The 123,030-nt window shown below is 47.0% G+C and overlaps 1 protein-coding gene across 2 annotated transcripts; it reads left to right on the top strand.

The window, feature by feature from the left end:
- Window positions 1-62,897: 62,897 nt before the first annotated feature.
- Window positions 62,898-119,171, top strand: LOC144099468 (SEC14-like protein 2). Of its 2 annotated transcripts, none has more exons than XM_077632798.1 (12): window positions 62,898-63,024; window positions 90,349-90,418; window positions 94,427-94,470; window positions 97,365-97,427; window positions 106,110-106,203; window positions 108,687-108,781; window positions 109,746-109,824; window positions 110,884-110,964; window positions 111,601-111,687; window positions 112,715-112,821; window positions 115,128-115,446; window positions 118,721-119,171. In XM_077632798.1, exons 1-12 carry the CDS (start codon window positions 62,971-62,973, stop codon window positions 118,831-118,833), a joined length of 1,206 nt encoding a protein of 401 aa, XP_077488924.1. In that variant the 5' UTR covers window positions 62,898-62,970; the 3' UTR covers window positions 118,834-119,171. The 2 variants fall into 2 exon arrangements, with proteins under 2 accessions (XP_077488924.1, XP_077488923.1); XM_077632797.1 differs by lacking the exon at window positions 62,898-63,024 and adding an exon at window positions 71,340-71,549.
- The last annotated feature ends 3,859 nt before the right edge of the window (window positions 119,172-123,030 follow it).

Here is a 123,030-nt window from a genome sequence, read left to right as displayed (position 1 = left end):
GGTCAATTTAGGCATTTTAATCTCAGTACGCTGGCACGCGTAGAGTGTCAGCTCGTCCACGGCCCATCGGTTGCGGATTGCTGTTGCTGAAGCGGAAATATGTCGTTGCTCATCGTCTTTAGCGGGCACGTCGCGCGTCCACCACGATATGTGCCCGTTTGCGCGCCCACTACGCTAGCGCAGCCAGGGATTTAAAAATTTCGGTTGAGGTGTCGCCACACTGCCGTGTGCTAATTACGTATCCACCCTACAGACCGCTCCATGGTCCTTCTTCGGGCATGTGACAGCGACACCGTGAGAACTGCCAGAGATGCTAACAATGTATAGTGGCCGACTACAGACACAATGTTGAGACAAAAAAAAATTGATTTGCACTTAAGTGTGCTTATGAGCGGAAATGCAAGTATTTTCCCTGTCCTCCTTCTCCCTCTATTTTTCATCTTTGTTGTTTATTTTTATTTTCATTTTTGTTTCTTTTCTTCTCATTTTTGTTAGTTTTTACTTTCATTCTCTGTTTATTTATTATTGTTATTTTTTATTTCCCATTTCGTTTGGTTGACAGGTGGAGCGGAAACTTCTGGTACATGTTTCCCGCGGACAGGTCTTGCCCAAAGTCATGAACCAAGAAAGGCTTTCGCCTTAAAAAAAAAAAAACGCATGTTGAAACAGCACACATAATAGGCGAGGACAGGACGAGCGCTACTTAGAGGAGTAGTGCCACTCCTCTTCTCGCCTTTTCCGTGTGCTGTCTCCACGCTACTCCATTTGTCCAAGCACCGATAAGCACCCAGATAAGCACCCAGGTCAAGCTCTCTGTGCTCTTCAAGTGCTCGAAGCTATGAGAAGTACCGGGCCGTCCAGCATTTTACTTTCTTCTCTCGAAGCTTGCCGAACATGCTGTCGCTACCGTCTACGTCAACACACAGTCGACAAACCAGTGTCTCGCCACTGCAGTTTCACATTCATGAAAATTTTTCAGTGCAGCTGTGTTTTATTGTCTCATAAGAAAAGGCAGGTCCCGTTGCATGCTTGTGGAATAGCCCAGCCATTGCATGTGGCCTAAGCTGCAAAGGAACAAAAGATTACACATCAATGTCCCAGGGCTATGCCCTGAACTTTAAGTGCTTGTGCAGCATGTTTTATTTTCGGCGATCTTGATGACCTGTAATGAAGCCAGATGTCCTAGGGTTACAGTTTAAATAGCAGCGCTCCTGTCCGGGCTGATCTGCTTTTAGCGCTGAGAGTGCACCGGGCTTAACATCTATCTTAGTTTTTTTTTCTCTGTTCGAGTAATTTGGCTCGTCTGTCTGGACTAGCGTGGACAATTAACCAAAAAAAAAAGCAAGTACTGTAAGCACTGTGAGTGACCTTCATCTTCATCTCAGCGTAATCATCATCGGTCATCGGGTCGTGCGAAGAAGACGAAGTGTTGCTAAGCTGTGACTAGTCGGTAGCTGCTGCTTCGGCCTACCTGAAGTAAAAAGGTGAATTTGCTGGTGCGTTCTTCTGCCTCACAAGTGGTGGAGGTGACTCCTGATCCCAGCGTCCTCAACGCGGCACCCCCTGGAGCTCCGTTCCGGTCGTGTTCTTGGCGGCACATCAACCGCCATGGCGCAGTCACATCCCCCTGCTCTCACCGTTCCGGCGACTGTAGCTACCGATGGCCATCCCACGGCTGCCCATGCCACCTCTGCACCACTGACGTCCCAAGGTGCACTTGCTCAGCACCATTTGACCCACCCAACTTGGTCAGTTACCTCACGTCAGCGCGACCCTCCGGTTTTCGCCGGTCTCCGCGGTGACGACGTCGAAGACTGGCTACAGCAGTACGATCGGGTGAGCGCTTTTAACGGTTGGGACGCTTCTATGAAGCTACTCAACGTCTCATTCTACCTGAGTGACGTGGCTAAGACGTGGTTCCTCAACCATGAGGACGCCATTCCTGACTGGCCTCAATTCACGACACAGATCCGCCAGATATTTGGAACTGTTGGTGCTGGTCCGACCTCTTTTCAAAAGAAGCTAGAGACCCGTGTGCAGCTTCCAGGAGAGACATACACATCATACATTGAGGACGTACTCGCCCTTTGCCGGCGAGTTAACAATGGCATGGTCGAGGCTGAACGTGTCGGACATATTTTAAAAGGAATTGGCTCTTTTGCCTACGCAGCTCTAGCTGCCCAAAATCCCGTCACGGTGGCAGACATTCGTGCCACTTGCCAGCGACTTGACTATCTACAGTCGCGCCGCCTCAACAACACCTGGGATCCGAGCCAAATTCCCGAAACTGATCTGCGCACCATCATACGATCTATAATACGGGAAGAGCTCCACAATGATATTTCGTCGGTTCCTGCCTTCTCACGCCCACCTGCTCAATCTACTGGGTTGCGTGGCATTATCAAGGAGGAGCTTACTTCACTCAATTGTCCCATGGCTACAGAACCACCAGCCCCTCCCTACGTTCCGACGTATGCTGAAGTCACTGCCGCTCCTCCTCCTTGTCCTCCTGTCCATCACGCGCCCGTCCCACCCAGCCTCGCCGCCCTGTCCCCGCGACCACCGGTGTATGGTAATTGGCGGCCTCTCCCACCTCGTCCAGTATGTTTCTACTGCGGAATCCGCGGCCATGTAACACGCGTTTGTCGCCGACGACTGCGAGATGAGCGTGCGAGCTATGGGTACGTTCGACGTGACGACGCCTACCAGCTTCCTCCTCGCCAGTACTACACCGATAATGACCTCCGTCCCTCTTCCTCCCCGTCGACTTCTCCTGACCGGTCTAGGACAGCACGGCCATCGCGTCGTCGCTCCCCGTCACCCTTTCGCCGGACTTCGTCGCCCCTTCGCCCTCCATCTTCAGCTTCTGCCCGCCAAACGGAAAACTAACCTGTGCAGTTTCCGGAGGTAAAACTGCACCGCCTGTCGTCGCTCCAATTCCTCCTCTGCTCCCATCAAACATGTTGACTGTATTCCTTGAGGGACATGAACTGGAAGCTTTAATTGATACCGGCGCCGCTATTTCTATTATGAAACTTGACTTGTGTTTAAAACTGCGAAAAGTGCGCACACCTTATACCGGTCCTCCTTTACGTGCTGCAAATGGACAGAATATTAACCCTTGTGGAGCGTGTACAGCCCGAGTCACCATTGATGGCATCTTGCACTTCATTGAGTTTGCTGTCCTATCCTCCTGTGTCCATCAACTCATCTTCGGCTGGGATTTCCTCCAAAACGCCTCAGCAGTCATTACGTGTTCCCCTCCCACTATTGAAGTCACTGAATGCAACATTCTTGCCGATAGAGAACCACTTTCTTCCCGTGTAGTTATGCTTGCCGATCACGTCCTCTATCCGGGCAACGAAGATATTCTATCTGTGACTTCTGACGCCGTCACCGATGGCGACGTCCTGATTACACCCAGCCCTCGTCTCCTGTCAAGAGGTATTATCATCATCGTGTCCCTTCTTCGCTTCTCCAGCGGTTCTTCTCTTCTCGCCGCATTCAACACCACATCAGAGCCCATTCTTCTGCGACGCGACTCTACTGTTGCATCAATTGCTTCCGCCCAGCCTGTCACACTTCTTCCCATTTCCACCTCCGATCGCTCTGATTCATCCCCTGCCTCGCTCAGTGCAGCACTTCGCCACACGATCAGCACCGACCTGACAACAGACCAGACAGACGCATTGCTCGCTGTATTGAACAAGCACGCAGACTCGTTCGACGTCAATTCCGGCACACTGGGTCAAACCGCTGCAGCAACGCATCGCATACTCACCGACGGATCAAGCATAGTTAGACGCCGGCCTTATCGTGTTTCTCCAACCGAGCGCAAAGTTATTCAGGAAAATGTTGCTGACATGCTTGCACGCAACATCATACGCCCATCGTCTAGTTCCTGGTCATCGCCTGTTGTGCTAGTGCAAAAAAAAGACGGTTCGGTTCGTTTTTGTGTAGATTACCGTGCTCTAAACAGAATAACTCGTAAGGATGTGTATCCCCTCCCTCGAATTGACGACGCCCTCGATTGTTTGCAAGGTGCCCAATTTTTCTCCAGCCTTGACTTAAGATCAGGCTACTGGCAGATCCCCATGAATGAAGATGATAAAGAGAAGACCGCCTTTGCAACACCGGACGGTTTATACGAATTCAATGTAATGCCTTTTGGACTCTGCAACGCTCCTGCTACATTCGAGCGTATGATTGACACAGTTCTCCGCGGCCTCAAATGGAAAACATGTCTCTGTTACTTAGATGACATCGTCATTTTTTCTTCGTCATTTCCTGATCACCTTACTCGTCTCGATGAAGTTTTGACAGCACTTTCCAGCGCTGGCCTACAGCTAAACACGAAGAAATGCCGTTTTGCATCAAAATCCATTAAAGTTCTTGGCCATCTCGTAAGCAGCGAAGGAATTAAGCCTGACCCTGAAAAAATCGCTGCTGCGCTGCACTTTCCCCGTCCAACTCGGGTCAAAGATCTCCGCAGTTTCCTCGGCTTGGCATCATACTTCCGCAGATTCATCCGCAATTTCGCCTCTATTGCCTCACCTTTACATGCGCTTCTTCACAACGACACGCCTTTCATCTGGTCTCCTGCTTGCGAAGAAGCATTTGAAACTCTGAAGCGTGCTCTGACTTCGGGTCCCGTCCTCTGCCATTTTGATGATAAAGCACCGACAATTTTGCACACCGACGCCAGTAGCCATGGCATTGGCGCTGTCCTTCTGCAACGCCAAAACACCTCTACAGAAAATGTTGTTGCCTATGCGAGCCGAACTCTGACTTCTGCGGAACAAAACTACACTATTACCGAACAAGAATGTCTCGCCGTCGTCTGGGCTGTTCAGAAGTTTCGTCCTTACCTGTACGGCCGTCACTTCACAGTCGTCACTGACCACCACGCCCTATGCTGGTTATCCACTTTGAAAAATCTGTCCGGTCGTCTCGGGCGGTGGATCCTCCGCCTTCAAGAGTACGACTTTACTGTCACTTACAAATCGGGCAAGAAGCACAAGGACGCCGACGCTCTCTCTCGTTGCCCTATTGCTTTGCCGTCGCAACCCATGTCCTCGCATTCCTCTCCTGTCCCAACGGAGTCAAGCCATTTAAACCCTACAGTTATGCAGTCTTTGAGCGCCGCCTCTATTGCTCCCATGCCAGATATACACTGCAATCTTGCTCACCACCAGAGTGCTGACCCTTACTGTCAAAAGCTGATTGATAGTCTCAGCGGTGTTCTTAGACCTCCAAATGCCCGTCTCCGTCGTCGGCTCAAAAATTTCAAGTTACAGGATGGCACATTATTTTGGCACAACTACAGCCCACTGGGCCACACATGGGTTCCCGTAATTCCTTCTTCCCTGCGTCCTCAAGTTCTACAAGCCTTCCACGACGACCCCACCGCAGGTCACCTTGGGTACCACAAAACCTATGACCGCATCAAACGTCGTTTCTTCTGGCCTGGCCTTTCAACCTCAGTATTAAAATACGTAGCGTCTTGCATCCCTTGTCAACGACGCAAGCGGTCTACGTCGCCTCCTGCCGGTCTCTTGCAACCTCTCCCATGTCCTTCCACACCTTTCGAAGTCGTCGGAATCGACTTGTATGGACCCCTGCCCTTGACTCCAGCTGGCAACCGCTGGGTCGTTACTGCCGTTGACCACCTCACCCGATACGCTGAAACCGCAGCACTTCCTTCCGGCTCCGCTTCCGAAATCGCCAACTTCTTCCTCCACACCATACTTCTTCGCCACGGCGCCCCTCGCCTCCTCCTTAGCGATCGTGGCAAGTCGTTCCTCTCCACCGTCCTCGCCGCAGTGCTTCATGCTTCAGGCACGGTGCATAAAACTACATCTCCTTACCACCCTCAGACCAATGGCCTCACAGAACGCTTTCATCGCACCCTTTCTGATATGCTATCCACCTACATTCACCCTCAGCACAACAACTGGGACTCTTTACTCCCCTTTGTAACCTTCGCCTACAACACCGCCGTTCAACGAACCACCACCTACTCTCCGTTTTTTCTTGTTTATGCCCGCCATCCTACCTTCTCCCTCGAAGCATCTTTCTTCACAGCTTCTACTCCTTCTGCCGCGCCTTCCCACGAACAGTTCGTGTCTCGTATCGCCCACTGCCGTGATCGTGCCCGCCTTCAAACTGAAGCCACTCAAGCTTCCAGGAAAAGCACGTATGATGCGACTCATCGCTCAGTGTCTTTCCGCCCTGGAGACGAAGTGTTACTCTGGACACCTACTCGCATCCCCGGCCTGTGTGAAAAGTTTCTGAGCCGTTTTATTGGCCCGTACACGGTTCTGGAACAAACTTCCCCTGTAAACTATCTCATCACACCTGCATCGCCTGTTCGCGATCGTCGGTGTCGCGGCACCGAGATTGTGCACGTGTCGCGCTTGAAACCCTTTAACCGCCGACCTTAAGATTTAATTTGCGACCAGGATGGTCGCTTTCGTTCGGGAGGGGGAATGTTGTAAGCACTGTGAGTGACCTTCATCTTCATCTCAGCGTAATCATCATCGGTCATCGGGTCGTGCGAAGAAGACGAAGTGTTGCTAAGCTGTGACTAGTCGGTAGCTGCTGCTTCGGCCTACCTGAAGTAAAAAGGTGAATTTGCTGGTGCGTTCTTCTGCCTCACAGTACATATAGAAATGCAAAAACTTGAACATTTCTATATACAAATTAAACGTTAAAAAAAGGCAAGGCAGTTCTCATTTCCAACCACCCATCATCCACTGCGTGATAGACGAGTACGATAGTCATATTCCGCATCATTCGAAGCTTATTTGCATTCCCTATTTCTGAGTGGCCGTAAGATTTCAGTTGTATTCTATAATAAGATATGCGAAAGTTACGTAGATACGGGGGCTGTACAAAATCAAAAGAGTGGTTTGGATGTGAGTACGTTCTTTGTGGGACCGTTCTTAAGGTTTGTTTTGAAACCCTTCCCGGTAATCTGCGTTTTCTTCTATGATTTTGATATTCGCAGTTATAATATGTTTCCAGCGCTGAACTACAGAATTCTGCTATTGGGTATCTTCGGGCCCACGAGACGAAACTCACTACCGTCAAGGTTCTCGTTCGCACAGCAGCACGGTAGGCGTACGGCTTATCTCTTTATTTGAAACTTATTTCCTCTTATAACGGACCGTTATAAGAAGCCTTCCTTATTTAATTTTTCACTAAAACTTATTGAAGTTTCATTGAATTTCATTCATTCTTTCATCATCACATTTTTATTGGATCGGCGCTCTTCTACAGGGCTGCTCATAGTCCTCATGACAATCATTCTTCGCTAGGCCAGTAGATCTGTGAGCCGGGCCCATAATTACTCCACTTTTGTCGTTAGAAGCAGATAAATTAGGACGCGTGGCCATAAACGAAAATCGAAGCAGTACTTTCGTGCTATACAGATACTATATACATGACTCCTCCCCTCACTTTCCTGCACCTTTTCAACATCTCCTGTACGGGTTTCAGCCACTGAGAAGGTCGCAAGCCTAAGCTGCAGGTGCGAACTCCGGTGGCGGTTGTACGCTGTTGCAAGGGACGAATATACACGGAAAAGGATGGAATTAGCATGAACAACTAGTAATTAATTAAAAAAGGTGCCCGAGTGTATCATCAAAGCCATCGTTTCCTTTTCTCAGGCAAACATTCTTTATTTTTTCTCTTTTCTAAGTATCTTTTTTTCTTTTTTTGACAAATAGTGCTGTTCGTGTGACACCTTCCGCATCTGACTACGCCTAACGCAGTTCCGCGCGGGCGAGGGAAAGCAGGTCAAGGTGGAAGCGGGCAAGGTAGGTTGTGTAATCTTGATTATAGCAAAGAGAGACAACTCCGGGTAGTAAGACGAACCATAGTGGCCGGCGAGCGCTGAGGGCTCATTGCCCCCTGACGGGGTCTGGCCCCGCGCTGTCGATTAGTCAAAACACGGTTTGGGTCAAAAAAATAAAATTTCGCCACCATGAAGTAGTTTGAGCATCCGCCTCATAAGAGGAGGGAAGGTGGCTTGATCCCCAGTGCAAGGTGATGATGATGATGATGATGATGATGATGATGTCGTCAGGCTGAGTGGCCAGTGCAAGGTTTCGCCTAGCTTGGTCCTCGTCTTGTTTCGGGTGAAATGCTTCGAAAGTAGGTTTTATTGACCTCACCTTGCGTGGCAGAAAAACACCCTGTGCTATGGCACTTTTCGGAGAAGTCGCCATTGAGCCATTCAGAATTCAAAATCATCATCATCATATTAAATCTGGCCGCCTGCATTTCTCGTCGCGGTCGCTTTTCCCGTGGTTCGATAAATATGTTCCAAAGGACCGGCTCTTCTATTACGTTAGCAATTCATGCAGGTCTGCGAGAAGAAATAAAATTATTCACATTTTTCCCCTCCACGTAACCAGTCATTTAAAAGGAATTACGGGGTTAATTCGAACTACGCAAAATAAGGACAACTATTCGAGGCCGAATTATTGGGATTCGACTTGAATGAATCATTCGAGACGCCTGCGAAGATGTCTCTCATCAGGACACTGCAGAAGGAAAGCATACTGACAGCGTTTGTGCTGTATCGTATAAATCCCTAAATTCATCGACCACGGCGAAGCATCTTCGTGCTGCATAGCTTTTTGATACTTCGCGTCAAATTTGGTAACGAGGACGGAGCTGAGCAACGCTGCCTCCCACTGTTCAAGTTTCGAGAGCTGCAAGTCCTCCGGCAGATTGTCCCGCAGAGATTCATATAGTATATGAGCTATGCTGGCTTTTTCGTGGCCACACAGTGGTTTGTCCTGCAGCAAAGATAAATTCAGGAAAAAGTTAACCCTAACGACAGAAGAGTATGTAATTTCTTCAATCGTAATGCCGCTTTGAGCGGAAGAGAGCAGGTTGGCATTTCGCCTTAGATTTGGTGTGTGCGCCTGCACATTTTGCAGCAGTATTAGTGTCCTTAGATAACAAAAAATCATTTAAATTTGCTAAAATTATGAAAGCACTGACGACATCGCTATTACCAAATCTATGTTCTTTACATTACTGCCATGAATGGACCATTCGTGATCACAACCTGGAAGATCATAAATTTTGTCGAACGTTTTCAGTGCCTCAGAACCGCAGGGCTATATAGAAAACCTCTTTATTACTCTTAAGTCGGAAGCAGGAATTTAGCGAATGTATTAGCGCGAAAACATTATTCCTTTAGGCGAAGCCCGATGAAGATAATGCGATGTTTGTCGGATTGTGCTAAGTGAAAGAAAGAAGTGAAAATATATCAAATAAATATCCGCGACTGGAATTCTAACCCGCGGTGGCGCGAAAAGATCAGCTTCGCTGGCCACTGCGCCAAAGCACAAGGCCTTCGCTGAAGCCGAACACGCTTCGTGTCCAACACACTTCAGCTCACTCTTCCGCTGTGAATTTCGCATCGTGTTTATGAACTAATACTCCTATCAAACTAATATTCGCGTTATGAGCTATGTGGCGGTAGTGACCCAAAGATGTAGGATGCATGCGTTGGCGTGCATAAATCTGTGGCAGAAGCACTCACTAAAGCAATACGCGTTGGCGTTAACAGCATTGGTGCAGAAACGCGGCACCGGAGCATAGGCCGCCGGCGTACTCTAGGCAAATTCGCATTGAAAATGAAAAGGTTGACGACGCGCTAACTGGCTCCCTGAGTCAGTGGACACCTCAGTCGCGCTTTCATGTACGTGACTGCGGTGTCCACTGGAAAAAACTGTGGTTTTGTACTTTCGCACAATATTTAGTGTTCATCATTACTAAACCGCCGGTTACTTTTAATCCGAAAGCATTACCGGCCGCCAAGTTGCGATTTCGTCGCGGCGGTGCTCCAAGGAGGCACATGACGTCACAATGCGCGCCTCGCCGCGGAGCCGAACCGGTCTGGTCGGGCCGGCGGCGGCTGGCGCACTCGGCGCAAAATAGAGACGTGCTCCGTCGTCAGTGCGGTCAGAGTGCGCCGAAGCCGTCGAACGCGTCGGCGGTCAAGCGCAGTTGGAGTATAGAGGGTCTCGCTTTGGCCGACGTCACGTCACCGTGCAGCGCGCGCGTTACGCCGGAGTATCAATGCGCCTTAACAGAGCCTGCGCTTAACCGCTAACCAACGTATTCGGTGGCGGAATCTGTGGGAGCCACTGAAACGCCCCCGCACACTCGCTGAATAATAAAATAAAAACCTGTGCCGAGGCCCAGAATCAAACCAGGGCCTTTGGCGCTTAGAGGCTGAGACGCTACCGCTCCGCCAAGACAGCTCAAGCTTTAACCACGAATAAATGCGCATCAAGTGAATGCACTCTACCAATGCAGATGTCTCCGCGCTTCCACTACGTATATCCTGGCCTAACAAAGCTAGGCCATCAGCAATTTTTTTATATACTAGCATCCAGATAAATTTCTAGTCGTGGGTACCAGCGGTCGCTAGTTTTCCACTAAAGTTGAGGTTAAGAGCTTAGGTTGTTTTTTTTTTAAGCATGTACAAACAGGGCATACAAAGAAACTTCATGACGTCGGTTTTGAAACTTCACACATTCATTTGACCTCGAAAAATATCACTTTGTAAGAATTGAGCACTCGCATGTCTGTATCCCTGTAGTTTCTTTCGAGCTCGTCTTTTACACCTGACTCTGACCTGAAAGGACCAACAGTCGCACTATAAGCAACTTCCTCCGTCATATTCCTGTCATGCCCTCGATTCTGCCATAGGATTCCGCCATACCCTCCACTCCAACAGCTCAACTATGTAACGCAATTTAGGTCAAACATGATAAAAAATGCAAAATTGTAAAATATTTTACGGTAATATTGAGGACAATGGCCCATTGTTCTCACATGTAGCAAAATCTTTCTGTTTCCATCGGTGCGTTGAACAGCGAAGACTGCGATAGAATACCAATATGGAACGCTCTTGACGATAGGAAAAACGTTCATGGAAAAAAATTCGACTGCCGTCGGGTGATCTGTTGATCTATTGATTGCTATACTGAAATCTTACATTATGTGAAAAACATTGCGCTCTTAAACGGTTTCCCGGTCAGAAGTGTGTTTGTCCAGAATAAATGGGCATGGGATTTTCTGGGCTCGGATCCAACATCATCGAGAGCATCTACGTGCTTGCTATAGAGCAAAGAGCACGGGAAAAAAAATCAAGAGAAAACATTTCCATCAAGTGGAGCTTTATTGTCGGCCTACGTTTGCCACCCTCCAGGATTTCTATCCTCTATTACAGCCACTAGTGCTTTTCATGGCCGCACCAATGAGCGTACGTAACAATTGCCGCAGTGGTCTTTTATGGCGTTCTCAGGAACAATGCTGCCGATTCATATGGTTGGCTCTAAGTTTCCTTCCTGTTTTGTACTGATTTGCACTGTCGTACTCTTTGCTTTTACTTTTCGCCTAATAAGTGTTTATTAAGGAAGCGAGGGCTGCTTTCCCAATTAAAGATACTCCGCGCGCATTCACGCTGGTCATCGTGCCCTCTATCTCCTCTGGGCGATAAGGATCGACAGGCCCATCAGTGGTTCACTGTGCCTAGAAATAACCAGAATTTCCGACAGAGTTCTTCATCGTCACCACGATCATCACCACCCTCAACTCGGTTACGCCTACTCAATGACAAGTCCCTCCCCATCAAGCACGTATCCAAGGACGGCCATGCCTCCCTCCCCCTGGAAATCAATCTCACTTCAGCTACCACGCCATCTATCCTTTTAGTGGTGCTCTTGAACCTCCGCCCCACCTCCGATAAAAGAAAAACTTGCCCGAAAAAAAAACCTGACTCGGAGCCTCTTTTCTACTTATCTTAATGAGCACTCTACTGCGCTTGTAATATGCTCTATCCTTGCAATTTTGTAACTTCATCCCTCCATCAGACTATGGTCCCATGCGACACTTTCGTTACCATAGAATACACTGAGCTACCCTAAGGGCCATCGACCATCTATGTGTAGTGCCGAGGAAATCGCCTGCTCTCAGTGTTCTCTGCTGGTGAGCTTTCCCGAAAAGGACCAAACTGTAGACGATCTCTTGCGTGGACATCTATATAAGCTGCAAAAAGAAATGAGCGCTCATCCCAAAATTTATTGCTACGACTGTCACTCGCAAACAGTATTTTGAAAGCGGCAGCGAGCTGTAAAGAGAAATATACACTGTAACAACACTGGCAGTGTCTCTTCCTTTATCCTCACGTATTTTTATACGCAAAACCTTTCCTGACATGCGAGTAATCTTTGTTCTGTGTATATTTAAAGTTTTTTCACATTATATGTTTCTTTCTCGCCTGTTACGTATTTTCTATCCCCCTCTCTTGCGTTTACGTTTCTTTTCTTCACTTCATTTTCTCGCCTCCACAGAAACAAACCACAAAAATGTTCGTCAGCAAGCAAAACGGCCGGCAAGGGTGTCGCGATAAGCACCGCGCTATGGCGCATTAGAAACTTCGTACAAATGTCCGCTGTATACCGCGGCCCATCCATTGAATAATGCTCTACTGATTCGGTAACTGCAGCTCATCATGGCGAAGGCGCGCCATCGTATTAATTAAAACACGTCAACTTTCAAGCGCATGAGACTACTTCAGTCACTCTCACGGAGAGAAATAGAAGTCAACTGCACAGAACTCACCCCATCAAATACGAGGAACCTGAGGAGGATCCGAAAAGTTCGCACTGCTGCAACAAGACAAGAGCGCATTGCCGCCTGTCACCTGTGATCTGCACTTCAAGCGTTCGCAACCTGCGTTGACCGCCGATAGAGCTACCGTTTCTTATACGTTCTACTTTGCATCTTGCTGCGTAGTACTTATTTCAACTTTAGCCAGGGGCCGTCTCTGTAACTAAGGTCTCATAATAGGGTTCACCAGGCGAAAACTGCTGCCAACTTTACCCGCCCTTTTTCCATGACATCCTTAATTACTCCATACCCACTCTCTAAACATTTTATCTGTGCCGCCACACTAAAATTTGATACCTCTCTGTCATAATATCCCAGGAAGCCCCTTTTGTTCGGTATCTGGCCCATCATCTTTCTGACAGCTCTAAACATCCAACCTCTGCAGCTTCCCGTGCTTATTTTATCGATTACCGTCAGATGATCGCCGCATGCTTGGCTTCGCCGCACGACCTTTTGGAGAACGGAGCTAGGTAAGGGCTCTTGGTGTTCGGCCGCACATGAAAACTGAAGATCTTACATGAATGATGGATGTAAAGCTGTTTTCCTTTCCGCCTTCAGCTGTTACATCCCCCACCAGGCAGCACCATGAATGCCATGCCAGATGACAGTCTGTGGGAGGCCACTCGCAATTGTTATTCCGCAAATGGTCAGGTTAACGGGTTTGACGTCTCCAACCCACTCAGCCTATGAGCAACGCTGTAGTGGAGAGTTCTGCATAATTGCCGCCACCTGGGGTTCTTTAACGTGCACTGACATCGTACAGTACACGGGCCTCCAACATTTCGCATCTATCGATGTGCAACCGCCGCGATGGGGACCAAACCCCCGTCTTTCTGCTCAGCAGCCGAGCACCTTGACCACTGAGCCACCGTGCCCATCTCTTAAAAAATAGTTACTATCACCACTACCATCCCCACAGCCGCAGTTGTTTACATTAAAAACATAACACTAGCTTATGGCCCAGAAGGTGTGGTGTTACTCCGCTAACCTATCACATCTATAAACGAAAACTACATTTTTTATGTTTTGCTGTTCAACGTATCTCTAGGGTATAAATTCTTGAGCATATACAGTTAAAACACGATTTAACGAAGTGAACAGCAGCCACGAATTATTTCGTTAAATCAGGAAATTCGTAAATTTGAGGAAGGCTTTTTCCGCCCTTCGAAATGTGAAATGGTAAGTAGCGGTGCCCAAAAGCTATATACCGCGTCATCTTATTTGCCTAAAACCCGCTGCTTCGCGTTAAGCAGCCCGAATCGCTTGTGCCTAGAGCGCCATCTGGTTAAACAGATTCAAAGTCAAGGTGGGAAGCAACGCCGATTTCCGAGCCCTGTCTTCCGCGCAAGGGCGCAACAGCCCCATCAAAATAAAACAAGGGCCGAGTGGTGGCCGCCTAGATGTTACTGTTGGCACGGTGCCAACAAGCTGCTAAACATCGTGGCAAAATAACTGAGAACTCACTTTTTTTACTCAGTTATTCCCGCGAAACTGCGTTAATTGGGATTAAGTGGTCGTTTGTTTTGTCATTTCGGACCATTGAGAACATGGAACCCTGTGGGCACTTGCCGGGGAATCGGAATTTGTTCTTTAGTTTGGGAACTTCGTAAAATAAGGTTTCGTTAGATTGAGTTTTAACTGTATTACTGTCTTTTGATTATACTTATGCTTGGGTGACATAAATGGCTTTGTAAACTGCCTGTTTCCTGGTCACAGAGGCGCAGTGTGGGATGACGATGAGATTGGGCGAAGATTCACTACTGACATCGCTTGCGTCTGACTGTAACCCCCCCCCCCCAACCCCCCCCCCACCCCCTACGATTAATACAACTATTGTCACTACTACTCAGAGTGATATATTGTCGATCCTCCGTCATCTCAGCTGTGCGATGAGACATTCTGGCTGATGTCTCTTCACACACATACAGAAAAGCTCGCCAGGAAAACCGATTTAGCGCCGCGTGCTTCAGGGGGTAGCCTTTCACATCGAAAATTCCAAGCTTTCTTGGGTTTCAAGAAACGTGTGTATCCCTGCTTCTGAGAGGAACACCGCATTCCTCTTTATTTTTTGTTTTAAATGAATTCCTTGGAACCTTCGTCATTGGGTCCACTACCGGTGGTTCTCACGCTGGTAGCTATGTTACTAATCACGAAATTTCTCATTTAGAGCAAATAATTTGGTATTGCCGCCTTTCAAAAAACACTAGACCGACAAAACCTCGAACACCCATAAACAATCAGGACACATATTTTAGATGCTCACAACATTAAAAATTCCTATGCACGCTTCACGTCATCTATTATTGTCTAATACTACGTACTAACGTTACATAGTACATTTGCAGCCTGAAAAATTAAAAGCTTCTCATTCCAGTAATGCGACGCAGCAACAAGTCAACAACGGAACCTTTTGGAGCGCATTTGCAACACCGCACTCAGCAGCTTACCAGGCAGGCAGATGGTTCAGATTGTCATGCGAAGTTGGGTCATGAATGTCGAGGCATCCGCGAAGAAGGCGAAGTGATTCAGTCAAAAGTGCACAAATCTATCGAGCGGATGGCTGTAGAAGTCTACACTTGCGCCTACAACCGAGCCCAACGCCACCACAACACTTCCCCTCGGGTGGCCCAATATTCTGAAGTTTTCATTCTAAAATCGTCGTTCCCTACCTTTATGAACTCATGGCTTACTTCAACAGCACCCTTTCCCATCGCCACATTCGTGCCAACCACACCTGGCTGAGACCGTAAGCATAAGCCAACACCTCGGTGCAAAGAGGGCATTGCTCATTACGGTAAATGCTGGGGCTTCGATATTTACTCGACCAGTGTACACATTTGCAGAGAGATGTCACTGCATATCTGCTCTTTGTCTATCAGTCATCATCTCTGAGGTGTTCTATGACAAACTATCTACTAGTTGTTCTGCTGCAGAGCATAGCCTTCACACTTCGCAAGTGTCGCTGGGCTTCTGCGGATGTTGCTCCAGAGCAGTGCAGCTCAAACTTCTTCTAATCCTGTGCTATTCGTCAGGTCCAACCTTGAGCTGGACTGCAGCATGCTACCAATGCCCCTCTGCGTCCAAAAATCAATAAACTCTAGAAGTTTCCCAGACCACGTTTGCCAAGATGCTAAGTACATACCGTGGCATATCACTGTAGCTTCCGCATCGTAAAGCTTGCCTTCAGTAGCAGCTGAAAAACTTCGTAAACAATGGAAGCCATCATATACGATGTCGCGCTAAAATGTCTAAGCTACCTTTTCTGATAAGTGTTTTCTTCCAACGCGTCTCCAGCACAGCCAGAACATCGAATAAGTACGGTAGTATGACCTGTTTAACAATATGGGGCTTCTGAACTAGAGATACCGCCGACATTCAGCCCCGCACGGGCCGAACTCTCGCTCGCATAACAACACTGGAGTTTATCGGTGCCCAGTGTACCGTATGCAGTATACACGGTTTACTTGGCTCACGCGTGGCGTCGACGGAAAGTGTCTACAGAAAGTGTGGACAGTTATTCGAGTTACTCGGTAACTCGGTAACTTAGTTACTCGGTATAAACTCGGGTAAGCTCGGAGGAGCGCTGCGCAAGCTGCAGCCAATGGTAGGAAGCCCGGGTAAGCTTGCGTATACTGACTCGGATAAGCTCGGATAAGTTCGGAGGAGTGCCGCGCCAGGTGCGCGAGAAGTTCCTCGGGAAGAGCAAAATGGGTTGCACAATCCCTACAGGTGGTTGTGACTGGAACAGCCACCTTCCAGTGTAGTGGCGCATCGCTTAACCGCTGCACAACTGCGCCAGGAGGGGTATGAGGACTCCCGGGGATGCATGAATCTGAAGCAGAGAATGACCAATTCTGCATGTACGGTCATTAATCCACGAACCTGCGAATGCTGCGCGGTTTTGTGACCAACGTTACACAAATGCACAAACTCAAACAGCAGCAGTGCACAATTCTTTGACATTCATAGCACGTAAGCAGACCTATGTGCCCCCAGTAGTTGTTTCACGACTGGATGGGCCACTGAAGACATCCACCCTCAAGGTGCCCTTACATGAGAAATTATTAGAAACACGGGGCCCTGATTTTATGGCTTACGCTATAACTCCACCTTCGATGCCAGCCATTGAGCCATCGGCGCCAGTGATCCAGGCCAGCGCGCTTTAATCATAGCGTATTCAAGCTGTTGGCTGCTTTCATCGTTTATACCGTAAGTTATTTTGCATGGCTAAACCGGAAATTCCCTCATTTAGACGAAAACATACCTGTGCCAGGCCCTTTTTCTTTTCAGCAGCTTTAAAACCAAAAGGAGTCACTTTGACTTCGTTTTCTTAGAGCAAAAACACTACTCTTACGGGTCAACCCCGAGCAACATCTTCCTATGTTTCTATGCTTGCGGTGTTTGTGGGTTTATGTCAACTGGGATTCGAACCCACGGCGACGCGAATAGATGAGCTTCGCAGCCCGCTGCGCGAGAGCCCTATGCTATCGCCCTATCACCGCTGCCGAACTCGCCTCGTGTTAAACTGCAACGCTATCTCGCACTGTGTATTGCACACCGTCTTATTCATCCACTAACACTAATACCGCTATCAAACTAACGCTCGCGCTTCGTGCTATGTGGCGGTAGTGACAGAGGGAGGTGCGCTGCATGCGTAGCCGTAGACAGTATTGCGGCAGAAACATGGCACTAGAGCAATACGCGCTGTCGTCGACAACAACAGCGGAGCATAGGCTGCCGGCGCACGTTAGGCAAATTAGCATTGACGATTAAAAATTATGAGACGTGTATAACTGGCTCCCTCGGTCAGTGGACACATCAATCGCGCCTTCAGGTACCTGACTTATGTTATGAAACATTCGGGGCAGATGTGTCCATTTTAGTGGACAGACGCGATTTTATTCCTCCACGCAAGGTACAAGGGAAGCAGAATTTATCGCCATAAGTTTTGGGATAAGCGGCAACCGTTTACAAAGTGCCCTCGACATCAGCTTTTGTGCATCCTTTGTCATCATGTTGTGTTCAAAGCCTTTGGTTTTACGCCGTGTAGTGAGGCTCTCGTTCCATCTGCGCAAGTCCCAACCTCGGAAGAGCTTACGACTAGAACTCTACTCACCGTCGGAAGATATAAATCGCTGACAGTGTACTAAAGGCCAGAGGATATCGCAGCCCGTTGAACGAGCGAAAGCGACCACCTCAGGCTGTACATAACATTGCGGAACCTCTGCACGTTAAGAGTAATGATGTTACGGGTAGTCATTTTGGAAATGAAAAATAAAACTAGGAGCCGTGATGTCAAGGCAATACAATGCGCGCCGCGAACGGCGCCAAACCACCTCACTTTTTTCGTTCGTAGGGTCGGACCAGAGGAGGCACGAGGCGTCCTTGGCCGACCAGCAGAAATGTCCGAGCCTGTAGTTGACGCATCCGGATGCTTTAATCTGGAACTCAAAGTGACCATCTCAGCATCTGAAGACAGTGTACTAGAAGTGCTGCCGCTAATCCTCGATGTAGAAGAGGACGGCGACTGCACAGGTTCCGCATCAGGAGATGGCCTTGGCTCCTGCCCAGGCGAAATATTTGTGCCGACACTAAACCTCGATGACGAAGGAGATGTCGACGGCAGCCTCGGCTCCTGCTCAGGCACGATGACAGTCTCGTCAATGTCGAGGTTGACTGAAGAAGACGAGGACTGCTCTCGTCACCATCGGTCTCAGATATGTTGGCGTTGTTGCTCAAAGCCTAAACGCTGGCGGCGGGCTGCCGCGCGGGCTCCGACAGCGGCTTGTCCCCATCATCAGATACTTGCAGGGGCGCAATGGGCTCCGTAGCGGCAGGTACAGGAGAGACTGAGGCTCACAGAGCAGGCACATTACTGTCGGCTTGCTAGGTGCATCACTGGACGCCTCAGAGGCAGGCACCGGTTCTTCCACAGACACTCTAAGACGCAGAGGAGCCACCAGTAACAGCGTTGGTGTCGGAAACGCCGGGCTCCTTAATTGCTTTATCGGCTGCCTGTGCGGCCGGCGGAGGTGCAGGCCGGGCCGTAGCCTCAGAGTACGAGGGCTTGATCGCGCATGCCACGGTAGTGTATGTATCACCACAACGTCGACACGGCAGCAGGTGGCGCTGTGAGCGCGCGAAGCGAGTGGACATACAGCGCATCGTCTCCACCAACTTTTGGCTGGAGCCACGGTTCCTCGGCCGGAACCCCGTCAACACAGCCGCGTCTGTGTTCGCGAAGTAGACAGCTACCTGTGGACACCACTCACACACAGGTGGGGCAACATTTACGCATTTTAGGGCCGATCCTCACTTGCGTTTCGTGGCGACGGCGCTAGGCCTAACGCCTACGCCGACGCTCGGCCGTGAGTGAGTCGCCCACCCGTGTCAAGATGGCTGCCCAAAAAGTACAACGCGGCTACGACCCGGACGCCATGGCCTGGTCCGAGGTTCCTTCAGCTCCAACGCCTGAGAGTCCGGATTCTGCGCCCATCGAGAACCCCAGGCTCTTCAAACTAGTGGAACGCCGCTCCCGTAAGCGGGAGGCCGCCTCCAAGAAAGCGGACGCCACGTCGGCAGGCCGCTCAACACGGCACAGCGCTGCGCGCGCTGCAGCGCTTCACGGAGGGGCCCAGTCTAAGACCGGACCCTTTTGGAAACCAAAGCCACTGCCGCGTCTTCATCCAGAAGACATCGTCATCATCCTGAAGCCCCGGGTGACCGTCGCTCTCAGGGATGTCTACCAACATGGCGAGCTGGGAGCAGCGTTCGCGGACTACCTGGGCGCCAAGGCCGCAGCATCCCTCAGCCTGCTCCCCACATGGGAGCAAAACCTGATCGTCGCAGGCACCAGAGAGCCGCACGTCGCGGACAAGCTTCTGCGGGATTTTCAACTAACATCACCGAAGGGCCAGCTCTCCATGTACGGCCAGTTGAAACTCACTGGAGACATGTGCCGCGGCGTCATCACCGTGGCCAAGCACGAGACCAGTGAGTCCCTCCAAAACAAGATCCAGTGGCGTGCTGGAGAGCTTGCCGATATCCGCAAGCTTGGCAAATCCGACGTCGCGTCGCTCACCTTCGTGGGAAAAGTGGTGCCGCGATATGTGCATTACAACTCTGAGGTGACCCTTGTGCGTCCGTACAAGAGAACCATTCCGGCCTGCGTGCGGTACGGCACTGTGGGCCACCGAGCAGACACCTGCCCCTGCCCGGATGAAAAGTGCGGCCTGTGTGGCCAAACGGCGCCGACCATCGACGGAGTCAAGGCGCAGCATGAATGCAGTCTGTCCTGTGCAGTCTGTGGGCAAGCCCACGCTACCAACTCCCGCGACTGCACGGGAAAATTCCGGCAGCTCAAGGTGCATGGCCCCAAGGCTAAGCGCCCAGAGGTGCCAAAAAACCAGCGACCTGGCAAGCAGCCAAGTCATTCAAAACCAGGTGCCGGTGGCGGAACGCCGCGTGGTGCTCACGGCACCGACCACAAGACATCGTCACCTTCTTCACCGTCGGTGAAACCAGCGCCCAGGAAGAAGACGGCGCCTCCACCGCCCAGCGGCAGAGACACTGGCCACTTCCCGGCCCTCAAGACAATTGGCGCTGCCGACGCCCGGGCATCAGCGCCTCAACACCACAAACAGGTGAGCAGCTGGGCTGAGATCGCCTCCTCTTCCTCCCATCCCTCACCCACCCCCGTAACCGTCTCCGCACTCGACGCGGAATACAAAATACAGATAGACGTGCTCCGGGCACAGAATGAGCTTTTGCTCAATGAAATTCAAAATTTAGAATCAAAATTGGCGTCCGCCGCACCGAGCCCGCAGAACTCGGACGCAATGGAGAGCGACGCGGAGATCTCGCCTGCCCTCGTGACAGCCATCTCTGCGATGGAGGAGCGCTTGACCTCTAAATTGCGATATATGATCGAGACCGCCATGGACCAAACCTTGACAAAGGTCAAATCTGCCGTCCCCGCGGTGGTCTCAAAACACATCTCGGACAACCCCCGCCTCCTCCGTCGGACGGGACCCATTAGGGACGTATCCCGCCCTTCAAAATTCACCCGTCTGATTATTGATTCGGACAATGAGGACAACTGCCCCGCTCCTTCCGTCATCACCCCCTTGATGGCGCAAGTAGCTGGCTCTGAGGCAGCCAATCCCTCCTCCTCCCCCCCAAGAATTTTAAATCATGGCGAGACACCTTAATCAAAGGAATTCCGCCATCTCCAATTCGGCCATGTCAACTTCAATAACACAGTGGAACTGTAGAGGCTTTAAGGACCGCACTAAGCGGGCCAATTTCCGCCTCTACCTTGAAAATTTCGAGTCCTTACCAGCCGTGGTTGCCCTCCAAGAGCCAGGCCTGGGCGCCACAATTTCAAATTACACGACGTTCCAACAGGATCCCGCGTCTTGTCTTCTTGTCCACAAAGACTACACAGCAAATCTAGTGGATCTCGACCTCCCACTAGAGTACTCTTATGCAATGGTGACCCTCCTACCAGTCCGCCGCAGGGACCCACCGTTGCATATACTCAACGTGTACTGCTCTCCCAAACTAAAGCGAGTGACTTTTGCGGACCTCTTTAGCCGCGCGCTAAGAGTAGCGGGCCGCGATCCCCTGCTTATTGTGGGCGACTTTAACGCTCCCAGTCAGCAATGGGGGTATCGCAAGGAGGAGTCACGCGCGCGTAAGCTGGCGGAGCTTGCGTCCACGTTGGGCCTCACCCTCCACACGGACCCTGTCCACCCAACCCGGCTAGGAAATTCCGTGACACGGGATACGTGTCCGGACTTAACCTTCACTCGCAACATACAACACGCAGACTGGCTCAACACCGAGGAGACCCTCGGTAGCGACCACTGCATCATTAACACTACACTACGCACACGCCCCCTCAAGCGTCCCAGAACACAAGCCCATATCCCAGATTGGACGAAATTCAGGCAAAATTTTAACTCACTTGATAATACACCCATTTCCGCGCAAGGCTACACAGCATGGTTCCAACAGCTGCTGGCACACCTTTCCTCGCATGAAACACACATCCAGCTCTCAGAGGCGGTCACGGACGTGGATAACCACCTTCTACACCTCTGGGAAGCCCGTCGCAGCCTCGTCCGCCGTTGGCGACGCCAGAAACACAACAGAAAGCTTAAAGCTCGAATTGCCGAGCTTACCCAGAAAGCGGCAGAGTACGCGGCCCAACTCGCCGACTCCAACTGGGTAGATAGATGCAACACGGCCGCGCGACAAATGTCCAGCCGAAACACTTGGCGTCTCTTTCGACCCCTGCTCGACCCAACCCAAACACGAACCGAAACACAACAATATTTGCAGCGAGCCATGCAACATTTTCCTGGCAACACGACTCAACTGGCACAGAAACTTCGGGACCAGTATCTGTGTACAGCCCAAGACCCCCGTGGATCTGCGTACTCTTATGCAGGCAGAGAGAACACGGAGCTGGATCAACCTTTCCAGCTCCATGATCTGCGGGCGGCTCTCGCCAAAATGAAACGGGGCACTGCGCCAGGACGGGATAAGGTCACCGTCAAGCTTTTGACGAACCTGCCCGACTTGGCATACCAGTCCCTCCTGGAATACGTCAATGCGATTTGGCGCGGGGACACCCCCCTGCGAATCGAATGGAAAACGGCTTTGGTGACTTTTATTCCTAAAGCTGGCAAATCAATTGACACAGATAACCTCAGCCCCATCTCTCTCACCTCATGTGTGGGCAAACTAATGGAGACGATGGTGCGGGATCGGTTATCTACATATCTGGAACACAAACAAGTCTTTGCGAGCACCATGTTCGGATTCCGCCCACACAGATCCGCACAGGATGTCCTCCTGCAACTCAATCGGGAAGTCCTTGACCCCCTCGAATGCCCCCATAATGACCGGGTAGTACTCGCCCTGGATCTTAAAGGGGCATTTGGCAATGTAACACATGAGATCATACTCACTAACCTAAGTCACACCGACTGTGGCCTCAACACATTCCAATACATAAGCCAATTTTTAATGGATCGTCAATCCTACATTCGAATTCAAGATAGAGACCATGGTGCTTACCTACTCGGCACGCGGGGAACCCCTCAAGGCGCGGTACTTTCCCCGCTGCTCTTTAATCTGGCCATGATGCACCTGCCGGCCCAGCTGAGTGGTGTCGCCGGCGTGCAGCACGCCCTGTACGCCGATGACATCACTCTGTGGGCCACACAGGGCAGCACAGGAGACATTGAAACCAGCCTACAAACAGCGGCGACGATAGTAGACCGCTACGCCCGCCGCTGCGGTCTTCAATGTTCCCCTCAAAAATCTGAATTTGTGCACCTCCGCCCCTCACAGAAGTGCACACCTAAAATATCTCTCTCTCTTGAGAGCGGTCCCATACGCGAAAGTGATGAGATACGGGTACTCGGACTCTACATCCACAAACACAGGCGGCCAGACCCTACATTGGCCAAACTCCGTAAGGTGGGGGACCAGGTGGGCCGCATGGTCCGCCGGGTTTCCAACAAACGCGGAGGGTTACGAAGTAAGGATGCCTTGCGGCTGGCAAACGCCTTCGTAACTAGTCGAATTCTCTATTCGACTCCTTATCTCCACCTACGGAAACAAGAGGAGGACGCCCTTGAGGTCATCCTTCGCAAAATTGTTAAACGTGCCCTTGACCTCCCCATCACTACTTCAAACAGCCGGCTTATGGTTCTTAGGGTGGTGAACACTTTCCGGGATAGATAAGCGGGCGAGTTGGTGATACATAATGCAAAAAAACAGCGCGAACAAACGGGGACTAGACGAAGAATACACAGGAACAGCGCTTGTTCCTGTGTATTCTTCGTCTAGTCCCCGTTTGTTCGCGCTGTTTTTTTGCACTTTCCGGGAGCTCCGGGAGGCGCACCTTACAAACCAGTACACACGCCTGTCGCTAACGGAGTCGGGTCGCCGCCTTCTTGCTCGACTCCATATCCAACACACCCCTCCAATGGAAGACAGGTTTCGCATCCCGGAACTGTGGAGACGTGCCCTCCACGTGCGGCCTCTTCCAGCAAACATGTCACACGAAGACCATAATGGTCGGCGCCTGGCACGAGCGGAAGCGCTAGCCCGATATTATGGCAACCAAACAGGTGTCTACTACGTGGACGCCTCCGGCCCTCACCACGGGGGATGGTACACGGCCGCGGTAGTTCACAACAGCAACACAGTTAACGGCCTAACTTTCAGAGCCCGCAGTGTAACACAAGCAGAAGAGGTCGCGATTGCTCTCGCGGCCTCACATTCCAATTCAAAATACATAATCACCGACTCGCAAGGGGCCTGTCGGAACGTCGAACAAGGCTGCACTCCCTTCCTAGCCTATCGAATATACCAAAATTGCATACGGGATACGGACCCCGCACACCGTTACCTCATATGGGCCCCTGCTCATCAGGGGTTGGCAGGAAACGAGGCAGCAGACGCAGCCGCCCGCGCGCTCTCTCACCGGGCTGTTTTCTCCTCCCCATCCGATCAGGAACCCAATTTTAATCCGGTCTATACATTCAAAGATATTACAACATATTATCAACATTGTCATCGCCTTTACCCTAGTCCATGTAAAGGCCTGAAGAAGGCGGATGAGCGGCTCCTTCTCCGCCTTCTCACCAATACATTGCTGTGCCCGGCAGCGCTAAAACATTTTGACCCCTCCTTTAGTGGCAGCTGCCCACACTGTAGTGCAGTGTCCTCTGACACCTATCACATGGTTTGGGCCTGCCCCTCCAACCCCGCTATTCCCCCCATCCCCAACCCAACCCGGGAGGACTGGGAGGCAACCCTGCTCGGCTGCCACGACTTACAGGCCCAACAAGCCTTAGTCGGGCGCGCCCGGGCGGCGGCAACCGCCGCTGGGGTCCCATACTAGGGACCTCCACCTAGTGTTTGTACGGATCGGTCCCTTACGGGCTGATCCAAACATACCTCCTATTCATCCGTAATAAATGTTTTCACCACCACCACCACCACCACCACGGCAGCACACAACCTTGGCCTTGGTGCCCAAAGACCCCGCAGCGGGCGCAGAATGGAGCCGTGCACTGTGCTCCGAAGTGTGCAGTCGACCTACAACGCCGACAAACACGCTGCATGCCTTTGTAATCGCATGTCACGCGGTGACCAGCGACCTTGATGTAGTAAGGCACGGGCGACTCGGGCTTTATTTCAATTCGGACGTACCGCGTCCCGGTGGTGACAGTGGGACGCGACTCCATGGTGCCGCCACTTATGAGAAGCACCTTGCCATAAGGAGAAAGAGCCTTGGCAAGGGCATCACTTAGTACTCGGGCGTGCAGAAAAAGAACAGTCACCTGGTTCACCTGCGGGCTCAGGGGAACGATGGCGACGCGTTCTTTGACGATTAGGAGGCAGGACGCATCAACGATTGCAGCCTTGGCGGCTTCACTCTTCACAGTTACTTGGTAATTGCGTCCACCGAAGTGCTGGACACAGTAAACTTCTTCCAATCCAACTACAGAGGCTGTCGCATCGACGACATCCTCCGGACTAGCCCCCTCAGGGACAACGACATCAAAGGCAAGAGCCTTTGTAGGTGGCTCACCATACTGAGGCGCCCGCCAGCCGAAGGGCACCCGAACAAGAGATCACGACCAGAGGTCGGCCACTGGTAAAAGAAAGCTGCCCTGAATGCAACTGCCACTAAGGTAACTGCCGTGTACACATGCCATGGTTACCGGATACATTGACATTCATAAGTAGACATGACGCTAAGCATGTAAGACGAGCCAATTAAAGAGGTACGATAAGCTACGATAAGCAGCTTTGAGCAACTAATAGGAATTGCTTGTGAGTGATTTAAGCTGGGATAGCATACCTATTCACAGAAGAGTGAATCAGCAGTAATCCTACACGGAAAAAAAAGGGCAACTGCCACTAAGCTAATACCTCGAAAAGCGCGGGCTAAGGCGGGTGGTTTAAAGAAAGCGCTCATTGCATGAAAACCGCACTTCGAAATCCGACCAGGTAAACTTAAAATTCAGAAGAGCTGACGCTTCGAAACGAAGAGCGCATTCTGTAAAAGAGAAAGATTGCTGCCCGGCCGCGGAGGAAGCGGCAGACCATTAATCAGCAATAGCCATTAGCCCACGCAAATCCCTAGTTGTGCTCTTACTGCACCGCCTGGAGCAGTGCAACGAGGCCCCGCAGAAACGTACTGCGCCTTAGGTGTCACGTGACGAGAAATGCGCGAGACGCAGAGGGCGCAGCCATCGGTGACTGAGGGGTATAAAAGCTGCGCCGGTAGCAGAGGCGCGCAGAATGCTTACACGGTCTTCTTCTTCACGTGTTACATACCAGGTCGTGAGTTTATAAACCACGTGTATACGGTGATTAATGTGATTCACATAACAATGAAATTTATCTGTCTGATGTGATTCAAATATTAATGCAACTTATCGGTGATCTCCCCTCCCATCAATTACGCGATCGTGTTGCGTGCGCGATGATATGCCAGGTTGCGATGATAGGGTTCTGTTAAACCCTATAAACGAGCCTAAACCAACCACGCACACACAGATAGATGTATTACTGTACACGGAACGCTGCACGACGAAAGGTTGCATCGTCGCAGGGGAAAAGAGGAGACAATCGCGGAGGGACGGAATGGAGCCACCAGAACGAGGAGCTGGCGCCCCGAGCCCGCAACGCGACACCCGCCCGAGAGCCGGGCCTGACCAAGGCCACAAGTGGCTCTCTCTCTCTCTCTTTCTTTCTTTCTCCCTATCACCGCTCGGTACACTCTCCTTGCTTCCCTCCCCCTACCCTCCGCGGTGGCTTATTTCATTTCATTTCTCGTCTTCCCACTGTTCCTTGAAAAATGAAAATTGGTTTAGGGGGAAAGGATATGGCGCAGTATCTGTCACATATCGGTTGACACCTGAAACGCGCCGAAAGTGAAGGGATAAAGGAGGGAGTGAAAAAAGAAAAGAAGAAAGAGGTGCCGTAGTGGTGGTCTCCGGAAAAATTCCGACCACCTCGGGACCTTTAACGTGCACTGACATCGCACAGCACACAGGCGCCTTTGCGTTTCGCCTCGATCGAGACGCTGCCTCCGCGGTCGGGTTCGAACCCGGGTACTGCGGATCAGTAGCCGAGCGCCCTAACCACTGAGCCACCGTGGCGGGGCGCACTGTTCCTTCTTCTATGTGTTTTGACTACTGTAAGTAAACGTCAGTGTGAGTGTGGAAGCCACAGATATAGCGTCTTTTTGTAAAGCGAAAACTTTACTGGCCGCGAACTTGCGATCTTGCGAACTTGCGCCGTGGCGGTGCATCGAAGAGGCACATGACGTCACAATGCGCGCCTCGCCGCGGATATTTCTCTCTCTCTCTCGCTTCCTAGTCACTCCTGCGCATGCGCCACTAGCAGCAACGAACCACGGGTGTTCCGCCGCTGCGCAGCGCCGCGCCTTACCTGAAGATATATATAATTGGTTTTTGGGGAAAGGAAATGGCGCAGTATCTGTCTCATATATCGTTGGACACCTGAACCGCGCCGCAGGGAAGGGATAAAGGAGGTACTATAGAGAAGAAAGGAAGAAAGAGATGCCGTAGTGGAGGGCTCCGGTATAATTTCGACCACCTGGGGATCTTTAACGTGCACTGATATCGCACAATACACGGGCGCCTTAGCGTTTTTCCTCCATAAAAACGCAGCCGACGCGGTCGGGTTCGAACCCGGGACCTCAAAATCCAACTTTCAATTTTCAGTTTTCTCCTTCTTCTATTCCTCCCTCCTTTATTCCTTCCTTTGGGGCGTGGTTCGGGTGACCACCAAAATATGTGAGACGGTGACTGTGGCATTTCCTTTCCTCAAAAATCAAAGATAACAAGTGAGCCGACGGCGTTTTTAGTTTATTGGCGTTTACAACTTTGCAAAGCCCGTTCATTTTCACAAAAGGAAAGGCGCACAACCGGCTCCCGGAGTCAGTGGAGACCTCAATCTCGCTCTCATTTACGTGGCGTTGGTGCCCAACTAATAATAATAATAATTGGTTTTGGGGGAAAGTAAATAGCGCAGTATCCGTCCCATATATAGTTGGACACCTGAGCCGCGCCGTAAGGGAAAGGATAAAGAGGGGAGTGAAAGAAGAAAGGAAGAAAAAGGTGCCGTACTGGAGGGCTCAGGAATAATTTCGACCACCTGGGGATCCTTAACGTGCAGTGACATCGCACAGCACACGGGCGCCTTGGCGTTTTTTCTCCATAAAAACGCAGCCGCCGCGGTGCCCAACTGCAAAAGCCTGCTTTGATTGCGTTCCGCACACTGCATAGGCAGTGCACTGTCCCTTCCACCCTGGGAAGTGGCATACATTTAATGGTTGATCGCGAGAGACTGATCCGGAGTTCCCGGGTTCGAACCCGACCGCGGCGGCTGCGTTTTTATGGAGGAAAAACGCTAAAGCGCCCGTGTGCTGTGCGATGGCAGTGCACGTTAAAGATCCCCAGGTGGTCGAAATTATCCCGGAGCCCTCCACTACGGCGCCTCTTTCTTCCTTTCTTCTTTCACTCTCTCCTTTATCCCTTCCCTTACGGTGTGGTTCAGGTGTCCAACTATATATGAGACAGATACTGCGCCATTTCCTTTCCCCCCAAACCAATTATTATTATTATTATTATTATTATTATTATTATTATTATTATTATTATTATTATTATTATTATTATTATTATTATTATTATTATTATTATTATTATTATTATTATTATTCAAGTGAACGCTGCGGCCTGGCTATTGCTGCAGCGACTCATGTCAGCCACAACGTTTCGATTCGCAATGTCTCGATTTGCATATATCCAATGTTACAAGATTCTCCACAACGAGCGGCAAAGAAATCATTAACCTTTCGCAAGCATAATAAAGTCACAGTGCTAAAGGTCTATAGTCTTCTAAGGGCGTATTAGATTGACACAATGGCCGTGTTCGTGTGACATAAAAACTGAAAATTTAATCATCATTCGGTGTGATACAAGCAGACCAATGACGTCAGACGTGACGCGCATTTGTGGGGAGAATGAAAACAAACACACACTTCCGGTGCCGCGTCGCCACATAGGGCAATAATAAATGGCCCAGCAGTGAACTGAGTGACCAGTGTATTTTTCGTAAAGGCTCAAGTCTTCGTGGGATTCTCGTCCTGCAGGATTTCCTACATGCGCCCTTCGAATTGGAGGTAGATCGTCCATGTTGTTGAATTAGACGCTGACGCCACAATGTTTAGAAAATGTGCTGCATATTTCAAGTGGTTTTCCTGAAAATATTATAGGAATAAGTGAGGAGAATATCAAATTTAGAACGCGAAAACTAGTCAATCTCGAATAATGGGTATTATCATTCTTGTCTAAAGAATGTACAAATTAAAAATGAGCAATCAACCTATTTATGAAAACATGCGAATTAACTGCTGCATCTTTGAAATTTTCAACTGCAAACTTGAAGTGTGTACCAATAAAAACTACGAGAAAATGCAAGTTTTCAAACAACTAACAAATTTTCTTCAGTAGCACGCCCTTGACTTGTATAGAACATTACTTATTGGTATGAAGCTCTATTTTATCTGCTTGATTAACCTAGGAATAATAGCGTACTTGTGGTAAGGTTAGACAAATTCTACTCACTATGATTTTTTGACTTAGACCAATTTACAAAGCCTTTGGCGGGTGTGGCGGATCATGGAAAGAATAGGCACAGTATGCCTAACTTTGTTCTACTAGAGATAATATTGTCTATATACGCACAAGCTGCGGCGAATGTTAGTGATATACTAATCACTTCAGAGCGACTCCCGTGATTTACTCCACAGCGCTGATTTTAGTTTCGTTCTCCAAATTACACCGGAAATCAGCTGGTCCTCGATTTCCTAAAATCAAGGAAGAGAAATTCATGCCTCAGTAATCCACTTTTTCTTAACATAAGTATGGTTTTGCCCATTTTTCGGAAAAACATTTTTTTCTGCGTACAGTTGCTGTGCAGGTCTCCATACTTATACTACGTGCTTCCACGTCAACATATGAAGGATTCAAAAAACCCCTCCCCCACCTCCACCCCCATGAAGCCCCTCATTTCTGCCGCAAGGCTAGGCCTATTTTATGCAGAAATAAAGACGTATAAAAAAAATTCCAGACTTATCACGTACGATGGAAATTTCACGAATATGAAAGTTTTATTTCCACCAAAAAATGTTATCAAACCCTGAAAAGACTACACAAACAGCTATCCAAAACAGCCAAGCATGCAGAATTACTCTTGTATTATCACTGACTGCAAAAGCTGACCATTCCGACAAAAAGAGCACCTAAAACCTGAACGGGCGCCCTGCCACATGATCAGATGCAGAGTGTGATGATTTTGAATTTCCCCATATATTTATTGCGTGGTCTTAAGAATGCAATAGTATATTAATGCTTACTACATGTGCCGAAGATATTCTGATTTGGCCATTTTTAAATAACCATTATTAACCTTTTTCTCTAAATCTCTCTCTCTATTCTCTAAATTCTTTTCTAACTTTTTTTCCACTCATACAAATGTGTCCGGCAGCAACGAAATCTTTGAAGTGCAGAACCATTATCCTACATTTTTTGCCCTTAACCATTACAGAGTCAAGTGTCTGTCATTGCTTTATTTGAATTAATAAATCCAGATGTGTGTAAAAAGCTGCAGGAATGTTTGCAGTGCACATCAGTCCGAAACATATTGCAGTACACATATTGATAGAAAAAAAGAATATAAACGTGGGTTACCTGAATCAAGCTCCTGAAACCAATTCAAGGGGGCACCTTATACGATTGGCCATGAGCCAGGCCACATTATATACGCCTCTAGAGCAAATATAACCCACCTGCAATGGGACGGTAGAAGGGAGGAGGGGCAGGGGTATGCACGGCGCAGGTATGGCCCTGAAAAAAATATTACGCATGGATGTCATGGACTTCAAACCGCTCAAGGTTAAGCCGCTAATATCTTGCATTACTGAACTATACTATTCCCTTTGATGTAAGTCAACTCTATCCGCACCTTTGCTTATCAAACAGCAAAAGAGCCTTCCTAGAACATGAGACTGGGTAATCACCGCACGTGGTTGCGAATAAGTGATGGCACGAATCGGGATTGTAGATGACGCGTGGGAGAGGGTAAAATCTAAACTATACTTCTACTCGGATTATAGCCGGAAAAACACCTGCTGCTCCAGCCATGGCGGCCAAAAAATTAAAACGCAGCAGGCCTTTTGAAGTCGCTTTATTTTGGAGAGTTTATTACATCACACGCGGAAGCGATGCAAATAAACATGGCAACTCTAACGTTGCAAGACAGAAATACATACGTACCACTGGTTATAGAACAAACGCGAGTGTACAATGTTCCAGCCCATGCCTAGCTTTCCTATAGACGTACAATAACTAGTGCCATCTGTTGGCTGCCTGCAGCGCACACTGCGTAACTCAATGGGGAGATTTTAAGCCTTTAATTTTGAGAAAGCCATAGAGCCCCGAGAAACTTTGCGCGAACATGACGATTATCATGACCAACATGTTCCGCTCGCTGCAACATCAGACCTATAAAGAACTTTGTGCGCTCACAGCAGCGATTTTCGATGGCCGAAAAAAATCAATGGGATAGACCGAAAATTCGAAATTCCCGCAGTTGATTCTATTGCTCCTTGCGGCTCGTGGTGGAGCCCTGAAAACGAGAAGCGTTTCTCCAGATTTCCTGGGTTTGTAAAATTGGTATGATAAAATACACTTTGGCAGGGAATGTACTTAAGTCGGATTGGCTGTGGAGATCCGAAGACTCGCCAGGACAGGTCAGCCGATCAAGCACAAGACCAGCGCAATTGGAAATCACTTGGGGAGCCATTTCTCCTGCTGTGAAGTGAATGCGGCTGGCAGTGAGGATAGCGAAACACTCGTTTCGAGAATGCAGCTGCCTCTTTCTTAGGTCCGCAATTTACAAGCGTTTCTACAGCAATCAGTTTCCGCACGTTTTAAATACAACTCCTACTCAAGTCAGGGTTGATCATGTCACCTGCGCTGTTGGCTTCCTTCTTTTATATCATAACGAGCACCTCTTTAACTTGTACGCTTAATAGTTTAACGATTGCCTCGAATCAGGCAGCCTTGATGCCATAGGTGGCATAAGAGGGTTCTTGCCCAACTTCCACCCTCACTGTTGAACCACGCTCCTACTTGGCACTCGCGTAAATACAGGATGTACTACGTTCGCCGCTATGGACGAGGGTGGCGCTGATGAATACGCTCCAGGTTAGCTTAGACTATACATATATACCCCCGAAAGCAGCAGATTGAACAGCCGTCACCGTAGCTCGGTTGTTAGAGCACCGGACGAGAAATTCGGAGGTCGTGGGTTGAGATCCAACCAGCGGCATGTAGTTTTTTTGTTCTGCTTTCATTAATCTCCCATTGATGCTGAACTAAAACTAAAAAAAAAAGACATCCCCTATGCTCCTTGGTTTCGGTGGCTGTTAGCTTCCGCCATTAATTCATAACGAGCACCTTTTTTCCCTTCATTTGTATGCTCCGCTCTACAAGAAAGTCTTGAATTACCAGCAATGCGTAGAGAAATTATTGATTATTGATCAAGGACAACGCAGTGAGCTATGACAAGAAAAATGATACGTGTAACGTGAAGAGACCTGCAGTGGGCAGAGTGGATGAGGGCGCAAACGCCAGCTAATGACGTACTAGTCGAAATCAAGAGGAATAAACGGGCTTGGACAGGGCGTCTAATGCTAAGGCAAGAAAACCACTTGTCCTTAAGTGTAACGGAGTGGATTCCAAAAGAAGGCAAGCGTAGCAGAGGGTGACTGTAAGTTAGGTGGACGGATGAGATTAAGAAGTTTGCGGGGATACGGTGTCCGCAGCTAGCAAATGACAGGGTTACTTGGATAGACACGGTATAGAGGCCTTTGCCCTGCAGTGGGCGCAGTTATGCAGATCCTCATTATTATTCATTTGACATATTTCAGCATCAGCTCAAGTTCTTTAAGGCCACCGCGGTGGCTTGGTGGTTACGGTGCCCGGTTGCTGACCGGAAAGACGCGGGTTCGATCCCGGCTGCGGCGACTGCGTTTCAATACAGGCGAAGTGCTAGAGGCTCGTGTACTGTGCGATGTCAGTGCACGCTAAAGAACCGCAAATGATCGAAATTTCTCGTGCCCTCCACTACGGCGCCCCTCATAGACTGAGTCGCTCTGGCACGTGAAGTCCCATAAAACCAAACCAATCAAGTTTTTTCAAGGCAAGGCTGGCACGATGAACTCTACCGTGTAATGAACAGTTTACAATAAGTGCCCACCTCTTTTTCTCATGTCCGAACTACACTCAGTCCAGCTACAAGCGGTGTAACTGCTAGGTTGCTTATAGAAAGGACATATATAGAAAATAACAGCATCCAAGCTACAGCCTAACACGGACAATGGTGCGAAAAGCTATATGAATGGTGAAGTTCCCGCTGTTGTTCGAATCTGAAAGCACGCGGTTCATAGGTAGTGATCGAATAGCAGGCAGCGGCTCCATCGACGGCCCGGCTTCGGCCACGGAATCATTTAGTCCGCGTGCTTCCTTCTCAACCTAGCGATACTCCGCAACATATGGTGCGTTTCTACTGGGAAGAAAGTTTGATGGTTTCGGTTTGACCGCGACGTCAAGCGGCTCCGCGTTCCGCCTTACGTACGGCTGGATTTTGCGGTTCCCAGCGCTTCTCATGTTCAGGAGCACGCCGCGTCGCGGTTGCGCACTGCGGCTGATCCAACGTGACCGCCTCTACACATGCAAGGTTTGAGCCGCTCACTGGAGCCATGTACACACACTAGCATTTCCTTCCGCTGCATTCACTCACCTCTTCCACCCTACCGTTTACGTGTCTTACAGTACCGAATGTGAGAAAACCCGACACACATATTGCTATCTCTGGGCCTGCCTCTCCCAGATAACCGTGCTTGCAATACCCTTCCCAAAACCCGCCTCCTGGCACACCGCTGCTGTGGCCGTGGTGCCTCCGAACAGCTTAAGTTGATGGAGAGGACTTGTCTGGAAGGTGCGGCCAGAGGGGTCCGAGAGGCTACAAAGATGGTGCGGTGCGACCACGTTGGGAATGCGAGCACGGTGAAATTGCGAGTTTGTGTGCATTGTAGCTTTCGCTATAAAAAAAATGCTGCAGGCTAAACAAGCGGGCGGATGGATGGAGAGGATTGGCTGCCAAATATTAACCAAACAATGTAGAATGGAATAAAAAGATCCCTCTCTTGGGACAACTATGACCAGGCTGACTGTGAGCTTGCCCTCAGTTCTCAATACCTTTTCTGTACAGTACGTCCTTTCGTTTCAGTTCTTTCAAGCCACGCGCACGTTCTGAATTGGGTTAACTCGTTACAACACCGCTTTTAAAGAGAACAACCGAGCTCATGCAACCACTGTCACATTCAGTCATCATTTCAGCGTGGAACAAAACAGAAATGCTTTATTGCATATATTGGCAAATGACCACGAAGGAACGCTTAGTCGAAGCTGTCCAGCCCTAATTGAAGGAAATCTTACTGTGCTGACACAAAACCCACGTGCGTAGGTGACAGCTGTCGCGTTATTTACAACGTTTCCGGGTACATCGGCCATTATTTAAGCAATGACCGAGAAAGGTCGCAGTAAACTCAGGATAATATTCCGTTTTCTCAGTTAAACGAAAGGACAAAGATTAAGATTCTCTCAGAGTGGGAAGCACCGCGCATTATCGGAGAATCTTCTGGCATGCTTCGCCATGATGGTCTTACAGAGAACACTGAGCTGCCTATCACAACGAAACAAATGTACAGCGTAGTTCAAACTTATTGAACCACTTCTCGATTTGAGAGCTCGATGTTAGCATCGCCACTGCAAGCTAGCAAAAACACGCCCATTCTCTCCGCTTCTCATTAGAAAGGAAAAAAAATTGAGCAGGAGCAGGAGCCATGTTGAGGATATTCATGTCTCACGGTTTTTGCTGTATAACACCGCCAGCGTACACGATTTGTCAAGATATTGAGCCCAAGCACATTGCTTCCCTGGAAGCAAAACAGCATAGCATCCCTAGAAGATCTAACTTTTGGGGGTGCAATGAGTATTCCTCTCACTTGCAAGACATTTGGAACCCTGGCAATACATGACGAGCCACATACCTTGTCTTAGAAGCAAACTCTTCGAGCTCTTCAGTAATGGCGAGGGGTTACATGTGCGGACATTGCAAGACACGGTATTCTGTTCTTGATGATGATGAATTTTTATGACACAAGGGCATCTGCGGCCGAAGAGCTTTATGGCACAAGGTTCTCAATGCAATCCAGAAATCCACAGGAATATCAACAATATACGTAACCTATCCCAATTACAAGACAGAACTCCAAGTTACCTTACAAGACACTTCGAGGATTGGCCAGTACCAATGTCACGTTCGAGTTACGGGAAACAGTGCCTTAAGTACACAATACCAACGCTTTTGAATTATTATAATTCTGTCCATTTGACCTCTTCACGGCAACCTACAAGGACCTCCGGCAGATGTATTTGGTTTCTATGTAATGTTATCTAGCCTTGCTGTTGCTTTCGTTTGGATTTGTAGAAGTGAGTTCCGCTGTTGTTTTTGTTCTTTTTGTTTTCTGTTGTTTTCGTTTACGAGTACTAAGTCTGTATCATATTAAATATGTATGTATATGTTTGCATAGCAAGAATATGTTACGTGTTGCCGCCACTCTGCCAAAATAAGGGATTGTGGACCCGTCAAGCTGTCCAAGGACAGCTTTTTTTCTACAATCCCCCCATCTGTATTTGATGGCAAATAAAGATTTCATTTCATTTCAATCATGCCCTTTTTGCAGAAAAAGAAAAGCATTGAGCGCCAGTGGCGACCATCAGAATGCACATGCTGCAATTCGGAACTTGCATTAGGTAATGCGTGAGTGGAGGACAGCAGCGTGCTGCGTCTACTTGTGCCCGCATCTGTACACTGCAAACTTTTCAATCTCGGTGCGACAAAAGTGCTCCTTTCTGTTTATCTTTTAGACATTTTCATCCTAGTCGCGGGTCCAAGCTCTCACTTTATGAGAATGGAGTCGAAAGGCAGAAACGCTCGCGTATTCACGTTTCAATGGGAAATATCTCCATATTGCTAGAAAATAGTCTGGAACCCTTATGCACCTTATTCGGCTTTGCCAAGTATGAACTCACCTGTCAACTATTTTCTCTTTATCTTATCTTTTTTCTTTGTACATGGCCAGAGAGCGGTGCGGAGAGATGCACACTTGTCGCTTACATAATCGGCATTTCTGGGCGGCATGCAGTTCTTCTGCAGCAGGTGGGGGTCACTGCGATGTGTATAACATGACGACATCCAAGAAACTCTTTCGGCTAATCCTCTGAGCAGATGAAAGATACGAGACAGACTGATGTTTTGCTTCAGCGGTTAGTCGGTTCAGGCTGCCCGCAGAGCAACGGCGCTTTCGACACTTACCGGATCTCAGTGCAGCCTCGCCCTACTCCTGCGTCAAGGTAGAAGTTTCGCGCACAATGGCTGGGATAGTAATGAGGAACGTAATAACGCTGCTAACCTCTCAAACAATGAAACCTTGGAATTGCGCTAGAACTGCAGCTTTCTTCAGCGAATCAAAGGCAAATGAGAATGTTCTTATCAGAAAACAACAGTTCAGACGTTCTCTCATCTGCACTCACGATTACTGCGATTACTGCTGTACTGTTTGCAAACGCTTATGCGATAACAAACACAGAGGAGACAACTGAGGCTCTATGAAATATAACAACGTAAAAATAAAATGCTCAAGTGGCTTGGTCTATCTGTCTTATCAAGATAGCAGCCGTAAGGCGGCTGGAGCAGACAAGCGGAGCGGTTGGAGGCGGGGCGAAGCGGACGGCGACGGGGATTGGTAGGTGGGTATAGACAAGGCGAAACCGCGCTTGCAGACGGTACGGAGGTGTCCTCTGAGCCGCTAATAGAATGTTTTGGCACCTTTGCACGGTAAACACGCTACCTACGGTAACTATGGATGTACGGCAAGCGAGGTTAAGCAAGCAAGGCGAGCGACGGTAGCAACGCCAACGCGTTAACGTATTGGCGGTACTTCTTGCCAGGTTAAATAATTGTTAGTCCCCGTTGACGGAGCTGGGGGCCAAAATTTATCGCTTGCCACCTAGACGGGGGCAGAAACCGTCTATTACTGGACCACACACCACTTGTTGGAACGACAACGCGCACGCGCTGGGGGCAAGAGCGGACGACGTATTCATGTCATATTTTCTGAGCTACGTCATCATATAGAATTAGTCGGTCGACCATAGATACATGAAGCACTCCAGAGCTGGCACGGATCACTGATTATTAAAGGGCCTGTAAGCCTCGTTCAAACACAAAAAACACAAAACAAAAGGAAACACGAAAACATTGCGTCTGTACTCCTTTAACAGCTGGTCGAGCCAAAACGTCGAATCCTTGAGTCGGAGGTTCCAAACAAATCAATTTACTTTCTTTTTTTCAGGGGGCCTTGGGGGGTGGGAGTGGAGGGGAGGGGTGGGAGCAAATGTTTTGAAAATTGTGAAAGGAGCAACTGGTCAAAAAGCCTTTAAAGCACAGCATTATGCGATATAGAGCCGGAGTTTCCACGCCCAGTTTGCAAGAAAGAAACAGACACCCTGAAAATAGTACCCCCAGTAGACTGAGAAACCTAGTTATTACTGGCTGCAGCCACATAAATTGAAAACAACGATATCTACCAACAGAGAAAGTAGGAACTGTGTAAAACAATGTATAAATGATTTTCACTAAATGGGCGCTATGCTGCGGGGGCGCAGCGCGTAAACACGTTGTTTGCTCCGTTGCGCGTAAGTGGCTCGCTGACCCATCAAGACGTTATTGTGCGAATTTTGCGGTAAAAGTGTATCTTAGTTGGGCTGTTGCATGAAAGCACGCGAGCTGCTATGTGTCATGGCGCGAGTTTTCTTTCGCCGGTAATACGCATTGAAAATGGCAGCAGCAAGTTTAATCGCAAGCCTGGGAGAGTGCACTTGACATGAGGAACCGAGATTATAAAATACAATTTTATCGAACTAGAAGTCTAGATTTACTAGACCTAGAAGAATAAGAGTAGCGATTTGTTAACAAAAAAAGCTGAGCCCGGCGTCTGGGGACGCCGGCCCTCCTGATCCTGGTATTATTTGGCCACCATCACCAAAGCCTTGCACGCCTACTCGGTCAGCGATGATGCCGACCCCTCAGTGTTCAACGCCTACGACGGCTCCAGACAAAAGCCGCGATCTGGACGGTGGCCAAGATGTTCAAGTAACTGAAATGCTCACGTCCTTAATGAATATCATGCGTGCTTTTCCAGTTTGCGCACGCCAGCAGCACACAACGCATTGCAAGCACTGGATGCGCTACATCCAGTTCTTGTGGCTCAGCGGAACTGCAGCCCTTCGGGCCGCAATTGAGTTCAGCAGCCAATAAACTCCATGTCAACGACTGGGATTGCTGACAGCCTTTTGCGATAGAAAGACCGCTGTGTTGTGCTCTGGACTGCCTGCATCATCGCCCACTAACAGAGGATAAGATCCTCGTACCGTGGCTGCAGCAGTCGACTGCTCCCAAGGCCTACTACACGATTCGTGAGAGCGACTGGCCTGAATGACAAAATTTGACTGTGCTCCTCACCTCTTCTCCATTTTTTTTTTAATACCCTCATCCCTTCTTCCTTCTTCATTGAAAAAGCGTGCCTAAAATGTCCACCAGCTCATTGGTCTCGCCTTCCACTTGAAATTTAAATTTTATACCAAATCAAAAATTTATACTGATATCTAAAGTACCACGTGTGTAATAAACAAAGTTGAGCAAAACATGGCAAAGGTCGCAGCTACATCAGCGAAAACTGAACAGTTAGGGCTGTCAAACATTTCTAGCTTATTTTCCGCGCGAACCGCGTCACCTTCGCTGGAACAAGACTCTTCGTTGCTGATGCCAGAAGAGATTCGATATTCTACCGAAAGCGCGTCGTTGGTCCATCTCTGTCCTTCCAAACCGGATGGTTTGAAAAGCCAGACAACGATCTTTTCCTTATCTCTCGTTTATTCATTTGCACAGTCTTGACACATGGTTGTTTGTCTCACAGGAGGCTTCCATTATTAAGTTGCAAACGCGAGTTTATCGTGAATTTCTAAAAAAGCGCGCTTGTATCGAGGCTGACCCCACAAGCAGTTCACTTTAGCGCCGCCATGTTGAATCAATTAAGGCACCTCCTTTAGGTCGCGAAGAACGCCGATACGTTGACCGAAACCACTGAGAACAAGTGGGCAACAGGAAAAGAAAAAAACTGTCCGCAATTAGACCACTTAATACATCTTGCGTCAGCTTAATACCTGTTGCGTGTAAGAGATGCCACATGTTACCCCCAATCAGCGTGGCTCTGTAGAAGCAAAAACTGCACAACGAGAAGGCGGAGCAAGCCAGTCAAGTTGTCGAAGTCAGGCTACGTGTGCACTCTTGTAAAGTGCCCCTCCACCGATACCCTTCGTGTAGCTCCCTGAAAATTGGCGACAAAATTGGCGTTGTGAGACACTCGTCATAAGCATCAGTAGATAGAAGGGGAGTGGCACTGTACTGGCAATATGACCGGTCTGGGTTCCTCGCCACATGTCGCCGCCAGATTAGCGTAATTTCGAGCGCATGCGTCGGCAGACTGGTTCCTCTGACAGCCACGTATCCCGAAGTCCAACTGACGAAGCATCTCGCTCTGTTGCAGTTGTTGCGCCTCTTCGGTGTGTGTGCGGCGGTCTTAGCTATGCGTCCACTCACAAGTCACTTGCAATCTTCCTGTAAGTGTGTGATGATTTGTGCCGGTTCGCCACCCTGGTCGGCCTCAGTCAAAGCGAGGCAGACCTCAGCCTCCAAGACACTGTCGTCGCATATCGAAGCACTGCAGATTTCCCGCAGTTGAACATCTGCAACGCATGCGACCACTCCGTGTTGTTTACTGTATGCCGCAGCATCCGTATTTCTTGGGTTGCTGTGTTTCGCAAAACTTGATTCTTACTCCCCCCCATTTCTTATGAATCCGGAGGTGCATGTGTTTTGGTACTGGCCATGTCAAACATTCTTGGAGAAGAGTTTTGAAAATTAGAATATTGGAAGTTATTCTTATGAAAAAGTTGAAGATAATGGTCAACTCTTCCGATGTATAGCAAAAGCTTTCTTTTAGAGTGTTCCAGTCATTCGCATCAAGCAAATAAGATCATACAAAACTGATAAGGAGCACTGTTGACGGCAGCAAGAACGGTAATGGCAAAAAAAGCAAGACTGCAGCCGAGAGATCTGCGTATATATTGATTGTTATGGTGAAATCTTACAATATATGAAAAAATTGCCTTCATAAATTGGCGTTCATAAAGTCGGCTTCGAAACGTTGGGTTAAAATTAAGGTTTTTGGTTGGAGATGTGCAGTTTATTATAAGTCTTCAAACCCAACCAGACAGGCAAATCTGTCAAAATGTTTAGTTTTCAATAAACTGGTTCCAGCTCAAAATGCTTTCTTTTTTCTCCAGAATTGCTGGGTATGCTAACCTTGCACGTGCTCTTGATGTCTGGTGGCAATCCCCATGTTATGCAGCTCTCCGAACAACAACCAGCCACCTCGCCGCCCGCGTGCAACCTGGAAGAAAAGGAAAACATGCGAAAGACACGGAGAGAAACAGAGCCACCCACCTGGCCTTTGCCAATCATGGAAGCCAACTGGCTAGACTTCAAGCCAATTCAAGATAAATGAAAAGGGCCTACTAGGTCAAGATAAAAAAACGCAAGTTAAAAAGGGGAAGCACCGAGTAAAAAAAAAAAACCAAGACAACCAAAGACACAGCACAGTCAAAGAAAGTCTTCAGACATTCAAACCCCACTGTGCATGGCCACGATACAAAGCAGTGAAGTAAAAAAACAAACAAAAAGAAAATAAAAAACACAAGAGAAACCCGAAGTCACTGCACAGTCACAATCAGACATTCAAAGCACAGTGTGCCGGCCACGATGAGATGCACCCATGCCCAACAAAAAATACTAGCTGCGGTTTAACTACTGCTAAATCTGTTTAGAGAGCGAAAGCTGCGGTGTCTCGGGCAGGTGGACGCGGCTTGGCGTCTGTAACGTTGACTGCGTTCCGCACACTGGACAGGCAGAGCGCCCACCCTGCCACCGTGGCAGGTGGCAGGTAATGGGTCATCGGGAAAGGTTGGTGAACAAATGAACACTGCGGCCTATTCTACCGCCCTCTACCGGCGAATCAAAAAGTCGAAAAACAAAGGTCAAGTGGTGCGACTCCATGGTGGACCACATATGGTAAGGCCTATAGCCACATTTGACCTCTGTCTCACTTGAAGGTCAACTGGCAACGCAAGGCGATATCGGCTTTACTTAGCATAGTAAAGCTTTCGCTTCAAAAGAGCACGGAGCTGCCCTATGGTGTCGAGCCCGTGCGTGTTGGCGCTAGCTCGAGACTAGATGACGCTTCGCCTTTTTAACGTGACAGCGTTAAAGGCTCTGTTCAGAAAAAAAGGCGGCGGCGTGTCTCGACATCCGGCGTAGTTTTGCCGCGAAATTCCCGACTGATCAAAAATGTTTGACGTTTCATTGAAGCGGAGGAACAGAAAAGTGGGGAAAACATTGCTTAAATGGTCGTTACAAGGACGCAGCATGACTCAAACGTCATTACGATATGTAAGCATATAATGTAAATAAAATTCGCTGAAAATAAAATTGCGGTAATCGTTGGGGACCGCTAACCCGTCACCTCGGATTGCGAGTTAGGGACGAGTCTGCAACGCAAGCACATTCGTACGGCTTGGTTAAAGCGAGGTATGTATGCAGGTCGTGTGATTTTTCTCATATTATGGCAGCATAAGACTGTATGCTAATGAGTATGTGGTGATTAGAGAGGTGAGCGTATGCAAACGACTTTATGCTTATTTCACGTGACATTAATATGCCATGCGATCTGGAAATATTAGTACAGCACGTGATCGGATAATATGCTAAGGAGAACAAGTCAGTTCGCTGACGGGACCCAATAACACTATCGCGTCGCACTCTTAAGGGCGGAGCTTAAGTGTGCCTCAGATTGTTTCTCAAAAAATCATTTGCCCGCAGCAGGACATTTTGGGAGAGCTGAAAGGCAAGAATAACAGGGCTGAAATGTAAGGCGCTGTTATACAAGCGCACCTCGTAAGCACGTATATACCAGGCGTCCCAGCTGAAAGTAACGAAGCTTTTAAAAAAACACAGAATGCCCAAGCCGCGTGAGACCAACTAAGGGTTGTTTAGAGACGCGTGACCTAGTCTGCAGTATTTTTCTTTCTTCAAAGTTAGTTAATTAGATAAGTCTAATTAGGTAACATTTAAGCTATTGAATTGAGGATCAAAGTGTCAATGTAACAGTTGTAGATCGTCTCTAAAAATCGCTAGCAGCACTGTTTGCACCAAGGTAAGATTTAAGCAGCTCAACTTAATGGCCTTAAAAGAAAGCTATCACGTAACCAGCTGCTGGGTGACATCTCTGCCCTAATGTGCATGCAATTGCTCATCGGGGAGAGCACTTCAGCAAAAATGGATCTTGTTCTCTATGACTCGTCTTGGGATGTTTAAATGGCACGGTTGTCACGTAGCCGCTTTTTTTTATTGCGCGAGCTACGGTTTAAGGCCGAAAAAAAACTACATTACGTTAACGGTATCTTATTGCAACTGTTGCAGTCAACAGTTTTTCAAAGTGATCCACAATTTTTCCTTTGACACTTTGTTTCCGAGGGTAATAATTGAAAAGTTAGCTAATTAGGCTTAATTAATTAGTTCACTTTGAAGAAGAAAAAAATACTGCAGACTAGGCTATGCGACTCTAAACAACCCTCAGTTGGTCTCACGCGGCTAGGACATTCCGTGTTTTTTAAAAACTTGGTTACATTTAGCTGGGACACCTGGTATAAAGGAAACGCGCCATTACGAGCGCTTCAGAATCGACACTCTTTCAGACACAAGTAAGCATCAACTGGTGATTTATAAGTGAGCTTTTCAACCATTTCACGAGAGGCATGATCTCCAGATGTTATCTTGGGAAGATGCTAGCATTACGTGCGAGCAATTTTCGTTACCTATCCCCGGATTTCTGTTGGCTTCCAGAAGTCTACTGTGCTTTCTCGACAAAATTGCGAGTTGTTGTGTCCCGCCTGTGCTGATCACGCGCTGAGTAGCTACAATGTTACTTATGTCATTTCATCAAGGCATTATTATCTTTGTGCTTTCGCAAATATATTGCAGATCAAGAGTAGGCAGCCTGCTTCCGAGTGAGCCATCTCATATAGAAGATGACGCCTGTAGTCGGACACCATGGCTCAAGCTCAAAACCTGGCCCTCTACCCAATGGCCTCTGCAGAATTTAATCCGTATTAATCTGACACCCCTTGCGATTTCACGTTAGCATTTCCGAGGGGATCGGTCAAGGGGCAGACTCGGTTGACGCCATTGGCTGGAGAATCGAACTGGAAGAGGAATTGGTATCCAACTATATAGTAACACAGCTGACGAGGCCGCACTCATTTCATCCTGTGTGTGTGTGTGTGTGTGTGTGTGTGTGTGTGTGTGTGTGTGTGTGTGTGTGTGTGTGTGTGTGTGTGTGTGTGTGTGTGTGTGTGTGTGTGTGTGTGTGTGTGTGTGTGTGTGTGTGTGTGTGTGTGTGTGTGTGTGTGTGTGTGTGTGTGTGTGTGTGTGTGTGTGTGTGTGTGTGTGTGTGTGTGTGTGTGTGTGTGTGTGTGTGTGTGTGTGTGTGTGTGTGTGTGTGTGTGTGTGTGTGTGTGTGTGTGTGTGTGTGTGTGCGCGTGTGCGTGTGCGTGTGCGTGTGTGTGCGTGTGCGTGTGCGTGTGCGTGTGCGCGTGTGTGTGTGTGTGTGTGTGTGTGTGTGTGTGTGTGTGTGTGTGTGTGTGTGTGTGTGTGTGTGTGTGTGTGTGTGTGTGTGTGTGTGTGTGTGTGTGTGTGTGTGTGTGTGTGTGTGTGTGTCTCGTTAGATTTGGAAGATTGTAATAAGTTATTTCTTCGTGAGCGTAAGAAATAGAAGCAATGCATAATTGGCGCCCATCACTATATAATGCTGACTTTCGATTTTAACCCCCCCCCCCCCTCATTGCTGGTCCAACTACGCGTGTGATTCTGGTTTCTGTCAATTTGGTTGCTGCAGTTTCCGAGATAAAACATGGTATAGCCGCATCATATTGTGCCCATTGGTAAAGTTGGATGTCTAGCTTTTTGTACTTCAGCAATTTCGCATTAATGTAAACTAGCAAATTTGCGTTAAACTGTTTTTTTGCACGATTTGAGCTCTAATAAACAAACCTTTTCTCGATATGGTTAAATGCAATCGACATGCAGCCAGGGAAGTCATCTTGAAACAAGAGCCTTAGAGCTTGCCAGAGCAGCACGGACACTGGAAATGCGGAGCTAAGTTGTGCTCTAAATTGCGCAACCACTCGCTCAGACAGTTATACCCAGCACAGCAGACTGCGCTAACAGACAAAAGGATCACCCTACAGCTAAAAGGATTTCCTAGGACAATACGTTTCCGGACGTGGATTAACAGCAGCGACACACACTTATTGCAGTCCTTACACGAGGAAGCAGAACCGCAACCGGAAGAAGATCCAAAAATTCACGTTCAGGGACAGGAATTAATTCGCACAATCACTGATTAACAACTTAAGTTTAATTTATGGCAGCGGAAGCTTTTTGCTCGTGCAGGAACCTAAAAGCAACAAACAAAAGAAAGTCGCTGTAAAAGAGAAACAAAAAGTCAGAAAATGAAAGGCAAGAGAGTACCATAAAGTAAAGCAGCACCGTAGAAGCATCGTTCGCTCAAGGCGGAGAAAAAGCAGTTTCTGGACCGAATCGTGTAGACATAAATGAGGGAAAGCCGACGAGCAGGTCCAACCGGAGCCAACATACCTAAATGCATTCCCTACGCTACGCTTTTTTTTTATTTCTGCTGATCATTTGCGATTAGTACGCAACGTATTTGTTCATATTGGAATCCCGCCGCATACAGTCTGGACATGTGCCAACCGCTAAGTTGTCGGACATATTAGTATACTTTCTTGTCATACGACCGTAACTCAAGCGTTTATAAGCGCGCTCTCTTTGCTGCGAACTGGGTAGAGGCCGAAAGTGCTTATACTCGAGGCTTCATTGCATTACACAGCCGTTTAGTTAAATCCCCTTGAAAATAAAAAAAACGGGTAGTGAATGCTGTGTGGCGTTCTTGCTTGATGCTTTGTAGATTTTCCTTCCTTCCTTCCTTCCTTCCTTCCTTCCTTCCTTCCTTCCTTCCTTCCTTCCTTCCTTCCTTCCTTCCTTCCTTCCTTCCTTCCTTCCTTCCTTCCTTCCTTCCTTCCTTCCTTCCCTTCTTTCTTTCTCTCTTTCTTCCTTTCTTTCTTTCTTCCTCCCTTATACGGGTTATCGAAAATAAACCCCAGTTGAAAGTTTACGCTATGTTGTTCCATGTGGCAATGTTCATTGTTCGTCGTGTCCGATCCGTTGCTCTGAAATTAACGAACTCCTGCGTATCAGTAAGCAAAATAATTAAAGAAAGTCTCTCTCTTGCATACTCCCAGAATAAATGATACTACGGCGCATAATCTACACAGTCAGAGCCGTTTGCACCTCGATTGTGCAAAGGAAAACAAATCGTGGTGCTAAATTTACAGTTGCGCCGATATAGCATGCACCGTATCGGAGGCGTTGCGAGATCTCCTGGAAGGGTAATAGCCAAGAACCAGTAAATCTGGTATTTTATGCGCGTTGTGGAGCAATACTTTCCCCTGTTAGAGGAAAACTAGGCCTCGACACCCCAATGACCTTCCTCTCACTTGAAATCTTTGTCATATGTATCATGCACAATAAACGACGAGATGCGATTTGGAAGCTTTGCCGCAGCCAGTAGCAATGGAGCAAATAAAAGGTGCTTGCTGGATTGCTGTACTGGGCAACACGCCGAAGTCTTTGTGGGTTTTGTGAACAAAAGCGCGGTTGATTAACCAAACATATCGTCAGCGGCACCGTGGCAGCAAGCAAGCACAATACTTTATGGCTATTTGGTTAGACCGCGCCTCGATGTATTTCCTAGTTCACCAATGACAAGGTTCAAATTACATCCTCTCAAGGGTTGCAGGCCCACGTACTTGCGCTAGGAAGAGTTGGCAAGCGAAACAACACATAAGACATTTACAGAGGGCAACATGTTTTACTAGGATAGCAGGTAGTCTTAAGTTCGCGTCCTCGTGTGTTTACAAAAATCAAACATGCAAAGACGATAAAAAAGGAGGACCGAAGTTCTTCACCAACCAAGCAGGTTCACAGGAAAGAAATGATTAAAACAACACCAGCTAAGCGGCACGTGCCAAGGCCGTTGTTGAAGACTTGTGGCGTTGCCCGAGACCGGGAGAAACCAGACCTTACGCGCAGGCTTTTTCTAGCAAGTGGAGCCGTCCAGCATATTTGAATATGGCGAGAAAAGGCAACAAAAATTGGAGGACGCATAAGCTACGCCTTTAAGAGTGCAACGCGACAGCGTGTAGCAGCACTGCCAGGGAATCTACTGAACGCCATCGGCCGTTCGGCGCGACGCCTTGCCCGTTAGACAAATCGCTCTGCTTATACGTACGGTGAATAGGACGCGCGGAGCGGCAAACCGCGTAGAAGCGCTGCCAGGCGCCTTGCCAAAACCCGCGGGAGTCAAGTTACAGTCGTAGTTCGTCGGCGCATCGTTCTCGACAAACCCGATGCCACGAACGCCAGCATAGCTTCCGCGCCGAACGCACGGGCAGCAAGCCGCAAGCTTCGTGGTGAACGCGCTTTGAATGTGCACTGCTTTGTGCGCTGCTCACCGCGTGATTCCTGCGTGCCCGCACGGCCCCAATGCGCCCGAACGAGACGAGCGGGAGGCGCTGCCGTCGCGCGCTATCTGTAGGGGCAGTGGCGTAAATTGCGAGGAGGAGGAGGAGGGGGGGGGGGGGGAGGAGGGATTTTTCGCTCACGGCCAACGCCGCCAACGCCGACGACACCGGCTTTTCTGCGACACGGGGCCCTTAACTCTGTCGCGTTAAAACATCGCTCTATTGAGGAATGCCTCGTCGAGATGGATGCACTCACGATTAGTGAGCGCGCATAGAGCTCGAAAACTTGTAAACTTGCGCAAATTTGCGTTATAACCCTGGGGTCGAATGACCGTGAGGCTTATTCATTGGTGGAGGGGGAGGGTTTCCTAAACCCCTCCCCAAGCCTGAAATTTTAACAAATCTACTTAATTTTGGCTGAGTATCATTTTTTTACAGAAGAAATGCATGGTTTGAACGAGACCGGCTCGTTCAGCCGCCCCGTTCAAAAATGACCCCTAAATCTGCTCCTGGGATGACCAAAGAGCGATCGCACATAATTATTCTCATCTGAATTCTGGTGTTGGTATTGGCGACTGAGGTACATCGCTTGACAGAATGAAAATTATTGATGAAAATGAATACATACATGGGCGCCATATAGGACTGTATTTAAAGGAACGCTACCATATTAGAATACCGCGGGGCTTTTTTCCCACTCTAGGCTACTTGGCCCCGATTTTAGGTCACGAAAAATCAAGTAACACCTTGCTTCCGGGTGGAATGCAGTAGGCAGCTACAGGAGGAAAAAGAGCACGCCAGCTTAATTCAAGGAGATAAATATGGGTGTGAAGAATGTGGTAGAGTGCATACCAGGGAAAAACATTTGTACCCGATAAAGGCAGAAACTCATCCGAAGTTATGAGATTTGTAAGTTTGCTTGGATAGGTGGGCCATGGCTGAGGCAACACCGAAGTAACGGGAGGACACTGGAAAAGAGCTTTTCTCTGCAGTAATGCCCCGACAAAGAAGATGGGCATGAAGTACCTTTGCAGACGCTTGGTGCAGCGAGAACACTTTTTATCTCATCGTCTGATGTGTCTGACCTCCCAGGTACACCGTATAACCCCCTCCCGCAGAGCTATAAATATTTAGCATTGAGCGCTCTGCGGTGCTTACCACTTTTACGATTTTATAGCAAACAGAATGTGCATAAAATTTTGCATTTATATGAAGGTTAACATGCGCCTTGGCTTTACCACTAACTTTAAACCTTCCGTTTCTATTGGATGTTTATTCACACAAAATCAATGACGGCATATTTTTACCCTTGTTCTTTTATTTACTTCCTTTCTGCGCCACTTTCTTACCGCCTTTCTCTGCGAAACGCCTCCCCAACGCAGAGTAAAATGTCAAAGCTTTTTAAACGCGAACTAAAACCTCTGTTCTGCATTAAAGAGCCCATCTCTCACGCACCTGCATAAATCTATGAACCAGATCCCATGTTTTCCTAGTAATTCTGACGTGGGACCCAAGAGGTTTCTTGAAAATCACCATTAAGATTCACAAGATCGAAAACGAGCGCTTGGGGGAGAAAAATGTAATGCTTGAAAGGAAGCTATATAAGCAAATATTTACGATATTCATTCTAACACTGAAACAGGGCTGTATGAGAAACTAACAGGTTACGCGATAAAACTTGTTTACAACGATGTCCAGTTGAGTAAAGTAAGAGAACAACAGCTCTTTGGGGTATGGCTGAGAAAAAATCTCAATTGGAATATACATGTAAACCAGTTCACATGCTTTCGAGAATTGTGGCAGCTTTGATTTAGGGTGGAAATACATTACACGTTCTTCTACACGAAGCTCTCTTATCGTGCTCTAGTGTGGAGCGCAACTAAGAAGGCTATTTACAAGACACTGGTCGTATTACAAAGGAAAAAATTCTTCCCATCTTCTCAAATTTTTATGGCGAACATGCGAACCTGAGAACACCCAACTTTTCAGCCATCAGTTTATGATAAAGGCCGAGCCAGTATGTTATTGAAAAATTCTGACTTGCTTCCAAGAGAGTAACGCGGTACATAAACAAAATCACTGCACTCTACGCCGCTCCCTCGGGCCAAAATCTCAATGTGCAACGAAAATAAGAAGGAATTGCGGAAATCCACTGTTTATATTCGAGGCAGTTTAAACACTGAGTAAAGTAAAAGAGTTGGCAGACTTTGTCTGCTTTAAACAGAGAATGAAGAAGAAAAAGGAGATAGATATGTGCGAAAAACTTGGCTTTGGAAATGAATGGCTACCAAGATGGTAGCTACATGCTGGTACATCAGCCTATCCAAGTGTTTTTTGATGTGCGTAACAAGGAAAGACAGAACAAAGAAAGACAAGACAGGACTACTATGTCTTTTTTGTTAATTTCTATATAGCAACAAGTGCAAAAGTTCAAACTTGTTAAAATCCTCAGTGGTTCCTCTCGGAACGGAGGTCCGTTGGTATACACAGTAATTTCTTCAGTAATTATTGAGTGTGTATGGCTGGTTATGTTATTTTTATTATTTTTATGTATCCAGCGAATTTTAGTATGTTGTTTTATTAGTTTAACAAATGTGCATTGAATTCATATAAACTGAATTTTTCTTAGTGCATGGAAATGTTCGTGCGCAAATTTACATGCACACATTTTCTCGGCATAATTATCTGCCGCGTTCAACGCACCTGCCGCGTTCAACGCAGGTACAAGACCGCTGCATCGATGCCTTGATTCCGGAAGACAATATCTTTAGTTAGACCCTGCAGGCATGCACGCATCGCCTCCTTAAGAGGCTCTGAAATGTAATAATTTCTAGGCGCCAGGTCCACTGATTGCTAATTAAGAGACTAGCGCATATAACTAGGACACGGACATATAAGAAGACAGGACGAGCGCTCGTCCAGTCTTCTTCTATGTATGTGTCCTAGTTGTATGCGCTAGTCTTTTAATTAATGACGACACAACAATGAGCCTATCTTTCCGCCTTGATCCCAGTGATTACGCTGGCTTCCGAAGGTACTCCAGTAAGATAATGTTGATCGCCTCCCCATTGAAAAAGCTCTATGTGGCCGTGCATTATAGGACAGTAATATCACACCACAGCTCAGCAAGCCACGACGTTTTCATTTAATTTCAGGTTTCAGGTGGCCCTAAAGCCGGTCACCGTGAAAACCGCTGGTCATTGTGAGTCCAGCGATCATGTAATACTCCACGATTTGCCTTCTACAGAACCAGCGCAGGGTTAGTATCAATTTTCTAACCAAAGCACTTGTTTGGAAGTTCAGTGTTGATGCCGATGGATTTAACCACTCCCTGCTTGCCTTGTTTAGCCTCTCGCTGGAAGTGATGTACCCGGCATTCGTCTCCTGTAATGAAACGCAGCGGGAAGCCATTTTCATGAGCTTTAAAACGACGTAACCACACCTGACACCCGTCCAATATGGCGTGCCGTTAGTTGAAAGTGAGCTGACTTGGCACTCAGCAAGTGGAAACTACGTTGTTGCAAGTCGCCCCAAATTATTTTATGTGCCGTGCCGTGACTATTCCTAAGTCCTTCTGCCGCCTCGTCGGTAGGTACGTAACAGACGTTTGTGTTCGATTATGGCTTCTACGGCAGTAAGAAAGTGTGTCGTGGTCGTAGTGGCCAAGCGCCCGGAGCGTGTTGTGTCAGCCAGTGTTGAAGCTGCTTTTTTTCAAATATAACACTACTAAACCTGCTCAAGAGTCAGACGGGTAGTCCATTGCTGCTCCTTCATTCTTGTATGAGTATCAGCTGGTTTTCCATCCCCATTTGTAAAAAAAAAAAACAAATTATCGCAGGCTGCTGCTCTCTGGTGCACAGTCCGAAAGAATACATCCTTCCGGTGATTTCAACTAACCGCGCACCTGTAGGTTACAAATAACATATCGAGAGTAGAACGCTGTGCGACATGACCGCAATTTTTTATCGTCATTTTAAGATTACTTTTTCCTCATCCTCGTATTTTGATCTCACGCGAGCCCGAAATTGTATAGGGGACAAAGACCCCTGTCAGGCCTCCCCTCAAGCGTAGAATGAAGTGATAAATGAATTTCAATTTAGACCTTAATAATTTATATAGCAGCGACAAAAATATATTGCAGCGGCTCACCGTAAAAGGCGGAATACATATAACCGGTATTAACAAGTGCTTAATATACCCTATATTTTTGCTCTTTCTTTAACGTGGAATTTTCTTCAGGTCTTTGCTGAGCATGTTGTCACTTGAAATGAGTTGGTTTTCAGTAGTTTTCCCTCAGAGCTTCGCGTTAAGTTGAAAACCACGCCACCGTGTTAATCGATCTATTGTTGGAGGGACGTCCCAGGGTGGAGTATCATTTTAATGATGGAGTAATTACTCATTGGTATCAACCCTAGCGCATCCATACTACAGAGGAAAGCTATATAGCTTCCATGTGAGTGTCGTCTTTCAAGGAAAATTCTTCCTGGTCCTGGTAAAAAATTTTCTTCAACGACGAAGCTCATGTTGATATTGTACACAGGGTGGTTTTTTTAATCTTTACAGGTTTTTATACTAAAAGCTATGACAGCTACGTCCGTGTGGTCTGTTGCGCTGGAATGTACGGAAAGGCGGAGTACCCAGTGCCCATCAATACTTATAATATATAATTATAATTGGTTTTTGAGGGAAAGGAAATGGCGCAGTATCTGTCTCATATATCGTTGGACACATGAACCGCGCCGTAAGGGAAGGGATAAAGGAGGGAGTGCAAGAAGAAAGGAAGGAAGGGGTGCCGTAGCGAAGGGATCCGGAATAATTTCGACCACCTGGGGATCTTTAACGTGCACTGACATCGCACAGCACACGGCCGCCTTAGCGTTTTTCCTCCATAAAAACGCAGCCGCCGCGGTCGGGTTCGAACCCGGGAACTCCGGATCAATAATTATACCAATAATTAATTTAAACCAACATACAATACATTTACATTTTCATTTTAGGGGCAACTTTACATTAGGAAACTGATGGCCGGCAACACCGAAGTTGAGCCACATTTTTAAATTTTTTATTCGGCAATGTGATTCGAAATATCCAACGTCAAAAATACGCATTTCAAAGCTTGTGCGCTTTCCCGCATTATCTAATTATCAAATGGCGTCGCTGCGCATGGTATCGTTGCCGAAATCAAGTAACTTTTTCTACATCATCAAATACACCAACTGCACCTGTATTTGACTGGATAAGAAGCGCGCAAGACACCATTTATTATACATGCAATGCGGCAAGCCACCTCAATGAGCTTTCAAACGCGTATTTTTAACAGCTGATATTTAAAATCACAGTTTCGACTATGAAAATTTAAAAATACATCTCACCTTCGATGGTGGCGGCCATCAATTCCGCAATTAAACTGCCAAAAAAATCTTCAAAAAAGCCTATTAGTTACTTTTATTTATTTATTATGTTGTTGATCGATATGAGGTACATAATGTCCGCCGCCTTGCTGTACAATCCAGCTCAATAGGCCGCAGCGACGTATCTCACTCAGTTTTTAAATTAAAAATATGTGAATATTTAAAAAAAATCACTGCATAGCCTTCCTTTCTAGCCGCACGTCTGCACTTGGGTTTATGTCAAATAACAGTTTCACCATTATCACGCCGCACCACGTCTGTCGTCTCCAGATAAGACAAGAACAGCAATTTTGAGATTATCAATTAGCTGCGGGGAGCAGCTTTCACAATTTTTTTCCTCTGTGTTTGTTCCCTTTCTCTGAACTTAAATGAGACCAAGAGCGAGAGGGCGTTGCTTGTGAAGTTGACCGTGGCGCAGAGGAGGGAAACTTGGGAGGAAGGGCAGAAGACTAGCGTCGCTAACAACTGTACCTCCTTCTTAATCCCTGAGATGCTCGTTCCTTGTCGCGCTCGACTGCTCTCGGGAAGAATGCACCAAGTCACCTGAAAAGAACTTTTGATGATGCTAATCTTTTCCTTCGTTGTTTCCCTGCATCTGGAAAGTAGAGGCCAAACGATTGACGCGCAAGGATATGTAGGAGTCGCGATTTCAAGAACTCATGTAATCGCAGCAAAAAAAAAAGCGAGTAAGATTAATGACGCTGCCGCCTTTGCCGCCTCGTACCAGCAGTACCTCGTGGTTCCTAGGCATCAGCGCACTCCGCAGCTGAGCATTCTGTCCCTCCTCTCCGCGCTCGCCTCCCTTTGAGCGACAACGACAGGCCGTCAACGCGACAGCAGCGGTGCCAGTTTCACTTTCTGTCCACCGGCAGAACGGACGGCGGCTGAAGCCATGAGCGGCTACGTCGGAGGCCTCTCGCCCACGCAGCAAGCGGCGCGCGATCGGGTGAGTGGCCGCACGTGTGGCGCCGGCAAGCTGCACTCGATACGGTCTTGCCGCACAGGGCCCCCTGCATGCTGCCGGGATCACACGGCTGATACGCGTGCAAGCGTTGGTGGCGGCAAATGCGCGGGCGCTTCACGAGTTCGGCCGTATCGATGCGTGTGGATCAATTAACAACAATTTCACGAAATCAGGGCGTGCAGAGTGCACTTTATTGGGTATCAAAATATATTTTAGTGCGCGCGACATCTTAATTCAGTTGGAGAGTATTTTAAATTCGGACTTTCTCGAAAACCCGCCGCGGTGGCTCAGTGGTGAGGGCGCTCGACTACTGATCTGGAGTTCCCGGGTTCGAACCCGACCGCGGCGGCTGCGTTTTTATGGAGGAAAAACGCTAAGGCGCCCGTGTGCTGTGTTATGTCAGTGCACGTTAAAGATCCCCAGGTGGTCGAAATTATTCCGGAGCCCTCCACTACGGCACCTCTTTCTTCCTTTCTTCTTTCACTCCCTCCTTTATCCCTTACCTTGCGGCGCGGTTCAGGTGTCCAAGGATATATGAGACAGATACTGCGCCATTTCCTTTCCCCAACCAATTATTATTATTATTATTCTCGAAACTCTGTCGGGTGTTCTTCAGTAGTACCCTGCAGCACTGAAGGGCCTTCCGTTTTAGTTTCAGGTGCCTTTTTCTATGTCAGGTTACCACAAATGAGAATACAACAAAGACAACGGACATATGCCTTCTGCGAACCAGAAATGATCAAACAACACTCTTGCATCATCCAGTTACCGGAACGTTTAGTCAAGACGTAACTTAGTTAAAGCAGCCCTTCGACGATAGAGACAACTGACGTCAGAGAAACAATCCTGTAATATACAACTGCTGTTAAAGTCACCCGCAGAACATTCAACTGAGGCAGAAGAAAAACTAAGCATTATTGTCACAGAAAGGAATTCGCTTCTCTTCAAGCGACACTCGACGCTGTATTCGGTGCCGGCACCGCCAGCAGGTTGAGGATGAAAAATTGGTACCGCGTAGATACACCGGAGAACGCGGATCTTCAGAGTATGTTCGGAGTTGGAGTATCTGCGGAGTTTTTGTAACGCTAGCATGCGTTTCAATTCTACGGTGCATCAGCCACCTGTACTGATGATAAAGATGGCCTATAAGGAAGTCACTGCATCGCTTGATGCAAACTTTCCTCACTGCCGCGCTAAGAGGCACACGCCTCACTTAACGTTTACAAATACAACCCCGTGCCGCGCCGTCCCCTCTTGTTCCTGTTATTCACGCACTGTTATATATTATGTATTATATTGAGTTGCATCATTGAGCACAAGCTGATGCTTGGATAGTTTTCCTCTGAGGAGTCCTTGTGTTTTATAGCTGTCTCTTTATGCATCTAACTGTTTCACAGATACAAAACTCTTGACATAATGGAGAAATTTTGCTTACTTTCAGAGAGAATTTTCTATGTGGTCCGACGTTTATTTCGGCACATTTCGAACACGACGGATAAGTTCTTCCTTCCATGTCGTTTAGACGTAATGCGCAATCAGAAAAGAAAACACAAGCCAACAGAAAGCAGTGGCAGCCACAATCGAAACCACTGAATTCATCGTTATTCAGCAAAGCAGGCATCTTTGCGGGCGTCTTTTTGAACAGATACCACAACAATGGTTAAGGAAACAGAAGCGGTAAAGAAAAAGGTCACAGGTCTGAACCTGACCACAGCTGGAGGCGAAATGCGGAAACGCTTGTACATTTTTCCAATGCATGTAGTAAAAACCGTGGAGCCTGAAATAAACCCTGCACTTTCCTCCACACGCCTCAAAGCTTCCTTTAGAACGCGTAACAATCTATTAACAATTCTTACTAATATGGGTGCCTTTTCAAATGAGCGCAAGTGCTGCGTGCCCCACATGCGCCAACTGTCCACGCTTTCAACAGTCAGACTTCGTTGTTTCTCTTTTTAAATTTACGGACCATTCTGATAAGAGTCTGCTCCAACTACAGCTAAATGTTTCCACGAGGTTCTCGCTGACCGGCTGCCGCAGTGTTCTGCGCAAAAACAAGCAGTAGCTCGTTAATAGGACGGGACCTCTTTCTTCCTTTCTTCTTTCACTCCCTCCTTTATCTCTTTCCTTACGGCGCGGTTCAGGTGTCCGCCGATATGTGAGATATATTGCGCCATTTCCTTTCCCCCAAAACAAAACCAAAACCAATTTTTCGTCAATAGGCCTCTCTTCTTTCACTCCCTCCTTTAGCCCTTCTCTTACGGCGTGGTCCAGGTGTCCAACGATATATGAGACAGATACTGTTCCATTTCCTTTCCACCAAAAACCAATTATTGTCAATAGGCGCCGACGCAAAGAGTAAACAGCTGTTCGAGCCGAAACGTGGAACCCTCGACCCGACAGTTCCACTAATTAAATTTTGTTTTTTATTTTTTTGCGGAAAATTAGTTCTAATTCTCGAAGGGCCGAATGGGCAATAAGGTTTTGAAGCACAGCTTTATCCGAGCTACAGCAGGAGTCAGCGTATCCGGTTTGCAAGAGATAGACAACCTGAAAATGTTGTGATGACCCCCATAATGCGCAGGTCCACACGGGACGGAGAGGCAAAGAGACACCGTATGGCTCAGTTTAAACAAACAGGTATATTCAATAATTACACATGATTAAGGTTATACATCAGAGGCTGGGGCGTCCGAGCTTACGTGCCGACGACTTCATGGGGGCGATGGAGTGGCTCCGGAGTTGGGCTCGAGCGGTTGCTGGCAGAAGCTGCACGCCGTCGGGCTTCGGCGCTGAAGGCCCCCTTGGCGAACGATGTCGTCCTGAGCGTCTATGCAGTAGAATTTCAATAGTCGTCCGTTTCTTCGAGGATGGTTCACAAACCCTTCCTCTAGTGTCGTTCGGCTTGGAAGATGAACAGGAGGCGAGCTTGTAGATGATGACAGCAGAGCATATTTTACAACATACATATGCAGAGAGTTAAACTGGAAAAAGCAGAACTGAATTTACAAAAGAACAAACTTTGCACTACTTTACTCATCGACCGGGCAGGTTAGTGCCTAAGTAGCATCACATTACATGCTAAGCATGGAGCCCCAGCTCAGACTGGACTGCATCCGTTTACATGCGCTTTTAAGCACTTGATTAACAAAGGACTAAGGGCGGTCATTTTCAGTGGCCCGCCCAAAGCATCAATTCTCCAATGAAAAATAACATGCGAGATGGGGACAACCCCCTTGGGTTGGGCTTAGCCTCGAACCCAGAGTCTGTTAACAATACAAACTAAATAAACAACAAAAACGCCACCACTCTCTCTCAAGTGAGAGTATACACAGGCTCTCTCTTCGGAGCTAATTCACTAGCGCCTGTCTTTCCACATTCTTGGCGAGTACTGCCTGTCCGCCATGACAGGTGTCCGTCGCGGCCCTTCTGGGAAGCTGTGGGTGCCTTCCCGGCGATAGCCCACGACAAAAGGGGGGGGGAGGGAAAGAATGTCGTCTTCGCGGTAGCGCATAGCGTCGGCTGTGGTACGGCGCGCTCTGGCCCGCTGACAGCTCCCTTGTCCTGGAATGTGCCCGGAAATTGGGGAGGATAAAGCCTGTTTCCCCGGGGCGGCGGCGGGTCCGGTTGTTCTGGTCGTCACTCAAAGAGCATGGCTGGGTAATTGATGATGCCGCTGTCACGGGTCTCCGTCTACGCCGCGCCGTCGAACGTGGATCCTCGTAGCACACACGGAATGTCACAATGTTACCACCTTTACTAACCCAGATACAAATGGCCGCTACAACGCAAGGTGAATTGAGAGCAATAATACCTGCGAGCATGCAAAGCAAGAGCTGTGTGAAATAGTGTATTCATGTTTTTCTCAAAATAATGTGCATTTGGACGACTGTTATGATTGTGTTTCCCCTACAATTACACAGACTCGCTGCTAAGTGTCGTTGCGTGTGCTCTCTCGCACCGGTAATGGGAGTAGCAACTTTCCCCACTATAAAGAATGGTCTCATAAAGAATGGTCTCGGTGCATTGGGTCTCGGTGACTAACGGGCACTCATGACTAACGGGCACAATTCAGTGGCAAGTCTGTGCGTGATTCTGCCTCTAATGACAGGTGTCATTAGTGCATGCGAAAAACAAAAACATCATGCCAAAAACGGCTGCTCTAACGAAAATAAAAGTGAATGAAGGAGAACCATTTGATTACCAGGCAGTCAACAACGGTAAAGTAACGCACGGAACACCCAGCACTTAAATGGGCCGAGGAAAATATGTTTTCACCGAAGCACGTATAGGCACAGCGGAGTGGAAGCTAAAGAAAGGGTCCGAACGGAGCATTACATATCTAACAGCATTCCCTACTCCAGATTATATTTTTTCAGTTGTTTTGATGATTTTGGACTATCACATAGCGAGTTTGCTGAGCTTTGAATCGCCGCCACTGCATGCAGTCTGGACATATGGCCACCACTCAGTGGTGACGTATATCCATGTTCACCGTATACGAACGGAATGTAAATAAGCGCACTCCCGTTGTGGCAGCCCGATTAGAGTCCGGAAGTGGCTCAAGTCAGGATTTCATTTCATTCATTGGTCGTGTAGTTAAATGTCATTTAAGATAAAGACAAACGGATTGTGAATTTGTCACGGTATTTGTGTTGATGCTTTGTAGGTGCTTCTGCCTTCTTTCTTTCGTTCTTTCGTTCGTTTTTTTCTTGCTTTCATTAATCTTGAGGTGTCCAATTGAATTCGCTTTTCAGAAAATAAACGCCAGCTGCAAGTTTCCGCTCCGTTGTTCAGTGTGGTCTTGTTTACAGCGTCCATTTCGTGGTTCTAAAGTTAGCGTACTGCTGTAAACTTATAAGAAAAATATATAAGTAAACAGAGCTTCTCTGTCACGTACGACCATAGCAAATGATGCTACGGTATAAAACCTGCCAATCGGAGCCATTTGCAACTTCACTGCGCCAAGTGAAAATATCTCCACCCCTGTTTTTACGGCCCGCCTGTTACAGCATTGAGCTTATTGGGTGTGTGGCGACAGCGCTTGAAAGGGCAATGGCGAAAGGGACAGTAAGTGTGTATTATAATGCGCACTGCGGAGAGATGCTTTCCCCTTCTACAGGAAAACCATCCCGCGAAAGCCAAAACACCTTTTTCTCACTCTAAAGCATTGTCATATATGATCACACGTCATGAACCATCAGATGCGAGTTGGGCGCTTGGGCGGTGTCGGTCGCAGTCGCCGGAATAAGTGTTCTTTCTTGAACTGCTGTATTGTATTGGGCAACGCACCGGAGCATCGGCAGGATTTGTGAATGCGTGCGTGGTTTGTTAACCAAATCCATTGGCAGCACGCAGCATGCCAGCATGCATATTATCTGATAGCTGTTTGGTTTTGCTGTGTCTCGATGCATTTCTTAGTTGGAAATGTACAATGTTTAAACTTCATGCTTTCAAGCATTGCAGATATTGACTTTAGCTTGCTTATTTCGCTGTTAAAGACAGTCAAACAAAAATAGCAACAGTATGCACAGAAGTGCATAACTCGACAGACAGATTGAAATTAAAAAGATTAAAAAAACATTGACCAAAAGGCACGCGTCGCAGCCGATGTGAAAGACTTGTCGCGTGGCCCGCGAGTGACGAGAACTGAAACCTTACGCGCCGGGTTATCAAGCAGGTGGAGTTGTCCTGTATATTTGAATATGCCAGGAGAAGGGCAGCAGAAAAACACCTCTCCAGTGATGACTGCCTCGGAGAGAGGCATGCACACACGACAAATGAGCACACATAAGGCTCGCATGCCAAGAGCGCAGAGGTTGTATTACCGCAGAGCGAGCATATACATCATTATTTACATCAGATGTGCTGCTTTCGGTACTGGTGACAATGGCGCGACCCGCCGCGGTGGCTCAGTGGTTAGAGCGCCCGGCTACTGATCTCGAGTTTCCGGGTTCGAGCCCGACCGCGGCGGCTGCGTTTTTATGGAGGAAAAACGCTAAGGCGCCCGTGTGCTGTGCGATGTCAGTGCACGTTAAAAATCCACAGGTGGTCGAAATTATTCCGGAGCCCTCCACTACGGCACGTCTTTCTTCCTTTCTTCTTTCACTCCGTCCTTTATCCCTTCTCTTACGGCGCGGTTCAGGTGTCCAACGATTTATGAGACAGATACTGCACCATTTCCTTTCCCCAAAAACCAATTATTATTATTATTATTATTAATATTATTATCATTATTATTATTATTATTATTATTATTATTATTGTTATTATTATTATTATTATTATTATTATTATTATTATTATTATTATTATTATTATTATTATTATTATTATTATTATTATTATTATTATTATTATTATTATTATTATTATTATTATTATTATTATTATGCTGACGGCGCGGTAGTGGCCTCGGTGGTCTATCGCTTGTAACCATAGAAAAAACGGACAAAATTAAAATTCATGGACGTCATACAATGCTGTCGCTCCGGTAACGCGATGGTATTAAGGTGCCGGTATCGGTATCACACTGTGTATATGCCGCAGGCGCAACAGACACGTTGGTTGGCATAGGATTTCGGAGCCGAGAACTCCAAGGACGCCTTGCATCCCTTTGGAATTCTGTACGCAGCTACGGGAGGAAAAATACAGCACGAATTATTGCAAAGAAATCATTATGAGAGGAACGTTGTGGCAGAGTGCATACCAGGGAAAAGAAAACGTAGCCGGTAGCAGAACAAAATCCAAGTGGTTTTCGTTTGCTAAAACAAGGAGGTAACGGTGGAAACAAAACCGCAGTAAGTGGAGCTCACTGCAGGGGACCTTTGCTCTGCAGTGAATCTTTGATGGAGATGATGAGCCTGAAGTTCCTTTCAGACGCTTGGAACAATGAAAACGATATTTTATCATATTTTCTGATGACACTGATGTAGAGAAACACCGCAAACCCTCTTCCCGCCAATCAGGTCAAACATGAGGCTGCCTATAATCTTTCGTTTTGAGGATTCCGTGCATATCACTTTTCGTGAATAGAATTCAGCATGTGCACGAAGGTTTGCATGTGCATGGGACTTCTTCACAAACTACATGCCGCTTTGACCTGTATTCACCCTAAACAAATGGCTGAATATGCTAGTTCCGATTCTTCTTAATAATAATAATAATTGGTTTTGGGGGAAAGGAAATGGCGCAGTATCTGTCTTATACATCGTTGGACAAATGAAACGCGCCGTAAGGGAAGGGATAAAGGAGGGAGTGAAAGAAGAAAGGAAGAAAGAGGTGCCGTAGTGGAGGGCTCCGGAATAATTTCAACCACCTGGGGATCTTTAACGTGCACTGACATCGCACAGCACACGTGCGCCTTAGCGTTTTTCCTCCATAAAAACGCAGCCGCCGCGGTTGGGTTCGAACCCGGGAACTCCGGGTCAGCAGCCGAGCACCGTAACCACTGAGCCACCGCAGCGGGTACCGATTCTTCTTATTTAAGTCTTTTGAGCACGCTTCTCTTACCGTCTTTCTCGCTCAAAACCACTCCCTTACGTACAGCAACATGTGAGTGCTTTTTGAACGCCGAATAAAATCTCTTTTCTTCATTAAAGAGACTCTCTCTCTATCATGATCATGAACGTTTGAATGAGAAGCGATGTTTGCAAAGTGCACCTCACGTACGTGCGGTCGACGGGGCTTGTTGATGATGACAATTAAAATCCCCAAAACTGCATAAATACGGTTGTCGCGTGAAAGCGTGATGCTTAAGAGGAAGCCACCGAAAAAATATTTAGTATATTTGCCTGAGGCCTATAAAAACCTGTTTTAAGAATCTAACAGGCTACGAGATAAATCTTGTTTACAACAATGCCCAGATAACTCAAGTAAGCGAACAACTGTTCCTACACTGCACGCAGCAAGTTTGCAGAGCTCTGAAGGCTGCGGCAAACTCTGCCAATCAGAACACCGTGCACTGCGAAATGTGTTCCTCCGATCCCCCTCAAGCCACGACTGGTGGCTCCATCCCTAGGAAGGAAAGAGCAGCAGCGTCCAGCTGCTGCTCTCACCACTTCGCAATAAACCTCCGCAGTGCTGTATTCATCCGGACTACTCGCTAATCTCTCGCTATACATATAAAACACCCTCCCAAATTACCCTTTCATTTACTCGAATAACTGAAAAATAGTCCCAACACTGCTAAAATATTCGAAGGACTATTTGTTGCCCGTGGCAGTGATAGGACGAGCGAGCTCTACATTTCACAGCGCTGCAAACAATTTGTGAGATGAAGTCTAGGAGTATGATTTATTAATCATCATAACTGGAGTCTACGTGCAAATCGCCTTACTTCTAAGCTATCGAAAACACTGGGAGGCTTCTACATAACAACGCATCTGCTACAGCTACCATTGTAGATGGAGGTATATTGCACAATTTATCTCTTACTGCGCTTTAGTATGGGGAACAACTACGAAGACTAAAGAACCTGGTCCTGTTAGCGAAACATATCTTTCGCATCTTCTCCAATTTTTATGGACAGTATGCGAACATGAGAACGGCCCCGCTTTTCAGCCGTTACTTCATGGTAAGGGCGCACCAAGTATATTATCTGAAAATGTGGCATTGAGAATAACACGGTGGAAAAAAATATCGCCACACTCAACAGCGCTCGCTCAGTCAAAAATCTCCTATGTGCCTGGAAAAGAGCAATGAACTAAGGAAAACAAACATTTTACTTCCAAGCAATCCAAATACCAAGTGAAGTGAAATTATTAATATGCTTTAATTCATTTCAACACAGTTCAAGGACGCAAATAGAGCCAATTATTACGCCTTAAAACGTTCAAAATGAAAAGCTACATATATTGCTGCTACACACTAGTGCATCTCTCAATCCTGTGAGCTTTCTCTTGGAATGGAGAACCTGTGGCATTCCGTAGTTTTTTCCTGTAAATAATCAGTAATTCAGCACGCATTGCTCATTTATTTCACATTTTATCGCGTATGCAGGTAATTTCATTAGGCTGATTTGTTGTTTTAGTAATTGTTCAATGAGTTCAGGCAAGCTTATTTCTTTGAGCACATGAAAAAAGTTCATGGGGAAATTCATAATTGAATTTGTCGAAAATTTCATTCTATACATTTGTTTCCGGGCAAAAGTTGATATATCCATGCGTGACTCTCTGTTCTATTTAAATTCCTTCTAGTGTCCGTCATTGAGAGTTATTACTGGTATAGAATATAGTTTTATATCACATGAAACCGAACACACAGTGGCAGGAAAGGAGGCGGGAGGGGGGGGGGGGGGCAGGGACTTGTCTCAGGCATTATGACCGCCTTTAATCCCTGCCTTCCCTGGAATGTACGAAAAATCAATAAACCAAATTCGATTTCAACCTTATATCTAGGAGGTTTCATTAAAAGAACATATGTAATCGCAAAAAAAATGGTTAAGGGGGTTTAACGTCCCAAAGCGACTCATGCTAAGAGGGACGCTGTAGTGAAGGGATGCGGAAATTCCAACCACCTCGGGTACTTTAGCGTGCACTGACATCGCACAGCACACGGGCCTGTAGAATTCCGCCTCCATCGAAATTCGACCGCCGCGGCCGGGATCGAACCCGCGTCCTTCGGGTTAGCAGCCGAGCGCCATAACCACTCAGCCACCGCGGCGGCGAGGGTCAAATAAAAAAAATAGACTGAAGGCACCCTTGCCGTCTCGTACCAGCAGTGTGCCTCGGGGCTGCTCCCGCTTCGACGCAGTCCGCAGCGGTCGCCAGCTCCCCTCCGCTTCCGAAGGCCGTCAACACGACGGCAGCACTCGCGGTCTCACTTTCTGTCCAGCGGCGCATCTGGGACGGAGGCAGGAGCCATGAGCGGCTACGTCGGAGACCTCTCGCCCGCGCAGCAAACGGCGCTTGACCGGGTGAGTGGTTTCACTAGTTGGCCCGCATCGACAGGTGTGTTTCACTTAGAAGACAGCGGCAAAGCGATGTCCTTGCAGAGTGATTAGGTATTGCATTATATGTTGGTCCAATGGTCACATCATTCAGCTTGAGAGTATTTTAAATCTGTACTTTGTCGAAATTCAGTTGAGTGTTGTTTAGTAGTTCCCAAAGAATAGCATTGCGTAATCAAGCTGCAAAAGTTCTGAAGGACTTCCCGTTTCAGTTTCACATTACTTTCTCTGTGTCACATATACCCCGTACAATAGTACACAGAGGCAGCGGACAAGTGCCATCGGCGAAGCATAAATCGTTCCGCAGTACTCTTCATCCATCCAATTATCGGCACGAGAAGTCATGAAGTAAGGGGGTTAAAAGAGACCAGGGACAATAAAAACACAACCGATGTCAGATAAACGATCGCGCAGCATTTGAGTGCAGTCGGGCTCGTCCGCAAAAAACTTAATGAAAGCAGAAGTAAAAGTCCGTGTTGCTTTCACAGAAAGCGATCCCTTTTTTGTTGTTTTTTTTTTATTCGAGAAGTGTGCCCTTAGGCGTAAGTTGAGAAAGAGGGTATGGGATGCTGGAGATAGAAGGATAAAGAAAGAGTGAAGACCAGTTTCGCAGAGGTAGTCGCAGAGGTTGCCGGTGAAGTGATTGATAATATTCGACTTCACATAATCACATTCCACTTCCTTTCGAGTGGCTCGCGATCTTTTGCTATTCGGTGAGGGCACCGTCAGCAGGCTGAGGGTCAAAAATTGGCACGGCGCAGATACACAGGAAAGCCCGCATTTTCAGAGTATGTTCTCTATAATCTGCGAAGATTTTATATACGCCGGCAGGTATTTGACATCTACGGGGCGTCAGCCACAGATGCTGGTGATAGAGCTTTCATAAAGATTGCCTGATAAATAAGTCTCTACCTTGCTTGATGCACACTTACCTCACTGCAGCAATAATTGGCACTGGCCTCGCTCGCGCCTATATTCTCGCTCATTAAACAAGCTTTTACTAAAGCGACCGCGTGCGACGACGATCCTACTTCTTAGCGTTATTAATTCACACAATAATATATAAAGTGTTATATTGCGTTGCATCATTGTATATAAGATGATGCTTCCATAGATTTTCTCTAAAGGTACCTTCTGTTTTGTAGTTGTCTCTTTATGCATTATCCTGTCTTCAGAGAACAGAGAAATTTTGCTTACTTTCGCAGCGCATTTAGCATGCGGTCCGACCAGTTTGTTCAACGTATTCTCAGGTTTAAGACTGTATGAAAAAAAACGCACATAAATGAAATGAAAGCAGTGGCGAAAAAACTGAACTCCTCAGTGTTCAAGAAAGCAGGCATCTGTAGTGCAGGCACAGAAGCAATGCTTAAGGAAGCGCACAAGCAGCAAGTAGAAAGGTCTCAGGTTTTCACCCTGCCCGCAGCTGGAGGCAAAATGCGGAAACGCTTGTGCATTTTTCTAATGGACGTAAAAAAATTGTGGGGCCAGAAATGAACCCGAAACCGCCCTCTACGACATGCCTCATAGCCTCCTTCAGCACACGTAAGGATTTATTACTAACACGACTGCCTTTTCTGGCTACCATAAGTTCGGCTCAAAGCGCCATGCCCGCACGCCAACTCCTGTCTTCCAAGCCTTCCACTGTCAGACTTCGTTTTCTTTTTTTCAATTTACGGTATGTTCTGCTAGGATCCTGCTCCGCTAAAGGTTTCTACAAGGTTTTTGCTATGTATTGCGCAGTAACAACCAGTCCTTCGTTAATAGCCGCTAACGCAAAAAATAAAATTCACAGGAGTTCCAGCCGAAAAGTGAACCCCCCCCCCCCACTCCTCTCAAAGGATCCACTAAACCAAATTTATTTATTTTTGCCAAACGTATTCAAATGCTGTAAGGGGAACTGGGCGAAATGCGCCTCGCAATACAGCTCTGTGCAATGTACAGCAGCAGATTCGAAGCCCAGTTTGCTGGAGAGAAAACGAAAAAAAACAACCTCAATAAAGAGTACCACCCGTACGAAAGAATAACCTATATAGCATTGGCCGCTACAACGCAGGGTTCGAGCCCGACCGCAAGCGGCACCCGTGTGCTGTGCGATGTCAGTGCATGTTAAGAATCCCCAGGTGGTCTAAATTATTGCGGAGCCCTTTCCTTACAGCGCGGTTCGGGTGTCCACCGAGATACGTGAGGAAGTTACTGCGCCATTTCCTTTCCTCAAAAACCTATTTTCACTTTCAGCTTTACACTATGTTGCGGAACGTTTGCAGGTTATGACACCGCAGTTCACGTTACCTATCGAGGCCATCAAAGATAAGTTCCTCAGAAAAGGTGTGCTGGTGCAAATACTGTTCACTATTTGTTGACAGTCTTTAGTGCTGCAGGTCTTGTTACGGCATGCAGGGAAAGAAAAGCGCACGCGAAAAAAACAGTATGCTCCAACAAAAATAAAAATAAATTAAGTAGAACCATGCGACTAACACGTAGTGAGCAGCGGTAAAGTAGCGCCGTAGACATATCGAGCACTTAAGCTGGTCGATAAAGGGAGATGTTTTCACCGAAGCACTCAGCCGCAGCGGAGTGGAAGCAGACGAAGGTGTCCAACGGGATCAAAATTAGCTAACAGCACTCCTTATTCCAGGTTTTATTTTTTTTCTTGTTCGATGATTTGAGACTAGCACATGGTCACTTTGCTTAGATTTGAATTATCGCCGCCGCATGCAGTCTGGGCATATGGCAACCGCTTACAGTGATGAGATATATCTATGTTCATTTCATGCGGACGCAATGCAGGCGTCTATCAGCGCTTTGTCCCAGTAGCAACCCGGGTACAGGCCAGAAGTGCTTCTAATCAAGACTTCATCCCTGCGTCTAGTTAAATGGCAGTTAAGGCAAGGGAAAATGAGCTGTGAATGCGTGATGCTGTTCTTGCTTGGTGCTTTTTATATTTTCCCGCCTTCCTTCCTTCGCTCTTTCCCCCCACCCCTTTTCACTCGTTTTTTTTCTTTCTTTCTTCCTTTATTAATTGCTTGTCAGAAAGGGACATTAAATGAATGCGCTTTCTCGAAAATGAACGCCAGCTGTAAGTTTTAGCTCCGTTGTTCCGTACGATCTTGTTCACCGTGTCCGACTGCAGTGGTGGCCGAGTGGTTTGAGCGTCCGCCTCGCATGCGGCAGGTTCGGGGTACGATCCCCAGTGCCGCAAAGTACCCACCGGTGATACAATAGATACAAGCTTTCCCCTGGTCTGGTGTTCGGCTTATTTTGGGTGAAATGTGCTTGGTAAAAGGCCTCTGATCCAACCTTGTGCAATGAAAACTACCTCATGCCATGGCGCTCTTTGGCCAAACCTGCCCTTCATCACCATCATCATTGCTCGCCGTGTCCAGTTCGTCGTTCTCAATTTGGCACACTCCTGCGAATCGATAAGAAAAAAATAGATGTAATCAAAACTTCTTTGTCACGTACGATCATAACGGTACAAAACCGGCCCCTGAGAGCTGTTTGCGCCTAGACTGCGCAAAGGGGGAAAAAATCTTCATACTTGTTTTATGGCTCGCCTGTTATACCATGGAGCGTATCGGAGGTGTTGCGACAGCGCTTGAAAGGGCAATAGCCCTGAGGACGGTAGGTCTGGATTGTTATATAAACTGTGTAGCGATTCTTTCCTCTTCTACAGGAAAACCATTCCCCGAATGCCTAATGATCTCGCTCTCACTGGAAAGCATTGTCGTGTGGTCACAGGCCACAAACCACCAGATGTGAGTCGGGCGCTTCGCGGCGGCCCCAGCAGTCGAGCAAATAAAAGCCGCTTCTTCAACTGCATCAATGGGCAACGCGCCAGACCCTATGTGGTATTTGTGAACGAGTGCGTCGTTTGTTATTCTAATCTGGCGGCAGCGTGCCAGCACGCACTCTATCTGATAGCTATTTTGTTTCAACTCGTCTCTATTATTTCCTGGTTCGAAACTAACAATGCTTAAATTGGATCCTTTTATAAATTACCAGGTACTCTCTTTAGATCGTTTGCTTTGCCTTTGACAAGCAAATGGAAACTACAAAATTTGGACACAAGCGCTTACCCAGCCATACAGATTAAAGTAAGAAAAATAAAAACAACACGCGCCAAATGGCACGTGCCTTGGCCGATATTCAAGAGTTGTCACGAGGACAGAGCGCATGAGAAATCAAACCTTACGCGCCGGCTTATCAAGTAGGTGTAACCGCCCTGTTTGTCTATATGTGGCCGGAAAAGGCAGCAGAAAAACATCCCTCTAATGATGAATGCCTCTTTGAGATGCATGCAATCACGATATAATGAGCACGCACCACACTCGAAACTTTGCGCAAGACCACGTAAGTTGGAAGGCTGCAGAACGCTCATAAAGGAGGATTGGTATTGGTGACGGCGGCGGCAGCAGCGGCAGAGCTCAATAATTTTTTGCCCAAAGAAAGAATCGGCAGTGCCGTCGTTCTAGGACCGGAAATGTATTACAATACCGAAGCCAGTTTCGCAGTTTATGCCAGATTGGCAACTGTCCCATTTCTCGGCATTGGTTTTCGGTCACGAAAACACTAAGAACGCCTTGTCTCCCTGTGAAATTCCGTACGTAGCTATCGAAGGAAAAACAGGATACAAGTGGAATGCAATGAAACAAATATGGGAGGGGGCATTCTAACAAAGGGCATACCAGGGAAAGGCAAACGCACCCGATAGCAGCAGAAACTAAACCCAAGTGGTGGTGTTGTGAAGTTTGCAAAGACAGGGTGGTCCAGGCGTAGGCAACATCGGAGTAACGGCAGGTCGCAGGGGGATACCTTAGCTCTGTACTAAACCTACGAAGGGGATAATGAGCATGAATTTCCACTGCTGGGGCTTCGGACAGTAAGGGCGACGTTTTGCCTTATTTTCTGGCGTGCATGATGTGCCCAGAAAAACACCGCAATGCCCAGTCCCACCGAACCAATCAAACCTGAGGCAACCGATCATTTTTGGTTTTGAATATTTCATGTTTTTCATTTTCCCAGTTCTATCGAATTTAGCATGTGCGTGAATTTTCCCCTGCACATCAGACTTCATAAAAACTTCAAAAACTATATTTCACACCCTTTTGGAGTGTATTCACCCCAGATCTATGCCTATGTATTTTAATTCTTCCTTTATCATTTTGTTTATTTACTGCAGCTTTCTCTATCTTTCTCTCTCAAAGCACTTCGTCAACTGACAGCAACGTTTGAGCATTTTGTAAACGACGATTAAAATCTGTTTTTCATTAAAAAATTCTCTCTCTCTCTCTGTCATGTTCATGAACGTTTCAATCAGAAGCCATGTTTTTAAAATACTTTGGACGTGGACTTTGCAGGCCCTCGTGATAATCGCGATTGAAATCCGCAAAAGCGCACAAATATGATTGAAGGCGACCAGGTTAATGATTAAGAGGCAGCCACAGAAGCGAAAATTGATTATATTTGTGTTTCCTTTTTGTGTTTCTGTGTTTCTTAAAATGCCGGTGTATACCTTCCTTGTACGTTTGCCAAAATGCCTTGTTTTTGCATGCGATCGGACACTGGATGCTTTTGCTGTGTTAATTCGCTGTTTTCATTTTTTTTCTCACTTTACATATTTATGTGGTTGCCTGAATGCCTAAATGACTTGATTTGTATTGGACCGGACACTAGCCATGTAGGCTATCGGTCCAAATATTTTGTACAATTTTTTTTTGAATTATGAAATAAAGCTTCCTTTGATTGATTGATTGAAACCTGCAATAAACCGCAATAATTAATCACCCTGGTACGAGGTAAAACTTGTGTGCAACGATGTCCAAGTACGTCAAGTAAGCGACCAGCAGTTCTTAGGAATGTATACTATAGCTCAATAAAATTGCAATTGAATGCACGTGTAAGCCACTTTTCTGATTGTTCGAAAATTGTTAGAAGTTTCTGCAGAACAGCGCATCTACTACCGCTCTGATTGAAGGCGGTATTAGTTTGCGCGCTTCCTTTTTTACGGTGCTTTTGTATGTGGGGCACAACCACGAAGACTCGAGAATCCGTTCCTCTCACCGAAACAAATTCTTCGCATCCTCTCGAATCTTCATGGCCAGTATGTGAGCGTGAGAACACCCCCCCCCCCTTTTTTTTTTCAATATAGTAAGGTGATGGTTAAACAGGATCGCGACACTCAATGCCGCTCCCTCTGACAAAAAGCTCCATGTGCCCCGAAAATAAGAATTAATTAGAGAAAACAAACGTTCAGCTTCCAGGCAATTCAAATACCAAGTAAAGTGGATTTACCTGCTCTAAACACAGGTTCAAAGAGCAAATCACGCAGATGGTTACGCGTGAAAACTTAGTCTTGGGAATGAAGAGCTGCCGAGGTCATTGCTACATATTGGTGCATCAGTCGATCCTGTGTGCTTTCTCTAGGAATGGAGGTGCGTAGGTCTTCAGTAGTTTCTTCCAGTAAATAATAAGTATGTATTGTTTATTCAGTTAATTGTTATTTTTTCGCGTACCCAGAGAATTTCAAAACGCGGCTTTAACAAGTTAGTAATTGTTCACCCAACTCCTGCGATAAAACATTTTTTTATTGCATGGAAATTAATAAGTATCTGTGCGGAGTGTTCATTGTATGCCTATGTGTGCTGGTATAAGTGGATGCATCCATGTATGACTGTTTGTAGTATGTATATTCCGTCTAGTGTCTGTAATTCAGAGTTGTTACTAATGCGGAACATAATCTCAGCGCACACGATGCCGAAACTGTATGAAGGGAAAGCAGGGGGCAGCAGGGACCTCTACTAGGCTTTACCATAGCATTTAACAAGTGCTTTAAGAAGGCTTTAACAAGCGCTATTAGCTTAGACTGACCAGCAGATTTACATGTATGAAAAACTGATGAGTACCCTGTATTGAATTGTAAAAAAAATATTCCCTGCCCTTCCCCATCGAATGTAGGATAAATCAATAAATCAATTTCTATGTCAAACAACCTATTCAGTCCTATTAAACTAGGGCTCACATAAGTGCACTGTATCGACACGACAAAAAAGCTGGCGTGCGGTGGTGGTGGTAGTGGTTTTATTAAAAATAATAGTAAAAAGGAAGAAAAAGATTTTTGCTAGCCCCGGCATCTGCCATCGATACTGAAGCACCTGAGCTCGGGCAGCGGAAATAAAAGACAGCAGGCAGAATGGAGAAATGATATGAAAGAGGTGAGGGGACAGGAATAGAGGACAGGGGGAGAAGTAATATGTACAAACTATTTACACAATAAGAAATGTGTCCAGGTTGTGCGCGTGATTAGTTCATTTTAGAGGAATTAAATCACACACGCGCACAGCACTGTGTAGGTTACAACTTGAGTGGGGCGTCCAGTTATTAATCGTTCAAGGTAGAACTCGCGGAGCGTTCGGTCACTGCGTGTAACTACCTGACGTGCGGCTAAGCGGTTTTCACGGCTGCTGAGTACACCCTGTATTTTTATTTTTTTCTTAACGCGCAATTTGTTTCTTTTTGCTAGTGAGCCTGTTATCACTTCACATGATTACTACGCCAACAGCGTCGAATACGTGGCCGAAAGGGAATGAAACATCGAACGAGCGGTGTCCGAATGTTTCCTTCCCTTTAGTCCACGTCTCTTTACTGCCCTAGTAATGCATCTCCAACTCGCCCGTCCATCCACAATGTTGGAGCTAAAATGATTTGTTTATCGGTGGATTTGTGTCATGGCTTAGCGCCCCGATGAAAACAGTGCCATTACGTCTATGCCACAAAGATGAAATAAGCACAGCATTTTTGGAAATTATCAATTTTTTAGCGACAAGGAGGTTCCGGATATTTGTTATCTGTTTATCGATAGAGGACCGACAAGTGCCGCTAGTCAATGCGCCTCCGTCTTATGCTTCGAGTAGTTCGCTCCCGTTCGCTCCAGGCGAGTATTGGGTAGCGTGAATTGCTGGGTCAGTTTGTTCGTAGCTCACCGGAATACGTTAGTGACGTCCAGAATAAGAAAGAAATATAATAATCCCCTGCCTGCATCGCCGATTGGTACAACGGGTTAGCCAGCGCACCAACTGACAGCACCACCGGAAATGCGGCGCAATAACAAGAAGAAAGTCCAGCGGTAGTGTTGCAGTATTATCACTCAATCTCCTGCGTCGCACTTCGTCGCCTTTCCGCTTGTTTATCTGCAGGCTCTTTGCATGTGAAAAGCAGAGGCCAAAGAACGGACGTGCAGGAATATCTAAGCCCCTGATTGGAAGAGCGTACGCAATCGCAACAGAAACAGAAGACGGAAGATGCGACCGCCCTTGCCGTCGCCTCGGGGAGCCCCGCTATCAGCGGACTCCGCTCGCTTCCGAAGGCCGTCAACACGAAGGCAGCAGTGGCGGTCTCGTCGCACTTTCCCTACAGCGCCGCATGAGACGGAGGCAGAAGCCATGAGCGGTTACGTCGGAGACCTTTCGCCCGCGCAGCAAACGGCGCTTGATCGGGTGAGTGGCCACGCAACGGTCCTACAGGGACCTCTACTGCCGGGTCCAAAGGGCTGCTACGCGTGCGAGTGTTGATCTTGGTAAATGTGCAGGCGCTTTATTAGTTGACCCGTATCGATGGGCCCGTATCAGTCTGAAAACTGTGGTAAAGTCGTGTCCTCGCAGGGTGCACTTGATTCGGTATACAAATATATCCCTCCGCGATCGTCATCCTAGTTCAGTTAGGGAGTGCGCGCATTTTAAATTTCTGGTTTCCCTAAACTCCTTTGAGTGTTCTTCAGTTGTTTCTTAGAGTACCGTGTTGCGGATTGAAGCTGCGGAAGTGCTGATTGAATTTCGATTTTAGTTTCACAGTCCATTTTTCTACGTCAGATTACACACAAACAAGAAAACAACAAAGGCAATGGAAACGTGTCGTCAGCGAAGCAGCAATCGTCCCGCAGCAGCCTTCTCTCGTTCTTTTATCGACGCCTTGAGTCATGAAGTAACTGAGTTAAAGGAGTCCCGCGACGATACGAACCATGATATGAGATACACTGTCGTAAAATATACGTAACTCACATCGGAGTCGTCCGCAGAAGACTGATGCAAGGCAAGCGAGAGTTCGTGTTCACAGGCAGGGATCCGTTTCTCTTCAAGCGACCCTGGATACCGCCCTAGTCGGCTAAGGCGACGGCATCAGGTTCAGGGTCAAAAACTGACGCCGCATAGATACAAAGGAGAGGACTCTACTTCAGATTAGGTTTTCTTAGTTTTATTTCTGTAGATTTTTTACCTTACCTCACTGCGGTTCCAAGAGGCACATGCGTCACTTGTGCATATATTCCCGCTCATTAAATACGCTTTTACTAATAAGACCGCGTCCGATGACGATCCTACTTCTTCATGTTACTCTCTCATTGTTTATAATACCGGTAGGAGGAGGAGGAGGAAAAACATTTATTCAGAGCACAAAAACTGGGTGGGTTCAGTACGAGAACCCATTGGTCGTCATCATAATCCGGCCCCTCTCAACCAGCGATTTCTGGTCGAGTGGGCTGTGGCTATGAAGGGTTGCCTCCCAGCGCTCATGAGTCGGATCGGGATTGCTGTCCAAGTCTGGGTTTTCTTGACATTCCCCATCCGCGTGAAAGAGTGAGCCAACTGCTCCACAGAAGGGGCAGGACGAATGGTAGGTTTGTGGGTACCATTTACTCATTAGGTAAGGATTGGGCAGAGTATTAGTTTGTAGTCGCCTGATTATGTGCTCTTCATATTTACTTAGGGTTTTGTGAAAAAGAGGATATTTCCTTCTTGTGATCTTATAGTACTCCGTAATTTCTGCGTAGCTTTGTAAGGGTGAGGGGTTGTCAACTATGTCAGAGAGAGGCTGCGTGACAGATGCTCGGAGGAGGAGAGCTCGAGCAGCTGTGTTGGCCGCCTCATTGCCCATCGTTGAGAGGTGCCCTGGCGTCCAGAAGATCTGGATGTTAGAAGGATTAGACCTTTCCAAAATTTCCAAACACGGAGCGCCAACGCGGCCTCTGAGGTAATTGCGTACCGCTGCTTGTGAGTCGGACATAACCGTTGCCTCGCTGTTCTTTGATATCGCTAGTGCGATAGCTGCTTCTTCAGCCGATGTGGTATCCACCGCTTGGATAAGGCTGCTTGCAATGATATCCCTCCGGGGTGAAACTGCTGCAATTGCCGCGACTCCGTTAACGGGTCCAGCCGCATCGACGTAGATCGTGTCCTTGTTTCCATCCCAGCGCTTAGAGAGGTGTCTAGCTCTGGCTAGTCTCCGTCCTCTGTTATATTCCTCATCCATGCGTTTTGGTATGGGGTGAGTCGTAATGTGTGATCTCATCTGCATGGGCATGTCGATCTTGTCAGCGACTTCCCGGGGTGGACTGATTCTCATCTTCTGTAATATTTTCCTGCCAGGCTTAGATGTTGAGAGCCTGACAATTTTTTTTACACGGTGGGCCTCTATTAGTTCGTCGATTGTGTTATGGATCCCCAGCGGTAGTAAGCGCTTAGTGGATGTGCATAAAGGGAGTCCCAGCGCCGTCTTAACTGCCTTTCGAATAATAACATCTAGTTGGTCTTTCTTCTTTTTGCTAAGCCGTAAGTACGGGGTGGCGTATGTTAGTTTAGAGAGAATGAAAGCCTGAACTAATCTTAGGGCCTCCTTCTCTCTTAGCCCATTCTTTTCTTGATTACCCGGCGTAGCATTCTAGAGACTTGTTCGGAATAGGCTTGGAGCTGTCTGACTGTAGTGGTGTTAGTGTTGCCGCTGGGTATGATGGCTCCAAGGATCTTGATCTCTTTCTTGATCGGAATGCTCATACCCTGGACCGTAATGGCGACAGAGGGAGTGGACGGCAAAAGCCCCGTATTCTGCCTCTTGCCACGGTCGATCAGGAGTAACTCTGATTTCTCGGGAGAGCACGTTAACCCATACCTGTCCGCATGCTGGCACACGACATTCGCTGCTTCCTGAAGCCGGCCTTGAATTTCCCCTTCATTACCGCTGCAACACCAGATCGTAATGTCGTCGGCGTATATAGCGTGCTCAATGCCTTGGATGCGGTCTAGCTTTTCTGGTAGCCTACGCATGACCAGGTTGAAGAGAAGCGGAGACAAGACCTATAATACCGGGAGTTATACCTTAGGAAGGCGGCAATTTTTAAAAACCAGCTTTGTTTGTTGTAAAGCGCTTTTTTCGATATAACTTCTTTAGGCACAGTGTTGTACCTCATAAAAAACACAGCTAAGATGTAGTCTGGTTAACTAATACTGATCAGTTAATTTTTAAGTGTTACTGTTAGTCCCCTTATTTATTGAGAAGCGTGTAGCCCACCTTAAGTAATAGCCGTGTCAGTTTTAGAGTTTAGAAAACGCAGTTACTCTGGGCGCTGTACATCAAATTATTTCGGCTATATCACACGAAAATACACGCGCTTTCAACACTCTTACAGACAAAGCAACCTCTCCAGTACACGTAGCACGTCCAAATAGCCAAATCTGTTGGGCTACAGCGCCAGGCTAACTGTGTTTTCGCAATTCTAAAAACTGATATGAACATTACTTATGATGGGCTGCGCGGCTCTCAATATTTAAATGGAGTAACAGGAATAGTTCAAAAGTTAACATTTCAGTATTATTTAAACAGGCTACAGATTAGCACGCCTTAGCTGTAATCTGATGCGCTACATCACCCGCAATGCTATGCCGAAAAAAGTGCCCTATACCAACTGAAAAAAACAACAACCTATATTTAAAATTGCAAAGCATCTTAGATGAAACATTCGGTATTTATTATATTGGATGGCTCCAGAGTGCCCAAGCAGATTCTGTAATAGTTTTTCTCTGAGTAGACTTTAAGTGTTCCCTTGTTGTCTCATTTCTGCTCCGGGCTGTTTGAAAAGGAACACTTTTCAAAGGACAGGGAAATTTTTCTATCAGCGTACTTCACACGCGATCCGCGTGTTAATCGGTACAACTCGAACGCTGCGGATTAGCTTTTCCTTGAAACTTTTCGCGGATTTGAGACACTGATGGAAAAAAAATCACATGAGCTAACAAAAACCAGCGGCATCCCCAGGCAAAAAAAAAAAAACCACTGAATTCTTCATTATTGAACAAAGAAGGTTTTTTTCAGAGGGGCGGGAGGTGGGGGGGAGGCGCGAAAACAATGTTTAAGGAAACGCACGAGGAATTAAGAAAAAAGATTAAATCTCCAGGCATGGCAATGGCACCCAGTTTGGTGCCATTACAATCACCGCGCCTCGAACAACCCGCAGTCGTCGATCTGCTGGCTGCTGTACACCGCTCGAGAGTGCGTCGTTGAGTGGTGTCCTTGATTTGTCCCGGGTGCTTTTCATTCGAGAACACCGCTTAGCTTGCCGAGGGCTGAAACAGCGAAGCGTGAGCGCTCAACGTGCGGCCAGGGTAATGGCGCAATACGCCCAAGGACCTAAGATTCAGGGAGCGTATTCGAGTAAAGATTTAGCCTTGCGTAGCTGAGGCACGCATCGGTCGCGCTCTTTGGAGTTTGACGCTAAAAAGAGACAAGTGGTTCTTTTTTTCTTATTCTACCCACCTCTATTTCCACGTTTCTGACGAAGCAGTGTGCCTAATGCCCGGCATCTTTCGGTTCTCCTCTCTTGTGCGCGGAATCGTAACCGTTTAAAGACCATATTATATGAAGGAACCAAAGAAAAAAATCGCTTCCTGCATACCATGCTACCTAATCAACCCAAAATTCAAAACCCAGTGTAAGAACCTTGTGGATGTAGAAGTCATTTCATGACCACTTAATTAGCATCTGGTACATTTCGCGCAGTTAGTGCGACTTGTAAGAAAGACCAAACTGAAGGCTTCGAACTCACTCGAATGCCCAGTGAGCGGAAAAGTTTTAACCAGTAAATTTTTCTCTTCCCATCAGCATTTGTCACAAAATGAAAGACAGAGATATTTGTACGCTGGCTGGAAGTCACACATTCCCGCCTTCTTTTTCTTGTCAGAAGGGTCACAGTAAAAAAAAAACATTTTGATCGTTAATACGCAGGCTATTACAAAAAAAGTGGTAGTTTTTTAGCATAGTTATACCGAGTAGACGTGTGAAAGCATGTGTTTAGCCTGGTAGCTTTTCGGAGTCGTCGGCGCGTCTGGCGATGATATTAGTTAGATAGTAGTATATGTTGATGATGAGGACGATGTGGAGTGCACAGCGCGGGAGTGCGTTGCACTTTAACACGAGGAGTGATCGGCTCCGGGGATAGCATAGTGCTGTCGTGCATTGACCAGAGAACCTGATCTGTTCGCGCCGCCGCGGGTTCGAAAACCAGTCGCGGCAATATTTATTTTTTTTTATGTATGGTTTGGTCAAGGTCACCATCAAGGGTCAAGCTTCACGCAAACTCGACGAGCCGGTTAGACCTCGTGAAGCACTGCTTTCGCACTGGAACATGTCAGCATCAAACTTTTAATGGAAGCTCCGTGCAAAAAACAACTTCATAGCGCGCACAGGGCCTGTGTATGCCGTTAATCCGGACGCTGGGCAATCAAGGATAAACCTTTCTTATAAAAAGGGTATTAATGTAGCCTGCCAGGTTAAAGATCATGAAACATTTTTTCCATCGCCGTCATCTGAAATACGCTTAGAAATGGAGTGTGCATTCCTAGAGATTTAACGGTGCCCTGTGTAACTTGCACATCAATATATTATGGCTACATATATCTATTCCAGGCTGCGGACTAACGTCATGATACACTGAATCTTTTCGCTAACATTGCGTCACATAAAGATATTAGGGCTGGTAGAACACGTTGTTTTCCGTATAGGGTCTGCGTTCCCACTCTTAACAGTGAATCCTGAAATGCCCCACAGCCTCTTGCTACTCTTTCCAGTGCTACCGCAGGCATCCTCTCGAGCATCTTTTGCAACGGCTGACATACACAGCTTGAGAACATTGTCGAATTCTCACAGAAGGATCTGCGGCGCCGCCAGCATTACTGCGCACCTTTGTGAAAGGATATCGCCAAAAAGTGCATGTTCTGTCGCCAGCCTTGAACAACGATAGATAATGTTGAACGTCCTTGGCTCTGTGCTTAGGCCATTGATTCAATTGGAGGAAAGTTGTCGATCAATCAATGCGCCAAGCGCAATGGCGGAATTTCAGGCCTGGTAGCGTTCTTTTACTGCGGATGTTTTGCAGTCTTGCGGACGTTTGCGCATGTTTTGAAGTCGCAGATAATTAGTATTGTTTTGCTGTAGTGCCTTATGACAACTATGCGAGAAATTCGAAGCAGCAGCTGCAGTTTTCTGTGGTATAGTTGTAGTTTCAGAAGCATCAATAAAGCGTTATATCGACAACCAACCAGCTTACAGCTTTGCTGGCTTGCATTTGTTATCTTATTCTTTCATAACAGGGGGGTGATAAACCTGGCTTCCGACGACAGGTCCTCAGAAGCAGGTTCTTATCGTTTGGGCATTAAAGTCGCTTGCGACATACGCAGGTTTCCAAGTTAATTTCTATAATTAAAGCGCACCCTTAGTAAGCGAGACTAGACTGCGGCATTATGGGAAGGAGATACCAGTCATGCTCCTACGAACTAAACTAAATTACCTTCTGGACTGTAAGCAAGGACTGCGGTTATGGCATGGTCGCTGCGCAGTTCGTAAGACCACGACCTTAACAGCAATCCCTTCCCAACGCGGTAGCATGCGCGGGGCTTCCTTTGGCAGCGCTATCTGCTTACTTCTCTGAAATTAATAACCGGAAACTCTTATCTGCAATATATTCACTGTTTTCCCGTTGTCTTCCGTTCAGTATTACACATCGCATGCCGATGTTGAAGCCATATGCAGTCTTTCGGCTTGAGCAAATGCAAAGCAAAATGGCGAAATAAAATCTTGATGATCGCGTGCCACAGCGCTGCTGAAACGATGACATGCCGTCTCCTTGTAGTGTCAGCAGTATCTATACAAGAAAAACATCGATTATAAGAACGCATACTACTATTACGGGTCGTCACCCGTCAGCTCGCTAGACATCGATCAGGCAATCACGGGCGACATTAGCTATTCCTGGCATTCTCTATTCCATCCCTGACTTCTGAACACCATGTCCTCAGCTTATCATTAAGGCTGCATTGTTCCTTCTCTCTTTGTCGTTATCCTTTGCGACTGGGGAAGTGACAGGGCTAGGCTTCAGATAGATAACCCCTTCGAGGTGGGCACAAGATCTTTCAGGTTAATCTTCCGAACAATGGGTTTTAGATTGCGGGATATCTTGCGCTCGAAGCGGATAACCACAATCTTGCGACCGGCCACCCTTCAGGGTCAGGAAACTAGATCTCGTCGCCACGTGCCCTATTTGTTTTCCTCTGTAGTGCTCAGTAACGGCGACTATCTTCCTGTGAGTGCAACCCTTTGGTGACACGCCCTACACTTGTCTGTTCTAGAGCTCACCAGTAATAGGCACACCTGCCCTATTCATCTCTTGATTAATTTTGAGTGAGCTCATCGGAACATGATAAGGGTCTTCAGCCGATGTGCTTATGCGTATTCCACTCGTGACTAGTTTAAAGGCACAGTCTTTGTAAAAAATATACAACCCAAGGAGTCTGCTTCTAAGCCCTGCAGCGTGGCTCCTCTTGCATGCTCAGGAACTCAAACCTCACGAAGGGACTCTAAATCTCACGAATGCAGGAGCAACTTAAATACTCAACCCTCCCAAGCATAGGACTATTAAATGTACTTAAGTGCCGCGCTACCCGGCTTGGAAGCAAACCACTTGGGTTTTATATTTTTGACAAGGACTGTACATCATGTAGACTCAGAAAGACACCTGCATGGACTCTGTGTACTAACTTCAATCACTGTTTAAACAAATTTACGTACTAGCGAAGATCCCGATACATGGAAGGAAAAGCCTCTACCGGCCCCAGAGATAAGGACAAGGATCCACATCTTTAAACACTTAAGCAGTTTTTCACCCCCTTACCAGAGCGTTCAGTCATCTATCCAAAAAGCGTCATTACTAAATAATATGGTGATGGAAGAACCTGAGCTACGAACATATCGTCATTCCATTTGGCAATGTTTGCCTTGAGAATAACGAAAAGCTGTTCCAAATAGCTTAGGTGACCACCTAATCTTTGCCCTATAGAGAGAGTGTGCCATACTGCGAAATCGTGCAATTCATGTTTGCTAAAAGCTTCGTGTGTGAGAAGAACCAATATATATAGTTCACGTCAATAAAAACGCTTTCAGATACTTCATTAGTGTGTGTCCGGCCATCACCATATCGTATCAATGATTCTCTAGATGGTGCGGCTCAGCACTCACCGGTGAAAACAATACATGGCAGTGATGGCGCAGTATAGCACACGACAATACGCTGCATGCTGACCACATATCTTCATACCACCAAAATGTCACACAGGATTCGGCGTTGATCAAAAAACCAGTATTTGGAATCTGCCGACAACATTGTGGCATCGCGGATGCCCGTTCCGTCACAACAATAATTAAACACCTCAGAGAAAAAGTGAAACGTCAAATATTTTTATTCAACGACATGAAAGTAAAACAATGGAATCAAAGACACCCACCGACTCTAATTACGAGGTGCGGGAGCAGTCCTTACTTTGCTAACACTGTCGACTTGTACCGAGACCCTGACCGTAATGCACGCCTCACTGCACTAGCAACGGGTATGCACTGCTGTGATTTCGGATGTGTTTGTGTGGCGCCGTTTTGTTCCCCAGGCAAAGAAGTTCGCTTGTCCGTGGGTGAGTTGTGATGGCACGGGGTATAGATTGTCATTTCTTGTCAAGCGTTGAGATTACACCCAGCCTTGAAGACTCATGGTGTTTTTGTGTGCTTTTCAAGCACGCCCTTGCATGTTTTTTGGCGTCCGCTGTATAAATACAGGTCTTCTTGAAGGAACATCCAATACAAATCATCACTTGTAGTCGCCCACGTTGCTCTCTTCCTCGTCTTTTGTCCGTACTAGTGGATGTGTAAACAACGGATTCTCATTGTCGTCCGTACTGCGAGTTTCTCAAACCGTACACTCTCATATCACTTTGGGACTTTGGCCACACTGCATGAGATTTCGGCATGCCAGTAGTGGGTCTATAATAAGCATCTTATATTACTAACTTATCAGGCCGATCATCTAGCTCCCAGGGCTAGCTAAGGCAAATTACCACGTCCAGTTTGTTGATGAATATACCGGACCAAGGCCGGCGCGTTTTCTCCGCACTCACTAATCATTTTGCTAACGTGACCTCCAACATAACTACGAATATTCTAGGCATAAGTGACACAGCGCACATCACATGGGTTGTGCGTGCAATGAGGCGCAGTTACCCTTTAGAGGCACGAGGAGTGGTCATCAAGGTTTGTCGCCAAACGTTGAACATCATTTTTTTATTTAAAAAATGATGTGGTGCAGTACGCTATGGTATGGTATGGTATGGTATGGTATGGTATGGTATGGTATGGTATGATATGGTACGGTATGGTATGGTATGGTATGGTATGGTATGATGTGGTTTAACTTTCCAGAGCTGCACATGGACTCTGATTTAATTTAGGCCTTATGGTGTTCTTATACGTTTACTCTATCGCACCGCACACGGGCGTCTCTGCATTTCGCCGCCATCTAAGTGCGACCGCCGCTGCCGAGATTCGATCCCACGTCCTTGGGCTGAGCAGCCGAGCGCCACGTTTGCTATCAAGTGGGAAATACCGGCGAGTGCTGGAGTAGCTGCGTCTCTGCAGCTGGGAACACAGCACAGCGCGCCGTCGTCGTCGCAGCGCTTCAGCGGATTCCACGTGCATGGTACCGACGCTTCGGAGGCCGGCGACTGTGCACACATGGCAAACTCATTTGGGGCCATTTATCATAAATGCTAGGCAGCATTCGCGTCGCAGAGCAGTGCTATGAAGTGGCATTGACGGAAGGGATTCTGGACTCATCGACAGTATTTCATAGGACGCGAAATAAAGGAAACATCATCCAGGCATTGAAGGTTTCCATACTAATTGGAAAACTATTCGAAAGGATCTTAGTGTACTTAGAATTTCATCGTACACAATCTCACTTCCCCTTTTCTGGCAAGAAACATATACATCAGGCGACACACGATCCATGTTTTGCAATGAAAACATAACGAAGCTGATTGAAAACGGTCAAATTGCTTTATGCACAGTTTGTACGGTACTCGATGCGGCGAGCGAACTTGCCAACGCGCAATCTCAGTGCACGTTGCCTCGTTTGCTTTCCAAACTACGCTCCCGGGCCGCTTCCTGCCGGATGCGAATAATTTCTGCATTGACTTTTGTCTTTATTTAACGCGCAAGACTCTCTGTGAACTTGCAGATAATTTCGCCGATGACTGCGCACGTTTCTTCGATGGATAGGCTCTCCATCAGGCCAGAATACGTGGCATGCACTGGTTATATGATCGCAATTTGTATTCGTCTTTCGACAACTTTGGACCCTTATGTTGCACCGGACCAGCCCCTCACGGTGCTGATCGGACACTCTCGCAAAGAGAGAAACGCATTGCGATATTACCGTGTTGGGCTCATTGACGGAATAGAGGCGGCGTTCATGATGACGACGGAGCGCACGTAACGGAGCCGAAGCGTGGCGGGAAACCTCAAGTGCAAAATTGGGGCACGTACTTAGTGGCACTATTATTTTTCCGCCGCGTGCTGGTTGCAAAGCAAAAAAAATATGTCCTTTCTTCCAAAATAATAACTAATTTTATTTGGGTACAGAAGGAAAAATGCGCCTGTTTTGCTTTATGCCAGTAAACGGTTGTTTCGCTTTTCTATGTCGGGCTTTTCCGAGAATGGCACTTTCATTTAATTACATCGGGAAAATGCTGTTACAAGAAACAGCAAAAAAATGACGCAATCATCTTCCCTGCATATATGAACAATACAATATAATACAATACAATGTTTATTCAACATCTCAGGCATGCTTGGAGCACGGGCAAAAAGCCAAAATAAGGCTTGACTAAGACCCATACCCCAATACATGGCAAGCAGTGTGCAGCTACATGCTGCAGTGGTTAAAAATAAAGATAAAAAATGGGTACGATAGGAGAATACAAACACAAATCAAACATGAGCATACTTGAAAATTAAGTGCATTGTAATGAAATTATTAGTTCACATGGTGAAGCGCATATGTTTACCCATACATACAACGTGATACAAATACATCAGCAATAAAGAACACAGCAAAAAACGAAAAAGAGGAAAAAAGTAAATGCGCAAACAGTTTCAAAATTTAAGACGTGGTGACATTTCAGTTCTATACATATTTATTCCGCGGGCTCTTCAATGAAATAGAGTCCAAATCTGTATTTATGCCCCTCGCGAGATCATTCAGCGATGTTGGTAGTATAAATTTTAACATTTGCCTTCCATATCCTGTACGGCATTTGCTCAATTTCAATTTATCTGGGTTGCGCATTGGGTATACAGGAGTTTGTTTTTCAAGATTTGCCAGTAACTTCAAGGTGTCATTCCCTTTAGTTCTTTCTAATCTGTATTGCTTAGAAAGTCTGTAGTCATACATAGATTATACGCTGACAATATTTAGCTGCTTGTACATCTCCTGCGTGTGACTTAAATAGGGTGCTTTGCATATTATGCGGATGGCACGTCTTTGTAGCAAATGGAGCTCATGAATATTGTCTTTAGTAGCCGTTCCCCAAACAAGTGCGCCGTAATTGAGAGATGATGAGAATAAGGAGTTGTAAAGCATGATATGAACTGCTCTTGGAAACATGAAACAATGTCGGCGCATGAGACCTATAGTTTTAGAAAGTTTTTTGATGAGGTCATTTATGTGTGCATCCCAGGACAAATTTTCAGAAAAAGTAACACCGAGCGTCTTGAAACACTGAACAACCTGTATCTCTGTGCGGTCAATGACAATTGGTGGTAAGACATAAACTTTCTTTCTTGGATGAAAAATAGCAGCCTTGGTTTTTGCAAAATTTAATTTTAATTCATTTCTTGCTGCCCAGGTACTAACGAGGTTAAGTGTTCGATTAGCATGGTAAGCCAAATCCGGACCAGAACTACCGGGAAAAAATAAGCATGTGTGGTCAGCGTAAATTATGTAATTAGCACTAGGGTAAATGTTAACTATGTCGTTTATATATAAAGTAAATAGAAAAGCACCGAGGATGCTCCCTTGCGGAACACCTAGTTTAACCGGTTTGACGACATAAGAGTGACCATTTTGACAACGCATTGGGATCGGTATTGAAGGTAATACGAAATTAACTTGTGGGCTATACCGCGGGTGCCATAATGCTCCAACTTTTGTAGAATTATACTGTCGTTAATATAATCGAAAGCTTTTGTAAAATCAAGGAAGGTACCAAGGACCATGTTTTTGTTTTCAAAATTTGCAAGGATGAGTTCTTTCTTAGCAAGGAGCGCTTGTTCGGTGGATCGATTTTTTTCTAGAACCATACTGTGCGGGAGCTAAGATGTCGTAGCGATCAGTAAAAGAAGTTAATTGTTTAAGAATGACTTTTTCGAGTCCCTTAGAAAAAACGGGGAGTATTGAAATCGGACGGTAATTATACAGATTGTTCTTGTCGCCTTTTTTATGTAATACCGTTACTTTTGCACATTTCATGCTCCGAGGAAAAACCCCCGGAGAAAGGCAAGTGTTAAATATATGCGCCAAGATATGTGCAATTAGGTCAATAATATATTTTATAGGCTTTACTTGAAGACCCATTATGTCAGTGGACGTGCTGTCTTTCAAACTGGCAAATGTGGTTAATATTTCAGATTCCGAGACTGGCTCAAGAAACGCAGATTGTTGGAAGGAATGTTTCATGAAAGTTAAGTAGTCTCCACTGGACGAACACTGAAGTTAGAGAAAGAAAATGATCACTGAATGTATTAGCTAAGTCCTCCCCTGAAATTTCTACGCCATTATTATTTAATTTTGTAAGCATCTTCAACTTCAATAACTTCAATAATGTCAAGTACTTCAAAAGAACTCGCTGTTAACGTACATTCGCCTCCGTCCTTATATTGTTCTTTATCGGTTGCAAATCTATCACTCACCTCTTATCGATATCTAAGGTCCTCTAAAGGAGCGGTTGGTAAGCAAGTAAAACAACCGAAAAATAAAAATCGTGGTGGCACACATTTGGTTGTCATGATGTTTCAGTTTACATGTGCACGATTTCACGATTTTCACATATCTTATTTTTTGTTCATTTCTTTATTCGAATACCCACAGCACCACAAAAATGGCATTACAGAGGGGGGAGGGGGGGGGAGAATAACACATCATACAAATGAAAACAGGCGACGAAGTGATGTGCAGACAGTACACATCGCGACAAATGATCACAATAGGCCATGAACAAATAATTTACAATGATAATGCGAATGAATCAGTACACTTAATTGACGCTACCTCTTCAGAGAGCCTATATATACCAATCTTTTATAGACCTTGCAAATGAATACTTGTACACGTCACTCCTACATGCAATTTCCTTTAATCTTAATGGATGATCACGCCGTAGCGAAGCATATAGTGTGGTGGATGAATATAAGAGTCACGATTTATGCCAGTGTTACAATGATAAATACTATGAAAAAAATTTAATCTCAAAGAATATCGGCGTCTTTCTAGTGACTGCCATCCAAGAGATTTTTCGCATTAAACGCTAAAATTCCTGCTATAATTATTAAATAAATATAAAACGCTCAAACTTTGTACCCTCCATATCTTATCTATATCTGCTTTATACCAAGGGTACCATACTGAGCAAGCATATTCTAGAACTTAGCGAACTTTATACTTAAAAAGTACCTCTTTTGCTCCTGAACTAAAATGTTTAGTGATGCGATTTAAAAAATCAACAGCACGACACGCCTTTCCAGTTACATAGCCGATATGACGTCGCCAACTTAGGTTATAGGTTATAGATACGCCAAGATACTTGTACTCAGATAGTGAAGATATTTGTGTTTCATTAATTTCATGAACGACTCATATTGTTTTTTTATTATTGTGGCGCGCACGTGTACTGATTTTTTCAAGGTAATACACATCCCCTACTTAATGCACCAATTAGCAATCCTATACAAGTTATCCTGTAATACAAAGCAGTCGTCCGGACAGTCAATGAGACTGTAAAATGCGCAATCATCTGCAAAAATACGAATATTAGAAGCAATACCAGGGGAAATGTCATTCATAAAAAATAAAGAACAACAGCGGTCCGAGGACTGACCACTGAGGTACACAAGAGTACACAATATGGTCTGTTGATAACTTGGAACTGAGTGCTACCCTTTTGTTTCTGAAATTCAAGTATTCCTTTATTCAATAAATAATACTCTTATCAATGTTATACCAAGAAAATTTCTGCAGCTGAAGAGGATGGGGAACAACATAAAATTCCCTCTTCAAATATAAGAAGACGCAATCTATCTAAAGCTCTTCATCAAGTGCATTCGTCACGTCATGAATTAACTCAGTCAACCGTATTAGACAAGAGAAACCTTTACGAAATCATCACATTTACCATTCTTCTTTCAGGAGTTTCCAAGCGCTGTGCTCAGGACAACAACAGGAAATGTTACAGGCCCTCCTCCGCATCCGCCCCCCTTAAAAAATGAGAGCCGATACTTTACCTTAAAATAGCGAAAACAGGTGCGCTTTTGAGTTTACGACGAGCTGAAATTGCGGCTCACCAGCCCAGTGCTTTGAGGCAAGCTAATACTCGATATTTACGCATGCACAACCTTTGTCATATGCATACAGTCCGCAGGGTTTCTTTCGAGGTCATGCTGGGTGGCTCAGTATGCGTCGCAAGCGCTAAATTTATCTTCAACTGGAAAGAAACTCTTGTCCTTCTTTTCTCCAAGGCTAGGTTTTTTTACGAATCTTATAGAACCACCACAACATGGCTTATCAGCAAACCGCTTGGACTCTAAACATTTGATAAAAAACTGCACAGCCGCTGTGAGAAGTTTATGGAACGCAGCAGTAACGAAAAAGTTTAATTCATCATAATTTGACTTCCAACAGATACATGCGGCCTATATATAAGCGTGCGGATTCCGCTGTGCGCCTTGGAACACATAGCAATGCATCCCGAGTGCATTGCTTGAGTGCAGTCCATAAGAAGCTATTGACAACAAATTGCGTAATCTCTAATTGCACTTAATATGCCGACGTACACGACAGATGGCGTAATAGTTACCGTGCACAGTGTCACGGCCATTCAGAAGGGGGAAATGTAGGCCGCAAAAATAGGGAGGAAACCATTTGTCTTCTCTCGCTGTCCAACTCCAAAGACCTACAAAGACCGCGCTATGCGTGCCTCAGAGACGCAACGCTAAATATTTACTAGAATACGCTCCTTTCACTGTTAGGCCCTGGGGCATTTTGCTCCATTAGCCTGTCCATACGCGGAGCGTTCACGCGCTTCACGGCCAGCCATGAAAGCCGCCGAAGCACCGGCAAGGTCATCTCTCACCGACGCAATCTCTAGCGTAGTGCAGCGGACCGTAGTGGGGCGAATTGCGAGTCGCTTGAGGCGTGCGGTACGAGGGTAAGCCGACCGAAATCTTGGAATATGACTGCGCCCATTAGACGCAGAGTAACTCACTAGGGACTGCAATTTAGCTGGCTGGCTTCGAGCGAACACACGCAACGGCTGCTCCTCCAAGGAAGCCTGGTTGCGCGGTGAACGATCGGGAAGCAGCCTTCGATGCGGCTAATATAACTATTATCTTCATATATATTTTTTATTCATTTCGTCCTTAAGCATTAGTTCCGGTGACGTCAGCGCCGGAATCTGCCAGTCGAAATGTCTGACGATAAGTATAAAACCGAATCTAAAGTGGTCCGATGGGATTGTGTTACCGGAAGGAATACAAAACCCCGAGGGACCCTTGACATAGGTCCCTGTGATTGAGAGTGTTGAGAAACGAGGCCCCGCACTCTCCTCACCAACATCGTCATCATCCGCCTGACGATGCCCACTGCAGGAGAAAGGTTTCTCCCACATATCTCCAATTTACTCTCAGCCGTTGTATAAAAATCCCCTGCCTCCACAGTGAGGAAGCAGTCTGAGTTCTCCCGCAGCCGACTGATCGCAGATACCGCATCCGTTTTGTATTCGCAACAAGACGAGCGATGCCATTGAGAAGGAAGCGTCGTCTAAATCTCGCACCTTGCTTAAACCATTCAACGACACGAACTGTTGCGTCACGGCTGTTTGAACGCGATGCGATCTGGCGCGTTGCCCGTACCTCTTTCACCTTGCACCTCTACTACCGCCTTCTCACATGGTGCCTTCGATTCGAGTTCCAAAAGAGGGAACACCCGTCAGACTGCTATAGGCTACTACTACTACTGTTATACTACTACTACTACTACTACTACTAGTAGTAGTAGTAGTAGAAGTAGTAGTGCTGCTGCTGCTAACAATAAAAACGATAACGAGCGTTGTAAACATCACTCGACAAACAAGCACCGTACCCTAAGGTTATTGCTTGCTTTTGAAGGCAAGGAGCAACACCAGGATAATTACCTGGGATGAAGAAAGCGTCAACACAAACAAGGTGGAGGAAAGCAAACGTTCGCTTTAACTCATACGGTTCGTTATGAGGCACGAAAAACAAACAATTGTCGCGCAGCAATCTTTCACGGAAAGCTGTTGTTCGAAAGTCCAATGCCGGTTTGATGAACGCAGTACGAAATTGCCGCTCTGATGCCCGAAACGCTCGAGTGAAATCTTGGAAATAAGCCAAGCACGCAGCGGACAGCGTGCGCTTTTAATGGAGTGAAATTGTCCTGGAGATCAGCGACACATGAACGACTCTGTGTTTTCCGTCTCCAGGCGGATCAAAATTTCACGCAGCCCTTAACGCGCGCCAATGCTCAGATGTGTTAAGAGCTGACTCCAACGTGCCTCAGTATATATGGATCTCACCTCACCCGCTAGCCTGTTCAAGGACAGGCAGAATAAGTACTGCCCGTGACGCAACTGTGGTATGGGATGATCTGAGATGCGCGAGTGGTCTTTGTGCTTAGCAGAGACTTGCTTAAAACTCGAAAATGGTCGTTTCAAATAGGCGGAGAACTGATGCTGTACGGGTCCGCCTTTATTTATGATGTTTACACTATGTCAACAGCAATTTTCTCTTCAAGGGCAAAACCAGGGAACTAAGCACGGCTCTCACCGCAGGTATTTTGGGCTAAATCACGCAAGCTGCAGAACAAAGTATTTTGAGCAAGGTGGGGCATTGATGCATGGAGACTAAAGTCTGTTTTCTTGTGGTCGCTCTATTTGTGTCATCCTGCGTTTATGTCTGCACTCAACATGATACCTGTCCGGTATTTTCGCATGAGCACTGTTTAGTGAATTGCGTCTCTCTGAGCTGTTGGGCTTCTTTTTTTTGCGTGAGCATGCATTCGTATAATCCTCTACTAACACGAACTTTGGTTCGTTTATGGCGCTTAACGACGTCCCAAAGGGACTCGGGCTATGAAGGACGCCATAGTGGAGGGCTCCGGAAATGTCGACCACCTGTGGTTCCTCAACGTGAACTGACATCGCAGAGTACACGGGCCTCTAGAATTTCGCCTCCATTGAAATACGACCGCCGTGGCCGGGATCTAACCCGCGACCTTCGGGTCAGCAGCCGAGCACCATAACCACTGAGGCACCGCTGAGGCTAGCCAATAGCTTTGAACAGGTGTGCAGCAGTGGGTGTGTGTGCACAAGGAGCGCTGCGCAGTAGTGATCCGCCTTTGTCATATCTGCTCATCTAAACAAAAAAACATGGGCATAGTGCGTCAGAAGTTCCTACGAGTGGAACAAAGGGGCAGTACACGTACCTGCGACTCGAACCGACAGACTGTTTCCAAAAGCTTCGTTTCACAAGCGGCGCTTGTTTACACTATGCTCGCTCACAAACAAGTCTCCTCCTCTGCGAGGAAAACTCGTATCCCTTGTTCCTAATCCTGACGCGGCTCGCAGGGCTCGGCTGCTTGGACGGATTGAGCGTCTTGGGGACATGGCAAACATCGTTCCGCTTGTTCACCACAGAGCACAAAAATTGCACTTCACAGTTCTACGTATACTTCGCAACAACCTGTAATGATTCACAACACTATATTGGGCGACCCGTGTTTTCAGCTACCGTTCTCTATGCCCGCTTGCCGACCAGGTTGAAGTGATGCTTCCTCAAAGCCCTTTAACTGACAAAAATTTCTGTTCTTCTAAGGGCAGATGAACAGTCATTCCCAACGCCTGCGGGCATTTTTGTACATCGCATCCGTCGAAATGCGGCCGGGTCTAGTGACGTGGCCTCGCGCTATCTATTTGAACTCAGGGATCGCGTTGACTAATAAGTCATTGCGTTGCGTAACAAAGACAGCTGTCCTCCTCTTTACTTAGAGCTGTGCAGGAAGCTTCGTGGCAGGTAACCAAAATCTTTTTAGCCTTTCTAAACCATACTGGAAAGGTAGGCACACTACTTTGTCGACATGAATGGCTGTGTTTTGCCTATTTTCGCTCTGAAGCCAAAGGTACTGATTAAGAGAACACAATAGCTCTAAGGTCATCTATGGTGCAAAGCAATCTTGTATTCCTGGCAGCTCTTGGAGTACGGCTGCTCAAGACTAACTCCTGGCAGAGCTAAGCTGCCTTTTATGAAGAAGCAAGCTCGGGGTGTAGCGCTGTGGCGCAATAGGTTTTGATTTCAGGGCCTGTATAATGCAATGACTCCTTTTCAATTTCAATTCATTTTTGTTCTTATTTGTTATTTAAGATCAGCTGAAACGGCACTGTACTCCGCTTTCCTCCTTATAAATCGGCTTCGTCAGTGACGAGGTTTTTAAGTCTCTTGACAGAATCACGAAGAGAAAAGAAAATTATAATGCAATAGAATCGACAAATTATTGTATTTACAAGTCAGAGTATGCTGCATACCGATGCAGAATCATTACACTGGACCCTTCGAGGGGCCCTTACCATACAGGCATCAACATGTGCTATATCCCATGTTCCTAAAATAAAATAAGCTAGGACACCAAGGTCCGGTTAAAACCACTTGTGCGTATTAGTTCCTCCGCTTTGATTCCAGCAAGACGGACTTCTGAAAGGTTTTCATAAAGTTATGGTAGACTGGCTAACGTGACAGGCGTGGCAAAACGGGGGAAAAATTTTGGGTTGCTGCCGAATTTTCGCGTTCTTTCATTTTTTCTCTCTGCCGCAGTTCCGCAAGAGAGTGTCTGACGTCAGCAAGCCGGACAACTCGGACCACTACCTTTTGAGGTGGCTACGAGGTGAGCGATCATGAGCGACAGACACTGTGGCCGTGGCGTACGCCTGGGCGTACACGTTCGTGAAATTGAATCGAACATGACACAATGCGCTCTCATAATGTGAGCCCGCTTTGTGCAGTACATTTTCTCGCTCCCTTAAATCCGAGATTATATTGCACCCTCATCCAGTACCACAAAAATACATTTGAACTGTTCAATTTCTTCGCATCTAATTCAGTGTCAAAACCGTATTGTCTGATGAATATATATAGCCTCTGGGTGGTTCTCTCAGAAAGCACTTGCCTTCTAGTGTAAAGGTGTAACGCAGTGAAAGTGAATCGGTGGCTGCGTATTGCAATAATCTTCCTTAGCTTAGCAAATTCCCACCCGCAAACGGAAGCTGTTTCGCACAGACATAGTCAGGAACCAAATGAGAGCACGCGCGCTACTCTGATAGCTTTAGTCCCGTCGAAAACCCTCACTAGCCTCCTTTGGAGTTCTTCGGCTTAGAAATCTGATGCTCATTGTCTGTACAGAACCTCGAGAACCTTGTGTCTCCAGGTTGCACTGTGCCGGAACGGTAAATAGCCTAACGTCACTTGCAAATAACTCCAGCAATGTCCAAAACTTGAACATCGGCTATCAAGGAAGGTCCCCTATATGAGATGGCTGATGCGCAGCCAGAAGTTCATTTTCGCCTGGAGGTAGTGCCATGAGCACGACCAGCGCGCAAGAGGGGAGCTAGCCATGATACAAGCATTAGCGGTGGACACGTTTATAAAGGTTTAGATACTAATAAATAATCTGGAGATATTCATTTCGCTTTTAACTACGACTGCCATAACTACCAGAACAAACCTGCAAAGTCTACACCTCTCATTACACACTCATGCGTCGTGTAGATATTCATCATCATCATGCATCTTCTTCTTCGGAGGTGTGACCACCATACTTGCGAGTGGCAATAAAAGCTCGCTTCGTCCACACTCTCACAATATTAATATCGCCTGCAAAAACCCGCGGTCTTTGCACCGTGGCATGGAAACGATTGTGTCAATGAAATGCGTCAATGCAACGTTGGATGATCGAAAGCCTACCGTACATGACCAGCAATGTGAGGTTCTGCACAGTCGGCTCGACCGTTTAAGCAGCAGTCCCTTTATTTTGGCAAAGATCCTCTAACCCTGTAAGTGGCTTGTATGTCTAGACCTTGCTGCGCACTCGTCTATTAATAACTAATCAGCGGTAGTATCAGCCTAGTTAAGCCTGAAAGAGCACAGGACACCTCGCGACTGTGAGGCGGTGGTGGCGCGAGCTGGGTGCGTTGCGCTATATTTATACTTAAACGAGAGCCAGCGTCACCCGAGTTTGAGGCCTGCTGGGGAAACTGTCTGGAAAGTTTGAAGATAGCGCTCTGCATAAAAACCCGGTGTCTGCCATACGTCTCCTCTATATCAGGGCGGGAACATGTCAGTTACCTTCTGGCGACATTATTTTCAGCACTGATTTCGGAGTGTTTTTATATATTTAATTTTAATTTCGCGCTTTCTTTCGTCTAGCATTCGTCTCTCGAGTACGATCTTACAACGAATGGGGACATAATTTAGTCGTACAGCTTTGCGGTATTACCCTGAACAATACATCAAAAAACAAATTTATATCCTGACAGGCCACTATGTGCTTAGAAAGAAACTCGTTTTACTGCGTCCAACTCATTCAATGAACACTATGCGCTTACAACAAGTAGGGAATACTCCAAGAATAAACGCTCAATCTAATACTTCCTGCGTTGCAGAGTGTGTGTTGCACTTGTTATTCGTCCAGTGGCGGAATCCCAAATGCCACGCCAACATTCCGCTGCCACCAGCGTCATCTAGGAAAGGGTGCCTTCTTGATTAATAATAATAATAATTGGTTTTGGGGGAAAGGAAATGGCGCAGTATCTGTCTCACATATCGGCGGACACCCGAACCGAGCCGTAAGGGAAGGGATAAAGGAGGGAGTGAAAGAAGAAAGGAAGAAAGAGGTGCCGTAGTGGAGGGCTCCGGAATAATTTCGACCACCTGGGGATCTTTAACATGCACTGACATCGCATTGCTGTTTTGTGTCTACCACCCGTACGCTGTACCCACCACGCGCCGTGGCTCAGTGACTGTGGTGTTCGGCTGCGCAGCACGAGTTTACGGGATCGAGTTCCAGCCCCGGTGTCCGCATTCTCAAATGAGGTGAAACACAAAATCGCTTGTGTGCTGTGGGCTATATCAGTGCACATTAAAAATACCCGATCATTACGGAGCCCTCCACTACAAATTTTTTTCTGTCATTTAATCCCCCCATTATTACTTCCCCAAGGCGCGGTTCATGTGTCACCAACAATATGCAGTTACTTTGTCTTTCCTTCGTTCATAACCACCTAATTATGTCCACCTCCGTTGCTTTCCGCGCTGAAAAACTTGAATTTGCGGTGCGAAATACACTCTAAACAGACGGGAGTAAAAAGAGAGTAAGTTGTCCTATAGCACACTCCTTTTTGTGCCGTAGTGGAGGGCTCCGGAACAATTTAGACCACCTGGGGATCTTTAACGTGCACTGACATCGCACAGCACACGAGCGCCTTAGCGTTCTTCCTCCATAAAAACGCAGCCGCCGCGGTCTGCGTTTTTATGGAGGAAGAACGCTAAGGCGCCCGTGTGCTGTGCGATGTCAGTGCACGTTAAAGATCCCCAGGCGGCGGCTGCGTTTTTATGGAGGAAAAACGCTGAGGCGCCCGTGTGCTGTGCGATGTCAGTGCACGTTAAAGATCCCCAGGTGGTTGAAATTATTCCGGAGCCCACCACTACGGCACCTCTTTCTTCGTTTCTTCTTTCATTCCCTCCCTTATCCCTTCCCTTGCGGGGCGGTTCAGGTGTCCAACAATATATGAGACAGATACTGCGCCATTTCCTTTCCCCAAAAACCAATTATTATTATTATTACTCCCATATAGGCGAATTCGTATTTAGGGTCTTCGTCCCCTCCCCCCCCCCCCCCCGGGTCCTTATGAAACGCAGCAGCACAGCTTTTAGCTTTCGGAAACTGTAATTACGCTCTAAAGGAATACTGAGGAAAAATTAAAGTTCCTGTATCGATGGAGTACCGGGTGCCAATCAAAAAGAGGCAGCGCGGTCTTGCCACAAGAAAAACTGGGCCTTTAATGAAATAATAATAATAATAACAATAATAATAATAATTGGTTTTGGGGGAAAGGAAATAGCGCAGTATCTGTCTCGTATATAGTTGGACACCTGAACTGCCCCGTAAGGGAAAGGATAAAGGAGGGAGTGAAAGAAGAAAGAGAGAAGGAGGTGCCGTAGTGGAGGGCTCCGGAATAATTTCGACCACCTGGGTATCTTTAACGTGCACTGACATCGCACAGCACACGGGCGCCTTAGCGTTTTGCCTCCATAAAAACGCAGCCGCCGCGGTCGGTTTCGAACCCGGGCACTCCGGATCAGTAGTCGAGTGCTCTAACCACTGAGCCACCGCGGCCTTTCAGGAAGGCGTTCTGTTTTATTAAATTGTTGAATTATTTCCTCCGACGAATGCTGGGCGCCATTCTAGGCTAATTTGCGCCTTTAAAATTAGAAAGTACTACATAATGAATAATGACCCGATGGTAGTCTTCCTAGTTATGTGCGGTCACTTTACCATTCCAGAATCTCAGAGATTAAAACTGCGCGACGTCGAGAAATTTGACGTGGATGCATGCACACAACGCTAAATATTTTCTTGCTATTTTTTTAGAACAAACTGGCGAATAGCCTCACATTCCCCCTTAAGTGGTGGATGCGCAGACTAGAAATTATTTGCCTAGTAATAATGCTGAGAACACTATTGCTAAGCAATATGTGAGCGCAATGTATACAAATATTCAGCAATAATGTTGACCACTAGTGTTACTGAAGCAAGCAGCAGTGGTACATACGCACCTATTCGTCCATCACTACTGAAAGCATTCGTCTCTAATTCGAGACGTTGTTCTCTTTGCAGCCAGGGAGTTCGATGAAGTCAAGGCAGAGCGCATGCTACGGCAGGTAAGATATCTTCTAGCCATACCTGTCCGACAGTGACACTAAGTATCGCCAGGACTAGCCGTGACAGGAGCGCCACCTCGCTTGTCACTGCAGTTGGGAGGGAAGAAGAGACAACAGTGGGCTAACTATCTATTGTCCACCTCCCCACCTCCCTCTCTATGAGTGGAGAGCGCGTATCTCATAATTCATACTGCGGTCTCGTTTTAGTCGCGACCGCGATTCTTCTGTTACATGGAGGAACAGTCAACGCACTGCATGGGAAACTGAATCTCCTGTCCCCCTCCTTTATCCCTTCCCTTACGGCGCGGTTCAGGTGTCCAATGATTTATGAGCCAGATACTGCGCCATTTCCTTTCCCCCAAAACACTTGTTATTATTATTATTATTATTATTATTATTATTATTATTATTATTATTATTATTATTATTATTATTATTATTATTATTATTATTATCATCATCATCATCTGTCTGCCGGTCAGTCCTGACTACGTCGACCTCGAGTGCACGTAGCGTTTCCCTTCTGGCTTTGTTTGCATACGCGAGCCGGTTGCGCAAACAGCAAAAACCGCGAAGAAAACCGAGAGAGAAAAAGCAAGAGGAAATCTTTCCCGACCGGTGGTAGCGCCATGGTAATAGTGCGCCGTGCTTAGATAAGCGATACGTTTGCGCTTGAGACATTGACGAAGATTTTGAAGATTTGCGCACTGGCGTACGAGCACGTGACAGGCTCCGGAAAGGGTAAAGACGCGTGCCGGATGCCGAAGCGCCAAGATTACGCAAATAGGAGGTGGGGGTATCCGAGATTTACAAAATGGCGCATAAAAACACGGGACAAGAAGGTCTCAGAGAAGAGAGCTGCTGAATTAGAACAGCAGCGAACGAGTTACAGTGGGCAATGTCAACGGAAACGTCGCACGAAGATAAAATAAGATTCAGGAATTAATCGACGCAAGAAGAAAGGGGCGGCTTAGTAGGCGTTGAAAGCCGAATGACATTGAGGCTCAAGGTCACAGCGACTTCCGACAAGGAGAAAACGTGGGATGTGAACAAATATGACATTGTGCATCGCGCTAATTTGCATCGCGCCTGGCGAGGTTGGATTACGGAATGCTATTTCTGCGAAAAGGGGAGCATAGACGGCAGTAATCTATAAATAATGGAGCGCAATGAGAAAGTTTCACGTTCAGACTATGTACAAACGTGATAGTATGATAATTAAATATAATAAAGGATTGAGTTGCAACAGAGACGCAAGCAGGAGGCCGCATGGTGAAAAGCAGTCAATTCCTGGTTGAAAGCCCGCCGCCAATTTCTTCATGAAAAACCACCATTCCAAACTTTCGTTGTAGTGCCGTTTTTGCACAGCTTGACATTTAGTACCGTCGCTTTGATTTAAATTGCTGCAGAGCCTTTGCCGAGGGTGTATTTTTTTTAAGGATACATGCTATGCTGTACCCCGAGGAGATTTGGGAATGTGAAAGAAACAGTCGCAATGTCGAAGCCATTACAGCCTGTTTGTAGTAGAGATGCTAGAAGGCGGCGGACTTTTTACCTTATCTTGAGCTTTACCGTTTCTAAAAGGGTTGCTTTAGCAGCTTAGCTAATGAAGAACGAGCCGTTCGGCGTCGTATAGTAAAAGCAGCTAAAGCGTATAGATTGAATCTCAGATTCCAAGACAGTGCTTTTGTACTCAATGTACCGTTGCGAAGGCCGCTGTCAGATGCTCAACATGAGAAGAGTGACTGAGCTCGGGTTTTTACTATGTTAAAACTTCTCACCACAAAACGCATAAAAACCCATTTGCGATCAGCGCGTTTATTTATGTATACAATTATTTGGTCATTCCGTCATTCATTCAATGAATCAATCAATCAATCAATCACAGTACCGCCAAAGACCCTCAGCGGGACAGCACGACGCTCTTGTGGGGAGCACAAGCACAAAAGCACCTTCTTTAAAGTTTTCTTTAAATGACTGCAAGCTTCAGGAGATACGAATTACGCAGCGGAAACAATAAACAAAAGAAAACAGATTTACTAAGATCATCATCATCAGCCTTACTACACCCACTGCGGAGCAAAGGCCTCTCCCATGTCTCTCCAATTAACCCTGTCCTTTGCCAGCTGCGCACACCATATGCCTGGAAACTTCTTAATCTCATCCGCCCACCTAACCTTCTGCCGCCCCCTGCTACGCTTGCCTTCTCTTGGAATCCACTCCGTTACCCTTAAGGACCAGCGGTTATCTTGCCTTCGCATTACATGCCCTGCCCAAGCCCATTTCTTCCTTTTAATTCCGACTAGGATGTCATTAACACGTGTTTGTTCCCTCACCCACTCTGTCCACTTGCGGTCTCTTAACGTTACACCTATCATTTTTCATTCCATGGTTCGCTGCGTTGTCCTTAACTTAAGCTCAACCCTTTTCGTTAGCCTCCACGTTTCTGCCCAACAGGTGAGTACCGGTAAGACACAGCTGTTGCACACTATTCTCATGAGGGATATTGGTAACCTGCTATATCCGTCAAGAGAAAAGTGTACAACAGCTGTACATTAAGATACAAAGTAACAATCTAGCGATCTAGTTCGGTTAGAAAAAAACAGCTAAATAAAGCGATACGGTCAAGCCGAAACAAAATACCCAATACAAGACAAGACAGGGCACAAAAGGAAGGGAATCTGTAAACATATGGTCATATGGTACGGGGAAAAGAGAAGAGTCAGCCAGAATCAAGATAGCGCGAGGTAAAGGAAAGAGCGCACTGCAAGACAAAGCATAACCTATAATTGCTACTGTCATTTCACTATTCCCGAAGTTATTGCAGCGCGATATGGCTGCAATACGTATCATGAAGCGATATTATTAAGTTAATTTAATCTTTTCCTTCGCAGAGCCTCACATGGAGGAAAAAGATTGGAGCCGACACCATCCTCACAGACTACCAGCCTTCCGAGGTGAGCTCGGTTTTACGGGCGAATGTCTTCTTGCCACCAGAAACACAGCTAGCATTTCTTACGGCCATGTAACAGAGTAGAAACCGCACACATGAAAGACCAAAAGTGAACTTAAATTTGCAAGCCTTAGCGCGAAACAACGAGGTGCGTTTGAGGAAAAACATTGTTCCGACCATGGAGGCCTGTGCGTGCCCCCCTACCTTCCACACCCTACGGCCGCCGCTGGCTCGCCAAGGCCCGGACACACACGCCACGATCTCACCTGCGTCATGTCATCGCCCAGGTATTAAAGTGACATTGAGGATAACCCAGCCAAATTGTTTTACAGCTCAACTCTTAGGTGCCCGATCCTGGGCTGAACGGAGCATTCGACGTAGTTGTAACCGACACTGCGAGCAGGACAGTGGAGGATGAAAATATATGCGATAGCGAAGAGGGCGCGATGTTCAAAGCGGAGGAAGAGGGTATTAACCGCACATTCCGGGAATCCAATCCAATCCACGGAGCTGTGCTGACGTGTCTCGCATGGGCTCCCGCCTCGAAGCCACTTTTCGGCAGAAAGAGTCAGCCTTCGGGCTCGAATATTTTGGACGACATCCGGGCCATTGTCCAGTGCCTGCTGCAGCCGGACTTTGCCAATCTACGGACACCTAGGCATATTGCCGGCTGACTGCCGGCCTAGCCATCGAGCTCGACCTAGCTCGTCACCTCTCCGCCGGGAACTGAGCGCCCAGGGACCCGCACAGATGGAGTACGCCGTGGAAGGCGAGAAAATATCACCGTCGGAGCTCGAGGCCGGAAAATGGGAAACCATTCTTCGTTACCGCGACCGACAACGAGGCCTGAAGAATAAAGGGCCCGCATCAACCGACGACGAGCCTGCGCAGGGGCACGGCCAAGCAAGTCTAATTCCAATTTCCCATCGCGAAAGAACGGGAAGAAGCTACTTGCACTCAGCAAGAAAGCCCTTCTCCCGCGCTTACCGACCGACGACTACAAAATCGTCTGCCGACCACAAGGTTGGAATCTGAGGGACTTTGCGCCCGGACTACTACTCTTCTGCGCCTGCGAGGTGGCCAGGCTGCCGTATGATACGGTGAAGAATGAAGACATTATCAGAGTCAATACGGCCAACAACACCTTTACGCTATGCACGCCCGATCGTCAACGGGCGACTGCATAAGCCAATATTGAAAAACTGAACCTCCAAGATCAAACCTACAACGTAACGTCGTACGTGGCGGCGCCCGAAGACTCGGTAAAAGGGGTCATTTACAACGCCTACGCGGGAGACTCGCCCGAAGCGGTTCGCCAAGGCTTCGGAAACCGAAACGAAGAAATAGAAGTTGTGGATGCCCGAAGGATCGGGAAATCCAGAACAATACAAATCACCTTTTTTGGAAAGAAGCTACCCAGCCAAGTAATCTATCAGTGCGGCGTCTTTCGGGTCCACCCCTTCAGGGAGCAACATGAGGTATGCTACAACTGCAGGAGAGTAGGACACCGGGCCGATGTCTGCTACAAACCTACAACGAACCTTTGCCGCCGCTGCGGAGAAAATCACTCGCCTCCACCTGAGGGAGAACAGCCAACCTGCCAACCCGTATGCATCGTCTGCAACGGGGGCCACAACACAGGCAGCCGGAACTGCAAATTCCGGCTGATCAACAAGAACAAACAAGGAACGCCCCATGGCAACCAGACACCCAAGCAAGGGGACAACGACTCATCACTACACGGACACCAGTCTAGGCCCAGGAAGAAGGAACACGGTGCTACCGGAAAAGGAGGAAGCCACAGCCGGAACAACTCCAGCTCCTTCCCGCCCCTGGGGAACCCTGCAGGGAAAGACAAGAGAAGCTCAAGCCGCGGACGCAGCGATAGCCGCTCCAATAAAAAGGTGAGCTGGCCAGCAGAGGCCTCCCAATCTATTGACGCTCGAGAGAAGGAGTTTCAGATCCAACTACAATCCCGAGACAGAGAAATTGCCAGCCTTAAAAAAGAGTTGGCTGACATTAAACGCCTGTTACAAGCGCATCAGGTACAGAATGCCACTGCGGCTAGAATGCCACCCACCGCGTCCCAGGATTCGACCAATAATGCGATGGAAACAGACGCTATTTGCCACACTCCCTCCAACGCGTCCCAGTCTTCAGCCCATAACGCGACGGACACAGACGCCAGACTAGCAACTAAAAGACCGCATCCTACAAAAGAAGGCGAGGAATCCAAAAGAAAGGCCGAGGCTTCGGAAGCCGACACCCCGCAGCCGTCGAAAGCGCCTACCAAACTCAGGGCAGACATCAATACTCTGTCAGAGAGAACTAGCGCTATATCAACAGAACAAGCTACCTTCCAAGGCCTCGTTACTACCAAATTTGCAGAGATAGATATTCGCTTTGCAACACTAGAGGGACAGGTATCCCAAATAGCCACCTGCATGCAGCAAATAATGGATAGGCTTACAACTATCGAGGCCCGCCTACCCCCCACCGTGGATCTGTCCACGACGCCACAACCATCTATAACCCAACATGGCACCACGCCAAAAATTTGAAATTTGGCAATGGAACTGCAGAGGCTTCCGCCGCAAGCGGGCCCACTTGCAGCTCCACATCCAACAAGCACCGTCTGTTCCAACCCCAGACGTGATTGCATTGCAAGAAGCTAGCGGCAGGGCTACACTGCCAGGCTATAAAGCATATCTGCCACCTCATTATGATACTAGTAACGCAGCCGGCTCCTTCACAGCCACTCTGGTGCATAGAAATATCACCGCAATTCAACATTTTATAAATGATTCGGAAGAAGATTACACCCTACTTGAAATAGTACCAAGGCAAAAAGGAGGCTCAAATCTCTTCATCCTTAATGTATACAACCCTCCCAGAAACAAAGGCAATGGACTCCCACACTTGTTGATAAACACAGTAAAGCTGGCTGCTAGGGCTCAACTATTAATTGTGGGAGACTTCAACGCTCAACACCCAGCATGGGGATATACCAAAGCAACTCCGAAAGGGAACCTGCTCTGGCAAATCATACAGTCACTAGGGCTCACAACGCTAAACAACCCGAGCGACCACACACGCATGGGTAACAGTGTATGTGTAGACACATCTCCAGACTTATCCCTCTCTAAAAACGTCAAGGACGCAAAGTGGGTCAACACCGGGCAAAACCTTGGCAGTGATCACTTCATCCTTAGCATCACGTTCCCCATGACAAAACTTAAAAACAAAGCAAAAGAAATACGAACCACGGATTGGGACAAGTTCAGGCAACTTCGCGACAAAACAGCTCCAAAGGAGATCTCTAACCTTAGCGACTGGGTTATCTCCCTGAATGAGGATGTCAGCTCCACTAGCGTTGTGGTGCCAGTTGAGAAGGAGGAGCAGATTGCAGACTCAAAACTGTTACACCTGTGGCAGGCACAAAAAGGCCTCCAAAAACGCTGGAAGCAGCAAAAACACAACAAGCGACTACGCAAAAAGATCGCTGAAATCGAGAGGCGAATCGAGGAACATACACTTACTCTCCAAACACAACAATGGAACCAAATATGTGAAAGCGTCAATGGACAGCTCGGAAATAAGAAGACATGGCATCTTCTAAGACACCTGCTCGATCCAGAACAAACACGTCCCGTGCAACAAAGTCAACTGTACAGACTCATACATAAATATGAGGGTACAACTGAAGACCTAATCAAAGAGCTAGCAGAACGTTATCTAAACACGGATGATAGTACCACACAACCAGACTACCGGGGGACTCCTAATCCAAATTTAGACGCAGACATCACAGACGCAGAGGTCTGGTACGCAATTGGAAAACTGCGGACAACATCTGCGGCAGGACCAGACAAAGTTACAAATAAGACTCTCAGGAACTTAGACGCAACGTCGATCGCGGCGGTTACAGACCTTATGAACAAATACTGGCATGCAGGCAACATACCACCAGAGTGGAAACACGCGAAAATCACTTTTATTCCTAAAGCGGGTAAGAAACTCAGCACTGAGAATCTACGGCCAATTTCATTAACATCATGCCTAGGCAAACTCATGGAGCATGTCATCCTCAATAGGCTCCAAAACTATGCGGAGGACATGAACCTCCTACCTGAAACAATGTTAGGATTCAGGGCCCAACTATCTACCCAGGACATTCTCTTGCAGCTTAACAAGGACATAATTGAAGCTGACGAGGGAACAGGAACGAAAGCAATATTGGGTTTAGACCTTGTTAAAGCTTTCGACAACGTCACCCACAAAGCCATCTTGACAAACTTGTCAGAAATCAACCCCGGAGAAAGGACGTACAACTACATCCGATCCTTCCTCACTAACAGAACAGCAGTGATAACGGTCGGAACAATAGAGTCTGCCCCAATCAAACTAGGAAGTAAAGGAACGCCACAGGGCTCCGTCCTGTCCCCTTTCCTTTTTAACCTCTCCCTCATCAAAATTCCCCCCAAACTGGCACAAATACCAGACCTACATCACACGTTCTATGCAGATGACATCACACTTTGGGTAACCAAAGGATGCGAAGGCTACATAGAAGACACACTCCAAGCAGCAGTGGACATCATCGAGGCATGCGCATGGGATTCCGGCCTCACTTGTTCTGAGCAAAAATCTGAACTCTTCGTGATCCGTCGTAAATAAAGAGGTAGGCGTACCACGACATCCCCCCCGCAAATAAACGTCTATGTTAATGGACGATCTGTCAAAGAGGTACAGACCATGAGAATACTGGGGTTGTATTTACAAACAAATGGAAAAAATACTGACACACTCACTAAGCTAAAACGCACGGTAGAAGCGACGGCGCGATTACTCCGCCGCATAGCTAACCGCAGACAAGGTGTGAGGGAAAGAGATTTATGCCGCCTAGTGCAGGCCTTTGCGCTGAGCAGGATACTCTATGCCACCCCTTATCTGAAATTTTCGAAAGCAGAAAAGGACAAATTAGATAGCATGATACGGCAGGCCTATAAGGCTGCGTTAGGACTCCCACTAAATGCCTCAACCGAAAGGCTTATGAGGTTAGGAATACATAACACCTACAATGAACTGAAAGAAGCCCATTTAATGGCTCAAACAGCGCGATTAGCCAATTCCAGAACTGGCAGGAGTATTCTTACCAGGCTCGGAATTAACTTTCAACCTACGAATAACGATGCTAAAGTAGACTTACCCCGCGCCTATAGGACGGCCCTACTAATCAAACCACTCCCCAAAAACATGCACCCCTTACACCATGAGGGTAGAAGACAAGCACGAGCCAAAGCCTTATATAAGAAATACAGACAGTGTCCTGCAACACTTTATGTAGATGCGGCAGAATACAAAAATACCAATGCCTTTGCAGTTGTGGTTGTGAACGAGAATGGTGACCACATCGTCTCGGCGACAATCAAAACGAAATCCTCTGAAACGGCAGAAGAGGCGGCTATAGCCCTCGCCCTAGCACATACCCAAGGGAGCATCATCCTCAGCGATTCCAAAATGGGTATCAATAATTTCGCTAAAGGGCGAATTACAAACACCTCCCTTAGAATCCTTAACGCAACCAAATTCTCACCAAATTATTCCGAATTGATATGGGTCCCAGCCCATTCGGGGAATCCGGGGAACGAGGCAGCCCACAATAAAGCCCGAGGTTTCGTCGACCGGGCAGTGGATGAGTCTGGCTCCCTGAATTTCACGAAGGACTCAATGATCACATATCATGATCTCACCAATCATTTTAAACTAGAGAGGAGAATTTTCCCCCCTCCAGACAAAAGACTTACTAAAGAACAAGAGGTTACGTGGCGTCGTCTACAGACGAGATCGATACGCACCCCATCACTCCTCGCGCACATTTATCCAGATCTTTACAACCCAAATTGCAAACACTGTGGCCAACGTGCTACCTACGATCACATCCTGTGGGACTGCAAAATAGAGCCACCTCCGGGTGATCTAGTTACAGCTCCTTCTCTCGAGCGGTGGGAGACCGTGCTGGCTAGCTCTGACCCCAGAACGCAAGTTTTGGCGGTGGAGTGGGCTGACAAAGTCGTCGAGGGCTATGTACTCTCGACCACTTAACGCGACTTCTTGCCAAGCTCTTCCCGGCGAATAAAATGTTTTACAATCAAAACCGCACATTCCGTTCATTTGCAGGCCAAGCCTGCGGGCGCACACTGGCGAGTTGGTGCCTAACGTGTGGTGGCAAACGAGCGTAACGAAAGCGCAGCGACAAGCACTCGCATATGCGAGAGGCCCTGGGAATGCTGACGCGAACTTCTGAAAGCAAACGCCAAAGTCTATTGGCTCTGGATGAAGACGCAAGCTGCACGAGACAGCAAGAGATAGAACAAAAGGCTGTAACTCATTCCCAAACTCCCTTCCCAGCAGACTCTCGGCGCGCACAGCCTTTGTAGCTTAGGCCTGCCTCCGCCTTCCTAAATAACCAGCAAGTTAATGATGTATTTATAGGTGGCAGCATATGAAGCCAACAGTGGCGCTGTTTCTCGATATCGCTGTAGAAGATTCGCTGTGCAAGAGCCTCTCAAACGAGGCGGCTTAACCCTAGCTTGTGTCCAGTGGTCTATTTGAACCTGTGTTTTCCCGTGTTTGAGGTTTGTAGGATTGAAGAAGTAAAAGCTACAAGTGTTTTCGCTCAGCTTGGAGGAAAAGGAACGCCGGATAGAGATTCTATACACGAGTACCACACCTTAGTCTCGCTCAGGCTCACCTTGATCAAATAACATCTTTGAGTATGTGAGATGCCGACCCGTTTAGTGGGCGCGTAGCTTCGGGACGATAAATTCCACACATCATTCCATATGTCGCTCTTGGCGGCAGCTTCAAGAAATACAGAACAATCGGAAGCAGCGAGCATCCTTCAGGCCATACACACCATGAATTCTTTCCTTCCTTTTGCGCAAATATTCTTCAAGCACGTTCTCCACTGGTGAAACGCAAGGACAGAAAAAAAATTAAAACTCATAAGACGGTTACGAGTGTGTAATGCGCATGTTTTAACATTAGCTGTAGCACGGCCGGACTCGAACGACGGCGGGGCGCGCTTGCCCTGCCTCTTCAGTCCGGCCGTGGCTGTGGTTTTCTGAGAACAATGAACTTGTAAGGAGCATGCCGTGCTGCTACTGACCCCGCAGCGCTCAGGTATGGTGCCAAGTTCGCCGGGCGAGCCGTCGCAGCCAGCACTCTCGCCAAGACGTAACGTCGCATAGGGGTTCCGATCTTGTAAGGCGAAAGATGCAGTTTTGGCTGCCTTGTGATCGCGAATAAACGGAGACCTATTATTGTTGATACATAAGAGTGGATACCCTCTCAGCTTGGCCAGATTAGCCTAGTGGCTATAGCATCCAGATTGTATTCGCTATGTAGGTGCGGGAGGGGCTGCGCTCGTATGTCGTGGGAGCGTTTACAGTCGTGCCCCGCTAATACGATCCCCGTTAATATGGACGACTCGAATTATGGACAATTTTTCTGGGGACCAAACTTTTTTTATGTATTTACGCCTCGTTAATATGAAAACTCGCTGTCTGGACAATAGACAGCGTGAAAATGCACGAAGCCCATTGGAGCCCACGTGTTCGTATTCTGTTAATATGGACAGCGATGTGAAAAAAATCCCGAAGGTCTCTGCCAGTTGTTCCGCCCCTTGCATTTTTCAAGAAGTGCAGAACACCAGCGAAAGTCAGCGCGAAACGGCAAATGCTGTAGTAATGGCCTTTTTGTATGTGTGTATGATCTCATGCTTTATTATGATAATGTATGGACAACGCGCCTCAGCATTTCTTTCATTGCGTAAATGGCTGCGAAAACAATTATCTCTTTCCTCTGGGTTGAAAGCCACATTCAGCAGCTGTCTGCCGAGTGAGTACAGAGTTCTTGAGATAGGAACAGTCGTAGGAGGAGATGGTTCATCACACCAAAAGGCGCCACCGCGCGTCTCATGAACGACTAGGAGGTTCAAATGTGTTTCAACTTGCACAGCGCGATTTTAATGATAATGGCTATCACAGTAATACACCTCAACCTTCCAAAACTGCCCGATTTTCACTTCACTGCCCGTCACTATGCGCACAGAAGCCGTCCGTACTCATAAAGCGTTTCTTTTTTTTTTCAGAATATTCCTGTTTGTTTTTCATCACGATTCATTATTATGAACGACTCGCTTTATGGACACTTTTGCACGGGAGCCAAAGTGTCCATATTAATGAGGCACGACTATATACCGGTGGATCTTCGAAGGCGTATGCAGTTATAGCCGTGGACGCCCGGCGATGGGCTTGTAGATGCCTACACCAACGACGCAAAACTAAGGAAGTAGCTAAAAACAAGTATCTAAGTAGCCACTAAGCCACGGCAATGGAAGCCGGGGGTTAGCACAACTAGATCATATTCAGGCGCTTATGGGCGGTGCGGGAGTTGCTGGACTCGTTGAAGGTAGATCCATTTTTACCGGTGGGGGCCCGGAGGAGGAGCCTTCTGGGAACGGACGGTGCCCAGAGGACTGTGCGGACGGGGCCGACGACAATGGCGCAGAATTGAGGAAAGAGCAAATGACAGCTGATACTAATAAATTAGTAAGCCAGAATCAGTCATGAACAGTCGTTCGCCTGTGGACAGACTGAGCCATGGTCATCGGTATGCGCAGGTGCTGCAGAATCATTTCCCTGGCGGCCTCCTGGACTGCTCGCCAGAAGGGCATTGTTGTTACCTGCTGCCCATCGGAAGCATCGATATCAAGGGTGACGTCGGGCCACCACTTTGTCGTGCCGCATGATCTGCGTGTTCCCCGCGTTGTCACGCCCTACAGCTGCTCAGCATGACGTTGCGGGGCCGAATGCGTGCTGCGGAGGCTGTATTTTGACGTCGACAAACTGAAAGCACCCGTGTGTTGTGCGATACCAGGGCACGTTAAAGTTCCCTACGTGGTCAAAATTATTGTGCAGCCCTTCACTGCGGCACCTCTTTCCTTTTCCTTTCTTTTTCCTTCTTTCTTTCCATCTTTCTTATTTCCTTTCTTTCTTTCTTTCTTTCTTTCTTTCTATCTTTCACTCCTTCCTTCATCCTTTCTCTCACGGCGCAGTTGAGATTTCCCCCGAGAAGCGAGACGTTACTGCGCCTTTCCTTTCTTAAAAAAACTACCAGCTTTTTTTTTCATGTTGAAACAATAAAATTAGTTTTTGAGGAAAAGAAATGGCGCAGCGTCTGTCTCACATCTCGGCGGACACCTGAACCGAGCCGTAAGGGAAGGGAAAAAGGGGAGACTGAGAGAAGAAAGGAAGAAAGCGGTAGCGTAGTGGAGGGCTTCGGAACAATTTCGACCAAGTGGGGATCTTTAATGTGCTCTAACATTGCACAGCACACGGGCGCCACTGCGTTTCCCCTCCATCGACACGCGGCCGCCGCAGTCGGGTTAGTAAATGTCTTCATTTATCGATGGCCCTCAATCGCGCCCTCGAGGAAGTGCTGGAGGAGAGAGTTAGAGAAAGGGGCGCCGTAGTGGAGTGCTCCCGAATAATTTCGACCATCTGGAGAAATTTCAACGTGCTCTGACGTCGCACACCACACGGGCTCTTTTGAGTTTCGGCAGCATGGAAAAGGGCCGCAATTTATGCTTGCAACGCAGATGAGGAGGATAATGTCACGAACGGTAAGAGGCTCTTACTGCCTCACACTAGGCGGACGGTAAAACGAGGTGTTAAGTAACCTATAAAAAAAATAAAAAGGATGAAGACAGAAAGAGGCACCTAGCATTAAAACACTTCACTTCTTTCTGCTTTTCATTGTCTAAAATTTTATAAATGCATATAATTTTTCACGCCTGTCTATTACCCGTAAAGAACGCATTATTCTGGCTATTTACTCAGCTAAGTTCTCACACTCGTTAACTACCCTGTATCAAAGTCATTCAACAAATGTTTAAAATTTCATAAGAGTTTAGCAATAAGAATATATTATGATTTCCGTTATTTACATAAATATTCGTAATTTTCAGACAAAGACCTTTATGGTTTTCTAACTGATACAAAGCTACAGCGGAGACGTTTCATTTTAGTAAAATTGCACGCAACTTCCTCGTTACTTTCTGTCGGATTTAAATTCACCGTATGATGGAGGAGAGATATAGATATTACTGATATCAGAAAGAGGCCCTGTCTGAGTTGCAGCGACTATATTAGGACTGTGAGGAAACAAAGCGGTCTCAAAGGCAGCTGCCTTGTTCACTATGCTGTGGGAATTGACATTTAAGACAGCAAGGTCGCGAAGAGCCGAGTTGCTTTATGCAGCCTGTTTGACTTGCTAGAACAAGGAGAAAGGTTACTCCTTCTTTAGTCAAATCGTTCCAAATGCACCTACACGTGATCATCAAATAGAAGGTCGTGAACAAAATTAGTCTCCACATCCTTCCTCTCTATTTTAAGAGATTTCCAGAGCGATTTTTCTTTCCGCTATGTCTCCTTGGAATAATCATTTCGTACGAAGGCTTCCAACCATATGCGTTTGATAACATTTGCAAAACCAGCGTTATTTTTATTTCAAGTCTTGAAGTATCTCTATTACAGGGCGCTTTTTGTTCTTATTGTTCTTCACAATTCTATGTATACGAGCAGCGGGCAACGTTGCGGCACCAAGACGTTTTTAAAGACTTAGTGACCATCTTACTCTTCAGTTCCTCTTCAGCCATAGAAGTATACCACGGTTACACCGTGCATGTATAATCAACTTCGAGAGATGACTGCGATCTTGTCTCTGAGTTTTTTACGTTGAATAGGATATGACTGCTGCAGCGCTTTCATATGCTGTCCTATTGTAGCAATTTATTCGATACCAACCATGAATTCGCTTAACAGGTGTTCTATAATGTGATCTATTCTTGTTGACAATAAGACGAGGGACACATCTAGCTCACTTTGAAATTGTTTCAGTTCCTGAATTTCGTGTTGGACGCAGGTGGAGGAGTCCATGTGTTTATCAAACATGCCCTGAACAGGTGGACCAGGGTTGTTAACAACATTTCCGGATAAGAGCAGATTGCACACAGTATAAAACTCAAATCTAATGTGAATGCAACGCCATGGGCACCGCGGAACCAACAACATAGGGTTACCGATTCTGCAAGAAGATGATGACACCAGCATTGACAACCAGAGGGAGAGGCATGATTACACCCAGTTTTCCGCCTGTCCGCATTGCCGAATACTGTTTGGATGACTCTCCTACGCAGGATTCCTGGAAGTGGTGAGTGTCGATGAAATCAAGAAGCAGCTTACGTTCATCTTCGAAAGTATCACGGATCGCAACAAACGGAACTCGGCACAGGTAAGCAGGCGTCAAATTCTCGGATCCATTCTAGATTTCACATGAGTGATGGCTGCAGAAGCTGAACATGCACAGGCGGCGCAGAGGAACGCGTACAGTGATGGACATTCGTTCACCCATATTTCAGTTCCGTCATTATACAGCCCGCACTGTAGTTTCACCCCGCAGCGTACATGGGAAGGTGTCCCATCTCAGCCTCGGAAGGCTGGATACAGAATTTCAGCATAAAATTTTGTTCCGTGCCTATTTTCAGCTTCTGCTCAAGGAACGCAGTGCTGCAGCAGCTCTGAACTATTAAATGGTTTTCGGATTTTCTGCAGAAAAGCCAAATTGAAATAACCATCAGTGCAGTCCAGAAAAGGCAAAAGAGAGCCAGGAAACACAGCGATAGGTACACCGATGTGAATGTACAGATATTGCTATTTGCCTACCATGTCGAAAAGGCATTCGTAGGGGATTTTGCAGTGGCAGTGAGAGGTAAAGGAGCATATATATGGGCACCAACCGAACTTTACCGAAGCGTGCTCTAGAAGCGCACTCGTGCCCTATACGCTAGAAATATGAACAACGGTTGAAACACGAAGCCTTGAGAGGGGTTTACATTTGTTTATTTATTTGATTCGCCTTACATCTTGCTTCCTTTGAATCGGTATAAAAGATAACTGGTGCTTGGTATCCTCTCCTTGTACAGAAACGAGTAACCTGCCTTTCTGCCAGGCACCAACCTTTCCTTGCATGTTCATGTAAACAAAGAAAGAATGTCGACGCTAAAGGCTGCCTGGTGATGAGGTGTCAGTCCGCTTTGCAGACCCTCGCGTTTCTTTCGTTAAACAATAACTAAAAACTAAGTAACTAACTCACTAACTTCATAAGTATTTCTTCTACAAGGCGGCAGAATACGTTCCAACAGCATTGTGGATCGCCATTCTTGTCGTGACAGATCACGCGTGTTCCTTCTTCGCAGAGGCAGAAGGTGATCGAGACCATCTTCCTCATCGCCGACTTCGAGCACTTTTCGCTTCGGCAGCTGTACTCGTGGCAAGGTACGTTGGCTTGCCAGTGGCATGCAGTTACAGTCCGTTCACAGGACTGTAAGCCTTGAAGTAACAAGGATGCTTCGAATGGAGAGTTAGTCGTCTTGGCTTTGTGCCATGAAGGAGCGTGAAGACGGAGCTGATTAAGACAGAGAAGTGCGCTCTAGAATGCACTTTATGTTACTTTATAATACATATCGACTGGCGCATACCCCTAGCAATAAATCGCCAGTTATACCTAAACATTACACAAAAATGACAAGCGGGAAGAAAAGAATAGTCTAGGAAATCGATGCACCGATTTTCTTTGAAATGTTTTACCAGTTTAGCACCTGTTGCGGTACTTTTGTTGCTAAGGCCAAATATTCTCCCCATGGCGAACTGGACTGGTGGCGAGTGTAAAACTGAAATGTGGCGTGCATGAAACTTAAGTGCTGAAGACTGCGAATTTAGTTATGCGCTGATTACTTCTCTAGCATGAAGTGAAGTAGTATTCGGAAAACGTTTTTGTTTCGTTTTAAAACCCGCCGCGGTGGCTCAGTGGTTACCGCCACGTACCAACGCTGCTAAGATATATTTCAACTCCAAAACTCTGCGAACAAAGCTTGAATGTGCCGGAGAACCACTTAGCGGCTTCGTGCGCGCTGATCCTTGGTCTCTTGCGCGGCGCCGCCGCAGCGTGGGATCTATTTCATTACACTTACCAATACAGATCTGATAGGGATCAACCAAAAGCTTGTTATGGTTTCCTGCATTTCGGTGTTTCAGAGGCCCGACGCTTTTTGGTGAGGCCGTGCAAACGCGGAATGCGTTATTTCGTACAGTTTAAAAAGCTACCTAGCTGTTATCAAGGCCCTCGATCTATGTACTATTAGAAAAAAGAATCCACTGAACATCTGCTGGTATATCCTTGTACAGGGCACAGGGTGTCTTCACAGATCACAAAAGCGCAATAGGCCCGGCATGAACCAAAGTGGGCGGCCTCAAGTCATTGCCCTTTTTTCTGCCTATATTTACGCGCTTTTAACAAGACAGTCTCTGTGAAGCTCGCCTCTGCCTCCTTCGCAGTCATCAATCTCCTGACGGACTTGATAAAGATCTACGAGGACAACTATCCTGAGATCTTGGAGAAGGCCTACGTCATCAACGGTGAGTTTATGTTCTCTGAGACGCCGCCGTTCACAACACTGCTGCGTTTCGCGTGCTTCGCCGGTGTCCGGTTGTCATCAAACCACGGTATACCGACTTTGTTGCTCTCAGAGTGGCATTCTGACGAATGCCGGTCCCTGATCTAAATGCGCTATAGAAACTATGTCGCCTTTCCACACGCTATGCACACATACAGACATAATTGTATATGCGCGAAGGGCTCGTCAAGAATTACAGGGCTACAGGGTATGCTTTGAACGGTATTGTTGGGCACTGATGGCATGCATGCATCAGGATTCCTACGGGCTAGGAGAAATTCATCATCACCCTCCAGAGATTTTGCGCTTTTGGGTCGTGGTAAATACTCCACCGCACGACTCAAAAGCACACCGCGCGTCTTGGATGCCATTGGAAAACCCTGTATATTTGTTACTTTTTCTGTATTGCTGTGTGCTCCCAAAACCTCTCCCTCCGTCGTCCATTTTATCTGCCTGCCAGTGTAGAGCCGCGAGTCATAGGAGAGATGTGCTCGCGTGCTTCACCTCAACATCCAGGCGTGCATTAAACAGTTACTCTTTTCCTGTCCGAGTACCACACCTTGCTGTTTTTATTGATGGTCTCTCTTTCCCCTAACAGCTCCTCGCTTCTTCCCCGTCTTGTGGAAGCTGCTATGTCCGTTCCTATCTCAACGCACGGTGGACAAGGTGGCCATCTACGGCATTGGTGAGTTGGCCCGGGGCGGCTACCGCTGTGTTGTACTTCTTACGCAGGCGTAAAATACAGTGATGTTCGCAGTGGGAACAATGAAGTTTTTCTACGGATATCTCCATGAGGAACGCTGTCCTGACTATGTGTCAACGTATTAATTCCCAGTCGGAAACTGCCATCCGCTACCGAAAGGCAGTATTGATCAAGGGGACTGGACTCCGAGGGTAACTGTCTGCCGACGGGTGTCCATGCTGGCCAAAAAGGGGCGTGAAATCTACTATTTTGATGAGGTGGCGAGGAGGCGAATCACTCACCGGCATGCCAGAAACACTCGGACTTAATGCAAACAATTTTGTAATGTAATTACAGTTTTTGCTTTCATTAATGTAGGATTTAGAAGTGCTTATCTGAATCTTCAAAGTTTTTGTCCCCTCCTATGGTGCTTTATAAAGGTAACAATCAGCAGAGTGGCAGCATTTGTTCGTGTGTGGTTCACGACGTTCCTCCGAAAAGCAGACTGCTTTTGCTGCGGTAACTATAGGGAGGACTTTTCGCAAAGCAACTACGTCAGCATCGCTTGACAAATCTGCAGTCCTGCTATCACATTCTGACCGCTAAAACAATTCCAGCCTTGAGGAAGTTGCCAAGCATTTCCCACGGGTGCAAACGATGCTCGAAAAAAAAAGGGGGTTATGGGGGCGTTGGAATAAGGTTTATGACCTAGCACGCGTTACAATTGTGAACATGCAGTTTAGGAGTGGCGTTCAAGATGACGCTGTCTCGGGGACAGGGTCCGCCAGGCGTGTATGTGCGACTAAAAGAACAAGGCAGCTGCTTTTGTGGTGGTCAAGTGGTCATCCAGTAATGCACTGTAGCAGTCGGTAATGTACTACACCTTCTTGTATCCTGCTGCAGCATCAACCACCGGTATGCGAATGGTCCTGGCAGTCTTTTTTTTTTTTGCTTTACAGCTTTTCCAGTCATCTACGAGACCTAGAAGCATCTTCTTTTCTCCCTGTGTAATGTATTTCCAATCACGCAGACGGATGGAGGAACAGCATCTTCGAGCGATTGGACCCTGCCGGCGTGCCCCAGCACTGGGGAGGAAGCATGGTGGGGCCCGACGGAGACCCGCGCTGCAGGCATCTGGTACGCACCGGGAAACTCTGGTGGGATCATAGCACTTGCGGGCAGAGAGACAGATAGATAGGTGGGGATGGATAGGCGGGAATTAAGGAGGCGGAAATTTTTACCGCTCTGCCCCTCCTGCTCTTTTTCTGTGTGATTCTAGTGTGACTATAACTCTCAATACAAAACGACCCTACAATATATATATTTGTATGAATGTTGACATTTTACTACAAATAGTATTTATAGGTAAAAGCACACTGAGGGCGACTCCACCCAGTTGTAGTTCTCCGTAAAGATTTATTCTCCCGTACTTTGTGGGTATGTTTACGTTTGTCGCAACTCGATTTAAAAATCCGACCTCCAATCGATTCAGACTCGTGACGTCATTAGCGAAAACGACGGGTGGCCTTCGTTTTGAAACGAATGGTGATGTAGCGTAGCCTCTGGGATCCGCGAAAATTATGTCGGCGCAAACGTTTTACTTGCGAAATCGGCCGGTGATGGCGCCATCTGTTTTTCACTTTATGGACTTTTTTTTTCAGATAAAAGCTGCGTTTAAGCTCTGACAGCGTCACCAGCGATTCTTTTAATTTTCTGCTAAAAGATCGAGTGCTTGAGAGCAAGGTGAAATCGTCGGATGAAATCTTGTAAAATTATTTTTTTTAAATGTGCCTTTAAAACTGCCAAGCACTCCAGAGCCACACGACATACCTATTGAAAGCCTCTTTTTCTACCGCTTGAGTAGGGATTGCCGTATATGGGCGGATGAAATTATGGAAATGCCTTTTTCTTCACGTTTAGACCCGCGCTCCCTTATTTACTGCTTTCTACTGCACCGGATATAGCGGGGTTGTGCTGGTTTTTACTGCGCTTTGCTACTCCCAGCGTGCGCTACAGGCATGTTCTACGTCTGGGTACCCTCAGAGCCAGACAAGCTCAGGAACAGACAATTAGAATGCTTGGAGATTGAACAACGAAAAGTTTCCGCTTATTTAAAGGTAAAAAGAGACTTGCATAGTTGCATTCCGTGAAGACGATCTGAACATTGTAATTTCTTTTTCCCGTGCCTTCAAAAAACAACTGCTACGGAGACTACTGTTGGTCACGAAAACTGCACAAACTTATTTGCTCTCGTCAAACAGCGAAGAAATAACATTGCAACGATGAACCCCGCGTGTACAAACTGAGATTACAAGCTTCACTAACCTATAATATTTGCAGATGCACTTTCGAAACGCTGGGTGCAACTGCTGAAGAAATGTATTTCTACCCCTAGTGCTGCTATGGTGAAGCATTACGGCGCCTTTCCTCCGTTTTTGCTACTCTCGTTTCAGGAACTGCAGCGAAAGTCCATGTTGTCGTTGTTGTTGTTGCCTTGGGGACATGGCACATACCCACGACGGGGGATTGGCCAGGGTTCAGTGGGGAGACGTTGTTGTTGTTGTTGTTGACCTCTATCGAGTCTACATTCGTCTTCGTCATATCTTTCGTCTCTTCATCTTCCACTTCCTGGCGTACCGTGATAAAATTCCGCGCTAACTGTGCAACAACCTAACGTTATTGTACTCTAGCGGCCATTTAATATGCACTGCAGCGAGCACGTTTTTCCGGCCTAACTGTAACCAGTCCAGCCGTAACTGTGACCAAGACTAGCGCCGAGATTATACTCCCTCGTCTCCCGCCTTTTTTAGGGCTGTTCGGCGCTGTTGCAGTGTGTACTAAATCGAAATTCCCGCATTAACCTGTTGAGAATTTAGGGTGTTATTTAACGGAGCAGAGGATTCACAGTTCTGTAGAATGTGTCATTCGTGGTAAGGCCTTGCAGATGTACCTTGGCATGGCGAGTCCAATACTACCGAGATATCGGACAATCACTGACGTGGCACGCTATGTAGTGCATAATATTCTTTCAAGTGCAAACAAGGCACGACCCACTGAGCAGCAGCTTCAAGCCAAGCAGAGGAGGAGCGCAGAACAGCATAGCTGAATTCTGTGCATGACCTGCGTTGTTTTGCTCCCATCTCTCTGTGATGGATATTTCCTATAGCGTTATAGGCTATTTTCTCTGTGTAGGTAGCGTTGGCGTCGCTGTGTAGGTGTCGCAACCAAAAGTTCATTTTTTCGCTGCTTCACTGTGAGAAACTACTCAAGGGTTCTCAGGAAGTGGAAGCCCTCCAGGATGTGCCCTGTGATGCCACGTGGTGTGCTTGGGCCAGATGGCCTTCTGAACGGGAGTGGTATAGATGTGTCTCACTTTTTAATCGATCAGAAGACGATTCGAAGGCCTGGCTCCATCGCCCTTGACAACGCCATTGGTGCCGCAGATCTGCCCGGGCGGGGAGGTGCCACCCTCGTACCGCGAGGCGCTGGCCAAACGGAGGCTCTCCTCCGAGACCGGCGCCACGGTGAGGCAGATCGACCGCCGTGGCCGCTGGGAACTCCCCGTGCAGGTGATGCGTCGAGGGGAGCAGCTCAGCTGGAGCTTCCAGACGGCCGTAGGGGACCTGGCCTTCGGTGTGCGCTACGAGCCGCCTTGTGGAGGCGACAACGCGATTGGCGAATACCTGATCGAGACTCAGAGAGTACCTTCGTGCAGCCTGATACCCGAGAGGGGGCGCCTGGTGTGCGACAGGCCCGGAACATGTAAGTGGCCTCCGCGACTCCTTCGCAGGGCACATGCAGGACAGTGGGAAGACCCTTCCTGTTCTTCTGTGTATGAACACGATAGCTGTAGAGGCCCCATTGTCCAGAAAGTCCGGTGTCGGAGTCGGCGTTGTGAGCGAACAATTACTATCATGACTCTGGCTCTGGTGCCCAGAGAGCAACCCAGGAGGCAGGTGGGTCGCATTAGGTAACGTGAGCTTGCGGCTTCATTCGAACCTGCCCACTGAATAGTGAGAAAACGCCCCACCATTCCAGGTGGCAGTTAAATTAATGATTCGTCGCACAGGAAGTGAAACCTGGGCCGCACAAGGCCCACCGTTGGAAGCACCTGCCATCGCACGGCAGTGGCGCATCGCTTAGCCGCTGCACCACTGCGCCAGGAACGGTATGAGGACTCCCAAGGATCTATGAATGTAAAGTAGGGAATGACCTTTCCACACATAAGAATTATCCCATTACGCTATCCCGTCATACCCTTAAGGCCGGAGCTTAATAATAATAATTGGTTTTTGGGGAAAGGAAATGGCGCAGTGTCTGTCTCATATATCGTTGGTCACCTGAACCGCGCCGTAAGGGAAGTGATAAAGGAGGGAGTGAAAGAAGAAAGGAAGAATGAGGGGCCGTAGTGGAGGGCTCCGGAATAATTTCGACCACCTGGGGATCTTTAACGTGCACTGACATAAAGCCTGTTTCACACGCAAGCGAAAACACTAGCGAATCCTGCCGCCGTGGCGCAAAAACCTGTTTTGAGTCGTCGCGGCGGCTCGAGCGGCAAGAGCGGCGAGGTTCCAAAAAGCTGGAAAGTTCTGCTGCGTCGCATGCTGCGACGCGTTGCTCAATTGCTCAGTTGCTTGACTGTGAACGACTCAAAACAGGATTTTGCGACGCGGCGGCAGGATTCGCTAGTGTTTTGGGGTCCCCTAAATTTTTTTAGTTTTTCTGTTGAGTTAACCGAACAAGGAGCCGAGTAGGAGCTAACTTAGATTAATTCTCCTGAATTTGCATTTAGCCTAGTCTCTTTGTCTCTCTCTTTTGACTCTTGAGTCTCTTGACTCTGTCGGTACAGCGAACCAAATTTTTTCAGCAAAAATAACTTAGATGCTGCTCTTAAACCTACCCACTCCTTGCAGTCACATTTCAATGACTGGAAAAGACGTACACATCATACTTATGGTTTATTAAGAACTGTTAGTGTGCAAATATTAAGCGTCTACAATCGATTCCCTATAGGCAATTGTGCATACTGTTTTACATACATAATTAATGGCCACTCACTGGTGCTGGCGAACGAATATAAATATCTTGGAATTATCATTAGTAATCGCCTCATATAGTCCAATCGCATAAACAATATTTGCTGGCCTACATCTAAAAGTTTTGTTGCCTCAAGAGTAAATCAACAGAAGCTATGTCCAAGCCCCTTAAAGTGTTTGTCTTTAACTTTCTAATAAGGCAAACCTAGAGTATGGCTACGTGGAATCGGATCCCTTCCTAGAAATTGATACTAAGCAACTAGAAATGGTCCAGAGAAGAGCTGTTCGCTGTGTGTTTAATGCTTATCGTACCTGTATATCTCCTTCGCATGACTGCCAGCAACATATGCACTTTAAAGATGAGGAGAAGATTTGAAAAAAAAAATTCGTTGCTCCCGTCATACTTTAGCCAGTTTAATATTAGTTCGGCTCCCTACTTAAGTTTTTAATCCACACGACGGATTCGCTAAATTTACAACCATATACTACTGTTTCCCATGCTTACACCAACCACTACATTCAAATACTCACGTGTTTTCTTTTTTTCCGGGGGGGGGGGGGGGGGGGGGACATCAGAGCGTGGCATGAACTGCCTACAGATTTATTTTATCTTATTCGTGAAGTTAGTGTTGTCCGTACGTTCTATTCCTATTTCTTTCTGTTGATTGTTACCATACAGTGATGGAGTTGCCAATTGCTTCCTTCTCTTTAGTTTCCGAACGTTGCCCACCTACGTGGTAGCAGTATGCGCAAATAAATATAAAACACAGAATTCGTTGCAAGGAACTGGCCCAACAACTACAGCATTACTCTAATCACCCGGGCTTTTCATGCGTTACTACATGAAACATGAGGCCCACTACCCATATATTCCTTACTAATGAAATGAAACAGGTGTCATAAATAAAGACTCATGTTGTCCAATCACTGTCCGGGTGCGATACTTTGTGCCGTTCGCTATTCCTTTATCAAAGCGCATACTTCAGAGGTTTTGAACCTGTGCTACTAATCGTTTTTTTTTTCTACTTTAGTGATACCAAGGTTACGTTCGTATTAACTGGCTTTCATTTCCCAGCAAGTTTTGGAAGTTCCCCCGGCTAAATGCTGTGAATAGACAGCCTGCCGCGTCCCGGGAATCCATTACAAGGCACAACAGTACACACTAGGGAAAATACTCACCAACAACAAAAGGGAAATAACTACAAGGTGTTGAAAATATGGCAGAACGGAACCGGGAATTCAAACAAATGCTGTGCGCGAAACTCTCCCCTAAATGCTTTAACACTAAAAGTGAAAATACAGATACCGGTAACTAGTGGACATTTATGCGAAACAAACGAATCTCAACACGAAAACAAAGACGGAGTATTTAGTGCCAGTCGCTTGTCACAGACATTAAGCAAATGGTGTAGTGTACTACGTGTCGCGTTATTCTTGACTGGTGGTAGTACAGATTGCTGCACGAGTGAGATGCCTGGCCTGGTTCTTTCTTCATAGCTTCCAGCATACTTTCTATGAATTCCCTTACCCTCATAGTGCAACCAGACGGTTAAAATGTGAGCGAGGTGTTATCAAGTGCCTTTATTTTTTCTTATTCGCTTCATCTTGCATCGACACCATGCCTAACAATTCTATACAAATGCATTTTTGAGCGAGAAACAGTTTATGAACGCATTTTTTTTTATATAACGTAAGATGTCAGTACAACAATCAATATAACCGCAGACCAACCAACGGTAGTGTTGCTTTTTTTTCAGCTATTAACGTTTTTGCTATCGTCAAAAGCGTTCCCCATTTGTTTTCTAAGGCAGTCTTTACTGCCCGGCGCGATCGATGGAAACACAATAAAAGAAAGATTGTGTTACACATCAGAAGAATTGACCATTACCTTCAATATTCCCATAATAGTATCTTACAATTTTTCATTATTCAAAATTTTTGTCCGATAATGTTAGACATGAACCAGAGTGATGCAAACCTACTGCTCTCGCGTTTCGCAGACGTCCTGGAGTTCGACAACTCATACAGCTGGGTAAACAGCAAGAAGCTGGCCTACACTGTCGAGCTTCTAGCCCCTTCGGATGAGGACAAAGTGGATTCATCACCGCTGTGATCCTGCACAGTCGTCCTCAAACGGACACCCCCCAGATTATTATGCCCCATCGGCACGAAGCAGTGGATCGTAAAGATCTGCACAGTGCAACAGGTGGCAGCGGGCACACTCGAACTGCCTGCCTCACGATGAACTCTTCGTCATATCGCAAGTGTCGGTGTCTTGGTACCCAGCATTACTTATTCCAATACGATGTTTGGCACAGCCCAACGACGTTGCGCCTCACGTACGGCGACACTCATCTGCCAGCCGAAGGCGCACTAGAATCGTGGTCTGCACAGTTTGTCGACGCTAGAGATGTAACACATGTGTGTCAAAACCGAAATGTTTGAACAGTTTTGGCTCTGCAAGTCACATTACTGAAATTTAACTTAACTGCAAAAAGCTCATGAATGCAGGACTGTGGCTGTCCACCGTCCGCGTGTTCATTGGCCTAGTTTGGTCTTCTTCTTCGTCTTGGCGTCATGAACGCCCTCGTTCAATTAGAAGGTTTCAACACGATTATAAGTCGACTGACAAATGGAGAACCAGAACGGGTCATGTGAAACATGCTTCCCACAAAGGTCCGCGATAGCATCTCTGGATGGTTATGTTGAAGAGAAGAAATGTCTATGCGGACAAATTAAAAAGAAAAGGATATTTTTGGTGCCCTTTTGATGCGTGCATTAACCGCTCTAAACGAAATAACTTCGAGACTTAAAAGCTTTTTTAAGCTGCGGCCATCCCCTGAGTACAGACAGGACGCTATACTATCACTGTTATTTCTCGAGCAACATTTTAATTTCTCGAACTCAGGGCCACTACTAAGAGACAATTTTTTTCTGCCAATGGTGCGGAAGCGACATAATGAAAACGCCCTCGCTTTCTACACGCAAAATTACGGTGCGCAAAATATTGCCTCGGCTTGCAGTTATTAGTTTTCTCTTACACATGGTATCTCGTTATTACATGTTATTTGAGGTATATTTTTAACACACTTGTCATTATTAAACGTCATAAGACAAAGAAAAGAACAATTTTCTTGATTACAAAAAATTTGCTCGGTCACGGCCACCTGGATCGGCGCGCGCGGCGGGGTTGCTCCGGACGTTCCATTCGGACGGAGAGGGGCGCGGCCGCTCCTTTCGCCGCACCGCGGCGCGCGTGCCCGACCCCTCGCCTCCCCTGCTATGCCTTCGCACGAGGCGATTTGCGGCGCCGCCTTGGACGTATTGCGTGATGAAGTAGAGTGGTGGAAAACCAGGATGAAGAAAATTTACACAAGAACACCAATATGCCTCCTGTGGCTAGGTATTTGTTTTTTTACTAAGCTCCAGACGCTACGACCGCATGTTGCCCGAAGCGGGCAGTCATGATGCCATGCGAAACTAGTGCTCCCCGGAAAACAATCATATCTGCGGGTTCGGGCGCAGCAGGCCAATGAAAGCATGGAAAGGCATTACTTGTTTATAAAAGAAGTGCCACGACTGACGAGGCAACGCAGTAATAATTTTTTTTTCCTTGTAAATTCATGAACGTTTGTACATGGCGTACTAGCTCGGTCAGAACGCGTTTAACGGTCAAAAACGGCCTAGAAGGAAAATGGCAATTGTACTATGATGAAAATGGCAGCCGATGTTGCACACTGAGCTGTCAATTTTATGTTCATTAGGCAAGCTCGTCACGGTTCTTCCTGTACGAGAGAATCTGCTCACCTGAGTCGACAGCCGTGGAGAGGAACGTCCAGTGGTTTATTTCCAGTTTATTTCTCTTACATCTGAATGTTTATGGGGGACAATATCATCACTGGATTGAGTAGCACATTCAAGTATCGAAGTAGATGGGCGATGATTTTCAAATTCTTGACGATTAGCCTGAAGAACACAATTCAGTGTTTGGCTGTTTACAGCAGGTAAGAGCAGATGGCTGCTTTCTTCATGGCGCTCGGTTGTTTTCCAATTTTCCTCACTAATGCAGTTCATTGGACTGAAAGCATCATTTATTTTAGGAACTGCGCGAGATGGTTGCTCCCGCTCTAACTTGCGCCGTTTTTTTTTTTTTTTTGCTATCTGCGGCTACATATAGCTCGGGTATCCAGGAAAAATACTGGGTACAGCAGTCCGCTTCAGACGCCGGATCTTTACGGATTCAGAAAGGTAGTCATTGCTCAAGAAGTGCAAAGAGCAGACGACACTGCTGGCGGACTTATAATTCGGAGTAAAATCTTTCCTCGATGTAGCTTTCAGGAATTCATGGAAGCTTAAGCCAAGCTTCTTTTTGTGCTGGATTTGCAGCACGGCACGCAGCAATGTGGCATGTTCCTGAAAATACAGGAAATCATCCATGAGGTCAAAGTCCCTGATTATCAAAATAATGTTTTGTCTGAATCGAAGTGACTCGAACAACGCGATAATACATAACACATGGGTAATAGCAGCATTGCCCCTTAAGCAGCAGCACTTGAGGGCTGGGAAGCCTACTCCCAACACCACTCAAGTTCGCATGGAGCTACACGATGTAAAAAAATAAAAGCCATGCGTGGAAGGGCCTCGAGTATATAATTTGTCTCGCACGAGGCTAAAAAAATGTACCTCAAAAGACAAACCCACACCCGCCGCGGTGGCTCAGTGGTTAGGGCGCTCGACTACTGATCCGGAGTTCCCGGGTTCGAACCCGACCGCGGCGGCTGCGTTTTGATGGAGGAAAAACGCTAAGGCGCCCGTGTGCTGTGCGATGTCAGTGCACGTTAAAGATCCCCAGGTGGTCGAAATTATTCCGGAGCCCTCCACTACGACACCTATTCTTCCTTCTTTCACTCCCTCCTTTATCCCTTCCCTTACGGCGCGGTTCAGGTGTCCAAAGATATACGAGACAGATACTGCGCCATTTCCTTTCCCCAAAAACCAATTATTATTATTAAAGACAAACCCAGAATACAGTCAGGGGCCACGTTTAAAGGAAAGCTCGGAAACAGCAATTTTTTTTTTTTTTTCAAGGGAAAAGAGATAAAAAGAAAGTAAAACGAGCGTTGTAGGGGCAGCGTTTAGGCACAGCGGCAGCTCACTCGCCAGAATAGATATTTCAGTACACGTGCAATGCGGCACATCAAGTCACGCATCAACGCAGCCTTAGCTGCGTCTCGATCGTATTATGCGACAAAAAACAACGTGCTGTGAGTAAACCTGACTTGAGGATATACAGAGACGTAGCTTGATTTCCTTGCGGTTTCCTTTTGCTGTGAACGCGTTCTAGAGCGAAGCTGACGACAGATTGCACAAGTGCACCCTCCGATGTATGCGCTTCTCCAAGCATGTGCCATGCCGCCACGCCATCGGCAGGAGTTAGGAGTGGGAGGACAGCGCCGTTCCGCGGCGCGCGAGGGAACTTCTCCGATTACACCTCTCCAATGGGGTGCGCGTTGAATGGGACGGCCGGAGCGAGCCCCGCCGCGCGCGCGTGATCGAGGCGGTCGTGGCTCGGTACGTCTTGTTATAAGGAGCCTCCATAGATGGCGCCAGACGCCTTAGTGTCATAAACAGACGGAATGGAAGTGCCTCGTAGAGAGCAACGGTGGCAGGGCGTCAGGGGGGCCAGGCGCACCATAGTGCCATTGAAGGAGCATTGACGTATGTCTGAACTGTTTGCACTGGTAAAGGCGCATCTTCACTGTAGCGTTCGCTTTATTTCCATACTCTCGCCAAGTATAGATTCACGTACTTCAAGATATTACCCCAGCAATGATGCTGTTCCACACTACAGTAAGGCATTAATAACACCTGGCTGAGTGTGGCCGAGTGTGCAAATCAGGTGTGCTTTTTCTTTGCAGACATTTTTGGTGGCACCTACTTGTGAACACTGTTTTTTACAGTTCCTTATATAAAATTCATTTTTAATATTCCTCACGTCTTGCACCGTACACCGTATTTGTATTGCTGTTACGACATGTAATCACAGAGATTTAGCATAGTGGAGACGTAGTAGTGAAGAGGTATTCCGGGTTACCTTATGCCGGCTGCGCACTCCCAGTGGCAGTTGCGTGGCGGTGTATGACTGCTGCGCACGGTTGCCTGGTATACGGCTAGGCTATGGCAAATCTCTGTTGCGTTCCGTTCTAAGTATCTGGTCACGTCTGTGAAAATACGTACCTGAAACAGCAAACAGGTATCAACCTCTCGTTATGTGCGAGGGGCGTTCAATAAAGGTTTCCCCTGACCCACT

Source organism: Amblyomma americanum, chromosome 7, assembly GCF_052857255.1.
Source record: "Amblyomma americanum isolate KBUSLIRL-KWMA chromosome 7, ASM5285725v1, whole genome shotgun sequence".
Taxonomy (NCBI): Eukaryota; Metazoa; Arthropoda; class Arachnida; order Ixodida; family Ixodidae; genus Amblyomma; species Amblyomma americanum.
Note: the sequence above shows the minus strand (reverse complement) of the source record. Positions and strands in the feature narration are given on the sequence as shown.

What these genes read in the sequence shown, in the direction of transcription:
- LOC144099468 (XM_077632797.1), top strand. Translation starts at nt 71,355, where the DNA reads ATGCGACCGCCCTTGCCGTCGCCTCGGGGAGCCCCGCTATCAGCGGAC. An exon ending in CAGACTACCAGCCTTCCGAG is followed by an intron (nt 97,428 to 106,109) that starts GTGAGCTCGGTT and finishes CGGTATGCGCAG; the next exon opens with GTGCTGCAGAATCATTTCCC. An exon ending in CGGAAGCATCGATATCAAGG is followed by an intron (nt 106,204 to 108,686) that starts GTGACGTCGGGC and finishes TCTCCTACGCAG; the next exon opens with GATTCCTGGAAGTGGTGAGT.